Below are 132666 nucleotides of genomic sequence, written 5' to 3'. Positions count from 1 at the left end.
ACATGGACAAGACAAGGAAGATCTGGAACTGATAGATGGCGAAGAAGCTTATAGTTTTAAAAATGGCTTTCAAAATCCATTGAGAAATCCAGGAGAAAGCTAAAGAGAGAAAAGACTGCATCTTTTATTTATACAGCATCTTCACCTTTTTTTGTTGATGCATTCAGGACCTGATACAGCCTACCTTTCTAGAATGAATGAATAAATAAATAAATAAATAAATAAATAAATAAATAAATCTCAAGTATCTTATTTTCTTAAGCCCTTTTTGTGCCCCTTTTCTGAGAAAAAAAAAATGATAAAGAGCAAAGTGGCAGAATTTATTTTTTGATATTGCTCATCTCTTTCCAACAAAATCAAATCAATCTCCCAATACTATCTAAAAGCTTCTCCCCCTACACAAACACAACTAAAGGGTCCCCCTCCCCACCAAACTCCAATATCTCAAGTTAGCAGTGGTGATGTGTAAAAACAGAAAATCAGGTAACTGCTTTGTTAACTATGTCTAGTTTGAAGACTTTTGCATATTTCTTTTTCTGATTAAAAATAAAAAAGGAGGGAGCAGGGTGTCACTGGGCAACAGAGATGGAAGTTACTGTTTGCCCATGGCTGAGAAAGGACAGTTTCAGCCAGACATTGAGGTGGGGCAGGAAGCCATGTGCCTGCAGCAAGAGCCCAGATGCAAATGAGAAAAGACCCTGAAGCAGGAGGCAGACAAGACCCGATGCCACCAAGGTAGTGGCCTTGTGAAGCCCTTCACCCAGGTGGCATGGAGAGGTTTTGCAGCAGAACTGGAGAGAGATCAGCTCCCAGGAGGACACAGGGTTTGGGGGAAAATTTATTTTCAGACTCTTTTATTTAATGAGTCACACTCAGCAGGTTTGAGATCTTAGAGGTACCTTGTTCTGGTTCATTACCAAGGGCACCTAGGCACTTGGTACAGTGGTTTCATGGAAGGCAGTGGTAGTGCCTAACACAAGGTCTTGTTAACTTAGTGAGTGATCCACTAATTGTTACAGAGAGGGTTGTATTCAGATTTCCAGAGAGCTAACTTGGCACAAATCCATGGTAGCTTTTCTTTTCCTCTTTTTGTTCTTTGACTGGTTTTAAATGCTGCAGGAGATACCAACCCATTCAAACTGCCCCTTGAAAGCAGCATACTTCAGAACAAACAAGCAACCTCTCTCCCTACAGGTATACTGCTAACGGTATTCAGAATAGAAAACTAAAAATATTTGCTAGCATACTTTTGAACAAACAAGGATCTATATTCCACCACTCTACAGAGGACAATGATCCTGGGGAGAGAGAATAATAAATAAATAAGTTAATTAATTAAAAAAAAAAATAAAATAAAAAATGGAAAACCAACAACTACTTCCTAACAAAACTTCTAATATGCAATGAAATGGAAGATACAAACAAACAAACAGACAAACAAAAAACATCTGAAGACAAAATTTCTGTTTTATTGCAATTAATTATGCTCTGTTGGTTTTGGATTTTGTTTTTACCATTACACTCTCATATACTGATACATTGCAATTCTTCAAGCAAAAATCCCATCTTTACTAAAATCAAGAATAGATGTTTCTTGATAACTATGCTGTTTTACAGTTCATTTGCTCAGGGAAGGCCCAACACAACAGTAGAGACTTTTCAAGAAAGGTCTCGCAGTAAACTGTAAATTAGTGGAACTAAGGAATATCTGTTATAATCATTTGTTTTAGTAGAAATAGCATAATTGTACCATAACCTCCTGCCTGATTCACAACATATTACATCTGTTTTATGCTAATGGAGATGCAAAGAAATCAGTGATATTTATGCAGACATAAAGCAGTGGTGAGTCATATTCTCAATTAGTCTCTTCAGTTTGAGAAGGAATATAATAGGTTGTCTTTATTTTCCTAAATTTAGCTTGCAACTGTGATCGTTGATTTCTAAGATCCTGAAAGTTTAATTATATTACATCAGTATGGTTTCAGAGCAACCATTACAGAATCATCACAAATTATTTAATGAGGATTTTTTTTTTTAATTTAATTGTGGTGACTGCATAGTTTTTTATTTCATTAATTTCCTCATAACAAAGAGAACTGGACCCTTTTTTTTTTTAATTATGTATGTGAACTGTAACATAACATGTCTGTAAAGTAGCATACCTGCTCAAAGATGGCTTATCAAACATCATAACATAATTATCATGGTATATTGATATTGCTATTAATTAAAAATATTGTGCTTTTATTTGTACAATTTGGTTCAATTCCCCTTACTTGAAATTTTGTCTGAAACCCCTACCAGTTTGAAACCTAACCTATTTTGAACCATCCAAAGTTAAAAGTTGCAGATATTTATTTTTTCTTTCTATTTTAATTTAAATTTTATTTCACTTTTGTTACCATGAAAGAGATTTTTTTAAAATGTAAAGATCTGTGTTTATGATGTGCAAGTGCTCAAAGGCTTAGCAGAATAATCTGATGCATTAGACAGGAAGGAATATAAATAGATAATCCGAGCTAAACCTTGCTAGGATAATTTTAAAGACTTTGTTGACTGAATTTAGGTTGATCAGAAATGATCAGAGACCTTGTTTTTGCAGGCAGTTCATTCGTATAGCTCTAACTGAAGAGTGGTCTTCATGCACACACTGGACTGTCCTACATACAACTGTAGGTTTTAGGTTATTCAGGCTAGTACTTTGATCAAGATCAAAATCAAGGACAGAATTGGATTCATCAACTTCCTTGCAGTACTGTTTGTATCCTTTACGAGTACGTATGTATTTTGCAATGAGAAACCTGGATATATAACATTAGTATTTTTTTTGTTGTTGATTATTTTTCAAAACGTAAAATAAAGGATACAGTATATCATTATAGCTGATTTTTGTCTCAAAATTCCTGGCTTGACTGAGAGCAGTGTGTGCTGCTTTTTATTGCTGTTGTAGATGATGGTAAATGGTATTTCCTGCATGTTGTTTTAGTCTCAATGGGCTTTTTTTTTTTTTTTTTTTTTTTTTTTCAGAGCCAAAATAATGGTATTTCCTATTAAACCTAAGATGAATATATATGTGCACCCCTTCTATTTGAACAGAAAATCTATTACTTCAAAAAACACATATATAATAATATACGGAATATGGCAGCTCAATTAATTCATCAAATTGTGAATAAAATCTTCTGAGAACAAAGATACAGATTTCATGTCATTCTGATATTAGACATTCTTTGTATAAGACAGGTGGTATCTAAAGCATCTTAAACAGTTCTCATTCTGCTTTTCTTGAAAGATTTTGACAATGTTAATTACTTCTACAAAGAGAAATTTCTGATGCTCTGAATTCATTTTTTCCCTATATGACCTTCTACTGCATCTGAAAAAGGCTGTCATTTGTTTTACTGATACATCCAATGAAGTGGGTGAGAGGTGAGGGGTAGTGGTAAAGGGAAAAAAAAAGAAATACACACGCAAAACAAAACAAAACTCTTGGGTACCAAGTAAAACATTTCCAATGACTACTACAGAACATTGATATTACTTCTGTGAGGGGACTTCTGAGAAAGACTATGCAGAGATTAACTCCTTTTAAATGTAGCAGCAATAAAATGCACTGACTGCAAGACAGAAAGAAGCGTGACTCTTCTCGTTTTATCCAGGAAAAAGGACACTGCAAACACGAGTGGAGTTCCCTAGTGTCCTGTGATGCTGCTAGCCTGATGTTATAGATGGGTGAGCTGCTTGTGGTCTATCAGGGAGAGAAGCTTGTGGTGGGTTTGTGCCTCATTTCACTCTGCTGGTCAGCAGCAGATTATCAGTAATTCTCAAATAGACTGTACTAGTTTCTGTGAAATCAGATGAAAAGATTCTAACTAAAGCTAAGAAAGGACAACTATAGGAGTTTGGGAGAATGGCAGAATAAGGACATTTTAAGCAGAAAAAAATATAGAACTGCCAAAGTAGATCATTTTATATTCTCTTTATTTTCCTTGGAAAAGATGAAGGCTTTGCTGTGCATGAAACTTGTACCTTTCTGCCACTATGGTTAGAGTAATACCTTTGGTCTTGGACGGACACATTTATACAATTACAAAATTTTGTTTATTCATTACTTATGGTTTCATTCACAGATGAGAAGAGAAATATAAGACACGATACTCATGTTTATGTAGTATGCTTGTAAGAGAGGCACCAATAATATTGTTACACTGGTATGAAAAACAACAAAACTTACTGTACCTATGATGGTATAAAGGGTATAACAGTTAAGTGGTTGGCACAAAAGTCTGCTAACTGATGTTAAGAGCACTGACTGCAATTCAAAGAGGAAAGTTCAACAAATGTTTCTAGAACTGAAGAAATGGAAAGCACTTTAAGGAGGACATTGATATGCACATCAAAATAAGAAGAAAATAAAGCTCAAAATCCTTACAAAGTACGGTAGTGCAGGTAGTTAGTGTTTTCACAGGTGTTTATAGTTGTGCCTTTGAACTTATTTACTTCATCAGCTATTTTACTTTTTACGGTCTCTCTCTGTCTCTCTCTCTGTGCATAGACTGTTGGATTTCAGACCCTTGTTTTAGCACTTGTCACCTACCACTGTTTTCAGTAGGGCATTTTCACTCTAACTGAAAATAAATTATACCAGCGCATTGGAGAGAAAACACAGAATATTTTAAAGAGTCATATGAAAAAGTGTGTAGGCTGTTAAAGAACTTTCTTCTGACACATCATTGCGAATACATTCCCAGCACAGGACAAGATTTATTACCATCAATAGATGTTTCAGTTCAATGGGAGAATAAAACATTCTGCCCTGAAGAGCTGCGTTCTGGGTGATTACATTTTGACCTCAATTCCTGCTACACCCTATAGTGAATTTGTCTATAGAATAATATTTCCTCTGCTTGGATCTAGTTCAACATCATGTGAAGTTAAATCTTTCTTTTTATTTTTACATTCTTTGGCTTCTTAAAGTCAGTTATTACTACATGCATGGTGATTTTTCATCCATGTTAGATGCTAATTGTTTTGCCATGAAAAGTTTTTTAAAGCATATAGAATACTTTTGTTTGTTTGTTTGTTTCTATTCTTACAGGATGCTAGCATAACATTGTCATTAAGAAATTCAACTTTAAAAACTAACATTCAAATACATTTTTCTGACTCTGGCCTCAGTCCCTTTGTGACTTAAAATAGCAGCTTTGTTTAATTTCTTTCCCTCTGTTGCTGTAATGATAAACCCAATAAATGGAAACAAAGCAGAAACAGATTACTATCAACAAACACCCAAAGTGAGCAAAAGTCATTTTCCTCTAACAAATGTAAAAATAGTACAGAAAGGCATTCAGAAGCCACCATTAGCATTATGCTAGACACCACCATTGCCTTCCAAGCTGTTCTCTGGCTGTTTGCTGTGGATACCCCACCACTGGCTGCAGAGAGGGAGAACCCCACCCCACAGAGGCAGCTGCAAGTAGCATGGTGCCCCAAAACCCAGAGTCCTCCCCACTGGTGGCTCTGCATCTACTCACATAATAGCGGGCCCATCCATAGAGATTTTTCATACACAGTTCATTATGCTCAGTAACTTCTGACAGCAGAAGCGTTCTTACTCAAGTGTAGCTTTTATATTAGGTCATTAACCAGTAGGCAGGGGAATTTGACATTCCTTTTTTTTTGAAACTAATTTTTAATGCTGGAAATAGTACATTTTGCAAGTGCAAAGCAACCACTACAAAGGGTTTAAGAAATTGTTTTCCAGAAATAATTTCTGGATTAATGAGCAGTAGATGTCTTAAATTACACAAATGGATTCGAAATTACACCAAAAGTTTCAGAAAAGTTGTGAATTCCAATAACACTGCTTCTACCTGCAGAAGTTTTACATTAGCTCTTGAAAAGCATTTATAAAAAGCTTTCAAACCACAGAGAATCTGATCTTCAAGGCACTGAAGCATGTGCATAGTCTCAGGATTCAGGAAATTTCAGGTTGGGAAAGGCTCTGAAATTCAGATAAAGTCGATTTAATTGGATGTAACTTAAAGCTTTTATTTGGGCACTATTATTGTGTCTGGAATACATCTTTCTGGAAAAATCTCCCAATGGGCAAGAAACCTGGGTGACAGAGAGTGAGTCATAACCTAGTTGCCATGGCAATGGGAAATGGCTCCCTGTGCAAATCATCAATTACGAGAGCACTAGAATCATAGAATGAAGACTGATAGGAAAGAAAATTTTCTCCTTGATTTTGTTAAATTCACTTCTGAAGTGGAAGCACTTTGAGCTTTTCTAAAATACCCTACATTTGGATTTATGTGATGAGTACTGCTATTCTGATATTAACATAGTGGTTGCTGCCTCAGTCAAGAATACATTTTTCCCAATCCAACTAAATTTTGAGCACTGTATTTTCTTCTGTGAGAAGAGCTTTTGAGGAGTTTTTGTTTGTTTTTGTTTGGAATTCTTTGGTGTTCAGGTTTTGGTTCATCATTTGGTTCAATGATTGGCGCCAAGACACTCTAGCTGATCTCTGAAGTAAGTAGCGACCTATGATGCAGACCTCACATGGGAAATTAAATTGAGGAGATATTACCTTCATGTTAAAAGTTTAACATCATCTAATGATGGTTTTGATGAAGTTTAGACCTCAACTAAATCGGCTGGCAAGTTTTTCATAACACACATTTACCATTCATGGATCAGAAACAAGGACAGAGGTTAGCTTTCAGTTCCCTGTACCTGTAAAACACCAAATCCCAGGCAGCGAGGACATCTGCTCTCTCTCCATGAAGCTTTGCATTTAATGTTATGGGAGAAGTGAGAACTGAGAATACTTGGCTTTAAGAGACATGCCTTGCTGTTGACGATGTCATGTATTTCAATATCAGGTGAGGTTTCTGAAAATTTTCATTAATTATGAAACATTTCTAAAGCTGCCTTTTTATATAAACAACACCTGCGAAAGACTGCAAGGTATGAAAGTTACTCATGCTACTGAACACATCTTGTATTATCTACATGAAGCACTGAGAATTGCCAAACTGCATTCTGATGGCTTCAAACATCTCAAACATTCAACTTGCGAGCACTGTTATTTGTTGAATGCTACTCTATACTTTTTGTTGGTTTTAGAAACACTTCTCATATAGAACAAGAAAGAAAAGGAAACATACAGTTTTACCTGCCGGTAAGAAGCAAAAATTAGCTCTTCCAGAAAGTACACATGGATATGTATTGCTTGAAAGGTCAGATCTACTTTTCATTAGTCATAAGAACCTGCTGTAACCTGTGCCAAGCTTGCCTAGTTGATTGAGATATTTCACACACACACACAGAGAAGACTTTTTTCCACAAAGTTTATTTTGAGCCTTTTCTATTTTAGAAAATATTTTTTATTTCTGTGTTCTTTTGTGCTGCTTTTGGCAAATGTTATGTCAAAGACAATGCTAAATTTCTACTTTTAAACAGTAAGTTTGCTATAAATTATTTTATAGGAAGCAATCGTATGCATGATTCTTGGGCTCTTGACCACAGGCTTAACAAAACTTTCTCAGCTTTGATACAAATGGTCAGAAATCCCATTATTGAGTGATTCTTCTGAAAGCAGATGTGACCTGGCCAGCATTAATTGTGAAAGAATATACAGCAGATTTGCTTGGTCCTTTTTCTTCGTTTTCAAAAATGTTGTGCAACTGAACCAGCATTCCACTACAATGACTCACAAATGAGTGAGAAAAATGATTAGCTTCTGTATACCCAGACCAAGAATATCTAAGGCACACCTAAAACAGGTTTTCCTTCTTTTTCAGAAAGAAGTAAGCAAATTTGAACTTGGCTGCATTTTTTCCTTATTGCTACTAAAGTTAGAAAGCACATTCAGCCAGAACTTTCCTGCTCTAATTAAGAAGGATCAGTAGTCTTTGACCACTGTGTCCTTCTAGGAAATGTGGGTGAGTGCAGTCTGTTCTCTCACCACTTAGGTGAGACACCCTGTCCTCGTGGATTCTAAAGACAGCTCTCAGCCAGGCAAGCTTTGGGCTAATTCTCTTCTAGCATGATTTTACTGTGAAATAGCTGCTGAGTTCTGAAGATATTGTTTATTTCAATTCTGAAAGGTTATATGGTTTCTTCCCACTGTATGCCTTCAAATCTCACAACATCTCTGCAATGATACAAGTTATGTTTGGATAAAATACTTAGTTCATCGCACTCTGTGAATAGGTGCAATTTAGAGTGAATAAAGCATTTTTGATTGTGATGATTATCTGTCATGGCTATTTACTGTGATAAGTTCTTGCACTGTGTTTGAAAGGGAAGGCAGCAAGTTTAGCAGAGTTTTCAGTCCTTTGCAGATAAAAGCATGTTCTGCAAGTCGTAGGGTGCATCTCTGACAGGTTTGAAAATACCAGAAGGGGCTTTGCATGCACCACCCCTGCTTTGTAAAACCACAGATCAACAGACACCTGTCAGCTTTCTGAAAATCATCGGTTTCATTTGGCAGTGAGACTTCCTGTTAACCTCTGATATTTTGATGAAATCATGTGAATGCTGGCCTTATGAAGGAGAAGAAATGAATTTTGCTTAGTAAAAAATAAAGAGCAACACAAAGTTGTATATTTTTCAAAAGAACAATAAACAGTATTAAAACATGGTTCTATGGTTGAGTTTAAAAACTCAACATTATATTTCAGACTAGTGTGATAATAATGGCTGACAATTGAAATGGCATAATTTTACATAGTAAGAATTAGAAATGCCAAATTAAATTTAAGATTCATGTATTGGATAGAATTGCTGACCAGAAAAATGTATATTTTTAGGCTCTTGATAATGCATTGTTATATCTAAAAGGTAGATAAAGGTACATCAAAGGTGTGTCAAAAACAACAAAAGACAATAAAAACAGAAAAATACTAATGCTGAAGTTACTCAAAATTCAAAAGCATTCTCTGAATAAAGTATAAAAATCTAACAATAAAATGTAATATGAAACAATAAAATTTCTTTTCCTAGCCTCTTGAGATTTCTTTATAGAACAGATTATTCTTACTTTCAGCTGAAGCTGAAAGGAAAAGTAAAAAATTAATGGAACAAAACAGAATCTGTTTCCAAACTCCAACTGGCTTACAACTTGTTCATTTTGAATAAAATTACAGAATCATACGCAAAAATCACATGCAGTACTGATCTCTTAAAATTACATTCTTGATCTACAACGATCTGTGGACACATGCCAAATATCTAAGGACCAGAATCTCAAAAGTACAAGCTTTCGTATACCTGTGTGTAAATAATGAAGAAGCTCAAATGATAACAAAACACTCAAATTGATTATTCAATATTGATTCATGAGTTTACAAAGAATTAGTACGTTTGTGAACCCGAGCCCATTTGTTTGATGTAAACCCAGTGCAGATTGCCACTCCCCATTTGCAATGGAAGAGAGTGGTATTGTAAGAATCTCCTCTTCCAGTGAAAATTGGACCAGTTTTCATACTTCCCTCCCACACTTGGAAAGGTCATGGTAGCTGAGTTAGGGCTGGCAGGTAGAACACACAGCAGAATACCAAACTGACTTGTAAAGTCACGATCGTTAATTTTAAGCACCTAAAACACCACGAATAAAAATAAGTAAGATGCGCCTATGAGCAGCTGGCACTGAGACCAGAGAGCATAGAATGACCCTCATCTACAGAGCCAAACCCTTCCAGGTTACCAAAGGGGAGACTAAGCAGCTATCGGGAATATTGTCAAATATTGTCATTAAACTGGGGACAATACTAGTTTGCACACCCCAGAACTCTGCCATACTTGTTTAAAACTGTTAAACATTCCAGGCAATCATCTTTCCTGTGCTGAGCACTGGTTCCTGTTACTATTTAAGCTGCATTAATACTGATGAGTTAAGTATCTTCAATTAATTTATTGAAGTTACTGAATGAGGTCAAGTAATTAAAAAAAAATACAGAGCAGATGATAAATGAAGAATGCACATCTTCTACAGCGTGGCCCAGAAGCAAAAATATGAGTTAAAAGGATTAAGGTATTGTGAAATTATACTTATCACAACTCAAGCAAGGGTAGTATAACTGCTATGACAGTGGTGCAGCTGTAAAATAACTCTAGGAGGCCATCTGTGGGAAAGATTTGAAGGGATGTTTTTATTTTTATTTGTTAACAATCAGAGGAAGCCTGAACTGTAGTCCCCCTAGACAGCATTCTTCAGATCTTTGCTAACCATTTTTAATTTTTTTCCCCAAAAGGACAGTAAAAAACTTCCTTGAAGGACAATCAAATTTGAGAAGCTGTCTCACTTAACTGTGAAGGGAAATCCTTACATAAAGCTGGGTCAAAGTCTCAGTATAGAATTTTTCCCCTTTATGGTCTGGCACGGACAGCTCAATCAACCCCCTGAAGCCAAAAGCCTTTACACATCTTTAGTAAAAGAAGTTCTGCAATTTGCAAGTTTGATATTGAGTGATGAAAAACTCTACCAGGGGTCATATAGTTGCTACGACTGAGTGATACTGTCTGATTTACCAGGAAACTAATAGTTGCCAATCTCAGGGGGGAGGGGGGAGGGGTTAATGACTTTCTCGTAATTGAAATCTGAGAATTTTCATGTGGGCTTGAAAATCTATTACTCAAAAGTTTGAAAACTTCACTGGTAAATCATGACAATGTATATATTCGCATGAACGTGCCCCATACCAAAGCCAAATATGATTTGTTTAATCTGCAATTTTTTTTACCACTCAAGTGGAAATGAGTTCCTTGAAAGCTTTTAACATGCAATAGATGACACAGTCTTTGATAAACGTGAAAGCCTCATTTGAAGTGGATTTTATGTATATATCTCTTTCAAATTTAAAATAAATTCCTACTTGATTACAAACTTCTAAAAAGAGAAGGCAACTAAGTAAGAGTTAATGCAAATGGTAATAGTGTTCTTTTGGATAAGGATTTAAAAAGGAAAAAACAAGCTTGCATGGCCATGCCATTCATGAGAGAAGTTAGATTAGGAAGTTACATTAGAGGAGTTAGATGCATGATGAAAATTACCTTTCAGTTTAAAGTCTTCTCTGAAGACTTTGTACTCAAAGTAAGTATAGAGATTTGATGCATGAACTCTCAAGAGGCTTTTTTTTTTTTTTTTTTTTTGATTTTCCTGAGGAACAATACCAACCACCAGTATGTACTGATGCCATTGTTAATTGCCTCCCATAATTGTAAAAACATTACAAAATACAGAGAAAATAGAGGTTATCTGTCTCTGCTGAATTTTCAGATAAACACAACACTCAAGCTTACTGTAACAACAAATGTACTAGCAATTTGTCTAGATTTTTTAACATGAATAATTTCTTCAAGAATTTTTACAGCTCAGTAAAATAGAAATGTTTAACAGTAGTCAGGCATCCTATTTATTTTATGTTCTTATTACATTGGGTATGTATTTAATGAAATCATTCAACTATAGCTAGCTTATAGATATTTAAAAAAAACAGAAACCAATATCCACCATCATGTGAAGGAACGTTACATTAACTAAACAGTTTTTTTCTCTGTGCAGACTTAAATAATTCAGATGTGAGAATCAGTTAGCTACCAAAACTACAAGACTTCAAACATCTCTTGGTTTGCAATCTTCAAACATCTCAACTTGCATTTCCACTTCGAGAACATACTGCTTTCTTTACAAGGCTAGTGACTTCCAGCATTGTGGATCTCTAAAGACATTTTAATAATCAGACTGGAAAAAAAAAAAAAAGGTTGAATAAGCTTTAAAAATGCAGTTCTACTTCATCTCACCCTGAGTATTTCTGCACTTTGAAAGAGCTCTGACAATCCTTGCTAAATTTTAGGTTACTTAAACTGAACATAATTTGGCATTGAGTGCTCATTTTTCTTTTGTCTCTGAAAAATCAAAATGCATTGTGTTACAAAGCAAAGTCACAATCTGCATTGTGACTTACATCTCGACTTGAGAGACATCATCAGGGTTGAGTATGCTGAAACACTGAAATAACTTTTTGAAAATCTTTGAAATAATCTTGCTAATTTGAAGGGGACATCCTGCAATAGTATGAAATGAGAATGACAGCTTTTAGTAACCATTTTTCAAGTAACAATGATTATTCAATGCATAAAGTGGAAAAGAGTCAGGCTTTGATGGCCTCTTTGCTTTTTGTTTTGTTAGGGAGAGGAAGGTTAGCTGATAATTATATATCTAGTAATTATTTAATACAGCTGTTATAAGCATCATGGTTTTGTCAAATGAGTAATACCAAATCACACATTCTACGTCATAAAGACACAGAATGGCTTGAGTTGGAAAGGACATTAAAGACCATCTCCCACCCTGCCACGGGTGCTCAAAGCCCCATCCAACCTGGTCTTCAGCACTTCCAGGGTGGGAGCACCCAAAGTTCTTTGGGCACTGCTGAAACAAACAAAAATCCCCTCTGTTTTGTCAGTGGAAAACATCTTTTATCACTTGGTTAGGTAGAAAATGCTAGTGACAGATAAATATGGCATTGCTACAACTCTTTTAGAGACATTACCAAAGTTTTGCTATTTGCTCGCTTCTATCTCTCCCTGATTTAACATAAAATTGTATGTGTTGGGGGAAACTTTAAACACTCTGCAAATATTTCAGAAGCATGTTCTACAAAACTGTCTTGCGTTCAGGCATTAACGTATATTTCCCTCAAAATCATTTAGTATGTAATACTGAAAAGCATATGACCATAGTTACATAGTAGCAGATCAAAGAAAGCACAGGCCTGGTGTTTGTTTTTATTTTTTCCTAAAGGAAAAGCTTTTGGAGTGTTTATGAAATGGAAAGTAAAAGATTTTGTTTCAGTATTTTCTATTTTCTATGATGTTGTAACTAAAACTGATGCACATACCTCAACCTGAATAAACTGATTGTCAGCATATCTGTCACTTGTAATATCACTAAGTGAGAGGGTTTTTTTTTAAATTGTTAGCATTTAAAAAAATGCAGCAGTTTTAACTGAAAGCTCCTTCAAAACTAAAATTCACATGCTGCTGTTCTATACCTAACAGGCATAACACAACATGACTGGCAACACTACAAGTTCTTAAATCTAAGTATATTTCCACTGTTCTTATCTGCAACATTATAAGTTATGATCCACAGACACCATACGCTGAAGTGAATTAAAAAACAAACAAAATTTTATTAAGACCAAACTGAAACCACAACTCTAATAATTTACAGTAACAATTTCAATGCATAATTTAAGAAGATTACTGATTTTTCACATCCTTTTCCTCTGTACATTCATTCTCCTGTGTACATACTTTACATAGCAGCATCATTATAACTTCCCAGTTGGGATTAGAGTACAGTCTGAGCCACAACTAGTGCAACTTCTTTGGTCCAAAGTGATCAACTCCTTCTTCAAAGGCTTCATAAATTTCTTCCATAGCATGCATGCTACTTTCATAAATCCATGAATTAGAAGTCTTTTCTTTAAGTTTCAGGCTCCCATTGAGTAATCTGTCCAATTTCAAGATAAGAATTCATCTGATAATCATTAACAATCAAGAAGCTGCACAATATTCTCTAAGCATCTTATGTAGTAGGCATTTAGCTCATTCCCTTCTGGCTGTGGAGTAGCTAAAAGGAAGAAAAAACAAGATGTGAACTTCTCGCTGATTCTGAATAAAAAATGAATATTTTTATCAAAGATCATACCAAACACCTTGCTAGAATTCATCCTATTTTATAAGTATATCCACTATGTTATGAGTAGAAAATTTAGAACATAAAGTATATGTTGCAAAGTCTGTTTATGTTGTTGTTTGCTTTTAAAAGGCTGTAATTAACCACATTTCCAAGACCCCATTCAGTTATAACAAAAAAAAAAAAAAAAAAAAAAGGTGAAAAATGCCTTGTGATTCTTCTGTGTTACAATAAGGTAATCGCTTGTTTTTCTTAAAACTCGTCCTTGGGAAAGGCAAAGTATGAAACGAAAAAGAACAAGAGGCATGTTGAAAAATGTATCCATTTGTACTTAGAACAATCTACCATTTTAGCCATTTTTATACCATTTTAAACCATTTTGTTATAATGTAACATTGCATCATATTATTGATATTGCATATTATATATAATGCATATATATATTGATGGTTGACTTTGTGAAGGATGAATTTGAAACGGCACAACGATGAAATCAATGGATTACAATTGCACAGGATGAACTATCATGATCCGTTCTAGTATCTCCTACCTATGATACTGTCAAGTAGTGCTCGATGTAAGCAGAAATTTTGTGACAGAAATTCTGTCTTGCAAAATACTGTGGGAACAAGCCTCTGCACCAATGAACCTATTTGATTACAAGTATAGAGCAAATGAAATCAGCAGCAAAACATTGGCTCAAAATTACACTTTTGCATGTGTTTCTAAGATCAGAGTCTGATGTGACTAACTACAAATCCACTGTTACCTACTAAAGCTGCAACTCCACACCAATGTTTGAAAATCATTTCAAAATGATTTTCTCTTGAGCTGAAGATAGCAACCTATCATATAAAAGCTATTTAACCTATAGTTATCTTCAGTTACTTGAGGAAAATACTCAAGGTTTCAATTAACTCATGGTACAGACTGGTACAATGTTCTGTTATGATCCCTAATCTATGTAGCTGAATCAAGTCAATCTGAGAACTGTTAAGCAAAGTAGATGCTAGATGAAGACTTTCTTTCCACTAAGTTTAAGAATTAACACAAAAGCATAGCATGTAGCAAAGAAAGCATTTTGCTGCAAACCAAATCTGACCTGTTCTTACAAACTAACCTGAGATTTAAAATTTAAAAATTTGTTAACCATAATACTATGAAAGATACTTGAAGTACTCAAAAGATGCCTAGCTAAAAATCATATCTGTACTCATGATTTTAGAGATGAAAATATCCCCTCAAAATCTTATAGGAAAGCAAAAAAAAATATCGTGAAGATATAAATTAAAATGCATTAGTGAGCTACTTGATGGAAAAATACATAATTGACATTAGATGACATTTAAACTTACTCTTCACTACAGAATAAGCCTCATCTATTTTTCTCCTTATTGATGGATTCTTCAGAATCACTTTTGCCTGAAGCACACACAAACAAAATAAAATCACTTGATTTTTCCCCCCATGTTAATACTTTAACAGCAAAGTTAACTCCTTTGTTTTAAACTAGAAAATGACAATAATTAGGAATATGAAATGCTGGAATTTTAGCAAATGACTTTGTCATCATCCAGAATGCATTTATATAAGCAGTCTGAAATCACACAGGGCAAGTTACTTACTATGTTGTTCAATCCCCCCAGCCTGATCACCTACGTTATTAACATAAGAAAATGGAATTGCTGGTATAAGCTTTATTTTTTGTTTACTTAAAAGATTGCCATGTATAACAGTAACATTACATTTTTTCAAGTATTTTGCAAATACTAACCTTCTGATAGTTGTGAAGCAAAGCCCAAAGTGAAGCTGCTCCTATCCTCTGAACTGCTTCACTATCACTTTCCAAACAGGTAGACAGCACTGCAACAGCCGTATCTAATGAGACAAAAACAAAACAAAAACCACCCTCATCTAAAAATATCATCAAATATATACGTCTCTATTTTTATCCTTGGAGCGCACTTATTTCTATGACAAGTATTGGTATGGAAGAAGAATTACCAAAGTTATATTATCAGATTGATTAAATTTAAATATGCTCACAAAATTGAAATTAGTATTTAAAAACACAGAAAAAACAAAAATAATGCTGAAAAATAAGAAATTGGTAACAAAACATGCACATGTTATGCACAGCCATCAGATATGCACTGGAACTGAGGAAGCCATAAAAGGTTTTTATAACTCCCAGTATCCACAACTTGAGCCTATCATATCAGGATAGAAATTAAGATGTTTCTATTTTCCATAGTAATTACTACATAGGTTATTTTTAACTGATGAGAAATATTTTAACCCTGCCGTAGGCACCTTAATTTTCTAGTTTAATTTTCTAGTCTGACTCTGAAACCTTTAAGTCTCTTCAAGTCAGATTGTTCACTTCACAAAATGCACAGATAATGTACACTTATAATTAAGGCAGCAAATCAGTATTGCAGGGGAAAAAATGACAAGGATGGACACTATAAGAGACCTGCTGAGTCTCTTATAAGGAAAGCAGGAGCATTCTCTCTGCAATTAAGTGGGAGAAAGAAACATGCCCTTTACAAGCAACTGAGAAAAGTTCTGTCCATGTTGTTATATTAAACACATATGTCATGATCATAACTTCACTGTTATTATAAACAGTTTCAGCACATGCCAAAACATAAAAATTTGCGTCAACAACTTTGATTCGCAGGAACTAATAAGGTTTTGTCCAAAGTTATGAAAACCCAAATATTCAACAATTCTAAATTAGATTGTTTCAGACAACAACACATGGAATTCTTCAGATCTCCCTCTAAAAAATTAGCTGTTTGAGAAAACTGTAAAAATACTTTAATTCACGTTGAATTACTATATTCAAATGATCAGTCTCATGATATTTTTTAAATGTTTTGCTTTTCTTTTTGTTACAAATTCTTGTTTTTAAGACCATTTCTGACAAAATATTAGTTCTATAAAAACTTCAATGAAAATCATTTTAGTATTACTTAGATAGGCACTTCTATAAAGTTCTTGGTCAGGAACCCAAATTACAATGAAAACATGGCATTTTTGAAGATATAATATTTTCTAATAGCTTAAATACCATTTAGGCACTTACCATTAGCTAATATTTTGGGTTTATTTGGTGGACTAAAACAAATGTTATGTAGAATAAGTAGTGCTATATATTGGCTATTCTTGTGCCTATTTTTACACATTTCCACGATCTGTTCTATAAAACCATCTATCTTCATAATCATTTGCTGTCCATCTTCTCCAAAAGATATGTTCAGTAGCAGCTTTAGCCAAAGAATACATATGTTACTAGGATTTTTATGACTTCCTTTTGGTAATGAAAGGGACAAAAAGTTCTGCAGGAAGTTACTCTGTCAGAAGGAAGAAAAAAGAAGTTAGGATATATATAGTAGTCCATATTTTCTCCGCTAATGTTTGACCTTTCAATCTGTATGCTTGATCAAAACCTAGTACTGATGTTTTTATTTATATACTAACGTTTTATTTAAATATAAATATATAAACATTTTAATATATATAAACATTTGTGTTATATATTGGTTTATATATAACTTTAAAGAATCTGTATCTTGGTTAAAAAGTTAATATGGTACATGTAATCATTTATGTAGTAGACACTTAAAAATTGGACCAACATAATACAGTTATTTGAAGTACAATTTCTAACACTACATAAGCGTTTTACTTTGTGCTTAGTGTTTTTGTCCCCAAATGAGATAGAAACAATATAACTGAATCAATGCAGTATTACTGTGTATACAGTATACTGTGTTCTTGATTACTTACTTATACAAACAAGTGTTAAATGTATAGTATCCTCCCCTTCACAGATAATGAGGGGGCATTGGGAGGAATGTTTGATATGTCAGGGGGTCATATCAACATCCAGGGGAACCTCAACAAGCTAAAGAAATGGGCTGACAAGTATCTCAAAGTTCAACAAGGAGAAGAATGTAGGGAGGAACAAACCCAGTACATGCTGGGGGCCATCCAGCTGAAAAGCAGCTTTGCAGAAAAGGACCTGGGAGTCCTGGTGGACACCAAGTTGAACATGAAAGACATCGAGGCTTTGGAGCGTGTCCAGAGAAGGGCTATGAAGCTGGTGAAGGGCATGGAACACACGTCCTATGAGAAGCAGCTGAGGGAACTGGGCTTGTTTAGTCCGGAGAAGAAAAGGCTCGGAAGACCTTATCACTCTCTACAGTTACCTGAAAGGCAGTTGTGGGGAGCTGGGGATTGGCCTCTTGCAGATTACTAGAGATAGGACTAGACAGAATGGATTCGACAGAATGGATTCAAAGTTGTGCCAGGGGAGGTTCAGGTTGGAAATCAGGAGAAATTTCTTCTCAGTAAGAGTGGTTAGGCATTGGAATGGGTTGCCCAGGGAGATGGTGGAATCACTGTCCCCGAGGGTGTTTAAGGAAAGGTTGGATGTGATGCTTAGGGACATGGTTTAGTGGGCAATATTAGTGGTAGGGGATGGTTTGACCAGATGACCTTGGAGGTCTTTTCCAACCTTAACAATTCTATGATCCTATGAGTCAGCAATGTGACCTTACCACAAAGAAGGTTAAAGGTATACTGGGCTACATATTCCCAGCAGGTGGAGAGATGATACTTTCACTCTACTCAGTAATCGTGAGGCTGGATTACTATGGCCAATTCTGCACCTCACCCAGCACATGAGAGACATGAGCATACTGGAGAGTCCAACAAAGGGCCACAAAGATGATTAAGGGACTAGAGCATGTCATATATGGGGAAAGGCTGAAGGAGATGGGACAGTTTAACTTTAATCACAAGATACTCCTTAATAAAACCTCATACTTCAATATGAAGAGGAAAGTGCATATATGACATTGTGAAAAATCAGTAAATATTATTTACCTTCTGAATAATGCCTTTACAGTCATGAGACAAAGCAAGGTTAGAAAGAAGATTGAAGACCACCTGCTGAAGTGAGCTGTTATCATTTGATACTTGAGAAGCCAATTTCAAGATGTTATGCATTAATGAATTGCCAGCTGCACTTCGTACAGAAAGTGATGGCTGTCCACCGCTGACCCAACAAAGTGAAGTACAACCTTAAGGAAATTAAACATTTATCAGATGAGGAACGTACATATTCATTAAAAAAAGAAAATCCATCTAAAGAGAGGCTTAACAGTTCAAAGATCAAGCTGGGACTTTTAAAAGGATTTTTTTGTTTTGTTTTGTATTTAATTCCTTTGAACCACAGTGAAGTAAATGGGATGTGCTTTGAATAGAAAAGTGACTCAAATGGAGCACTTTACAGGAATAGCAGTCTACTTTTCTAGAATCTAAGAGTTTATTCTGCTGTTAAAAAAAGTCATTGTTCTGTCTCGGAATGTATCCTGGTACATTATATCCAAGGCATTATAAAATTGTGTGTCATGAGAATCCAAAGTGACCCTCTGAAACTGGTTCGCAAATCTTGTCTGTACTCTGAAACTTTTATTTTCTTAAAGTACTTTTCTGAGAAACGAGCGTTGTCTGGAGCTATCATTACTTTGTACCACAGTACCAAGCAAAATACTATGCTACAGGACTACAAGCTCAAATTAGCACAGCAGCAGGGAACAAGTAAGTTGCCAATACAATGTTTATGCATGAATGTGGACATATACATTTTAATTTAGTGATATTTGCCAACTGCAACTGTGGTTAATTATTTACATGGCAAGAGTAAGTAAAAACAAAATAGTCTTTAACCATTACAAACATCTGCATCATTTATTTGATTGCACTAAGGGAAAGCGGTTAATCAGCTCAAAGTAGATAAGTAAGTTTGAGTCACCTCAAAAATCAACAACAATGAACATAAAGAGAAAAACATTTATCCAAAACCTTATTAGCAAGAAAAATACAAATATAGCTTGGAGGCAGAGGAACAGGAAAGACCATCAGAACTTTAAGCTTGATTTCCGGTATATCACAAAGCCTTATATTCCCTGCTTTTAAATTTATATCCTGTGTGTGGCTAATTTATGCATGCATTTCTTAAGTCCATATTAAAAACAAAAACCAACAATACCTCATTATGAAAAAGTACATTGCAAACTGATTTGAGGTCTGGAGACATTAACTTAAAAAGAATGTAAAAATGTTCAGTTATGTTCTGTTAGTATATTTTAACTAAGCTAATTCTTAAAGGTGTATTGATAGGGAGAAAACAACATACTTATATGGCACTCTTCAAGCCACTAGCAAATTGTTATCTCAGTCAATAAACCAGGTTATGGAATGAGGCTTCTATTAGCAGGGATAATTACTCTGAGAATTTCTTCAATTAAAAAAAATCTTTACACAAAATATACTTTCATCAAACACAAGTTAACTAAGCCCAATATATAAATAGAAGAAATATAACCTGGAATTAAATTATAATATTGAATAATTCAAAACCAGAATCTTCTCAATAAGGGCTTAAATACAAAGCGTATAAAATACTGATATACTGTTCTCAGTGATACAATTCCCAAAGTTGTATGTCTATAGTATACTACTCAGTTTGGTAGGGCTTTCAGAGTAACCCTCAAATATGGTTTGAATTAAGTCTTATTTAATCCTTTAACACACCTGTATTCTTGTTAAAACCAATAGAGTGAAAAAAAAGTCTTGAATGTATTAAAATCAAAGCTGTTGATATACTTTGATGGACCAGACCAGTGCTTTTATACTCTGCTCTTATGGTAGAAATTGACATTCTTTTCCTTTTATGCTTTTTTTTTTTAATGCTATCCTAATTCTTTTAAAATATGTTGATGTATTACATCACAGAGTGACTCTCATACCTGCAGGATAGTTTGCCGTGTAGACACAAAGCAAATGCAGAGCAATTTCCATTGAGGAGTCATCTATTAAAAACCATGGCCATAACAAATTCAGAACAGGAACAAGACGAACTTTGAGTGCTGCCATCTATGAGAACATAAGGAAGAATGAAAACTATTTTATTAAATACGTTGAAGTATAAACGAAGTGAGAAAAGCATACTTTTTATCTTGTTGTGTCCCATTAGTTTGGTTTAAAGGACTGTATAGAGAGAAGCAAAACCCCACAACATTAATGAAAGATCCATGATTCCAACAAGACATTTATAGCCATTGTTCAGTTGTTCGTATTTTAACTTCTTCAGTGAGTATCTTGAAATTCTTTTTAGTAATATATATGCCTACACTTTATAAACCATACAAACCTTAGTATTAAAATATTTTGGCAGCAAGTATTTTTGTTTCAGGTCAGCTTCATAATATATGGTTACTGAATATTATTTGCTAGCTATTAAATTTAACGCTCTGGAGAATTATGTCAGTAAGCCAAACTTGTTTAGAACACTCTGAAATGTTTTAATTACTGAGAGACATGCAGATAAAAGTAAAGATTTATTCACTCCAGCTGTGATTGTTGAAGAGCTACCCATTCTACAGTTTTATTCTACTCCAGTTAAACTAATTGGAACTTAAAACCCATGGAAATAGAAGAATGCAGTTCTACAGAGCAAATAATAGAATAATTCAATTATCAACAACAACGTCCTTCTGTCCTTCAAGAAAATGTCTCTGCAGATCCTTGATGAAAACAGGAAAAATGCTCAATAACCTCATCTATTTTTTTTTTTTCCTTTGTGTAAAGGTAAAGTTCTTGATTCTAGAACGGACAAGTTGCATCAGTGTAGCCGAAGCACTGGTATATGGGAACCTTAGGGATAAACAAATTGCTAATGTAGGCCTATAACTTACATGGTGTTCTGTATACAAAAAGGGGACTAATACATGCCTTCAAGAGGGGCACCTCTGGAAGGAATTACTTACTTTGCATTCTTCGTTCCGAAAGAGGCAGTTTCTAAGGAGCTGCATAGCACATCTTAATTGCTTGTTAAGGCTATCCTCCTATTTAGAGAAAAATACTTGAAGATCATCAACACAAACAGAATTCATTTTGTGCAATGAAGGAAACATATTTCAGTGGAGCTGTGCAAATCTAAGATACCAATGTTCACGTCAGATATCTTCCACAGAGTTTCCTTCTGATTTCAGGTCAAATTAATCTCAGCTATCTTAAAACATTTATACTAAAGCCATTTACAGCAAGTTACTTGAACGCCTCCTCCTGTCTCTTTCTAACTCACATTAATTCTAAGGGAACTGACCTGGCCAAATGCAGAGATCTGTAATGCAGAGCTCCATTTCTCTTATCACTAATGTAGAATTGGAGGGAATGCTTTCTGTGTTTGATTTGTTCCATCCTAAAGAAGACATCTAAAAAGTCAGATGAATCACTTCATAACAGAACCAATTTTTCTTCCCTAAACAAGATAAAACAAGGATAAAAACAAGGATAAACTAACTCTATCTTGCCGATCTCTGTATTTGGTCAGACCAATACATCCTTATATTCCCTGTGTCTTAGCTCCCTATCCTTAATACAGGAAAGTTTCCAACCTGGTAAGAATAGTACAAAGATAAATACAGCCCTTTGAACAGTGAGGTACTATACAGACATTCAAGTGAACAAAATACCTATCCTTATGGTAGTGTTCTGACAGTAAAAGACTAATGATGGCTGACCTCTAACAAGGTTGATACATAAAACCAATTCTGAAAGTGGATCTAATTCCAGTAAGCTTCTTCAATCCAGAAGACTATTTCTGTTTTATCAAGTATAAAGGAAAAAAGAGGTAAAGTAGGATTCATGCTTAGCCCCCAATAATGTGAAGAAAAAATGCTTACTTATAAATCACACTACGTAAACTTGCCGACAGTCAAAACAAAAGGAATACATTACAAACATATAACTGGTATGTCTCATTTTTAACTAAACAAAATGCTATTCACAAAGTTCCTTCAAGAATTTCTTGATGGATTATTTTATTTAAATAAACAGCAATAAATCCTACAAAATGTCACAGGTTACAATTAATACTTCAGATGTAAGCTGCTAGCTGTTTAAAAATTAGATGGTACTGATGGCACTGTTTATTTATTTATTTATTTATTTAGGATATCTTCATTTTTCACTACAATCCTCCTGTTTCCTCCACCACCACAAATGAACAACAGCACACTTACACATGACGCACCAACCTACAGTCCTAGCTCAATGGAGAAGTCTGTTGTCTTCTGCAAATTTTTTCCAGAGAATTCTTCATAGAACATAAAAAAAAATCCTTCTGGCTGTTTAAGGTCACCTTTCTCAGATGATTTTTTTCTTCATTTTCTTTCAGATTTTAAATTCCTTCCACATTTAACAAGATTCAAATGTCTGCAGCTTCCCCTTCTCAGCCCAATAAATATAAAAAAACAAGCTGACTCCAACCTCAACGGGCATACCCAAAACAAGAAAACTTTCAGCCTATTATCCCTCCTTCAAGGGATAATAAAGGTGTTTAGGAGATTTCAAGAAAAATTGTGACCTTCAAGTCTCAGGGTCAAACTCAAATTCTTTTAAGAGGTCATTGTTACAAAACACAGTTCCATACCCTCACAAATGAAGGCTAATGTCTGTTTGTGCCAATGCCAAAGAGAAAAATTCTATCCAGCAGAAAGATATTTACTACAATTGCTGCATCATCTGGAATTGGATGAGATATCAAATTTGACATCAGATGTCATTGCTTGTATTTTAATAATACTCTTAAATGAAAATGGTAGAAAATAGGCAGATTGCAACAATAATCCCATCAAACTGTTGCATGATAGTAAATAGTCTATGTCTAGATATGGTAAGGAAGAGCTGGGTCATAGTACATGTAGAATCTGGAATGATTGTAAGTTAAATAAAAGCTAAACAAAAAGACTTGGGAACAGTGAGAATGTGGGAGTACGGGTAGTGGAATAAGCACAAGTAAAAGAGCACTGAAAAGAAACTAATGACAGGGTAAATTGAGTCAATAAGAGATTGAGGCACCCAGTCCAAGGATGTAGGACAGAAAGACCTACAGACCTTCCAGAACTGCAAGCCAGATAGTATGAGAACTTAAAGAATATAAAAACATAACTTGGATGCACAAGTAGAATGCAACTACCTGTGGAGTGGCAAGGAGATTGACTGAAACAGGAAAAGACAGAAAATGGTTAGCACCAACTGAAAGACACAGAAAGAAAACCTGAGAAATAGAAAAATGTCAGAAAAATTAGTTGGATTGGGCAGGACCATGACTGTAAAGGATGAAAGTCCAGCTATGATTGAAAAATAATACAGATAATACAGGACTATTAGACATTGTTGTAAGCTAAAAAAATCATAAATTGCAAACACTGACAGGTGGAAAACAGATAAACATGTGTGAATATTTGGAACTGAACTCCTGAAGTCTCAAACAAAAGCTCTTTTGTTCCTGGCTTCAACCAGAATAGACTGGCTGCTAGTTCAGATAGAAGTGGGAAGTCCTGAATCCCACAGTTAATAAAGGGACATGAGACAGAAACACCAATTCAGAGGCTGATCATGCATTGTACTTCACACACAAATTACTTAGATTAAAGAAAATGGGGGCTTAAAGTTCTGCAAAGAAAAGCTGTCCGTCTCTGGGGAAAACAAAGTGGGGGGAGAGGGAGGAAGGCTTTGGCTGTGAAAACCCAGGACTGGTACCTGAGCAGCTGCGCAGCATGAACCAATGAACTTTCTGCCAGACCTTCCTGAACCAGCAGTGTTCAGCAGCATTGCCCTAATGGGAAATTGAGAACTAATGAACATAACTCTGGGTGTGAGAGCAAGTTGATGAAATAATCAAGTTCGCAAAAGCTCCGTAATCAGGGACTCTTAAAGAAGCCCTATTATCCAGAAGCACCACAAGCTGTCATTTACTCTGACTCACCTGTGACAGCTACCAACAGTATCCATGTCAATGAAAAAGAGGGCTGAGAAGTGCCATATTATATCAAGGTGGGTTTTGTTTGTTTGGCTAGTTGTTTTTGTTTGTTTGGCTAGTTGTTTTTGTTTGTTTTTGTGTTACCTTTTTTCTCTGTGCTTTCCCAGGCTTTAGAGAATCCAAATTCAGCTGTGCATGAATATGTTTCATCTGTTCTACACAATTGTCTATCAGGTCAACTGGAAGACAAAAATCATTAATATTTAGAAGATAATTCAAAATTAAGATAGAAGATAATTCATAATTAACTTTAATTCCTAAAAAAGGAATTCAAAATACCCTTCAAAATACCCTTTTATGAAATTTCAAAACTACTGAAAAGAAAACAAAAAAACTAAGAAGATGGGTTACTAACATCTTCTGGCAATACAACAATGGCCATTATGGAACATAAGATATCTTGCTTGCAATGATCTTGATTGCTGTTACCCTCCTGAACTGAAATTTAAAGATTCAGTTCTACAAATTCTGTAACTTATAATATTTCTTTATATCAGAAAATTACTACTACAGTTCCTGAGATGGATTGTGTCTAGTAGAACAATCTTAAGAACCAAAAATATAATGTCCAAAGGAGGGACTTATAAGATGGAAGGTGGAAAATAATTTTTGATTAATTCTTTTTATGATCTTTTTCAAAATACTCCTAGCTCTGTATTAGTTACAAGTCGCTGAAACAAGACAGACAGTTGTCAAAGATGGAGACTGTTAGGCTAGCATATGAAAATGAATTGGGAAGAAGAGGAAAACAAATCATAATTCTTCAGCTTATCTTCAACAATGCTGCACAGAAGACTAAAACTTCAAAAGGTTAGGGCATGCATTTATCTCACTTAAGTACTTCCCCACCACAGTAGATTTGCTACATGCAAGGTGAGACAAAGAAAAGCAGATGTTCAGTTCCCTAAGACACTCCTAGTGTGAAGAGACCTCCAGTTTTGAATGAATGAATATGCTGCTAGCTGTAAAAGCTCACAGCGCTTCTCATTTTAACATATAACAATTTAACCATGAAGTTTTGGACTGGACAAAACAAAGTATCTGTAGCTGAAAAAGTTTTAATTATTTTTAAATTATTATTTTATTATTTATTATTATAATATTTATTATTATTTTAAATTTCTCCATTAAAATATGCAAAAAAATGCCTCTGAAAACTAGGTCTTTTATTTTGACATAGGACATAATTTAAAAACTGTGAAATTTGATTTATAAAGCATTTAACGTACATTTTTAAATGCTCACCTTCTAAAGCACATTTCTGGGCGCTTTTACTGACAGCCAACAGAGACAGCAATGCACTTACAGCAACTTCCTTCAGCACATCTTTTGAAGATTTCCTTTCACAGACCTACAAATAAAGCAATTTCATCACCATAATGAAAAAGTGATCATATTAAAAGTAGCATTCATATTGTAAATGTTACCAGAGTCTATATGCTCATTCTGATGATTCATCACTATTTTCCTATCTGGAATTCTCCCTCTTTAAATTCATGTTTATAGTTTATTTACACTGAAGTGTTTTATTATTTTCTCTAAGTAAAAGAGATATGAGAGTGATGGAAAGGGAAAATATTTCTGAGCCCACTCCTTTTATTCTTTTCTTAACATGCTACTTTCCTAAAGCCTCAATACTGGGATTCCACAGACCATTTCTAATATTCAGGAATACTATTACAGACAACTTACTGACATACTTCAGTGCAATTTGACTTCCCTTCAACAGAATGAGAAGGAACATTACATATCAGTGAAATTATTTAGAGTAAAAATATCATTGACCCAGACAATTTTAAAATACTCTTCCAACAGGATAAAAATGGCAGCGTATTTCTGTACCCCTTATCTTCGTCCTTGTTATTACCTCGCATTTCTAATAATGTAAATATAAACTCTATACTTTCAAAGGAATATATTTGGAGTCATTTAACAAGAGACTTAAACGACTGAGAATTGTCTGTGCTTTATATATTATCCACTGGGGAATTTTGTCTGTCTAGCAATTTTCCCCCAAAATATGTTTCCCATGTAAAATGAAAATTGTATATAATGTAATAAGAAGAATATAGTAAAGTTGGAACTGATGCTGGATTATGGCAAAGGAAAAATATATTTTGAAGTTAGCCTAAAATGCAGCATTTAAATAAAAGCTTACTTCAGCCAAAAATCTTGTAAGTACCTAGACAAGGACTACCTAACTTTTTCACTGCTACACATACATCACATATTCAGCCTCTTATTTCCCTCTGTCCTCTAACTAGTAATTGTCTAACGTATCTTTCAAATTTTAATATGCAATAAAATACCTGTGTTTGTCCTAGGGTTATCACTGATTTGTTCAGTGCTACCAGAACTAAAAACATCAAGAGATAAGGACTAGTATGTTAATGACTTAAAAAGAAGACAATTCAATATAGACAACTGACAGAAAATAAATCAAGAAAGCATGAACCTGGGACTTCTGTGATTTAGTCATTCAGAACCTTTCAGCCTGTTAAGTTGCTACTTGTTTATATATATTTTTAAATATTATAATCATTAAGTAAAAATGAAACAAAAAAAATCAAACAACAAAATGTATTTCCCCATCAGTCTCTTGGGTGTTTTCCTTTGATTAAAATACTACATGGTCAGTTAGAACTGATTAAATAACTACGCTTGGTTGTACTACATTTGTATATATATACATATATATACACATACGTTTATATATTTTTTAAGCTTTCATTTTGTCTATTTTCTAAATTTCACCCTAAAATCTACCAAAAAGTCCATCCTTTTTTGAAGCATATTCTTTTCTTTGTATTTTTCCTTATTCTGCAATAAAGATTTGCAGATTATAATAAAAAGGATAATTTATGTCAATCATAGGGAACACATAATAATTAATTGATGACTGCCTACTAGATGAGGGGAAAAAATAGCTATATGTAAACTCATAACACCTTCAAATAGCAGATCCTGTGGTTTTAGCTTATTAATATTATGGCATTAAAAAGAGAATGGACACCTTCAATTCTTTTTGTAGGTTATGATTAATAAGTTTAAGATGTCCTTTAAATCTTCAGCAGATCTAGCTATGTTAGTCTGCACCCACTAAGTTAGTTAAAGGGGAGATTACATACTTTACAAAATATTACAAGTTTTATATCCAGAAAAAGAGTAGGATCTAAACTTGAGATTTTGCATATACATTATGTTTTTATTACTTTTATTTCTTATCTTGAAAACGCATATATAAAGGTTAAAGTTTATATACACAGAAGTACCTAGGCCTTTCAAAGTCAGTAGGTATGTTTATTGCATACAACCAATTTAGTAAAGCATATTTAGTACCTGGTCACACTTGCAGACGTAAGTGACCATTTGCCATTGTGTATAATCCATTTTGTAGATTTTAGGTAGTTAGGATGTTTAATGGAGATAACTGATTGCTTAAAAATTCCCATCATTCTTTAAGTTAGTCAATTATTTGCTTGAGTGCTTCTCTTTGACCATATTTACCATCATCGATTATATTAATAGCTTACTTTACATACTATAGCCATATATAGCCATATATTCCAACTGTTTCTCAATGGGCACCATGTAAAAAATAAATTAATGAGTAGATGTAACTAAATGTATATTCTCTGCTTTCAGAAAACTGAAACTGCTTCTTTTCTAGTTCTATTATTTTTGAGAATCATAGCAGATATATACCCTTTCATGTAATATAAGAACAGGTTATCTTTTCAGTTCTTCTTTTAGGTTATTCTACAAGGATTCAGCAACCATAGGAAGAGAGCAGATGAGATGATACTAAGACAGCATTATTGTAGTCACACTACATATAAATATGTATCAACTGATATATATTCAACACACAATATTTAACATAGCAAAATAGGTCTAAATGTGATAATATAAAAAAAAGTTAAGTGACTCCAGAACACTAGAAATTGAGAGTTACTTTAGGTTTTATGAAACTTGTGTCTTGTAGTCAAACACTACTGAACTAAATAAAAAAAATAAAATAAAAAGCATTGTTGAAACTGAAACACTTCCATTTACCAAACGTTTTAGTATCTTTACTCATGGATCAATATTATTGTTACAGTGACAAACTGCACATATTTTAAAGGACAATGAGTACAGAGACAGAATGGATAATGTATGTAAGGGAAGATAGACAAATTTCATATACAACTTGTGTTATTGCTAAGTAATGGAAGATTTTAATTTTTACCTCCATTTATTTACAGACTGTTATTTTGGGCAGTACAAAAAAGTATAAATAAAAATAATGAGATTACTGTAGGAAAGAGAATATTCAGAATAATTATCTTAGAAAACATCTTGTCACCAATATATATTATGCTAGGCAACAAGTTTCTGAGAGACTTGATGAAAATACGCTACACAGATGATTTAAAACTAGTTTGGAAAAATATAGTAATATTAAGTGCATTTAAGCAATACTGCCCTTCCATTATGTGGGAATGAACTGAAGGTCTTACTGGTTCATTTTCATTTACTTTTTTTTTTTTTTTTTTTTTTTTTTTTTAACTAAGAGTTTGTAAAGAACAATACAATGATGCTGTGATTTACAATGGGGATAATTACAGCTTGAACCTTAAAATTTCATTTAGCGTTTGGAAGAACAGGAAGATAGAACGCCATATCAGTATTTGAACAGATATATTCTATATAAGAAATATCTTCCCTACATAAGACTTCATGCCACACTGCTGTTGCACAAAAGTAATGGCCAAAGAACTTCCTAGGAGTGTCTTCTTTGCAATTTCTCTAACTTATTACATGAATTTCAAAAATGAACGTAATAGATGTCTCAGATGAAAGATGTCTCCGTTCATAACTGGAATCAACTGATTTTTCATTAGACAACAACATTCCTTTAACAAAATACAAAAAAGCAAAAATATATCCCACAATCACATTATTAAACTATAAATACCTGAATAATTAATTCAGTAAGTTGAATTACTGATGTTTGACTTCCTTCAACGTGATCTAAAAGAAAGCTAACAGTTGAGTTCTGACATATACTCTGTTTATCTTGGAGCTGTCGTCTTCCTTCCTCACTCAAAAGGACAGAGAGGAACTGTAAACTAGCCATAAATAAAGTAGGATATGTGGTTGACAGATGAACACAATCACAAATGGTATCTGAAAGGTTAAATAAAAAGATTTTTATATTTCATTCTAAGTAACACTTAAATGCTTCAGAACTCAGAAACTTATCAAAGAAAGTACTAGCCAAAAAACTGCTACATTAGTGTACTACATAAGGAATTCTACGTACTTTGACACTAAGATTGCCATTTGCTAAGTCATTTGTTTTACAATTTTCTGAACTCTCCTCATTTTATTCAAAAGCTTATGTTATAGTACTGACAGTACTCATCAGCTGCTTTATGTGCAATTGGATTTGAATTTACCCCCACCATTTAACATATACCTGTCAGAAATCACAAGCTTGAACGATGCTCATACTTTGGTTTCTCTAAAAATATTAGAGAACCTTGGTGACCTTGGAACCCTCACTAGGCAAGTAATTAACAGAGGAATAATTTTAAAAAAGAAAAATACCCACCCACAAACTACCTGTATAATAATCTTGAATTACTGTATCCCTTATATTATTGCAAAACACAAAAGGCAAGCAAAAAGTAAGATAAAACAAAAATATACACACAGGGTAAAAAAGTGCTAATGGATCATTTCAGGCTCTATTTGCTGTATTTGGTTAAGATTTACAGCTAGAATCACTACCTCACATATGAAAACATGATTTGTGAATTTATATTGCAGTTCAAAAATTAACCTGATGGTATACGGAAGAAATAAAAAAAAAGTTCGTTTGAAACAAGTCACTCAAATTTTCTGGGTACATTTATGTTTATAATTTTGGATATACCATTGACAATCATTTAGTAGCATCTAAAGAGGTATACCTCTTCTATTTATTTAATTTATTAGTTATCAGGTTAAAACTTGTACAGAAATGGTTATTACCGATTACGGCTGTATAGTGATTTGCAAGAGCTGCTGTCACAAATGGAAAAGATATTTGGCTATTCTTCCACAATAATGTAGTTAGAAGGTTGAAGAGGTCTACCCAGGTTTCACGAAGTACAGATGTTAACTCAGTATCTGTAAAGATAATATAGAAAAATCAAATTATTTACACATGCATACAAGTCTGGATAGCTAAAGTCAGAACTTTAAATGATACTTGAATAAAGACCTGCTGCTGTTTGGCTATACTGGAAACAAAGTTATTTACCTAGCCCATCTTTACAGCGAATGGAGAGAATAGTGAAGGTATTTCCCAAGAGAGGTTTCAACAGTTCATCCTGGATTACAAGCTGAGAGTCCACTAGTAAACATGATTTCAGAAGCCTGGACACAGATGATAGGTATTGGAGTAGCAATAGTACCTGTTAAATATTTTTTAAAATATATGAAATAAAAGCCATACATTTGCACCTTCCATATTTTTTAACGCATTAACTCAACTGATTTATAACATTTTGAATGAATATATACCACTTGAAAGAAAAAAAAGGATGCAAACTAAAAATTGTTCTCCTAATATGTACTGTAGTAGATGAAACAAGATTCTTATTCTTGAAACATGTGCGTAATCAACTTTCTAGGGACAAAGAATAAACTTCGCTGTGAGAAAGTCATGACTTTCATTATGCGTACAGCATGGTATTCTCTTGAAGCTCATAAACAAAAACATTAGACTGGTCAATAATATTGACAAATATATGTATATTTCCTGAAAACAAACACAGTTTGAAACTTAAAGTAGTATTTTTTTGCAGGAACACTTTTCACTATATCTGCAGGAACACTTTTTCTTAATGACATGGGTGTCTGCCTTTGAATTAAATATTTTGCGAAGTTAAATTTGAGACAAAAGTGATTCTGTTAGCAACAACCCTTATACATTTTGCATACATCAGAATTAGTTGAGAACTATGCAAGTGTCTGCAGCACTGGAGACAAAGCAAAGCTGCCAGATTTGTCATGGAAAATAACTGTCAGTAACTGCATCTGTCTCACGCTTCAATTCTGTATGAAGAAATTCTATTACACGTTTATTATAAGTGCTCAATTCAATGTGTTTTAAAAATACAAAATTGGTTTTCAGTTGTTTGATGGTTCTAGGTATTGTTGTAATCCAGAAATTATTTTTTCTATGTTGAACATAATACTGTTTATTTTCTCGTAAACCTTTCAAAAACACAGATGCATATGAATATAGCCAATGGCAATATGTCTGGCATAAGTTAAGAAATACAGATAACAAACATAACTAATTTCATAATTAAAAGAATAGTAACAAGTACATTTCTAACCTGAGCTTTTACATGTTCTGTATGACATGGATGACCCAGTGGAGCTTTCAATTCCAAGATATATCTCTCAACCAGATTAGCACTTACAAGACTAAAATAAAATCAAGTAAATTGGTTAGAAATATATTTAAATAATTAAACATCCTACTAACTTAACACTCTACATCTGAGAACATTTTAAACAGAGCAAAAGTAAATTATGATGTATTTCCTTACAATAGTATTTCTCTTTTTATTTTTTTCGAATATATCTAGTGCAATAGCAACCACTGTGGCATTAAACTGGTCCAGAACAGCTAGAATAAATTCCTATGGCTATTATTTCACTGGTTAAAATTCTTCACATTGGATTACTTATTTTCTTTCTTGTGCAACAATAAACAGTTCTGTAGTAGTATAAACTGTATTCAAACAAGATTTTTCCTTAATTGCTATATGAAGATTAACTACAAAAGCTCTTTAAAGAATTAAAAAAAAAATATGCTTCACTTCAGGATTTCCAAGCACTGTCTGCAGGTGAAAGAATTTATTATGATGCAAGTAAAAACATGGAATACAATCTGAAGACTATTTTTGCAGATGTTCCTTATTTAAAAAAGTAGAAACAAAAATAAAAATAGAACAAGCGAACAACAACAAAAAAACACTACAGTCTCTGATCTTTCCCAAAGCTGTCAAGCATTGCTTACTCTCATTTAGTGCAACAGGCCTTGGCTCACTCTTAAAATACAGTTTAATTTAGTTAAAACTAGAAAATCATAAAATTAATCAAAATGATCTGCAATTCTGTCAGATTAATGTTCAATACCCACTGACTACATCAAATACCACTGCATTAAAAAGAAAAAAGGGTGACTAAATGGTCATCTAGACCAAACATCACATGACCAGCACACAGTAGTCCTGTAGAAACTGCACACCACAAATGGTATCACCAATGTGACTACCTCTCCTATGAAAAAAAAAAAATCTAATTCTTTTATTGGTTGTATGTCAAAAAAATTAAAAAACACTCCAGAAGCAAGAATTGATCAATAACTTTAACAATTTTGCCATACCCATAGATCTCATTTCAAACTTTTTACTGCTATTACATTACTACACTTTGTCTGTAGTTCAGCAGTTATTGATCTCATACCTGCTGAGAGCTGTTAGCAAATGTACTTGTTGAAGAGCAATTCCAGTATCTTTTGGTGTAACAATCATCAGATTGTGCAGAAGGCTGCAAACAGCTGACAGAAGTGCAGGTGTGACTACAGCACATTGTTTAGACATAGCAGATGTGGAAGAATCATGTTGACTTGGAGATGCTGCTGTGGTAGTATCACTTTGACCTAAAAAGTGTTTAAACAACAACAACAAAAAAAAATACAAAAAGATGTAGAGTAGTTACAGAAAATAACTTGATTTCTATTTTTCAGAAAATATCCAGGTTTGTTTTATACTTAAAACAGTATATTCTGGAGCAGAAAAACCATCAAATACAGGAAAGTGTTATTTAAAATAGCTCTGAAACAAAACGTTCTTTCTACAGAACAGCAATAATTGTAAAAGATAAATGCTAAGTTTGGAATTATACAAATTTTGTTTTCAATTCTTTCCTTAACAATGTTTTTAAAATTCTATCTGTATATATATCTCATTATATATATAAGCTTATTTACGTTATATACATTTTATCACTTTACAACTATATTTCAACACACCCAAAGCTTTTTCTGTGTGTACACACATGCATGTTATGTATATGGCAGCTTTATCAAAATCAAATGTTTTAAAAGGGTGACTGTGAGACAGTCTACTTCACTTCTGTCAAATCTAAGTCACCCTATTTTCTTTTAAAGATGGTATTTCATGCTTGTCTTCTAATATAACCATTAGAAACATCAATGGTGTGTGTTCCAGTAATACACAAGCATTATACTTATATACAAATACTAGAATATCGGTAGGCTAAGCAGCAATCATTATGTATTAAAACTCGAAGTTTGACTTACCTTGTGCTGTAAGCCGACTAACTGCAGTTTCTGGAATGAAATTGTTTAAATTTGTTGGGACCGTTGACCGAAGCTCAGTAACGCTTTCCAGTGATTGTGATGCAGATAGAATCTAGAAAGCCATAAAAAGAAAAGTAGTTGATTCCAGCTTTGATAGAGCAGACTTCCATTTACATTTTGCTTATACAAACAAACAAAAGTTGTAAAAATTGATCACAGTCAAAATTTATTTGATTACAGTTTTTCGTATATATGTATATATATATAAATGTATTAATATACAACAATATATATATATATATTTATATGCATCCAATGATTGAAACTATTGATATGATAAGCAATAAGATAAGCAATACAAACAGCCTGAAACATTACAGCTAAAAGCTGATCAATGTCCATGGTAGTGGAAATTTCTTCATCTTTTTCTTTTTTCCCCATCCATATAATTGATTCAATCTATTTTCAAATTAAAAAAATAAATTGAGAGGAGGAGGAGGAGAGGTGCTACTGAAGCATTTAAACTCAAATTTCTCATAGACTATTTGCTCTACAGAAAGCATCAGCACTTATCCATTTGTACCAAGACACACACAGATAAAATGGGTAAGTGGAAGTTCCGGAGCCTTTCTGATGCAGAGTACTTGCCTTAATCTTCCTCCTGTGAATCTTAGGTTTATTACAGATTGAAAATACTAGATACTTACATGACATTGTATAACTTTCACCATACTACCATGTTTCTTCTACCCACTGAGCAACTACAGGAGTCATCATATTATTAGTTCTGCATGATTTCAAAAGGGATTCTTGATACTTTTGTTATTGTTTAAAACCATAAGCCTGAAATCAGAAGAACTAGAACTCACAGCTTAGCAGTTTTGTGACATGACAAGACCTCTGACCTGTCTTAAAGTACATAAGTATCGCCCACATTGGGTAATTTTTCCACTTTCCCCCCCCCAAAAAAAAATATCAATGTGCATTGTAAAAAACACAGGGCTTTGGGGACTGCGATGAAATACCTGGACAGTCACAGCATCTTGAAATATCTTATTAAGACTTTTCTTCACTGTGAGCTTTCTAAGGAAGACTACAAATAAAACTTCTGAGGTACTTCAAAGTTTTATTAAAGTATCAGTTGGGATATTTTTTTTTTTTTTTTTTTACCTATGGAAAAGTCAGAAGCAACTTAATGAAGAAAACACAAAGAAAAGCGTGGGGAAAAGGAAATCAGAAATTATTCTTCCTACCCATTGTATTCTTGCAGCTAGGTTACTTCTTTCCAGGTTTGGCTTTGGTTTTCTAGAAGCACGTTGAGCTACAGGTACTCTCTCTATAGTATTTTCTCATCCTTTGGAAGGTTTAACCCCACCGCCCCATGCACCACCACTGCCAAATGTTGTCAGGACTTTGAGCAAACTGCTCTTGGCAGAGAGGGGTGGAACTAGATGACTCTTAAGGTCCCTTCCAATCCAAAACATTCTGTAATTCTATCAGCACATTTTTTTTACTTGAGACCCCAAGTCCCTGTCTGAGCGAAAGGTAGCTACCTCCATGTTACAGCTCTGTTCTCTCCCCCATTTTAACCTGTCCTAATATAGTCCATCCTACAGTCTCAAATATTTCTCAATGTAATACTGTAACGCTGAAGATAAACTACAGTAAGATTTGTGATGCATGTCTGAAAACCATGATTTACATATTTTCGGGGGACTAGGACTTGCCTGGGATAGTATTTTTCTTGTTAGCAAAAAGCAGTACCAAATTGCACCAAACAATTCAAATTCAAACTTTGTTCAGATATACAACTGAAGAACACTATTTGCCATTTGAAATGAATTAAAGCTTCATAACTTCAGGTTTAAATCATTCTTGAAAATGATTATTAAATCAATCCACTTGACTTGTGACAAATTCTGCATGCATTTAGCACTGCAATTGCAAGTATTCTAATAAATGACAAATCTTTCTTGAAAAGTACAAATGCAATCTCTACTAGTCCATTTCTGCAACATGTAAAACCCTGGAAGAAGTTACTACTATATTGAGTCATCTTAAAGATATTGTTATGAATTCATAAAGGCCTTCACATGTTAATAAATAACATCACCTACATTGCACAATAAATTCTTTTTGCATCTTGCAAAATTGTCTGAACACTTTCAGCAAACTTTTTTAACTTCTAGAATACAAATCCTTCTAGCTCTGCTATTGAAAGCATGTAGTGACTAATTATCTTTTCAAAGCTTTAAATCACTTAACTATACAGCTCTCTGGTAACCACAAATTCAGACAATAAAGTACACATTTTGTATAAAATAGGAAAATTTAATAAAAAAAGGTTGGCCGTAACTTGGCTATCTGGGAAATGTTTGTACCTGCACCACTGTTCAAGTTTTTCAGTAACTGTTCATTCTGCAAAGCAGCTCTGGCCAAAAGACATTCCTAGTGTGAAATACGTTGGTATATCCATGCTGACTGGTGTTCTCAACCAATCATACATACTAAATATAAAACAATAATTTAAATAATTAAAGCAAATTTTCTGTAATAACAACTTAAATTAATGTTTAGATTATAAATTTTATAGAAGTCAAAGATGTATTATTTTATCAGAATCAGACTGCTTACAACATCCACAGTACAGTTTACTGAAAAATAAATTCGACAAAATTCACTGTAATTCACCAAGACCTTAAAGACACTAAATACAGCATGTATCAAAGTACAAGCAACTCTTGCTGTCTTTTATGTGACCTTGAATCATTGATTTCATTCCCACACTGCCATTCTTCACTCTATAAAATGTGCAAAATTGTACTTATAGCCTCTGCAAGACCTTTGACAGACTATTTTATAGACTAAAGTATAATAATAATAATAATTTCTGTTATTTAGTGTATTTGATTTTTAATTTTCACATTTTTAATTTTTGCAGATTTTGGGAAAAACATCAGGGATAAGGAAAAACAATGAGTCCAAAAAAAAGATTCAGATACTATTTTGACTTAGGGTCATGTGAACACTGTGTCAAGTCAGGCTTTGGTAGTGGATAGCTTAGATTACATTAAATCTGAGAACAGAAAACTAATACTGTCTTTTTGTTTATGTCAGAACCGTTTTAAAATATATTAAAAAACAATAATAATAATCATCCTTTTCTTTTCATAGAATTTATAGAATAATAATAGCCCTTTTATGTTCATAGAATTCAAGCACACTGGCTTCCATAAAAATCTCCTGTATGTGGCTTATTGAAGCAAAAAAACAGTTTTATCTTCCTAAACTAGCATTTATGCAATGAATAGGTATATACATAATTAAAATATTTTTTCTTTAAAACTTATTAAATATCAGAAAAGATCTTCCAAAATAAGTATTTTTACTTGTTTTGATAGCTGGTAACTCTCAATTACTTGTGGCTGTTGTCACCAAATCTGTATAATACACAAACACTTTTCCCTGCAATAGAACCTGAAGACTCCCTTTCAACTACGATAGGGAAAGCTTGCCATCTAGTGGGCTTGGAATGATTATGTGCTCCTGGTAACATCAATAGAAGAAACTTCTTTAAACTTTTGGTAATGACTTCGTAAATATGTTTTTTTTTCTTCACTTATCAAAATGGGAAGCTTTAGGCTAATCTGTAGGAAGGTAAAATCAGAAGTGTAAGAAATAAACTGCAAGTGCCTTATTTCAAATCATGTTATTTTAAAAACTATTTCCAAACTTTACTAGACAGACACTTCATAGTCATTAACTGCGCTCTGAAATACAGTTTATATTTAGCCTCAGTTCCCTTCCTCTGTCTTTCCCGTCTCTTCAGCTGGCATTGAAATACGAGACCTCTGCAACTTTTATCTATCCAGCACATACACACTTTTATTTTTTTTCTTATAGGCAAGAAAGAAACAGTCTATACAAACAAGTTTACAGCTCTTAAAAAACTGACAGTATTAATGTGTAGGACAAATGGAAATAAAATCACTTTCCATCTTGACAGTCAAGTAATCCTACTGAATGGAGGACTGATAAGTAATCCTACAACACCTGGAGGACTGATACAAATTACTATACCTCAATATGCCTTCAGATTTATATAATTAATTGGAACTACAGAGCAAAGCCTTTACCTTAACCTATGATACTACTTTACACATATAAATTAAACTACATTAATTTGACCTAGTAGATTCCAATGTATTTTCTTTTTTTTTTTTTAAAGCCACAGAAGCTGCACTAGCTTGTTGCAATGGATTAACTCTTCATGAGCACTCAAGCACAACTTCAAGTAGATCAAATATTAGGAAGAACTTCTGAAATTTAACTTTCACCTCAAGTACAAACAAATGAACAAAAACTTAAATTTGTTCAGCTTTAATAAGAAAGTAACACCCTATTCATTAAAAAGGGAAGTAAGTGTTTGTAAATAGCATAAGATTCCTATTAAAATGTTTTTTTCCTTTAAGTAGTATTCATCTAAGATGAAGAAGCATATATGTCCTGATTTACATGGAACTTCATTTATTTTAGTTTCAAACACTCAACTTTGAATATTTGTGTTTAGAATGATACAAAGATATTTGTGTTTTAGTTGTTGTTGTTTTATTATTATTGTTATTGTGTTTTTTTTTTTTTATAAGACAAATGAAAAGCAGGTTCACTAATAAAGTTTCTAAATCCAAAAGAGATGATTTAGCTTAACACACGGGTATATTTTTCCTAAGTATTAAAAATATAGTAGAAGTGCTCTTCATAAATCAATTATAAGAGTCAAACAAGACGGAAAAATGTTAATTATGAAACATTTTGAGACAAAAAGTTCCAGTACTGGCTTTCCTGTTCTTTTTTTTGTTTTGTTTTGTTTTGATCCCCTTCCACAGTAAAATTAGGCACAGTAATTTGAGTCAATAATACAGTATCCTGGTGTGTTTTATAAGTATTTGTTATATCTGTACATTTGCTTAACAGAAAATAAACTTCTGGGCTACTAGTTCAAAAGTAATTATTGTCAAAGTAAAGACACAGCCATAACATTCTTTAAGTGGGAAACTTGCAAGTGCCCTAGCCTAGTAATACACTGTTAAGAAAAGAAAAACACTGTTAAGAAAAGAAAAAAAAAAAAAAAGCACAATCAAATGAAAACTATGCTAAAACTATGTATATGAAACTGGTTATATCCAAAATAAGCAGCTATGAATATAGCAAAACAGAAACAATATAGGTGCCTTAACTGCTGAGTTTCAGCAGTACCATTTAATAAATCAGGACCATGTTAACTGAAATATGAAGCAGTGAACATGAATATGACCTATAATGCTCTTGATGTAAATATTTTCTTTCATACAAAGAATTAGTGGAAAACAAAACTAGAGATAATGCTATTGTTATTGCATTAGTAATTGTCCTACATTGTGTTTTATGGTTTGTTGTTTTTTTTTTTTTTTTTTTTTCCAAATGACTTTAAAAGAAACCTACACTTAGCTGTGACAGCTTTGATAGATGTAACATTATGGCTTTCATATTACATTATGAAATAATGGTTGTTCATGTATCAGAAAATTTCAACAAAAATATAGAAATATAAACAAACATAAATATATAAATATGTCAAAAATTTCTTGGAGTTATGCTACAGTCTTTGAAAATATATTATTTTTATTAGGTAATTAATGAATGTTATAGAAACTTCCCCCACAGCCTCACCTAGTATTGTTAATTGATTCTGGAACTGAAAGAATCTATTTAATTTTCTCCTTTTGCATTTGCCATTTTGAAAATAGCATACATATATGTTTACAGTATTTCACTGCAGAAGTCATCCTAGCCAGAAACAAACTTTTCAAACAGAAACCTGTTTTCTAATACTGTTCTTTTCTATCTTGAGTCTTCTGAACACTTGTGGCACTTTCAAGTTTTATAAACACATTTTCAGAATCCAGTGTTCATTATAATATTGAATATAATTTTAGCACAATACACCTCTGTTGTTTTGATTGATCCAGTCCTATATTTGTATGATGTAAATATAGGTTCGTTCTGAAAGAACAGTTTGGATATAAGCAGAAGTGGCAACAGACAGCAATGATTGCATTTTGTCAATAAAGCCAATTACAGAGTAAGTAATCTCTACAGAGTATATCTTAGTGGGAGAAGCTATAGAATTTTAGCACTGTCCTATGCATTTAGCTAGACAAGCCATTTTAAAGTTTTACTCAGCATACTCAGCTAATTCACAGTAAATTTGAATATTTTTTTTTTTTTCAGTTTACTTTAAGCTTTTTTTTTTTTTTTTTTTTGAGCACTTAGTGCTTATTTTCTCCACAGCATCTCATTAACAACTCGTTAAAAATAAAGTGATTACTCTGGACGTTACCATGGTTTCTGATGTTGACTGAGAATGTGAAGAATGGCTTTGACTGGCTGGAACCTTCCAAAGATTAAGAGAATCATCCAAATCTGTATGGGAAAAACAGGGGGGGGAAAAAAGACAATTATCAAAAAAAAAAAACAAAACTGTTTGACTCTATTACCAGGAGAGCAAAACAAGCTTTTCAAAGCTATGTGTCATGAAACAAAGAAGTAGACAGTTATACTTTTGAAAGTCTCAAAATATTTAATAGGTTAGCATACATTGTACCACTCAACTATTACACTTGAATAAACGGCAATTAAATAGAATATTCAGCTATGACACAAAATAGCATGGAAAAAACTATACTTAGCTCAAATTGCAGCTACATAACCTTTAATAATTGGAAATAGTTCAGATTTAGTTTTATTTAAAACATAATAGGATAAAAGTACTAGTATTGTGGTCTCACGATACAAATAAAATGAACTGATGCCTTCCTCTTCAAGTTTAGCTTCAAGTTTATAACTTGAAAAGCAGTTTCAGGAGAACCTATATCCATAAATATAATGAAGGCAGAGTTAACCTGTAAATGTGTTTCAGAACAAAAAGTGATGAAACCTTTAGAGCTCAAATCTGTTAATAATAGGCTTTCAGTTTTTCATATGTAGAAAAAATAAGTCAAAAAGTATGGCACTAGACTACACAGATTCCCAATCCCCAAATCATAAAAGTGGAAGTCCTATAAATATCTTATCCAATTACTAAGCTGAGATAATTATTTTAACTTTATTGATGAGTTGTTTTTTTTTTTTTAAGTTGCTGAATAATGTGAAGGAAATACATCAGGAAGATGACCTACAAAAACAGTTTCAGCAAGATAAACCAAAGGGAGATCTTCTATTAAAAATGACAGGGGACCTAATATAAAGCAGCAGCAGGTCATTGTAGATGAACATAATTGTGCAGGTATGAATGGAGGACTTACAACCCTTTCAAGCTCTATTATTTTAGAGACAGAGCAAACATTGTCCTGTCCTCCCTTTCTTTTCAAATAAAGCTTATGTTCCCTGTTCCTGAAATCTCATAGATAAAAGATAGGAGATTATTCCTCCTTACTTCAAAGCTACCAGAACAGCATTCTGTTGGCTTTACTCTTCAAAAACCACAAAAAATCTCAAATGCTCACTGAAATGGTCTACAGTCCTGGAGAATGAGTTGATCTTAGATATGATATTGCATCAGTTAATTGATGGAAAAAGCAATTGGCCCAAATGATTGGAACAATGGAGGACTACAACGTATTGGACAGAAGAAAAAAAGCAAAGGACATTTATGACTGTCCCCTTCCCTCCAAGAGGGATGTCCTCCTGGGGCATAAGAGGCCTTCCCCCCCAGACAAGAGAAAAAGGAGAAAAACAACACAGGAAAAAAAGAAAAAGAGGGACAGGAAGGAAGGAGAGAGAGAGAGACATGAGGTGGGGGAGACATGGAGTGGGGAAGAAAATGCCACAGGGAAAGAAAGAAATAAGGGAGAGCGCAGCACAAGGGAAGAGAAAAAGAAAAACAGTGGAAGAGACAAAGAGTGAGAGAGAGCCACAGGGAGGGGGGTGAAGCACAGAGACAAAGAAAGACACAGAGGAAATTAAAAAATGAAGTGCTTTTATGCCTAGAATTCTGTATATTGCTGAGGTACGTCTCTGGTAACTGAGTAGGTTAACCACAAGCATAGAAATTCTATTTCCTTTCTGTGTGTCTGTCATGAAGTTGTAACTTAGTAGGTAGGGAAAACAGCATTCCTCTTCTGTTCATGCTTATGTAACGTAAGCTGCAAAGATGCAAAACCTACAAGAATTGCTCAAATTGTAGCCTTAAAAGATGCAAACAGAATCTTGGATACACAAAAAAGAAAAAACAAAATAATGATCCTATTAATTTTCCACCCTTCAAACAGTTTTCACTAGCTGAGCTTTCTGAATAATTTCCTAACTTTCTAAACTTAAGATAATAATACATATCTGGACAAGAGTGTGGGTTCCACCACGCATCATAGAAAGAGACTTAGAAAAATGATTAGTCAATATAAGACCAGATCTCTGGTATTTCAAAGGTATATGCAGGTTAAAAAAAAAAAATCTAACCAACCAATCTGAATATTTTATCAGTCTCTGAACTAAATTATATCTGAATGTCTTAGAACACTGATAACTTCAGCATTTTGGAAGCCACTCCTAGTCATGCATCTTTGAAGCTTTAAAAAATACACACATTAAGACACAGAAGTAGGAGATGACTGTTTCTAAAACTGTATGCATTTATTTTTCCTAAATTTTCATCATACTCGTCTGTTAAAGTCACAAGTGTAAAAAGTATATTAACCCCAACATTTCACAAGAGAAGTTGCTGTAGAAACAATTACACCTTTTCCATTTATAATTTTTTGAAGATGTAACAGTTCAGAGCTTTTTCTGAGATATGCCGACTTATTTACTCTTAGATATTTAGAGCCATACTGAACTTGAAAACATTTAAATTCATGGCTTACATATTCAATTTGAGCTTCATTTTTAATAAGATTTACTTGAGGTAAGTTACTCTAAACTACACGTTACTTCAGTAGGTTAAAAATACAAAATTATATTAGCATAACTTACCAGTTACACCACTTTTTTCAATAATGTGGTTGTCCTCCCTGGAAGAATTTAAATCAAACATATAACAACCTAGGTAACAGTGTTTCACCATCTGATTCAGATGTTCGTAAAATTGACAGTGATACAAAAGAGCATTAAGTGCAGGTTTTCCTGTCTGGGAGAGGCCAGATTCTTCATCATGTACACAGGGGCCCTGAAGACATGAAATTCAAAAAGATAATTATTTTATGTAAAAGATTCCTTTAAAGAAAACTGTCAAAAACGAACAAAACACAACTCTAAGGCTAATACTGTTTATGTGTGTATATACATAGCTGTTTTACAGACTAAGATTCTAGAAGTCAGATTTAGATTTTATTAAGACTAAATCAAAGTTTTACAAAAACAGTAATGATTTAGTAAAATGGAAGTTATTTAACTCCTGAAAAATTTGTAACATCTAAGTAGAAAGCCATGGAAAGCTGTAACACGTGGGATTTAAGACTTTATGACTAATTTCTCATTTAATTCTACTTATAGGTATATTGCCTTTTAATATCTACCCATGTCAATCTACTATGATAAAAGATTTATTTAGAACATTTTTTAAAAAAGAAAGAAATTCTCTTTGAAGAATGTTTTTCAGACATTTTTAAATATTGACTCAAGGGAAAACATTGTAGAGAACTGAGTTTATACCTAGAAATAAATACCTTAGCTGTTTGTTTTCCACATCAACAGTTTGATTTGCCTGTGTATATTACAGTATTTTTCCAGTGTTTTCTACGGTAATAGAAGAAAACAAAAAATCCCTATTAAGCTATCACCTGTTTTAGAATGACCATAAAATTAGAAATGTTAATTGGCAAAACAACTCAAAGTGAGAAAAAAAAAGTACAGTCTGCAAGTTTTAGAAGGGATCTTGTGGAACTTCAATTAAGAAGCTTGTTAAAATTATCAGAAAAATAAGTGGCCAATGCTAGTTAGAAACTTTCCTTTGTAGTCAGCAGATAGCAGAGGTACATAAACAACAAATAAGTCATTTGAAAGAGACTATTTACCCTCAATCCCTCCATTTCCACTGAACAGGGTAAGTTATAGCCAGAGCTCTGAATGGTTACTACTAATTCTTTTCTCTGATTCTATATAAACAGACTATTTCACTATTTGCCTTTTATGCTAATTATAGAAGAATTATATATGACAAATAGTTTGAAGAAGAATGTGTTATTCCATGCAAATTGCTCAAAACGAATTATAAAACTGTAGTCATTCACTATCAGCAATATACTTGGACTGTTGGACTGTATCAAAAATGACAAATGCATTCTTTGGAAATTCTGTTAAATTTAGTCAAAATCTTACTAGCCATAACTGTTTTTACCAGTTTAAAAACCTATACCGTTCACTTTATTGCACTATGGGTATACTGAAAGTGTCATCAGTTACTTTCACAATGTGGTCTGACTTAAACAATCTTCAGAAAATGTAGTACATTGCAGTCTTAGAATACTTTATACAGGTTGACTTCACTCATTACAAATTGTCTCCTGTGGCCACTCTTTAAAGTAACATAGCAAAATAAACTATTACAAAACAAAACAACCAAGTAACAGCAACACTATAGACATTCATGTGAAGATACTGGCCTACAAGCTCCAGCAGCAGCCTTTCCTTTTCCAACACTATTTGACTAAGGGATTTTCATCCCTTAATAATAATGTTCTACTTGGGCTGTGGTACGTTATAGCTACTATTGACCCAGATCCACTTAATTGGTCTCCTTTGAATTTTAAGGTCTACAGGCATTAAGGTCTACAGGCAAATTATCTTATCCAGTGTGACAAAAAAAAAAAGCAACTGAACTACGGAATTTGATCTTAGTGGTATCTTACCACTTTAATCGCTGTTTATATTTTCAACACTTTTAATTTACCAGTTACCATAAAGTGTTGTTTGATAATATCTTTCAGCATGAACACTTATTAAGAGATGAGCAATTTCCATTAAACTGCACTTAACAAGAATTGACTCACTCACATTAATTGCACTGGCATTCATCCAGAATTCTGCAACTGGATTCAATTTCTGTCACCTCACCATAGTCATTGAAATATTAAAAAAGAATAAAAAGCATCTCTTAATTCAGTTTATATTGACGAGTTATAATAGCTGCACCTTGCAAATCCCCTGCTACTAAAAAATTATTATTTATATTGGTACAATATTAATTTTTAAGTTACCAAAGACTGAAACAAGCCAGAGATTACAGGCTACTTGAACATTATTACTTTATAATCAGATGTAAAGAAAAGATGGCTGGGGAACAAGAAGCTGGAGAGCAGCCCCATGAAAATTAATCTGGGAGTTCTGGCTAACAGCAAGTTGAATGTAAGTCAAGTGTGCCCTGGCAGCCAAAAGGCCAACCATATCCTGGGGGTGCATCAAGCACAGCATTGCTAGCCAGTTCAGGGAAGTGATCATCACTACTCTGATCTGTGCTGGTGCAGCCTCACCTTGAGTACTGCGTAGTTTTGGACAGCACAATACAACAAGGACTGTTAGACTATAAGAACTATTAGGACCTATTACAGAGGTGTCCGGAGGAAGGCTACAAAGATGGTGAAGATGAGGGGAATAGAGGGGTAGATGAGGAGGATCACTGTTCAGCCTGGGAAAGAGGAGACTGAGGGGGGGCTTAAATGGCAACCTACAGCTTTCTGATCTCTTCTATTGGTGGTCAGCAATAGGACCTGAATAGGTCATGAAGCAGAGGTCCATGTCAGATATTAGGAAAAGATTGTTTGCTCAAAGGGTGGTTGGGCATTGGAACAGGATCCCCAGTGAAGTGGTCATAGCAACATGATTGCTGGAGTTCAAGAAGCATTTGGACAACACTCTCAGACATCTGGTTTGACCTTTGGGTGGTCCTGTGTGAAGGCAGGACCTTGGCCTTGATGATCCTTGTGGGTCCCTTCCAACTATGAATTGATTATGAATTCTATGATTCCTTTCCATATGAATTCTATCATAGAATATACCGAGCTGGAAGGGACCCACAAGGATCATCGAGTGTTCAAAAATATTTGCAACCCTACTGGACACAGCCCTGAGCAATCTGCTGTAGCTCATCCTACTTTCAGCAAGGGAGTATGTTCTTAGATTAAATTACAGCAAGCTGCTCGCTACTTCATCTTTCTTTAGGACATTGTTTCTTGCCACTCATATTTCTTTCAAAATATTTTATAAACACTACATTTTCAGAATTTCTTCTTCACACACCTCAAATCATGTTGCATTCTGAGTGTGGGCAGAAAAAAAAAGACCAATTTCTATTTTAAAACATTAATGACATTATGTAAGCAAGTAAGTTTCCTAGGAGATTAAAGACATTATATAAGATATGGTACATACATGATCTAAGATACTAAACAATCTAACTTTCTTGAACTTGCTGGAAGTTGAAGAAGTTTGTCTACTCATGTATTTCTTTCCAAAATGTCACCTCAGACATTAAACACAGATATAGTGCATTAACTTTTTATGACAAATAATTCATCTCTGTGAAAGTATGAACTTTCTCATCAGTAGTTACTCACTTGCCAAACACAATCTTTCACTTCTTCGGTAGGAATTGGAATCACAAGAAGATTTTGTAGAATAAAAGCAGCCTAAAAGAAATTAAATCATCAATACTGCAGTCTAGTCATCAGAGTTCAATAAAACACGTCAGATTGAACAGCACAGTCTCTATATTATTCCATCGTTTTAAACATATATGAGAACAAAAATTTTCCATGTTCATGTTGGAAAAAATTAAGACAGAAGAAACATACCTCCCTGCGTACCATGCTACATTCAGATTGGTCCAGAAGGATGTTTATCACTGTTCCCCATAGGCCTCCTGAAATGTTCTGGCAACTTTCTGCTAAAGCAATACATCCTGCTTCAAGAGATGTAAGAGCTGATCCTATTCCAAGTGCTGTGAATCTGACCTAGTACATATAAGTAAAATATAAAAGTGACATTTCTTACAGTAAACACGTATTCTTAAAACACTTAAACACGTCTTTTAAATTATTATTGTATCAACTGAATCTGTAGCTTAGAAGCAATTGTCTAAAAAGTAATGAATTATTGTCCTGTATTGATCTTGCCCTACACTCATAATCACAACTACATGTACATACAAATGATAAAACTAATAGAATTTATTTTTGAATAGTCAAACGTATCCAAAAATAAATATTCAATAATCTCAACATTAAACCATTTAAAAGTAGTTCTGATTAAAAAAAACATAATTAGCAGATTTGCATCAAATACAATTGCTCTAAACTTGTAGTACAGATACCTGCTTCTGCTTTGGAGCTAAACATAAGCAACATTGACGAAAACTGCTTATGAATCACTATCACGAGTGACTTAATGAGAGGACAGAAGACTGAAGATAAAGCAAAGGATTTCACAGAAAATGTTCATATGAAAATACTGCCTCTATTGCTATTGTTATTTAGAATATAGCTAGTAACATTTAAAATCATACAAAACAGTACTTTCAATATTGAATAAATTAATCAACCAAAAAAGTTGTAAATACTTAGGTGTCAAAATAAGATATCAACATTATATTAACTAACCTCAGGGTCTCTATCTACCCATAAAGGAACCAGCCATGCCAGACCTAGGTGAGAAGGAAGTTGGTCTTCACTGTTATCATAAGGCAAAGACCAAAGGGATACCCAGTCCTGATCAGAAAACAGAGAAAGTATGGAATTATTTTATAAATCTTTCAATGCTATGCCAGTCTGAGCCTAAGTTATCAACTGCATACTAAACCACTTTAAATGCACACAACACTGATATTCCAGGAAAAAGATTTTGATTCTGCCTCTATAAATATGCATTTAACTTGTTGACTTCACCTACTGAATAAAATTAAATCCCACTTCTTCATAGGATTAAGATAGCAGTGTTAAAGACAGAATAAATATTTCACTTGAATTTTACATGTGTTACTCCTTACATTTTTTATTTTTGCTCATTATAAACATTTTTTTTTTGTTATCATAGGTGTCCAGGAAATTGCCAAATAATTGCAATTGCAATTGCCAAATAATGCAATTATTTCTTTGATCATAATTTATTCTTTTCCTTTGAGCACTTGCCATATAGTTAAGTAAAGTTACGCAGACTACCATGTACATGTATTACCTAGCTGCAGATTCCATGAAATCATACTTGACTTTGCAAACTCAGTTCTTACTTCAGGTCAGAAAATCCATACCAGCAAAGTGCTTTGTTTAGCCATAAAACTGCACAATTAAGTTCATAATGAACCACGATACCTAAAATTTTATAGATGTATCTTCTTGCCATCTCAGACCTGTATATTTTTATACAGTAGATGACAGCATTGTATGCTTCTCTTGGAGCAGTGTATTTTACAAGGATCTTCAATACATACAGTATTAATAACAGTAAGCATAGTCTCTTACAATATCTGAATTTGGAAGGGGTGGGACATTAAAATACAAAATGAAATACAAAACATAGGTCAGGTCAGCAAAGTATGATCATAAAGCAGTAACAAAGCAAATAAGGAAACAAAATATTGCATACTAAGTACATGGTCTATTTCTCAGTACTTCTACAAACACCTGGTAGTCATTTCTGTCCATCAGTATGAACTAAAGGATCTTACGCCCATCTTTACAAGGTAGTTCTGTAAATAACGAAGGACCACAATGGTTCATAATGCCACTAGTGAGCAAAATAAAATTTGAAAAACAACTGGATTTTGACTACTTTTTATTTCAAGTCACTACACTGTACGTTTTAAGTTGGTATTAAAAACTTAAAAAAAAATCACAGTTATCCAGGATGTTTCTTGTATAACACTGATTGCATAAAGGAAGGCAGCTAACTTTGTATACCTTTCTCCATAAGATCTGACACTAAATCACATGATTGCAAACCATGGATAGGATTTAAAACTTTTTTAAGAACAGAAATTATCAGCAGTATAGACATTAACACTGTTGTAGACACAGATTATGACTTATAGCCACAAAAATGTCACTGTTCATTATGTTACTATACATATTATTTTATGTATGACAGAAATAAATGAATAAATAAAGGATCACATCCAGTCTTTCATCCATGCACTTATGATTTAATTCGTCAGAGGTAGCAGTCTTTCTGCAATGTACTTAGTACTGTCTTACAATATATCTGTGCATAGCCACACCATATCCTTGCACCATATATGTGCACCACTACTCACCATATCCTTGGCTTGAGCCATCATTTCATGAGATAAGTGAAGCAAGCAAAGAACTGTGCTTTTTGTAACACCTTTTCCCATAAAGGACATAGCATTTCCTCCCCATTCAACATAAAACGATGAGATGACCTGGTAGTATGGGATAAAGTTCATGGTAGCTTTACCGTAAACAGCATACAGGTAGAGTACAAACTCATACAAAACTAAAACAGAAACTTATGGAAAGATGGCAAACAGTATCAAATATATGCTTTCAGCTAGATTTTAAAAATGTATTTAAATCATTTAGTCATACATTGATTTCTTATATGGTTAAACATCTGAAGCTTATTGAAGCGGCAACTAAAAACCAAGCTACATAGCAAAAAATATATAAATAAAAACATAAAACAAAGTAGCTAAAGAACTACTACTATTATCCTTCATGCCCTTTCATGCATGGATTTTGCTTGCGGGAACATATCTTGGATTTCACTCTTAGTGTTTTAGTTAAAAAAAAAAAAAAAAAAAAAAACAACACCCATTTGAGCTTTCTTGTCACTAATTCTTAAACAGGAGATGAAGGCACAAGGAATATAACCAACCATTGTAAGATAACAATTTCTATTTATTTATTTTTAAAGTACGCATCGCTCAACATGATCTACATTTTTTAGCTATTTACTTATGAGAAAGAAAAGTACCTTTCAGAACAATGATATTCACTAGAAGTACCGTATAAAAATTATGATGTAATTAGTTACACAGTGTTTTACAAGCACTCAGATAAAAAGTTAGATTATAACATAACCTACTTACCTCAAGAAGACCTGTTAAATATTTCTTACAAATTGTGACAGGTTCAACTGTAGCAGAATATGTGCTCCAGTCTGGCAGTGCAGTAACATGAACCATTCCTTGTAATGTTCTCTCCAGTAAGGGAAGTCCATAAAAATGTGGTGCATCTGTTAGCCGTAAGCATTGTAGCAGCTTCAGAGCCAGCTCAGTTCTGAAAGAGCCAGCAAGTTCCAAGCCCTCTCTGGATTAATTGTAAAAAGAAAAAAAAAAAAGTATCAACTGTCAGCATGAAGCTATTATAATGAATTGTTTTTACACGAGGCTGATGCATCATTCTAATTGCTGTTAGTCTGTGAGTCTCAGCATCTCAGTTAGTTACTACTGGCTAATGAGGAAAATAACATGGACTTAAATTAATATTGTAACTGCTTATAACGGGACAGCTTAACAAAAAAAAGGACAAGTGAAATAGAACTCTAATTACTAATGAACGTACAAAAGAGCAAGAGTTTTTCAAAAGATTCTCTCAGCAAAGTCACAAAGCTTAATAGCTATGCTCATTCTGGTTCAAGAGACAAATTTTAAAATATTTCCTGCAAGTATGAGACAAAACTGGAAGGGATTTCTATAATCATTTTTCCAGCTGCCAATTATTTTATGTATATATATTATTTTTTCTTTTAAGAGTAACTGGGAAGAATGAAAAAGATAACATCCTAAAAGTATCTTTACAAACAGCTATTTTGTGGTACTTAGCTAAACAAATATTATGTTGCAATTTTAGCATCTCCTCGCATGCACTTGGATAGAGAGGTTTACTGTGGGAAATATTTTATAAACTCAGAGATAAAGTAATATAAATTAATTTCTGTCTTTGTTTGACTAACAGAAAAAGGTTGGAACTTCATGCTGGGAGAAGCTGACTAATGTGATCTGATATACTCTGTGATATACTCTAGGGCAAAAATGAGTTGGGTGAAAATAAATATTTGTTAATATTCCAGTGTTTTACTTTCCTATTAATAACTACTACAAAATCAACCAAATTATCATTAGCTTGTGCAAATTTCTAGTAGTGAAAGAGAAACAGCTCATCTTCGCAATACCATCAATTTATTATTTGTTGAAAAACTGCATACCCTAGTACACTAGTGCATAGCCTACCAAGTTTCTTAATTACCTAATTTTAATGTGAAAGCACCTAGCTAATGCTGATCTTTACTTCAAGAGGAGTATACTACTCCATTTTTTCAGATTTACCATGACTGTACCATGGTATAATTACATTCCAACTCTCACTGAGATACAGTAGCACGACGCATTATGATTCCCAGCCAGAATTAAACAGAATTAAATTCTACCTGTCAGTCACCGACATTGAGCAAAATAACAATGAGTTAAAAAGACGAATGAGTTCTTTATCAAGTTGCTGCCTGACAGCAGTCTGTATTTCATCTATTTCATCCTGCACTTGGGATTCTGGTCGCACAAGAAGGCCCAAAAGGGAATTTGGCTTCTAAAAGAAAATAATAAAATACAGTCACATAATGCGTTGTTTAAATTCTATTTTAACACACACACACAAGCCATTTTTTATTCAGTGCTTTTAAATCACACATATTATAAATCACAAATTTCACAATCATTTTAATAAGAATTATTTCTCTTTAAAAAAAAAAAAGAAAGAAAAAAGTAAAGTTTTCCTATAATAACCAGTTATTTGAATCTACTAAATATCATAAAATAATCCACCGTTAAAGCCTTTAAAATCTCCTGGTATTAATTAGCCAGATTTGGTAAATTTTATAGGTTTCCCAGTTAATCATATACATTAAAGTACATCAATTCTATACATAATGAAAAGAGGATTACTAGTATTTTGTTCTTAATGTTTAGACAGTATTTTAAAAGGAGAAAAGGCAAAAGTACAGAGACAGTACTTTTCTTAACATGTGATATGTAAGACCATGTGATCTCACTTTGAGTGATCTCACTTTGAGAACACTATGCCCTTGCTTTGTGAAATACTGTTCTTCACAACAAAAACTTAAACAACTGCAGTCGTTACTTTTATCCTTGGCATCTACCTATTGTTTTTACACAGCAAGATTGAATTATGTTTTGACAAATATAATAAAAATTGTTTTATATTGCTTTTGTAATCTTAATGTCCTATTTTATACTTTTCAGTTTTATATATCTTAAAAGAACAACATTAGACAGATCTCAAATCTAAAGCACACAAGTCAAAAACCTGAAAGGAAAAAAAATTACATTATTTCAATATTATACTTGCCTTTATATATATACACTACCCTATATAATATAAAAATAAATTGAACTTCCTCAGCATTATAAAAATATTTTACTTAAACATATCACAACCATTTAAAATCAAAACTAAATTGACAGACTCTGAAAACAAAAACTCCTGTCTTAAATTTCAATTCTTGTTCTTAATTCATGACAGATAATGTTAATTTATATCTTTGTCATGCAGAAGGTTCTAATATGGAACCTCATCCTTTAAGTTATATAGATAATACATATACATAGTTAATGTAGTTAACTATACCACAGTTATACACGTTCATCTATATGGGTACGTACATGTATATACGTACAAATATTTAACTAACGATATAAATGTATATAAGTACACATATGTACATAAAGAGCTATGCATAAAGCTATCGATAGATAACTATTATTAACATTTCACATATATATTAACATTTATAAGGCTCTAAATATTTTACTACAGTTACCTACACCAGAGCAAGACAAACACAAACATAAATGTTGCTTACATCTGGCAAATATAATATTAGAATTTAAAGAAAGAAAATCATATAACAAGTAAAGGAGAGAAGGAATTTACTCTTGCTCAAAGTCAACTTTTCCAAACACTTAAAAATGTAGGACAGATAAAGTAGCACAGTAATACTACAAGATCTGGCTATTTCTTGGCTTTGTTGAGAAAAGTTTTTTTCCTTTAGCAGCTCACCACAAGCACACCAACCAACCAGTTCAGAGTTATATCATCTTGTACAGTCTACAGCTGAATTTACTCTAGGTATCTTCTTACATTTTTAAGCAATGACTTCATGATCCACTTTAGATGGTCTACTTCCAAGCTTGCTCTCTGCTCTCTACACAATTTGTTTAAAAATCTTAGGACATCTACCAAAAGCTTCTCATCCTCAGCAGAAGCTGGAAGCACTTGCAGAAACCTGCAATGAAAACCAAAATATATACCTTTGTACTTGTAGGGAATTAAGACAGTTTAATATCTCAGCCTAACAGGGCTGGGTTAACTTGGAAATATGCAGTTGGCTATAACAAATGTGGAACTACCTACAGTAAATATAAATATGACATATTTACATATAGTAAATATGGATTTCTATCAGTTATTTTAAAGCGCCTGTACTATATATACGTCTCACAAAAAACGTCAAATATATTTAGCAAATCATACTCACATATGATTATATGCTACATATAATATGCAGTACATCATAAAGTATATATACATGTATTAGGTATTATTATAGACAATTACTACTGCTAAATGTCAACACGAACGTATGTAGACATAGAATTACATATGGGAAAACAAAGAAAAATCTGAACAGAGTCAAAGGAAGGAGAAAAAAAGTATCCTTATTAAAAATACTGTGTTCTTATGTTTTTGCTATTTTTGCATACATAAATTACAAAAATCACAGAACTGCTAAGGATTGGAAGGGGCCTGTGGAGGTCATCTGGTCCAAGTGACTCAAGTGTAGACACCAAGACATCTGGCTCAAGTGTAGACAGCAAGTACATGGTCCTGGGCGACCTGTTAAGGCGGCTTTTGAAGACAGCCAAGAAAGGAGATTCCACAACCTCCCTGAACAACCTGTGCAAGTGCTCCATCACCCACACAGTGAAAAAGTGTTTCCTTACGTTTAAACAGAACCTCCTGTGTTTCAATTTATGAGCATTTCCTCTTGTCCTCTCACTGGGCAACACTGAAAAGAGGCTGGCTGCATCTTTTTTGCAACCTCCTTTAAGTATTTATATACATCGATGAGATCCTTCCCATACTCCCCTCTTCTCCAGGCTAAACAGTCCCAGTTCTCTGAGCATTTCTTCACAAGAGATTCTCCATTCCCTTTTTCACCTTATTGCCCCTTCATTGGGCTCCTTCTAGTATGCGTATGTCTCTCTTGTACTAGGGAGCCCAGAAGCAGACACAGTACTACAAATAAGGTTTCATCAAGTTCCCTACAAGTAAGGTAGGGAAGAATCACCTACCTTGACTGGCAACACTCACTCTAATGCAGTCCAGGATACAACTAGCTTTCTTTGCCACTAGGGAGCGCTCTTGGCTCATGTTCAACTTAGTGTCCACCAGGACTCCCAAGAGCGTTTTCTGCAGAGCTGCTTCCAAGCTTGTAAGCACCCAGCACGTACAAGTGCATGGGTTTGTTCCTCCCTGGGTGGAAGACTTTGCAAATCTCCTTCACAAGGTTCCTGTCAGCTTATTTCTCCAGCCTGTCGAGGTCCTCCTAGATGGCAGCATGACCCCTCTGGCATACCAGCCACTCCTCCCAGTTTTACAACATTAAAAAAAAGCTGAAGATACGCTCTGCCCCATCCTTCAGATGATTAATGAATATATTGAACAGGACTGGACCCATTATTGACTACTGCAATTCACTACCAATTACAGGCCTCCAACTACACTTCATGCCACTGATCACCACCCTCCAGGCCCAGCTGTTAAGCCAGTTTTCAATCAGTTTTATCCATCCAACCAATACCTCATCAGCTTGTCTATGAGAATCTTATTGGAAATGGTGTCAGAAAGTCTACTGAAATCAAGGCAGAACATCTCCACTGCTTTCCTCTCATATACCAATCCAGTCATTTTCAAAAAGCCCCACAGAACAGTAAACAGAATTTGTGCTGTAGTTCAGGCAACAATTCCTAATGCCAATTAGAACTAAGTGGACCTATGCTTTGAATCACAAGAGCTCTAACCTGAGTTGCAGAGTGAGAACTAGTGGAAAACTGCAGTGCAATGAATAACCCTTGCCGAGATGCAGATTATATTCAGATTCAGCATGACACTCACATGCCTTCCAGCTATGTTTGGTGCAGCCAGTACAAAGTCATGCTTGCTTTCAAATCTCTCTTTCTGTGCTGTTAAAGATCTATTTGCAAACACATAGATAATGCATTTTACAAGTAGTTTTACTTTACTCCTAACACAAAGAAAAGCCATGCACAAACCAAACACTCAGAAAATCAGAAATTAAAAAAAATAATTAAAATAACATACAACCTAAGTCAACATCATTACCTGTTTAATCTGTGCTTAGTCCCTTCTATCAGCTTTTGGAAGTACAAAGAAACTGAATTCAATTATAGGATCACACAATATTTTTCCATGAGACCATTCTGATTGACTACATGCACAATCAGAATAAAAAAAATAAATTCCATTAAGTTGAAGATATGAAAACTATGAAATTTACAGTTTAAAAATCATACCCTTAATTCATTTTTGTAGTCAGTATGCTTACCTATTTATTGCTTTTTGCCAAACAAAGCGCTTCAAAGTGTTTCGACAAGACCCAGAGATGCATTTTAAAGCAAGTCTGTCATTCAGAACATAAAAACTCAGCCTAGTGAGTGCAGCCCTAACATCTCTGTGGGATACTGCCTGAATGATTGAATTAAGACAGTCCTGCAGTCCATAGGTTGTGTGAGTTATTTTCAGTAAAAGAAGGTCTTCTGAGGAGAGTTTTAGCATGTCTAAAAATCTGAAAAAGCATAAGAGAAAAATGATTAACAGCTAGTATCTTTATAAATTATTTCAGTGAGTGCTGACTCCTTCACTTTCCAGTTCAGATGAGAAGACAAAACTCTCAAATGCCTTAAAAATGTATTTTTGTTAACCAATCCCTTCCCCTTTCTTTTTTGCCCTAAAAAAAAAAAAAAAAAAAAAGGAAGTTAACCCACAACCACAAATTATCAACAACAAACCACCCCACTACATATTCAAATCCTCAGTTCTTTAGGTTCTTTGGTAAGAGGGCACCTCTCAAAAAGTTATTTGAAAAGTGCTATTCACAAGGTTTATAATGAACTCTTCATCCACGGTATTTTAGATATTGGCTTTTTGGACTATACCATCTTCTTTTTAAGAAATTGCTATGGTTTTGACTAAGGCAATTTAAAATAAAAATAGTTTATCAAACCAATGACGGCAAAGTTACCTCTGGCTCAGAACCATTCTATTTACTCATAAAAATTGTAGGACCCCTTAAAGGACAGAAGCAAAAAATTAAATATTGTCAAGATGCACAGAAACATAGAAACACGCATTTCAGTCCTATTAAATTAATCACATTTTAAGACTGTGTATGAAACACTCTCAAAGAGAAACCATGCTAACCAAGAGCTAACTAAAGGATGTAAAGAGTTTTCTTGACTATCTATGATGATTCTCAGGTATTATTACCATTAAAAGAAATAATTATTTAAAATTTAAATTTGTCAAGAAAGAGAGAAGAAAATACTGGTCATGCGGTGAGGAAGGTGGGGGGGGAATAAAAGACAGCTCCTTAAAAACAAACAAAAAAAGCATAATGAAAAAACAGAAGAATTTCACAGAATCATGGAATTGTAGGGGTTGGAAGGGACCTTGAGAGATCAACAGGTCCTACCCCCTGCCAAAGCAGGTTCCTTAGAGCAGGGATGCCCAGGTAGGCATTCAGATGGGCCTTGAATATCTCCAGAGAAGGAGACTCCACATCCTCCCTGGGCAGCCTGTTCCAGTGCTGTTACCGTCACTGTGAGTAAGTTCTTTCACATGTTGGTGAAAAATTTAAGTGTCTTATTGTTTAAAATTGTGTGAAAGGAGTCCAACCCCCAGTAAAAGTTGGATAAAGCTCTAGATTTCTTGCTTAAATACAAATTAGGTAAAACGTTAGCTATGACAACATCTACAACCTCCTGGGATGTGATCATTTACATTTAGAAGATAACATTCTCAAAGCATAAGCAGCGTGAACTGCTGTTTCAATTTGGAAATTCATTTAAACTTGAAGGAACAGTAAGATAATTGAAATATATTAGGATTTAGAATCAAGATAGAATAGCTCACGTTTCTGCTTGCTTCTCATAGTTTGTCAGTTGCAATAGGTTCTCAACCCCATGGTACCACGACAGATTCCAAGCCACCTTTAGCATATCTGACACAGGTTTCATAGCCAAGCACTCAGAAGACAACGGCACCACAACAGAATTAGGGCTAACTGCATGATGAGCAGTGATTTTGACTGGGAGATGATATCTTAAAATAAATGAGTAAATAAACAATTAAACATACGAACAACTACTAAATGCTCTATTTAAGCAAGCTTTTAAATTTTATAAATAAAAGTTCTTAAAACTTTGTTAAAGAATAAAAGGCTGGGAGAAAAACTCCATATTTAACACAAAAGTGCAGACAACTTTGGATTTAACATTTAATGTTTCCCTTTGCTCTCCCATCTCTATCCTTTAGGGAGGACAGCAAAACGGAAAGGACTGAAGTTGGCTGTAAAGAAACAAAAACAAAAAATCCACACACAAAAAAAGTAAAACAATGCAAAAGAAACAGCCAACACGTACCGTCTAACAACAGCAACAGGCAAACTGAAGGCAGGTAGACCAGTACCATTACTGGTTATGCCATTAGCCCTGCAAGAAAGAGATTAAGCTATTCCTCTTGATTTTTAACTTTGATTTACTACTAATGCTGCACTTATTTATTATTCAGATATAGCTGCTTTTTCCTACAAGTAGCTAAGAACTCATCACTGAATACATTTGTATTAACAAACATTATTTCTTCATGATTATGCAGTATTAAGACAGTTCTTAGTTCACACACAAAAATCTGCATGAGAGTTCTTTTCAGTATATTTCACGTGTGAATTCTAAGAACATTTTTATTCCTGAAGTACACACACATTTCAAATAATAAAACATTGTAAGCTGAAGTCTTCTGGTTTAAGGACAACCACTACCAAGCGAAAATAAATACAAATCTAATTAACAAAAACACCACAACTATAGCTAGCTATTTGATTAGTATAGCTTCCATTTTTGGAAAACATGGATTAGAGAACTATAAGGTGTTTCTGAAAAAGAAAATAAATGTAAGTACAGAAGTACAATGTACTTAAGCAACAAAAACATGCCAGGTAGATCTACATAACAGGCAACCCAAACTATTTGTTTGAACTACAAATACAAACAATTTTCTTGACCTACAAATAGGCAACACATCAATTTGGGATGTATTAAAGTTTGGGGGATAATTAATTTGAATATATACATATATAACTGATTTTCAGGAAAAACTTGTTTAGAGATAATGCAAATAAATAATTGTTGTTTCATACCACGTGTCTGTTCTTGCTACTTCGTCAAACAACAGAAGACAAAGCAATACTGTAGTTTCCATTAAAACAGCTTGATCATTTTGGAATATCAGGGAAACTGAATGAAACAAAGAAAAAAATTTGTTAGGAAAATACTGACATTTAATAATATATCAAAGGACAGCAGCTAAAACCAACTTTTTTCCACAACTGTTTTGCTAACATCTTCAACAGATGCCACAACATGACTAACACTAGCAAACAGTGATTCCTTTAAAATATTAGGGACTTGGAAACTAGCCACAGTTCTTAAGAAGGCTTTTGGTTATCTAATCTTTGGATATCTAATCGTATATCACATATTTTATATCAACCTATGTATTAAATTTAAAATAGAATCCTTACCTCTGAAGAGCAAAAGCAACAAAGATGATTGCTGTGCTAGAGACAAACGAACAACTGGATCAGCATACACAAGTTTCCGTAAGAGTGTCAGACAGGGTAACACTATGGATTCCATTACCTGCAAAAACAACAACAAAAAAATTAAATATCGATTAGGATGATCTGTTACGGAATGCTCTATACAAATTGTCATGCTATGAACCAATACATTCTACTATTTGTACCAGAGAAACAAAGAATGTGCTTAGACAAGGAAATTTTATCTGAGTGGTAACTGTGTATTCATTAGAAAATCATTAGAAAATACTTAATTTCCAGTTTTATTTTATTGGTTTGTTTGGTAAGAGGGTAATTTTTCTGGTTTCTGGTCTTGTAACACAGCTGTAACATTTGTTTCCAAAGTATGTATTTTTAAGAAGTACATATATGAGCTGAAGGATTTCAAAAAACTACTTACTCATAAGCTTATTTTTTTTGTTGTTTTGTTTTTTAATGCAAATAGTTTACTGCATCAGATTGATTCTCTGACATTTCATATCAGGGAATCCAAGAAGAGAACACAACTTTCTAGAAGTCAAATTATTGGTGAATAGCCAAAAATAGACCAAAGTAATTTCTGGTAAAGAATGAGAAGATAGCATGTCCTTCACAGGACATTACTTTGCTTGTCTGAGACTCTACCTTTAAATTTAGTTTCGTAAACTCCATCACCAAATGTAGTTTTGTTTAACATGCAACAGTTAAAAGCCCTGCTTATTAAATATAAGAAAAAAAATTGCACAGCTGTACACAAAGCTTTATTTAAATTGAGCTTTTTCCCTCTACTAAATACTGCATCCCTTTCTTGTAGCCACTTCTCTAAGATAACAAGTTTTTTTGATTTTGTTTTGTTTGTAAGAGGAATTCCATAATAATTATAATAAGCTAGGCAGCTTATAGCTTAAATAAACTTACATGAAGTGATCAAAAATAATGAATTTCAGGAAAATTCAGGCACCAGATTATGCATTACGATGTTATGCATTACAGCATTGGAAAGCTTGCTCATCTACAACAAATAAACACTCAACTATAAATATGATCTTATCTACCAGAACTATACTGGTTACATGATCTATTGGTCAGAAAGTTACTTACTCCCCAAATGTAGCCTGACATATATTTTCACTTGCTATGAACATAACCTTTTAAACTAGAAAGAGTAGATTTTAATTAGATATTAGGAAGAAATTCTTTAGTCAGAGTGTGGTAATGCAGTGAAACAGCTTGCCTGGAGAAGCTGTGGATGCCCCATCCATGGAAGTGTTCGAAGTCAGGATGGATGGGGCTTTGAGCAACCTGGTCTAGTGGTACCCATGGCAGGGGGTTGGAACTAGATGATCTTTAAGCTCCAAACCATTCCAATCCAAACCATTCTATGATTCTAATTTTTAATTATAATGTGCTTCAGATCTTAAATTCAGAGACTATTATTATTATGGACAAGACTTAAGTTCATTAAAAAATATTTTTTGGTCGCTACTTAGAAACCTCACAGAAGTTTTTATGCATTTCAGAATTACATCACCCAACACAGTCTGGCCAACTATTATCATTGGTTGACAAAACAATACTTCTCTCATTCAGATAATCTTGCCTCTATCAAAAAATTAATAAATTAAATATATATTGCAATTCCAAATGTTACTAAATATTTGTCTTCTGTGTAGAATACAAGTACAAAGAAAGTTAAGAGTTTTAAGCACAAAAAAGCAAGTATTACTACTGTCACATTGTGCAACGTTTGCAGAAGAACCAGTAGTTTTACCTTGCCATCCACATGTACACATTCGTTAAGGTAAGCCAGAATCTTTTCTATCACACCCAGCTTTTTCACAATGCCATGCATTTTGGTATCTGTAGAAAAAAAATAATTAAGAACCACTGCTTCTACATCAATTTAACCCTGAACTGCTTTCTGCATCATTATAAGTTGTTGCTGTTGAAAACAAGTTTCTAAAATTCTTCTGTTAATTAGTAAGTACAAATCCAGATAATAAGGCAAGCCTGCCCAAACTGTTGTCTTGTCACCAATCTTTCTTTGGCTTAGACATCCCAAAGAACGCTAAAATGCATAAATATTAACCAGTCCTTCTAAAAAACTTGACAATAACTGTGCAAAACTGTGCAGTTATTTTTAGATACAGGTGTCTACATAACAAGTGAAAAAGAGCACATATGCTCACATTACTAAACAGTCATCACGGCACAAATTTTAGATAATACTCTCCAAGGCAAAAATAAATAAAATAAAACCTGCACTTCATTTGCAATGATTTGACTATAGTAGCTTCTTGGATGGTTGTCTCAAAGTTTTAATGGGGAAAATACTTAGGATATTTATGCCCCACAATTAAAATGATCCCAAGTGCAACTCAATTTCCTATAAGGATTTCATTTGTAGTATTTGGATAGTTTTCAACAATTTAATATCGAACTAAAAAGGGTATTTACAAAATCTCATTCATCCTAAAAGTATTTTCCACCTACCTCAGTGTTCAGAATATTTGTTTTAAGAACATTCAACAGCAACAAGAAAGCCATGTTACTTGGGTTGATTGTTTTTTTTTTTTTCTTTTAAATAAAGTGATCTTTCATATAAAGTTTGTTGTAAGACAGATACATTTTCTCCTTTATAATTTTATCTTATGCTCCTTTTCATACTCTCTCAATATCTGAAAACTTTGCCAGCTGTACTGGATATATTTTTACTATTCAAAGGAGACATTTCCTCAGTTGTGTAATAATTTTTTCTGACAAGAAAAAAAAAAAAAATCAATTTTAATATTGTCTAAGACCTCATGTCTCCGTGGTGAAAAGAACTATTTTCTATCATTAGGATTTTTGTTCCTTGAACAAAACCTATGGTTGCACCAGACTGAGAAAAAAACAAAACACATAGAGAGCAAACTCCCAGGTTATGATCTTGCATTGAGCCAAATAATGCTCTACTCAAGATGGTTTACTTTTTTTTTTTTTTTTAAAATTTAATCAGATCTTCTTTACCAGATTTCATCATTTTTCCCCCATGTGAGTAACACGATTATAAAAGAAAAACAAAAACGCAATGCAAATTTATGATCAGTCACTTAAATGAAGTCATAGAGAGAAAGTATAATAGGATTGCTTCTCCTGCAAACATACTAGATTAAATGCCACAGGGAGTCTGCATCATGATATTGATTGAGGGTAAAAACATGGAAGCTTAGAGTTTACTGAACAACATTTACACAAATGACATTTCAATCCATTTTAGTTACTTAGATCACCTCAAAATAGAGGAAGACATTTAAGATGCTGAAAAAAATCTTCATTACATGTAAAATACCTTTGATTAGCCTATGTAATCTAAGGATTGACCTTCCCAATTAAAACGCAACAACACTAAAGATATGTTTGTATTTTATAGCGATCATCACCCCAAACAAAAGACAGAGTACAAAAGACAGTATCTAAGATTATATATATATAAAAAATACGTGTGTATATACACACACACACACACATATATACACACATATAAAACCTACAAGAAGCGTCCTCAGCAGAAATGTACACAAAATTTAGAAAAACAAGTTTACATGATGGTCAACACATAAATACATTTTTTTTTGAAAACTTACCTTGTAAAATGATGGCTAGCTGCTCAGCTGCAGACTTTCGTAAAACTAGGTCAACAGCATCAGAAGTCAAGATGTCATGAAGCTTTTCAACAGTTTCTACCTAAAAGTAAAACTGTATTAGATTCATATGCAGTATGCTATCGTAAAACAAGGCAACTAGACACTTTTCCTAACAAAGTAGGAAATCACAGAATGGTTGAGGTTGGAAGGGTCCTCTGAAGGTCATCTGGTCCAACTCCCCTGCTGAAACAACTGAGCTGTTTCAAAACCTACAGCAGGTTTCTCAGGACTGTGTCCAGAAGGCTTCTGAAGACAGCCAAGGAAGGAGTCTCCACAACCTCTCTAGGAAGCCTGTGCCAGTGCTTCATCAACCACACAGTGAAAAAATGTTTCCTGATGTTCAAACAGAACCTCCTGTGTTTCATATTTTCATTTGTGCCCAGTGCCTCTTGCCATCTCACTGGGCACCACTGCAAAGAGGCTGGCTCCACCAAAATAAAGATTTTGATTTTTTGTTAGAAAGCATTTGATGAGATTCTGCACGCATGTAAAGGAATAGGCTTTAATCTTTTTGCAACAAAACTTTAATTCCTAAAATATATACAGTAGTTCCTAATGAACAATAGAAGTGGATGTCTAATAAATAACATTCAGTTTATGCAGGGCTACAGAAAGCTCAAAACTACACAGAAATGCTAGAATATGTTTTTAAGTCTCTGCCATCAGTCCCCTTCAATAAGGGTAGAGGAATTAAAATCATCCCAGAAACCCAGATATGCAGATTTCAGATTACATTTTTTGGGGGGGGGGGGGTTAGGGAAAGAGTATAAATCAAGTATACGAGTGATTAGAATTAGAATAATTTCTAATCAGAGGGGAAGGATCTTGTTTGACATATTATTGTTAATCTGAAAATGCTGAGGGTAAAGAAGGAAGAGAATATGGAAAGGAAGTGGTTAAAAAAACAGCTTAACTGGTTGAATGCAGGGAGAAAAATTTTCCACACAGGTCAAGTACTTGTGATTTGTTTTTCATTTTGAAAAAGTAGCAATGCTAAAAGAACAGACAGCATTTCACAATGTTTTTAAATATTTCATACTGGAAAAAATACTTGCTTTTTCCAACCAAAAAAAAAAAAAAATGGATTTTGTGGAAAAAAAAAAATCTGACAAAAATCAGACTCTACTCGTGCACAATTAAATTACTGTAAGCAGGGCACAGCTTCACCCTTTGTACTTAAGTCTTGTTGTTAATTTATCTGCAATGAAAAAAATGAATGATTACTTCTCTTATTTGCAGTTGCAACTGATAGTGTAAACCTGAAGTAAACCTATTTGTATGAAATACTGCAAACTTCAAAAAAAATGTTAACTTCAGTGACCAGGAAAGAAGAAGAGAGGAGCAATTAGTATTTAGACAGAGCTTACTCACCTTAAATATTGATTCCATTTTATCATCCAATTTCAGCTCAATAACTTTTTCTATAATAAATAAGTTTGAAATGCCGGAAAACACACCGCCATGCAGGTTTGGGCGTTTCAGGCTTGCTCCTTCTTCATTCAAAAGATGGAATACTAGATGTTTAAGTGCTATAGATCGAACCCTAAAGAAACAAACAATTAGAAGGGAAACAATATGGAGGGGAAGATGTACGAGGAGTGGCTGAGGTTACTGGGCCTGTTCATCCTGGAGAAGAGGAGGCTGAGGGGGGACCTCATCACGGTCTACAACTTCCTCACAAGGGGGAGTGGAGAGGCAGGTGACCTATTCTCTGTAAACACCAATGATAGGACACGTGGGAATGGTGTTAAGCTGAGGCAGGGGAAATTTAGGCTGGACATCAGGAAGAGGTTCTTCACCAAGAGGGTGGTTGCGCACTGGAACAGGCTCCCCTGGGACGCAGTCACTGCACCAAGCCTGTCTGAATTTAAGAAGTGATTGGACTGTGCACTTAGTCACATGGTCTAAACTTTTGGGCAGACCTGTGCGGTGCCATGAGTTAGACTTGATGATCCTTATGGGTCCCTTCCAACTCAGGATATTCTATGATTCTATATAAAGTCCTCATTAGAAAACTTTAGCTCTCCAGTTAAACATTAGTTTATAAAATTAATAATGTGGAGGGTGGGTGGGAACAATTTACTCAATCTACTTTTCACTGTAGATAAGTCTATTGTTTTGTTTCCTTTTTTGAGTAGACATTTTTGTCAAACATTAAAGATATGCTGAAATCCTACAAGGCATTACTCACAACTGCTTTTTTGAGAAAAGAAGACGCAGAGCAGCTCGTAGTCTAGTAGTTCTAGGGAGAATACCCTCTCCTTTGTCAGAAGACGTTTCACTCAAAGTGAGGATGCAGTTACCTAGCTTATCTTTTGTGTCAGCGTAACCCTAAAACATACAAAAAAACCAGCTTATAAATTTAGTAAGCTAAACAGGAAGTGGAAGAAGGAACAAAAGCATAAAACCCACAACTCAAAAAAAAATAATTTATGGAGAATATAATTTCTCTGCTGAAAAAAAAAATAAAATAAAGTGATCCCGTATACAAAATTAAATAGAGATTTTTATATGGCCCAGAGGTACTTTGACCTGGAACCTTTGACCTTTAATATGTTAACATGATGCTGTTCTGTAAGGTCAATTTCCTTTTTAATAAGTAGTACTCAGTCACTATATGAAAACAACTACAAAACATTAAGTCCTACCTATTTTCAGGTATTTACCTCTTTCACACTCAACCAAAACAAACCAGAATAAATTGCATACTGCGACTGTTTAAACAGCAGAGAAAAATTGGGTTCTGAGGGAACAGGCTTATGTAGTTGACAAGCCTCTCCACGGTATTTGAAAACTCCTGGCAGTCAGGTAAAGTCCCCTCTGACTGGAAAAAGGGTTACATCACTCCCATTAAAAAAAGGGTAGAAAGGAGGAACTGGTAAACTACAGGCCAGTGTGCCTCACCTCTGTGCCCACAAAGATCATGGAAAAGATGCTCCTGGAAGCAACATCAAGGCACATGCAAGACAAAGTGATCCAAGACAGCCAGCACAGCTTCACTAAGGGCAAGTTGTGCCTGACCAATCTGGTGGCCTTCTATGATGGAATGACTGCATCAAGTTGACAAGGGAAGACCGACTAATGTCATCTACCTGGACTTCTGCAAGGCTTCTGACGTGGTCCCACACGACATACTGATCTTCAAAATTGAAGAGAGATGGATTTGAAGGGTGGACCATTCAGTGGATAAGGAGTTGGCTTGAAGGTCACACCCAGAGAAGTGTGGTCAATGGCTCTATGTCCAGGTGGAGGCCAATGACAAGTGGTATCCCTCAGTGGTCTGTCCTGAGGCCAGTACTGTTTAATATATTTTTTTTTTGAGGAACACAAGAAGTTCCTCACTAACATGCGAAAGAACTTCACAGTGAGGGTGACGGAGCATTGGAACAGGCTGCCTAGGGAGGTTGTGGAGTCTCCTTCTCTGGAGATATTCAAGGCCTGTCTGGATGCCTACCTGGGCAGCCTGCTCTGAGGAACCTGCTTTGGCAGGGCAGTTGGACCCAATGATCTTTCAAGGTCCCTTCCAACCACTACAGTTCTGTGATTCTGTGATCTTTATCAATGACATAGGCAGTGGGATTGGGTGCACCCTCAGCAAGTTTGTAGACGATACCAAGCTGAGTGGTGCAGTTGATACAACAGAAGGAACGGATGCCATCAAAAGGGACGTGGAGCAGCTTGAGAAGTAGGTCCCTACGAACCTAATGAGGTTCAACAAGTCCAAGAGCAAAGTGATGTGCCTTGGGGAGGGCAATCCCAGACACAAGTACAGCCTGGGAGAAGAACTCATTTAGAGCAGCCCTGCAGAGAAGAACTTGAGGGTTCTGGTGGACAAAAAGCTCAACATGAACCAGCAGTACACACTTTGCAACCCAGGATGTAGTTGACCTTCTGGGCTGCATCAACAGAGGAGTGGCCAGCAGGTTGAGGGAAGGGATCATGCCCTGTAGTGGATTTATGTGGCAAGGTTTTGGTAGCAGAGGGCCATAGGGGTGGTTTCTGTGAGAAGGATCTAGAAGCTGACCCATGTTTGGGAAGGGCCCCTCTGCTGACCAGAGCCGAGCCAATAAGTGATGTTGTTTTGCGCCTCTGTGAGAGCATATTTAAGACAGGGAAAAAAAACGCTGCGCCATACAGCGGCTGGGAGAGTGAGAGGAGTGAGGAACAGCCTTGCAGGTGCCAAGGTCAGTGAAGAAGGAGGGGGAGAGGTGCTCCAGGTGCCAGAGCAGAAGTCCCCTGTGGTCTGTGGTGAGGACCATGGTGAAGCAGGATGTCCCCCTGCAGCCCATGGAGTACCACGGTGGAGCAGGGTTCCACGCTGCAGCCCGTGCAGGAGACCATGGTGGAGCAGGTGGCCCTGCACCGATGGAGGCTGCCGCCTGTGGAAGACCCCTGCCAGAGCAGATTCTGGGCCAGACCTGTAGCCCATGGAGAGGAGACCACGCAGGAGCAGGTGACCTGGCAGGAGCTGCTGCCCGTGGGGGACCCAGGTTGGAGCAGTTTTCTCCTGAGGGATGGACCCCGTGGTACGGACCCATATCTGGAGCAGTTCTGGAAGAGCTGCTGCCTGTGGGAAGCCCACACCAGATCAGTTCATCAAGGACTGCATCCTGTGGGTGGGACCCCAAAGCACAGGGATGAGAGTGACCGAGAAGGAGCAGCAGAGAAGTGCTGTAGACTGACCATAACCCCCATTCCCCTGCTCCCCTGCACCGCTCGGGGGGAGGAGGTGGAAGAGGGTAGATGGGGGGGGAGGGGGAAAGGTGCTTTTGGTTTCTTTCCTTTGTTTCTCACTTCTCTAGCTTGTTAGTAACAAGCAATAAATCTTACTATCCCCCTATGCCAAGTCTGTTTTGCCCGTTACAATAATTACTGCACGATCTTGTCCTTATCTCAACCTTGAAGCCCTTTTCATTGTATTTTCTCCCCATTCTCTCTTTGAGGAGGGGGAGTGAGAGAGCGGCTGTGGTGGAGCTCAGCTGCCCACTCGAGCGGAACCATGACATGCCCCTTTACTTCGCCTTTGTGAAGCCCCACTTGGAGTCCTGCATCCAGGACTGGGGCCCCCAGAACAAGAAGGATGTGGATGGGTTGGATTAGAGGACAGGAGGAAATTCTTCACTCAGAGGGCGGTGAGGCACTGGAACAGGTTGCCCAGTGAAGCTGTGGATGCCTTATCCCTGAAGACCAAGCTTAACAAGGCCCTGGACAACCTGACCTAGTGGGTGGCATCCCTGCCCATGGCAGTGGTATTGGAACTGGATGATCTTTAGGGGCCCTTCTAACTCAAGTCATTCTGTGATTCTATGAAAATATAAGGCATTTTATATACATTGGGTAAATATAGGCCTTCAGTAGTCTCTGGTCAAATATTTGTTTTATGTAGCCATGACAAGGTGTAGCACAGAGAAAAATTCTACTCAGAAAAATGACTTTGAACAAGAATCTCTCAATACATGTTTAGCCTTAATTTGGAATCTATGATCTATAGGTAGATCATAGAAAGGAAATCTCTATCTTTTTTTTCTTTAGTGCTAAAAAACTTTGATGGAGAAACTAGGCTGAAAATCAGACTGAAGGCTGCAAAAGTAACTATTAGATTGAACCAAGAGTGAAGGTACAGAATATAAAATGGGTGCAGTATTACAGATATAAAGACCGATGTTAAGGATAATACTGACTGTTGATACTTATAATCAAATAATAACAAAAAAGGAAACAAAGAAAACACAGCTTAAATGTACTTGATCAGAAAACTGTACAATCACAGATCTCTGAACGTTCAACCTTGAAGATGTGGGACGCACTTAAATAAGCATGAAAAAGCATTCAATGTTTTAAGCTGTAATTAAGTCATAGTCACTAACTGTTAATTTCTACTACATTTCAGAGTTTCACATTCTAGCAATAACAGGCTAAAATCTGTCTACAAAATTAAAAGTAGTAACTCTGGCTGGCTGGCATCTAAACCCATATAACATTCGTTATTTGACTTTTGATAAGTCTGTGGGTATATTACTGTTAACCTACTCTCCAGGTGGTACTTACAACTTCTTGCTGTGGTTTAAGAGGACAGTGCTGCTGTTTACATGATTTAATACATCAAATTCAGATAATAGCACATAGAAGTACCTGTAAAACAGGAATGATGGGATAGAGAGCTTCAATAAACTTGTTCCAAGTCAATACTGCCATTACTAATTGGCCCTGCAACAGATGCATCAGAATGGCCTTGGCTGCGGAATGTACCTGTTAAACAACAAAAAAAGAAACTAATACCAGAGCTGATGTGTCTAGATCAGTTTGTCAATGTTGTAAGAAAAAATGTAATACAAAAAAAAAAAACTCAAAGAGAAAGGATCTACAGAAGAAATACTATCACTGAATGACAACTTCTAAGTTGTCTGTCACACTAAACATCAGACTGTTAAAAAAGCCTCTCAGAACACAGAAATCAAACAGTTCTACCTAAATAGTACAAAAAAGAAGTCTTGAAATTAAAAACATTATTCAGGCAGAGAGACAACTATAGATAACATAATTCCTCTCTGGATTGCCTACGTACTAGAGTCTAAGCATACGATGTGCCAATGCCAAAATGTTATCTTCCAAGTTAAAATTGTAATACACCATGACCACTGTTGGAGTCTCTCATGTAAGAATAAGCCTGAATTTTATTTTTGTTTGTTTTAGATCTAGCATGTCTAAAATGACTTCATGACTTTTTATCCAATCATTTTCCCCTCAGAACTTTGTTTTGGCTTTTCTATAAATATTAATGAATCTTTCTGAAATAAAATAAACCATTAGTTCAACTTATACATCTATCGGCCCCTCTATCCTCCTGGTAAAAAGAAAAGTTTATTTTTTTGACTCTTGTACTGGGTCTGGCTGGAATGTTAACCACCACACTCTACATTTCTGAGGTAATTCCCAGAATTTCCAGTCTTTATGATATGCTTCTGTAGAGGATTTAGAAGGACTTAAAACCTCTTATACGGCCATTTCACTTTATTGAAGAAAACAATCAAACTAAGATCATCAAAACTTTCCAATTGTACATGAATAAATTTGTTTTTTGGTTTTTTAATCATTAAAAGAAAAAAGGTATATGATGCAATATAAATACTGTATTGATGTACACCATATACAACCTATTATTATTGCTATAATGGGAATAGAGGAGAAAAAAAACAGCTCAGAATTCATTCTTCTTTAAATAAATACCTACCTTTAGCAGCTAAAAAATTGCATTTTACACCAGTAATAAAAATACTCTCCCTCCAGGTAACAAGAACAATCTGTCTTTTTTAAATCTTTTATCTTTTATAAATCCTGTCCTATCTTTAAGCAACTGGATTTGTAGAAATCCATAGCAAATCTTAAGCCCAACCTTGGGATACAAGGTTCTTCTGTGTCTTCATATCATCACATGTCTGAAAGGTTAAACCGATGCTTTATGAGAATTTAAACAACAGATAAACATCCAAGAAGGAAAAAGAATAGGCCTTGGTATGATCTGAATAACATACTTTGTTGAGACACAGAATGCGTGCTTACAAAATCATTTAATTTTGTTCTTTCCTAATAATGCATTCTTATTGTTCTCTTAGCAATCTCCTTAAATTCAGTATCAATTGAACATCAATTCATTTGATATGCTTGACCAGTCAGACTTTTTAATATAAGGCATCCAAGTGACTAGACAAACAAAATAAATGCTTTCCTTGGAAAAAAGGAAAATATATACAAACTATAAATACAAAGTACATTATCAAACACACTTTACTTCTCATTTTAAAATGGTAACCTCTAAAAAACATTTTTAAATGGAAATATGTAGTGTTGTGTTAAAAAAAAATCACTACCTTATTTCAGCAGACTGGCAAAAATCAAACACTTCAATTATCCTCAGAAGCAAAATTCAATCAAAACAATTCTTCACATCACCAGCAAAAAAAAACAAATATAACCAAGAATCCTTGGTTAATTACTCTTCTTTCCCCTCCGACTGTAGCAACCTTACAGATCAGCTACAAAGTGGTTAGAAAGAACCTGAGTCATTTTTCTTCCCTGTCAGAACTCCTTTCTTAGCTTCATATGTAAGCTAAGAAATTAAAAGAATAGAGTAGTTCAGTTGGAAGGGACCTTCAAAGATCATCTAGTGCAACTGCCTGACCACTTCAGAGCTAACCAAAAGTTGAAGCATATTAATGCATTTGTGCATTAAGTATTTGGCATTAAGCAATTTGTGCATACAATTGAACTCAACAGCAATTTCATCCTCTTCTGTAATACAATGCTCATGTATTTAAACACAGATGCATCTGAAGCAATGAAATATATTTTTATAACAAACCCTGCAGACTTAAGATGTATTTTTGCTCCTCAACTGATACATGCATTTCAGAAGTCATCCCACCTTTACAAAGACTTGAGACTTCATGTCTACTATAAATGTAAAGCGTCATACATGCTATTTTGTCACATGCACATTTTATAGTGTTGAATACTGCACAGAAGATGACTAAAAAACATAGCTTATTTAATTTTTTCATTGGTCTGTATCATATGGAATAACATCTTCTATATAGAACATTATTTTGTCTCTGAATTTGTGATGAAGAAAACCTTCAATTTAATATAACTTCACTCTTTGCATAGTTTTTCTCTATACAAGAAACCATATGAAATCAAAACTTCACGTAAGCCTCAAAACACCACACATCAGCTTATAAACAGTTCCTAAACACAGTACCTCATTTTTATCTTCCTGAAGGCCAAACGTAGAGATTTCATATAAAACTTTTGGATGAAGAAGAAAGTGTACTCCATGGCAGACTGAAGAAACAGGTTTAGCAATATTATGAACACCTAGACAGTCCTTCAGTAAAAATAAAGATGGTTAGTTTTAAAATTGAAGACAGTCTCCCATTACTGAATCTTGTTTTATAGACTGCCTTAAGTTGTGCTCCAGTAAAAGGCTTTCTTTTTGCAGCTAGGAACACTAAAAATTTAACTTTATGGTCCTGGTAGAAACACCTTCTTTGTTGATCACTGACTAAAAACTCCTACATAACATAATGATTTTGCATTACTTTTTTTAAACTATTATTTTAGATCAAATTTTTTACATTGTTCAGCATGATATTAAAATAAGCAAAACCTTTAACAGTCAGGTAAAAATCTCACAAAAAGCTACAAATGTTATTCAGTGGAGGCAGTGGTTTTTTTATTCGCCTTGTGAAAAACTTGCTCCCATATCTTTCTATTTAATTGAATGGTGCTATATCAGTATGACGTTTAGCCCGTTAACACCCATAATAGAAAATATAATTATGCCCAAGTATTATGATATCAAAATAGAATAGTGGTTTTTTTTTCACTGATATAAGCCAATTATAAATACCTGAAATGATCTGATGAATAAGACACTACCATTATTAATACAGAATACAACCATACATTTTTGGGAAGCTTGCACTCTTTATGCCTTGAATGATCTTTATTAAAAAAATAAAAAATAATCAAAATCAAAACAGCCAAACAAAAAAAAAAAAACACAAATTAAATTTGTTAAAGATCTGTACATAATGCTACTTAAATATTTTTAAATGCTCCCCATGTTTTTATGCATGGAATTTTTTTTAATTTATTGTTTTAATTTTTTTTTCAAAGCAGACTGTAGGGGGGTGTGTGTGTGTATGTATATATATATATATATACATATATATATATATACATATATATATATGTATATACACACACATATATATATGTATATACACACATGTGTGTGTATATATATATAATGTGTATATATATATAATGTATATATATATATATAATGTATAATGTATATATATATATATATATACTGTGAAAGTGTCAGTATTACATTATTCTATTTCCCTTAAGTAAACATTCTTGCAAAAACCTGAAAAGCAGCCAACTAAAAATGATTTTTGCTCAGAAAGGAAAAAAAAAAAAAAAAGCACAACAAAAGAAAAGTGAAAAACCTCCACAAGGAAAATACAAACTGGGCAATCTCATTTCAGCAGACAAGTAAAAATGAACACTTCAATTTAAAAAAAAATATTGAAATTGAAACATTTCTGCAGAGCAGCAGCAAAAACAAACCAACCAACCAAAAAAAAACAACAAACAGTGACCAGTATTACTAAGAATCATTTTAAAAAAGCAAAATTGTCAATCACTGGTTTTCCCCTCACTTTAGAGACATTCTGAAGGGAAGTACCTGAAGTATAATCTAACCAAGTAGTTTTAAATCCCAGATATAGAATAGCATACTGCAAGTCTGTGTCTATACAGATCTTAAAGCATATAATGTGGTGAGCAGAATTTGGCAGTAACAATGCTCTTGATGAGGGAATCACACAATATACGTTATTTAGCACAACACCAACAGTGTTAAGAAAGCTTTAGGTCTAACCTTAACCACTTCAAGACAGCAGCGATAAGCTTCAGTTTTTATATTCAGCAAAGGATGAGCCAATAGATGGAGAAGCACATTCTGACCCTCAGTCTGAAGCAATGGGTTTGCCTGGCCAGACTTCCAACTTAAAATGAAAAATAGTTAAATCTACATTATAAAATTGACTATGAGTAACTTCCATGTAGTGACTATGTTTATTTTACAGGAATTAAAGATGCCTATAAAACATTTTCTTGTTAAGCTTCAAGATAACCCCTCAAAAATACTTCCTGAAAAGAAAAATCACTTGATTGACATAAGTTCAATATCATTATCATTATGTTTTAGCAAAATCGTAACAATCACATTTGTAAAAATACCTTCTTTCCATACTTATATGTAAAATAAAGACCATCATTTTTCAAAACTCTCGTGAAAATTAGGAACCTGATAAACATTTACATTAATCTGAAAATATCAAATTCTACTGACTTTCAATAGTCTTTAAAACATGGCATATAATTATAAAAAAAAAAGTGCTTTCAGATTTGTTTTGTTATCTTTGTTTTTACATGTAGACATAGCAGTCCATCTTATTGTCACAAAGAAAATTGACATTAGTCAAAAGACAATAATCAGTTTAAGTGAACTCCTGTTTTCTGAAATTGTAAACAAACAATTCTACAAGGATTAGAACACTTCAGGATTAAAAGCTACTAGTATTAGAAAGCTCTTAAAAGTAGTTTCCTTTGAAAAAATACCTGCACTCAAGTTCTGAAAGGGCATAAAATTCAGATTCGGTATTTCTACTTAAGAGTTTGATACAAAATGTTTCCAGGCACCATAGAGTACCTTAAGTTCTTTAACATTAAAAATTAAAACAGGCTGTTTAATAAACAAGATTCAATATGCAATATGCATCTTATTTATTGCAATATGCAATAAAATAGGTCCTTCATGAGTTCTGAAGGAAAGGAACACAAATACACCAGGAACAAAAGAACTTTAAAAAAGGTTCAAAAGACAGGTCAAAATGTTTCGAGACTGCTTCTTTGAAGGCAAAATCATAAAAGCTTACACTGAGAAAAGAATAAAGCATGGGGTTTTAGCACCTGACACTCATTTAAAAAAAAAAATAAATTTACCACAGGATGGTACAAATTATTTACCAGAGATCTTCCAATGGCTAAAAGAAAAAAAAAAGTTTAAATACAAGGGCAAAAATATTTCAAACAAGTTGAGATTCTACCTGAGAAAGCATTATAATTTATTTTTTTTAATTGATATTTTCTTAAGTTTTATAGGTACTTACAGATTTGAGCACATGTGAATGCATTCCTGAAGCAAGGGCAAATGTTGATGGTAGGGTAGGCTACTTAAGGCTTGATCTGCCAATTCTAATAATTCAGGAAAGTTCTTCTCCCCCTGGAAAGTAAAATAAAGAGAAAGAAACTATCAAATTTTGTAATATAAAAATATAAAATGTTACTGTATAATCTTCACTGTATAATTCATCACTGTTTTTACTACACATGGTTTCATTCAGCCCTTCACAGAGAAGCTTATAGTTAACCCAATGAACAAACTCATTGGATTTCAAACAAATACATTTTAGTACCTACTCCTGTGAGCTGACAACTCTTTGTCTGCTGAATCCAGATAAAGATCAATTAAACTCACTGGGAATAAAGAGTATCTAACTTTTCACAGCATGAACTAGCATGCTACTAACACTACTCAAAAAACTTTCTGAAGTATCCAAGAATAGAGTATGATAAAAATTTAGCTGTTAAGCTATTAACTTTTAACACTATTAACACTATTTTAACACTATTAATTTTTATTTATTTATCTTTTTAATCTTCCTATGTGTTCATACTCTTGTTTGACAAATACATTAAGCATGAGCCACTTAAAATTGAAGAAGATTACAACTTCATTATGAATAATATTTTGAGTAAATTGCTGATTAAGTTCAGGACATGCTTATGTAAAGGATGAATCAACTCCAATTTAAGATAGCAGGACATATCAATTGCTGTATTTCATTCATTTATATTTATTTTGGTGACAACAGAATAAGCATTTTGCACCAGCAATAATTACTAGTCCATTCAAATAATGGAGAATATTTGAGCACCATGCTGGAATCTCTCTAAACTAATAAAACATAATGTAACAGTTGTCCTCGTAAGTGAACCACCCAAATTTCACACAGTCTAGAAGTAGTAGTGTATTAGAAATACTATTACCAGATAGTTTGGAATTAAATTATCTAAAATAGTTAAATACTAGGCAACAACATATACACACATGCATACATATACACATTATATATTTAAATATAGTACTTGTTTTTTTCCTACTACTTCGCCTATAATTAGATTATAAACCCACTTACAATCTGACTTTTTTCTTTGTTTTTTCCCCCTCATGAGTATAAAATACATCCGTTAGTTTTCTTTCACACTGCCAGAACAGTTTTTACAAGGGGAAAAAACAAGCACAGGAAATAAGTTTGCCTACAGAAAATGCTTTATATAATGGAATTCCACACCTTCTTATGAACTTCAGTCATAAAGCTACAAGTGCATTCAATGGAATAAGCAGCTTCTGAAGCTTTTTTATAAATACTGTAGTTCTCGGAACTCATCTGCTCCAGGTAGGCTGCAACAGCTTCATGAATGCTTGGATATTCCAAGGAAAAGGGTACATCCATAGAGAGAAGAAATAAAGCATTCAGCAAACTCTTTTGTGAAACTTTACTTGCCTTCAGAAAAGAAAACAAGCGTCAGAATAACACAGCCTGAAAATACAGTAAAACCAACAACAGCATTTGCAGTCTTCTAATAAGTATCATCATTATTGCTACTGCTTAAAATTTAGAAGAAACAAAAAATCAAATGAGTTCTACATGAAGAATTTATTTTTTGATTAATTTGTAGGAGTCCAGTAAATTCCAGTTCTAACATTAAACCTGCAACTAGTCACAAAATATGAGATGCATACAATCCAGCCACAGCACTAAAAACTTCATGGATTTGCCAGGTCAGTCTACTGTCCAACCACTAGATGGCAGAGAATATACAGACCACAATTATTTCTCTCCTACTAATAAGAAAAGGTGTACAATTGTATATAGTAATATCACATACTAAGAACTGTGATTTCTGATGGTTACATTTTGTTTGTTTTTGTTTGTCTTCCTTACTGCAAGTCTTCATTCAACTTAAATTTTGACCTCAAATGCAGTAACTATTTTCAACTCCTGCTATATGCAAATTTAAAATTTTATATTAAATACATGAAAGCATAAAAATTAAAAAATCATTAGATTAATATGCCTGCACTTATTTTCAGGGACAAGAAACAACTTCATTAGTAAAAGATTTAATGTTCGTGGCAAAAAAAAACGTAACTGAGAAGTGAATCTGTGTGTTGGGTCTGTCTGGGATGGAGTCACCTTTTCCCTGCAGCAGCCCAGAGTGCTATGCTCTGCACTCGTAGCTGGAACAGCACTGATATCACTCCAGTGTTGTGTCTATTGCTGCATAGTGCTGGCACAGCATCAGGACTCCTTCCAAGCCCCCAAGAGCCAGCAGGCGGGGGGTGAGCAAGTGATGGGGAGGGGACATTGCCAGGGCAGCTGACCTAAACCAACCAAAGGGATATTCCATAACACCTGATGTCACACTCAGCAATAAAAGGGGGGGGCTCTCATGGGGGAAGGGGCTGTTCCTCCTGAACAACCACTACGCATTTTTGAGGCCCTGCTTCCCAGGACGTGGCCGAACATCGCTCGTTGATGGGAAGCAGAGAATAATTTCCCCTCCCCCCCCCCCCTCGTGCTTCCGTGTGGACTTATTGTTTTTCTCCCCATTCCCTTTCCCTTTAATTAAATCTCAAACCTCGAGTTCTCTGTGTTATATTTTCTCCCCCTTCCTCTTTGAGGAGAGCAGGAGTGACAGAGCAGTTGTGGTGGAGCTCAGCTGCCCACCCGAGTAAAACCACCACAATCTGCTATTCAAATTGAGCAATGTCTAGAAAGAACTATAATGCAATTTAAACTGACAAAAAATGTAAACAGACTTTTAAAGAGGATTTTTTTTTTTTTTTTTTTTTTTTTTACTACTTTGCATCCTACAACAACTTCCAACTACAAGAACCCTATTAGAAATAAATTCAGAAGAAACAACCCAAGAACTTGTTTAAAGAGCATTAAAAACAAACATTTTAAATCAGTAGAAAGTGTAAAACATATTTGCTCACTACATTCCATCAAATTAAGAGTGATGATTTTACACAGTACTAGTCATACCATGTCAACAATAAACAAGCAGGGGGCAGCATAGCTTTGCAAATCATGAATAATACCAGGAAAAAAAAGTTACAGGAAGAAAAAAACATTACATTTTGAAAGCCTCATGAAAAACACTGTATTAAAAGTTTTTTTTTAGACTTGTATTCTGCAGCAGATTCTGCAGAATGCACCAATACCTGAAGAACAAAGTTCCCTTCTTCAACCATATAACAGCCGATATAAGTCAGATGAATTTCTCTGTCTAGTTGCTGTTCTCCCAGCATTAAGTAAAACATCCCTTTATTCTCTCTTAAAATGCAAAACCCAAACACAATCACTTTTCAAATTAGTGATGGCCTACCTTTTCTACGGGGAGAAGTGTTTGCAGCAATCTAATAGTGAAAAGAGAAATGCTAGTAAATGCCATTCTGTGATGCACCATCATCACCTCAGGCTGCTCTGCACTTATATTGGTTTTGTGATATAATATAGTTTCTCCAAGCAAACCCAAGACCAGAAGCAATTTGTCTCTCTGAAAAGATAAAATTAAAAAATAAAGCACACAATCATTAGAAGTAACTGACACGTTATAATTACTGTATAAATGCTGTAAAGATGTATAGTTATTTTGAAGATGCTAGATACTGTATGTGTTGTACCATTTTTCCATTTGTAAATTAGTATTTCATTCGGCTTCCAAATAGAACTTTGTCTAAGTACTAGACTTCACTTTACACCTTCATTTGCAGTTCTGAATACTTTGTTACCCATTAATAACTCGCTCTTCCATTTCTTCTCCCCTTGCTCTTCATTTCTTAATTCTTGCTCACACTCCATTTTGGAACTTCTAGCATTAGAGTATATTTTGAACATCTTTTTCAGTATAGAAATATTAGGATCTAGTTTGAACTCACTAATGAAACTAATTCAAAAATGTAAAAGAAATTAAAGAAAATATTTGAGATCAAATGTTTTATATGCCCATTCATCCTCAAAGGAAACATCAGCACATTTCTCAAATTATATAAAATCACTACCATTTGGAGGGATCCAACTCACTGACACAAGAAGGGGAATTTTTTTTTTCTCTAGAACTTGAAAAAAACAGGTTTTGTAGTTGGAATGCCAGATTTAGAATGCCAGTTTTCAGAGTAACAATTAAGAAGGCAATACCAAATGTAAGATTTGACTTATTAATTCTATTCATCACTGTTAAAGAGTTAATACATCCAACTCTAGATAAAATTGAAGAAAATGACAAAAAGCAATTGACTAAATCAAGTCTTTAAATAAATTATCATCAAAACTTATTGCACAGTGAGAAGAAAAGGATTTGTACTCTTCTTATAGAGTACAAAAAAATAAGTTTCTCTCTGTGCTGCTACAGTTCACAAGAAGTAGAGCCTCTGCTGCAAGACCATGGAATCTCAAGTCAGCAGTAGAATCAAAGACTTTATTCCTCCTTGAGACAGCAAGGACTGTTTTCAAAGCTTGTGACCCAAAAAACTGGAGGCTACAATAACAAAACTTTTTGACATGGCAGAATCAAACCATACTTAAGAACACATGACAAAACCATAAAAAAAAAAAACAAAAACTTTATTTGGGAGGATGGAAGCAGAAAAACATGCATGAAATGCATAGATATTCAAATGTAAGTATTTTTGATTGGGATTTCCAAAATAAATAATTTTCACAAATATAATCAATTGCAGAGTTTTAAAACCGGATAAACAAAGGAACATCAAGAATCAGCAAGAAATGCTTTCAAGCTTCCTGGAAGTGAGACACATGACCTCCTCCCCTTAGAGCTAATACAAAACAAAGAGAAAGAATGTTTTCTAAGCACTGAAAACTAACAATTCTATAAACACTATTTCTGGTAAAAGATATCTTATTCGATATATTATTAAGTAACACATAGGTAAACTTAACAGTTGTTTCACACAGTTGCTCATCTTCTACTTAAACACTACGAAAGATAAAGAGCTTTTTTTTGTTGTTTTTTTTTTTTTTTTTAATCAAATTGTTCTATCAAATTTAGCTTTTTTGAATGGCACTGCACAATTCAGTTCTGCATCATAAATGTAGATACTACACCTCTTTGAGGTTAAGTTTAAACAAACTAATACTTTACTAATAAATCTCAAAGCTCTACCTGTGGAAGAACTTTGGTATCAACTTATACCACCATATAACACCAAATATTTTTGTTTTGTTTTAAATAGGTATAACTGCATACAATTACCAAGCTTATTTGCAGATTTTTGCTTGTTAGTAGAACAACTTTTGTTTCCAGGCATCTAACAGCAATCAATATAGCATATGTGAGATGATGCTCATCATTTCTACTATACTTTGACAGATTTGTATGCAACTGAATATACTAATTCGTCTCATGTAACAACTAGACAAAGATTATATTAAGCTCTTAGATTATCTCTGCTATCACCTGTGTACTTCGGGAGCTATCTCCTGGAGAATATTAACAACTACACTTTCTCCCTTTTCTCCTCTGGGACCCATTTGGTGGAGGATATAAGGAATGGTACCTCCTCCTCCTCTCCTTGTGGGATAGCTACAATAGCTTTTGAGTATTTTGAATGTCCTTGGGTAACCAACAGTAGTCTTCAGGATGCTTTTTTCTAAAGTTAAACAATTAACAATGCCGCATGGGCAGTGTGGTAGTGGCGTGTGAAGATATGGGCAAGTACCTGTCACCTGCCTCCTCCAGTGGTTTTAAACCTTACTACTAAACAACTGTGGAACCCCCAAAAAAACGATAGAATGTCTGAAAGAAGCACGCCCTGATCCTGGCAATGCCAGAGTTACAGCTTGTCACACTGTGCTGGGGATGCTCATTATGAAAGCATCTGTCTTCCTGAGCAATCCCTATGCATATTAAGGCCTTACTTCCCTAGATGTGACAGACATCTTGCTGAATATCACTTGCTGACAGGAAGTAGAGAATAATTTTCTCCTTTTGCTTCCTTTAATTAAACCACTCCTCATCTCAACCCATGAGCCTTTTTTCCTCATATTTTCTCTCTGTTCTGAGGAAGGGGAAGGAGAGACTGGTGAGGTGGAATTTAGCTAGCCATCAGTGTGAAACCACCACAGTTCTTTTACAGACTTTCCCAAGCAAAACTTCTTAGATTAGTGCAAGAAATCTTCAGTATTGACATGGTGTTAATCAATGACAATAGATTTTTGACAGACCAATATACTAATTCAAAGAAAAAAGTTCTCATTCTTGGATAGGTTCTATAGCTAATATATAATCATTTGTACAGTAGCAAGTAGGTAAGTCTCCAGTAATATTTTAATAATTATTGGAATACCATTAATATTTCATCTCTATAATGATTCTCAACTATGCTCAGGTATGTCTTTCCAGCAATTTAAATTGCTCAGCCATCAGCACCATAATGCTTAGAATCTCCCTTGGGCCAAACAGCTTTCTCCTTTCTTTCCAGCAAAGCAACAGAGTTAGAATAGCTGAAATCTGTGCAGAGATCTGTAAGTCCTGTGTGAGAAGTGGACACCATGTACTTTACAATTCCAGTTTTGCACCTAAACAGTTATCTCCCTACTTTTAAACACATAGTTTATAAGGTGTAAATAAAGCAAAACCTGTCATTTAAATCAAAATGCTCTTCAACATTTTCAGTCAGTACTTTTCCCTTAGATCATTTCTTACACGTGTTTCAAAGGCTACTTAACAGCTTTTCACTACAAGACAAAACTCATGATTTATTTTCTTGAGGTGAAACTTCAGTATCTTCTGGTAAAAGAACTTTTTAAAATAAATTTAAAATAAAAAGAATGTGCCAGTGATAAAACCAGTAATAAACTATTTAAGATTTTTCAAAACGATAGCTCAGCAGAACATTAGATATGTATATTAATCATGTCAGAAAACGTCAAAAGCTTACAAAAGCAGACTATTAAATATGTTTGACTGAAGCCTAAAAAAGTCTTACCAGTTCCAATCCAAAAAGGCTTTCATCTTCCCAAACATTCTCAGAAATAGCATCACCAATAAGGTACATGTTTTCAACAAGCAACTCAAGAACTTCCATTGTCACTCTCCTACTGCCTAGGAATACAAATGAGAGGATAAATTAAAATATAAGCAAAATAACATGACATTGAGACAACAGCAAGCTGAACAAGGGATTATTCTTAACCTGAAATTTCGAAATGTTAGTTTTCCTGTACACTTCTGTTACGCTAATGCTAACTACCCTCAACCAGCAACAGCTCTAAGAACATGGAAGACAACAACTAGGCAAAACCACAATAGAAGACATTAAAGCAATCATATCCATGAAAAAACACACTGCATTTGCTTATATCCTGCAATACAATTTATGTTTTATTACAGCTGTAAATCCAGTTACTGGATTTTGATGAAGTTCAGAATAGTCACTTCCACCACCACATCCATTGAGAGAGCTGGGTTACAGATATTCAATATATGTTGCCTGATAATCTGCATTTTCAGTATAGCAGAATGGCTTTCCTCCTAGACTATTTTGTTTGAGGTCTTCTTTTGAAAGGCAGATGAATAACCACTTTATCTGCTTGTACTTTTCTCTGTAACATTTTCTCCCCTTTCCCTAATATTTTGTTGCTCCTTCTGACTCAGAATCTCTTAATAACAAGGCTACTCTGAGCTGTCTATTAGTGACTTTGATACTTTGTACAGCTTTATGCTTGGACATCGGACTACAAAGAAGCCTGACCTAAGCTTAAATATTTACAACTACAAATACAACCCCTCCCTAAGATCCACAAATAATGAGATGTTAGAGGAGAAGCAGTGAAAGACTAGGATGTTTCACAAAGAACAAGGCAGAATATCTGGAGTTCAACCAAGTATTTTCAACCTCAGATAACAGAGGATGCCAAGGATGTTTGGCATCCTAGAGAACCATACTGTGACAGTTTCCCCCAAATACTTGATTTATCTCAACTGTTGGCTTAGTTACTTCTTGATGGTGTGTTTCTATTTAAAAGCACGGATGAATTCTACACACCGCTGAATTTTCCAATTCATTTTTGAACTACGATAAAGACTTAGCATCCCTCAAGATCTGTTTTAAAAATTAAAAAGCAAGCTCCATAGCTTGATACAGTGTGTATAAAAGAGAGAACAAAATAGTATATCTACCTTTTGTAGATTTTACACACTGCAGAAGCCTTGTTGGTATACTTGAAGGGGGGTGGAGGGAAAATGTGTGCGTCAGTAATGTAGGGAAAATGATGAAAGCTCATGCAATTTGCAGCTGAAGTGTTCTGCTTTGAGCGAGCATATGGCAGGAAGGGCACAGGGCCTTTTTTGAAGGCTTGCTTTTTCCAATCTAACAGAAGTGCTGTATTCCATTCATTTTAAGCAAATATTACCAATTTGAGAAGTATATGCCTGATAACTTTCGTCCTCTCTTCATTATTTTGCAAATTCTTAATCAAATTTCTTGTGTCAAAAGCAGTTGAAAGGTGACTTCATAAATCACTAGGAAAAATAAAAGAATACTATTCTAATGCAAGTATTAAATAAGGGTGCTTTTAATTTGAGCTGTAGTTTCAGAAAATTTTGAAGTTAAAAGCTAAACATTACACTTGCAATAGTGCAGGAAATAACTTCCACGCAAAAAATCTATTCTGTAGCTGGATACCACCCTCGAAGACTACATTGAAGAATATGTAATTATCTTGATAGCAAATAAAGTTAAAGCAGTTTTCCCAATCAAGTACTGACTGGTTCACACCAGATTGCAGTGACACCTGATAAGGAAAATACTTCATAAGCAGTAACAGAAATATCTTAATTAACAAAAATGCTGTTCTACTGTTCCTACTTCATAGGCTAGTACAAACTCAGGACTGCCATAAGAATGAGTTGGCAGAACCAATGAATAGGACAAAGTCAGTATTCTGTTTTTTCAGAATCATTTAGCATGATTAATATTTTTGGAACACTTTAATATAAGAAACTCTACCTCCAGAAGAATATGACAAATATATTCATACACATACAAAGATACTGAATTGTTAATTCAGCTGACTATGGCCTTCCCGCTAGGCAGATTGCTGAGATAACCTGTCTATATTGGTATAATCTCCTTATCCATATACAACACAGTTATGAATCTGATTTCAAAAGCAAATAATACAATAGCTAATCACATCAAACATAGCTTCCATTCTCCTTGTATTATTAGTATTTTAATACAGAAATATTAGTATTTCTGCTGAAGACTACACTAAAGAATATATAATTAACCTGACAGCAAAAAAAAAAAAGTTAAAATAACTTTTTACTGCTACACAAGCTGACTAGTTTAGCAAATTGTTACCTTCAGATCTACAAAATTCACAAATATTAAATGAAATGTAAACTAAAGTACTATTAACTCTCTCTGCAACACTGTTTAGAAACTATCACAAGGAAAGATGTAAGTATTACATGGAGGCAAGCCCACAGGAACTGCAGATAGCACAGGTACTCAGATGTCAAAGTGGGCCAGCAGCATGAATTGACATACATGCACAACTATCACATCCAGTTGTTTTGAACGGTCTACATTACAATTCTTCATACAGATCATCACTATTGCTGTTACTCATTTTAATTACAGGCAGACAAATAACAAACACAAGTCTATGCGAAGAGACTAAACTCTCTCAATCTTTGCCTATGTGTGAGGTTAGTATGACAAGACAGCTGACGTGATAGTAGCAGATCCACAGGATGCGACTTCAGTCAAGGAGAGGAATGTAGTTCTAAAATAGAACTATCTCCATCTAAATTACCTCCATCTAAAATAGAATTATCTCCATCACCTTATGTTATATATCAGTGAAACTGGGAAGCAATATGAGAACCTTTAAATTGCTACAATATTGGCAAAGGACAGGAATTTGAAATTAAGTAACAGGTATTCTCCAAACCCAACTCTGAAACACATAGTTTTGTGCCTAAACTTGGCTTGTAAGAGCACATTTGCACCTACAGAGCTGGACCAAAATCACTTTAAAGAGTTTGATCTTACAAGCCAAACTAGCTGAATAAGGAAGCAATAAGGTGTTCGAATATCTGTTTGTTTTACTTTTTAAACATATCTGTCCACTTAGTCACATGGTCTAAACTTTTGGGTAGACCAGTGCGGTGCCAGGAGTTGGACTTGATGATCTCTATGGGTCCCTTCCAATTCGGGATATTCTATGATTCTAAGACCATTGCACCATAGTCTTACATGAGTACATTTGCAAGATACTCATTTCTCAACACCTGGGGGAATCATAACAGTTCGTTATTATGAAACGCAGAGTAAGACGGATATGTTCAGATTTAAATAATTGTCATTAAGACATTCTGTATTAGCACTGACTTTAAGCCACTGAACTTCAGACAAAATGGTAACAAAAAAAACACAAACAAAACCCAAACCAAAAAAAAAAAAAAACACAAAAAAAAACAAAAAGAAAAAACACAACTATTGATTTCTGAAACAACTTTACATAACAAACCAGGTCAGCACAACAAAGTAAAAGTTCCAGAGAGCATCTCTACAAGAAACAGAATTTGAGCTTAACCAAAAGATATGTTACATTGTAAAATACAAATAAGTGAATTTTACAGTAGAGTTATTGATTTTCCCGTACCTAGTAACTTAACTAGTTGGAAGAAAAAGGATATTTATTTTAAAGTGGTAATAATGCTAGTAAAGGTTCCTGTTCATTTTACTGAAAAAGCAATTCAGAAAACACCATTATATGAGGAACAGTGCATTACAGCGCTGTAAGACAGTGACTGTCTTACAATGTCACAGTGTGCACTCACATCACAGGGTTTCAGATCAATGGGAACTAGATAAAAATATTGGTTTTCTTATCTCTGTCTCATTATAGCACAGTGGAAGAAGGAAGAAATATGATCTATTAGACTAAGTAGAAGTTTAGAAAAAAGAGCAAGAGAAATGGCCAAATTCATCTGAAAATGAATTTTAGTTCTATGATAAGCTGCAAAGAAACTTTAAACAAACACTCCTCAACGATGGAAAAAACTCACTATATTTTAACTCCATAGATTTGAAGTGACATGTCAGAAATGGAAAAGATGGGAAATAAAATTTTCTACATAATAAATGATGATGCCAGAAGTCAAGAATGTGCTTCTGAAGCGTTAGTATTTTTATGTAATATCACTATCCTAAAAGGAAAAAGCAAAGCTCTTATTAATGTGAGTTTGCTTTATTACCAAAAAAAATGGATTGAATAAACTTTCTTAGTGACATAGATGAATGCTGATGTTACTATCAAATACACTAAGTAAAAGAGTATTTTGTGATAAAAGAGGAAGTCATAAAAAGTTATAATGAATAAAAAAAAGAACACTGAATAAAAGTATAAGATTCATACATATTTTATTTTTTATTTTTTTAATTAAATCCTCATATTCCAGCTGTGACAGGCGTACTACCAAAAAAAAAAAACAAAAACAAACACTTAGTATTCTAATCAATCACAAATCAATATGGAAATAGCTGGAAACATATTTCCAGCTCCTATATTTGAAAACCTTACCTCTTCTACCAATATCTATTTTGAATTGTTTTACAAATAAATACCATTTTAGACAACCTAAGAACACAAACACTAACAAAAGATTTTGCAATTTAGAATTAAGGTGAAATAAAAATCATTAGTTGCAATTAGACCATCTTTACTCGTGTTTCTTACTTCATACATAATAAAAACAAACATTTTTTCCGAATCTGTTTATTAATTCTTGAACATGAGAAAAAATACATGTTCAAAGAGATTGGGACACATATTTTGGTAAGCATTTTTTTTTTCCCTTCTTCCTGAGTGATGTTCTATTTCACCGTGCCATTTTTCCCCTCACACACACACACTTAATCCTACCACTCCTCACTGTCCCTAAAGCACCTAAAACTTTCACAAGTCTGTAAATCAAACAGAAGATTGAAGCTTTATGATCTGAACAAAAATCTCCAGTGAAGTATTTCATTCAGAGTTTTCTCACCTGTTCTTAAAAGAGGTATAGCGTTTTCCAAGACTGAAACACAGAACTGAGGAAGGCTAAGCTGCTTCATCTGCAATTCTAAAGTGTCTTCATTTTCAGTATCTGGCAGGCCAATATGTTGTATGTCAAGTGGAGAATGCAGAGAGATTCTTGAGTTTGCATTTGCTTGAGTACTGTTTCCACTTAAAACAATAAAGAAAAAAACAAACAAAAGATAAACAGAGATATGTTAAGTCTTGCAAAGAAAATCCGTATATGTAAAAGATGACAAGAAGTATTTTGACATCATCTTTCTATAATGCATCCCCCTCCTTCCCAATCTTTTCTGATACTCACCAGTGCTGCAGGAAGCTGAGGATTTTGTTGTATGATTTATATATTTTTTTAAAACATAACTAGTAGGATCACAAGTGAATGCCTACTGTTTTAGCAGTCATTTTCACACTTAAAAGTGTATACTCAAAAAAAAAATCACATGCAATGAAGAGATACAATATTGCAAGAGAAAAATCAGTTGATTTGAATTTTTTTTTTATGAAGAAAGTCTAACAGATGCTTGAAGCAAGGCCACATTAAATCAAATTTCAACTCAAATTATACCAACTACATTAAAACCATTCTATGCAGCTAGCCACAGAACCCTTAGGAAGAAAATGTTACAGACTTTATTACAGACTGTAGGGCTTTCTCTGTCCACCGTTAAACAGAAAATATTACCTTCCCCAAAAAGTGCAACCAAGTATATATTAAAATAAGACATGTATGTATATAAAGCTTTTAACTACATAAAAATACATAGTTCGTAGCTTCACTTTCCAGGTGCTTTCAGAAGGAATTTAATTCTGTTGGCTGCATTATCATTAACGTAATTCTGAGTTAATCTAACTAGCATAGTAAACAACATTTGAATTGCTTTAACAACCTGCATGACTTTTATAGGTTTGTTTTTTTTGTTTTTTTTTTTTTTTTCCCTGTTAAACAAGCTGAAGAAACTGAATTGTGGTATTACTGTGTTATTTTGTCTACCTAACAAAAAAAAAAATCTCAAGAACAGTAACTAAGAGTTTAAAAGCTAAGATTAAGAGGATGATAGAAGACTGCAAGTGAAATAGGAGAGTTCAACAATACATAGTGGTTCTGACTGCACTTACCAGAGGGTAAGGAAGAAGAGGTATCAATCAAAAACAATTCAGAAGAGGAAAGGTTAAGTTTCCAGGCAGAATTTGAAATAGACAAACAGACAGATTGAAGAGTCTCAAGATTCAAGAATAAGGAAAAAAGAGTTATTTATAGAACTGCAAAAAACAAATAGTTTATATATTACATATTTTGCTCAAAAGGATAAGATTCATTAACAATTGCTCTTCCATATTAGAATCAAAAATGTCAAAGCAACATTATAGTAATTTGTTTCATTGGCTCCTTAAATAGATTTTCTATTCAATGCTACATTTTTCTTTACCTTACTTCTGAGTTACATTATAATCAAACAAACAAATCATAACAAATATGATTCAGGGGCAGAAAGGATGCATGAAGAGAAGTGTACCTTCATGAACAGCTCTCAGTATGGCCTTATACTTTTAACGAATTATCACTATCTCACCCTCTATTTCATAGATGCCTCATCATTGGCATTATCTTTTATGCAAATTTCCTTACTACAGTCATAGCCAGAGCCATCACCGTCTCTTACACAATATGCTCCAACATACTGAACTGTTAACTGTTCATCTCAGAAAAATAGCCAGCTCCTAGAATGCCTAAAACCTGGAAGTCATTTATAGTGACACATACATAGCAAAACCTGAATATACTAGACGTAATGTGAGTAAAAACAACCTTTTACCATAACGACTCACTCTCAAAACGCATATACACATAATTCTGTGAGCTATTCTCATCTGTAAAATCACTATTTGAATTCTTAGGAGTTACTCAATCATTAAGACAATACGCCATAAAGACTCAAAAGAACTACAAATGAGCACATGGTAAGGATTTGTAAGACCTTTTAAGTTCCCAAATGTTACGCAGTAAATACGATGGTGATTCTGGACTGGTAGCTTTAAGTACATTATATCAAGATAAGTAACATCCACACACAAACAACCATCTCAACATGTTGAGGACATACAGTGAATTTGGAATTTCAAATCGAAGCTGCATTTTTAGAAGATGTACACCTGAAATTTGTTGTCAGCTTTAGCACCAAGGTTTAAAGAGTTTATTGGAAATCTTTATACAACACAGTATTTTTGGCAATACTTTACACTGTTACCTATGTGATGGCCATACAGTTTTTAAGAACCTATGGGTTCATCTGCCAACTAAAAATAAAAAACCCTGACTTAACCCTGAATAAACATTTATTTGTCTTTCAAGAATACACACGCAAACAGCATAATAATAATACTTAGATTTGTTAAAAGTATTGGTTGGGTACAGAATATGGCAGGTAAGACTGATCTCAAGTATTCTCAACACTATTTAAAGAACTGTTTGATTTTTTTGCGCCATTTGATTACTTTCCATAAACATGGTTTGAATTTTAGCTGGTTAACAAAACTCACATAATACCACACACTGCAAAGGAGTTGATGCCATAATCCTCTATTAATAATACTAATTGAAGTATAACTTTATTTCCTATTTTATTCACCTAGAAGATGCTGCATCCCAATCTTGACCATCTCCTCTAGGACGCTGAACTGTCCTTCCAATCACAGATGGCCGAGGACTACTACTTCCAGGTGATGGATTCTGAGAACGAGGAGGACCTCTTGCTTCTTGACAATAAGATATAGATGAATTCTGTGAAGCTGTGCCTTTATAAAAGTTGTATATTATCCATTAATGAAATCTATTATTCTTAACAATACTATATAATTACTTTTACCATTACTTGACTAAGGTAGCATATGAAAAACTACAAGTTTGGCAAGCTAGGATGGCCTAACACTGGCAAGCATCAAAACAATGAAAACTACAGTGTTAATTTATTAATAATAAATTTTGAATATTTAAAAAAAAAATCAAAACACGGGAATAATTTCATACCATATTTTGGTAATTGTTTCAGTCTGAGAACTGCACGATGGAGAATTATGTTTTTTAAGCTACATAAGCTTCAAATTAATGTCACACTGGATGTGGTCAAGTATTTCAAGTCAAGCATAAAGACGCTGAGTTACAGATACAAAAACATATAAAAAAAGAGCCAACAAGATTTACGTCATAACCGACCAAAATACAAACACAGTCTCTGACTAAGGCTATTGGATTTGCTGATGTTATAATGTAATTAGTAAAGAAACAGCTGATAGATTAAAAGATTAAGAGACGAAGTATATTGGCAATTTTATGAAGAGAACCAGACTGACATTTGTTGATTAAATCCAGCTGACAAAATGGAAATAAGAAAATCATTACAACTAGTCTACATCATTAAACCTACAAAATTTAAGCCCTGAAAACATTGCCCTAACAACTGTAAAATTTGAAACAATGATTGAATTATTCTCAGACATCAGAATACAAAGAAGTTACCAAGTTTCAAGCAATTTGTAAGTAAACTGTTAAGCACTAATAACTCAAAAACTTTTCTGAGACTCAAAGACTGCCCACTTTTATTTTACAAATTTCGTTTAGGTTTATTTGTAAACCCCTCTCCTGCTAACCTAAAAATAGTTGTCTACTGAAAAAAAGTTGATACATGGAATATCATAGGAAATGATTCAAATAATACATTTAATTTGAAAATGTTTAATATTGAAAAATAAGTATTCTTAAATAATGCAAGTACTCAAGAAACATTTACTAACATAAACAGTACTGAACATCATCACTTAGCAAAACAGTTTCACAAGATTCCGTTCACTATAAAGTAGTGGGTTTTTTTTTTTTTTTTTTTTTTTTTAATAATATTAGACATTCTTACCTTTAAGAAAAACACAATATTAAACTATTTAAAAATACCCACCTTGCTCAGTGGAAAAAAAACTTGGATCTCTGTGAAAGTTAAGTCTGCTTCTTAAGAAGATGCACAACTGTTGCAGGCAAGACACGGCCTGCAAAGCTAACCGATGCCTTCCATCTCCTCCAAAAGCCAGGTTTAGCAGAGATAAAAGGCTCTGCAAATATAAAACCATTAACACTAGTAGCTCAATATTACTGCACTTTCATGAGCAGTCAGGATAGAAAGAACCTTGCACTAAATACAGTTCAAAAATGTCTCTAAGTAAAAATCATAACAATGAATAAATAGACTTAAGTACTGTTTTCTCACTGAATACAAGGCTATCAGTCTCAAAGAAAAACTGAGTTTCTCATTATTTTATTTCCAATTAAACTACTGCTTTTATGATGGGATGCCCTTGGATGGTGTGTGTATTCCAGGAACGCAATTTTGCCTTACCCAGATGAAATGAAGTATTACTTCACCACACACTTCATTACTGATTAATAATATACATGATTACAACAAAATAATTAGATCTAATACATATATAATTTAGAGCTAATGTCACTGTTTCAGTGCATCGAGAGTTTGACTTAAAGGGACTTCTGCTAAGAAACAAATTGTATCATTTACATCATTTCTTACTTGACAAAGCTGATTCCATAACAAAACAAGAATCAGTAAACTTGATGTTAGTTCTTGCCTGAACAATCTTTGGTCTTTGAAGGAAGATCTCAGCAGGAAAATCTTGCATAATCACATCCTGAAGAAGCTCACAAGTACTCCAAATTAAACTTTGGTTGCTACTTCTCAAAGAGCTAAAAATGCAGTTTGTGTTTAAATGCACATTAAAAACAAGAAAACAGTAATCATTAGCTTGAACAACTCTCTACAAGAAAGTTATAATCACAACACTGAAGAACCAAAAAAACAGTTGTAATTCTACTGTCTAGCAATTTTTTTTTTTAAACTTGAGTTATTCCTTAGCTACGCTAATTGTGTATACAATAAAGGAAAAACTCAATTCCAGCTGTCATGTAAAATTAAGTTCCCAGAAGAGAAATAACCGTATTGATTCTGAATTTGAAATTAAAATAAGAAAGACTGGTAATTCTCTGTGAAGCTAGTGATTATCTCAGTGGTATATAGCACGCAGTCTAACACTTACAAAGCTTCTTTGGTTAGTAAGGTTCATGTAGAACTATGAAACACTCAAATTATATATGTGGGAAGTTATATAAAGTAACAAATTTAGTAGCTATTAGCTAAAATGTATTACAGTAAATAAAAGAGCCTTTTGGATGTTCTACTTCGGTTTTCCTTTTTTCTATTTTTACTGTTTTAAAAACCACCATTAAAATTTCAAATGTCCTATTCCAAGGATCTAATTTTTTTCCTACACTGCACTTTCTACATAAAGCAGATGAAAAGTTAAAAAGATTTTCCAACTTCAGAGATCTTTTGAAAGGAAAAAAAGTAAAAATCTGTTACAAGAAATCTTACAATTAACCAGACTTGCTAAATAATCTAGTTCACCACAATGCATTGCTGGCTATGCCAGCAAATCCATCCCACAAGGAATCCCACATTTCCTTGGGAAAAGCTTCTTTGGGCCACTTCAGACATTAGTTTTCTATATGAAGAAAAAATACCAGTGCAGAAAGAAGATCTGAGTGCCTTATTGCTTGAATAAGGCACTGCAACAAAAGTTTTTCTCTATCAAGTGGCGGGGGGGGGGGGGGTGGAAAACAGTGATAAAATAAAGATTTTGTTCCAGCATGTTCTAAAATTAACTGAATGACGTATTTGACTCACTTGACAAATTTAGAAAACTGAACCGACATGAACAAAAAACATACTCCGAATTAAACACTAAGAATTGATACAGGCATTAGGAAGAATCCTGCCCTGTTACAACTCCTTGTTTATCTGCTCTGCTAAACTTCAGTGTAGTATTTACAACCATTTATCAAAGATTAACTCATTGGTTATTTACAGGAACAGCCTAATTACAGAAGGAAAGAAGTTTAGAACCCCCCAAAAACAATTAAAAACAAAAACAAAATAACACAATGCTTCTATTACTGTACCTTTCATTTGATGAAAGAATGTGTCTATCAGTTGAAGTAAGAGTTAGCCAAGGAAAAGTGGAAAATTTCAAGCATTTTGCTGAAGAAAAGTAAAAAAGCAGGTATTTTAGAGCATATTTTATAGAAATATTAAACTGTATATTTCTATAGCAGTCAAATATGATATGATACTCTATATGAGTAGAGTATACTAAAGTATAACTATCAAATATGATATTCTATATGAGACCTGAAAAAAAATTCCTTTTACTAAATATAGATTTAAAAAAGAAAATGAAGCACTACTGATGAGTTTTCAGCAATATCAAAGAATAAAGGCCAAATCACAATGAAATGTGATTATTAAGGGCAAGTTGTACCTGACCAATCTGGTGGCCTTCTATGATGCAGTGACTGCATCAAGTTGACAAGGGAAGACCGACTAATGTCATCTACCTGGACTTCTGCAAGGCTTCTGACACGGTCCTGCACAACACACTGATCTCCAAAATTGAAGAGATATGGATTTGATGGGTGGATCATTAAGGAGATAAGGATTTGGCTTGAAGGTCACACCCAGAGAGGTGTGGTCAATGGCTCTATGTCCAGATGGAGGCTGGTGACAAGTGGTGTCCCTCAGTGGTCTGTCTTGGGACCAGTGCCATTTAACAACTTCATCAATGACACAGACAGTTAGGATCAAGTGCACCCTCAGCAAGTTTGTAGATGATACCAAGCTGAGTGGTACAGTTGATTCAACAGAAGGAAGGGATGCCATCCTAAGGGACCCGGACAAGCTTGCAAAGTGGGCCCACAAGAACTTAATGAGGTTCCATAAGTCCAAGTGCAAGATGCTGCACCTGGCTCAGGGCAATCCCAGACATTAGTACAGCCTGGGAGAAGAACTCATTTAGAGCAGCACTGCAGAGAAGAACTTGGGGGTTCTGGTGGACAAAGAGCTCAACATGAGCCAGCAGTGTGTGCTTGCAGCCCAGAAGGCCAACTGCATCCTGAACTGCATCAACAGAGGGATGGCCAGCAGGTCAAGGGAAGAGGTTGTGCCCCTCTGCTCTGCTCTTGAGAGGCCCCACCTGGAATACCGCATCCAGAAGGATGTGAAGATGTTAGAGTGGGTCCAGAGGAGGGCCACGAAGACGGGCTGGAGCCCCTCTCCTACGAAAAGGACTGGGGATGTTTAGGCTGTAGAAGGCTCCAAGGAGACCTCATTACAGCTTTTCAGTACTTAAAGGGAGCTTATAAAAAAGACGGAGAGTGATTTTTTACTCAGTCAGACAATGACATGACAAGGGGGAATGTTTTTAAACTAAAAGATGTGTGACTTTGATTAGATTGATTAGATGTTAGGAGGAAATTCTTCATGCAGAGCATGGTGAAACACTGGAAGAGGTTACCCAGAAAAGCCATGGATGACCCATCCATGTTCAAGGCCAAGTTGGATGGGGGTTGGAGCAACCTGATCTAGTGGGAGGCCCCATGGCAGGGGGCTTGGAATTAGATCGTCTTTAAGGTCGTTTACAACTTAGAGCACTAGAATGGCACAGGATTATTGAAATAGGTTTTAGCAAATGGAAAACACATTATTAGTGAAAGAGTACTTGATTGACCACATCATGCTTCCAGTCAAGTTATAATTTTGTTCTGCTGCTAAAGAATACTTGCATAATCTCTAAAAGCGGGAAATTGACCTCATGCTTTTACTTTTAAGGCAGAAGAAATTCTAGTTGTTACTAAATTATAACACTACGTAACTTTTAATGTACTTTAAGTTCATAGAAGTTATTCCACAATTCTAAAGATAGATAATGCATTGCTAAAAAGTAATCTAGTGATTTATATACAGTAACTACAAAGTCAGGTTTTAAAATCTACTTCTCAGCACTGTATTATATGTTAATTATGGGAATTGCCACTAGCATATTGGTGCAGGCAAAGACTTGTCAAAGTAATACTTGTCTGCGTTTGTCAATATTATTTTCATATTTTACTGACAATAAATAAAAATGTAACACTTTTTTATTTAGGTATAAGGTAAAGATTTCTAAAGCACCTAAAATACAGGAAAAAGAATAACCAATATTAATATTTGAAATTGAAATTCAATCTATAGAACATCTCTATGGACTTTCTGCAATTACATACATACTTTCTGTGATTAATATACATACCATGCGTTCTTTTGAGAGGTATTTCTAACTGTGGCATATTGCTTCTATCTTGACAAAAATATCCAGTGAATACTTCCTCTTGAGGTGGAACTACAACAAATAAAGGGTAAATTAAAAAAAAAAAAAAAAAAAGTAAATTAGAAAAAAAGAGAGCAAAAGTTAATTTATCTTTATTGCTTTACCTGAACTGCCTCCTTTTCGTCCTACTAATGAAAGTGATTTAAAATGAACTTGGGAAAGCAAAGAAAACAAAACTGTAATCATGTCTTATTTTATAAGTGCATTTTGCAATTCCCCCCCTTTCTTTTTTTACACTACCTTGCATACTGAGGGAGAAATAGGAGCTAAGATGCTATTTGTAGTTATTTATTTATAAAAGCAACTTTTATAATCAAAAATGTCTCCATACTGCTACTTTTTCAAGTCAGCTGAAATGTTGTGTCCCCTGCATATAATATGCATATTAATATTTAATAGATACAATCAATATGCAAACTACGTTACAAAATCTACACAAGGTATGTAACACCAAAAGCAATCTCTCTGGAACTTATTTGATCACTCATATATGTAATTTACAGTATAAGAAGGAAATGTGTGTTATATTTCAATTAGTGAGTTCCAAATAAATATATTTTAAGAATGCATATATTACATTATTCCCCATACACCAGGGATTTTAGATGAAAATCTTGGTGAACTTTTATTGGGACACAGGGAGGAGAAAATAAAAAAAAATAAAAAAATAAATCAATGAACAGCCATCAGATTGTTCTGGCAAATTGAAATTCTGAGCATTGGACAGGTTGCAAAAACAACAGAAAAGCTACTTTTATCTCTGAGATTGCACAGTGTGACAGAGTTGTGGCCATTACTACTGTACAGTATAACATCTGTGGCTTTCCCACAGATGTTGGAGGATTATGTAAGGCCTTAGCAGTTTTAAAATAAAAACTTCTACTAGGGTAATTTAGTGCTTGTATTTTTTTTATTCCTCCCAGAGTTAAAGTCCGCTATGCAAAATGTAGCAAAGCATGCCAGCTTAATTTTAGTTTTGTTCAAAAAGTTGCTACACTCGCTACCATAAAGCAATTTTTGGAAGTTACTCCTGTGTCATGCCTCTTTCAAATTATAAGTTAATACACACTGTGAAACTGGACAGAATGTCTGATTACAAACAGGGCTTTTCTTGTGCAGATAATTCCATTAAAGGCATTACATGATTAAACTAAGGTCACACTTTTTCTGGCATAATCATTGACTTCACTCAATTCCCAAGAATACATTCATCAACTCAAAAGGTCCACTTTTCAAAACCTAGAAGCTGTTCATTTACTTTATTTTCATTCTAAATAAGTCACGCTCCCAAATATATAGTTTACCTTGTTGATCTACTGAAGACTGAGCCTGATAATCTCTTGGTAAATAACTAGGAATTTCAGCAGGAAGTAAGAACAGTCCATCCACAATCCCATCAATTATAGCTTGCAAGTTTGGTTCAACATCAGCACGAAGCTGAGAGAAGAACTCCACAGCACCAATTCCAATCATCTTCTGGGCAGCAGCTGGATGCTACATTAGGACAAATAATTAACAGTTAGTTGGAAGAATCTTAAGGACTTCTGAGAAAGGAAGAGAAAAAAGAAAAGGAGTTATAAACAACACTTAAGTTTGGTTTGCCCTTTATTTGTTTTGGGGTTTTGTAGACCTTTCACTGGTATCAAGGATATGCTTTTTCATTTCTTCTGTATAATTGCTGTTTAGTGATTAAAACATTCTCATCGGCTGAAATCTGTAAAACTTAAGCAAAATTCTCTCAACCTTTTAAGAATGAATAGTAACACTGCTCAAATCTTCACTTCTCAGGAACAGTGCAAGTGCTTGCCCAAGAAGAAATTAAAACACTAAATGGGAAACTGAAGAAAAACTAAAGCAGAAAGACAGTAAATAATCATTTTTCCAGCCACCCCTCCAAACAATTGCATAGCAAGCCACTCAAACGGTTTCCATTTATGTTTACATAGAATGATAGAATGTTTCGTTTTTCCCCGCTTTGTAAAAGACAGTGTAGAATCTCATTACCAGGAGCTACAAAACTACATAGCGTATAGTTTTGTTTAGCACCCCAAAGATGGTTTAAGGATGGTTTAAGGATAAAGGCAAGTTAGTCGCACCTTGATCAAACCGCTCACAAAATTCAGCACTTCCTCTTTCATTGGCACTACCGGAAAATTGAACCACTCCAGCAGGTTAAGGAAAAGCACTTTCTCCTGGACTAGATCGGCGTAGGAAATCAAGTTGTGATCCAGTTTCAGCAGGATATTCCTCAGAGAGCGTTCTCGTATCTCTGCCAGCTCGTGACCTAACCCCCCCCAACGGGACAAAACCGAGTTAAGATTACCGGACAATTCCTCCTTCGGACAACAACAACGCCACGGGAGAGGGGCGAGAAGCGCGGCGGCCCGGTAACGCGACGGGTCGGAGGGGGAAGGGGAGGGGGAAGGAGGCTGCCGCCAGCCGTTACCCAGCTTCCTGACGAGCGCCGCCAGCTCCATGGCGCTCCTGCCGCCGCAATTCAACCGCCGCGCCGGTTCCGCCAACCGCCCCGCCGCGCCCGGCCAGCGCCGCCCGCGGGGCACCTCGGGAAACGTAGTCCCCTTCGCTTCACTGCCCCGGCACCGTCGCGGAGCACCTTGGGAGCAGGGCGCTCCCCGCGCACGCTTGTACAGGGAAGGCCCCGAGCGCTCCGGCGGGAGTGGAAATAACTACAACTCCCATGGGGCTCCGCGCGTGGGCGGTCTCACCGGCGGGGAGGGGCGGTGCGGCCGGGGCTGAGCTCTGACATGGCCCCGCCCAGCCTGGGCCCTGTGGCGCGATCCTTTTCTTCGTTTAATTTCTGCAGCCAGTTTGCTGTTGGTTACCCGTGCCTTGGCAGCGCAAGGCCGTCCCGTCAGTACCCCGTGCAATGCAGAAGCCCAGCTACGCAATTAAAAAGTGTGTGTTTACCTCCTGGCTCAACGAGCAGCACCCTGTTTGCGCAGTGGTGCTGCTGCGGGTCAGTCTGCCCAAACCAAACCAAACCAAAACCAAACCAAACCAAACCAAAACAATCCACCCAAACCCGCCCAAACCCAACCCAAACGCAAAACAAACCCAACCAGCTACCCATCTAGCAGCACTGTAATGCACGCATTTCAATAATAATCACCACTCTCTGCCCGGAAAGGAGCTGCTGCATTGGTGTTTGTTCTGCTTGTAGCTTGAATATAAGTCTAAAAAGACAGCTTGTGGCCTTGTCTGTAACTCTAGGATGACAGTTCTTCATATCTTCAGCTCTGGTATCATTCTTTGATGCATGTTTGCAACATCTTTTTTTTTTTTTTTTTTTTTTGGTCTAAGGCCAAATATGGAGTTAATCAGGAAAGGGTCTGAGGGTCTGTTTTTCATCCTGAAGTGCCCTCATGACCCCGGCCGGGTTGGAAGCCAGCGAATGATTTATGTTTATAGTAATAACTGAGTACTTGCCAGTGTTTCTTTGATGTAACTGGCAAAGCTCTGGAAATAGCCCTTGGTGACTCATGTAAAGCAAATAGGATGAATTAGTAGGTGGATCATGAGGGCCTTTTTAAAAATTTTTATTTTATTTTATTTTATTTTATTTTATTTTATTTTATTTTATTTTATTTTATTTTATTTTATTTTATTTTATTTTATTTTATTTTTAATATAGCCTAGACTCTAGAATCACTGAATTGCTGAGATTGGAAGGGACCTCTGGAAATTGTCTGGTCCAATCCCCTGCTCAAGCAGGGACAGCTAGAGCAGTTTGTCCAAGAGCAAATCCAGGCAGCTTTTGAGTATCTTCAAGAAGGAAGACTCCACAACCTTCCTGGGCAACCTATGCAAGTGCTCCATCACCCTCACTGTAAAAAAGTGTTCCCTGACATTCAAAGGAAACTTCCTGTGTTTCAATATGTGCCCATTGCCTCTTGTCCTGTCACTGGGCACTGCTGAAAAAAGCCTGGTTCCATATTCTTTGCAACCTCCTTTCAGATATTTATAGACATTGATGAAATCCACCCTGAGCCTTTTCTAGGCTGTAGAGTCCTAGTTCTCTTAGCCCTTCCCCATATATGAGAAGCTTCAGTCTCTTCATCATTTCTATGTCCCTTCATTGGACTCTCCAGCATGCCCATGTCTCTCTTGTACTGTGGATCCCAGAACCTGCCACAGTATTCCATGTGTCATCTCACCAGTGCTGAGTAGAAGGAAAAGATCGCCTCCCTCAAACTGCTGGCAATACATTGCCTAATGCAGCCCAGGAGCCTCATTTTCAACTTGATGTCCACCAGGACTCCTCCTAGGTCCTTTTTCTGCCAAGCTGCTTTCCAGGTGGGTGACTCGTAGCATGTACTGGTGCCCACGTTGTTGCTTCTCAGGTGCAGGACTTTAAATTTCTCCTTACTGAACTTTCTGAGGTTCTTGTCAGCCCATTCCTCTAGCCTGTCCATGTCCCTCTGGATACACTACCTTGTTTATAATGCAAGGCAATTTCTCAAAGCAGAGTGTCTTGAACATATAGTAAGGATGCATAGTACATTATAGATTGCCTATTAGGAGGGTGATGCTTATTTTTGAAAGATGGTGCTTGCCATCATAATTGGAAAAAATAAATTGATGATAGGTGGTGTACAAGTGGTGGATGTTGTTTCACGTGTATGCTCATAAAAAGTTTTTGTATGTAACTGCAGAAGCAAAAATGAAGATGGCCTTGTTATCTTCATAGTTTGTTTGTTTGTTTGTTTATTGCATAAGAAAATACATTTTATCACAGCCAACAAAACGTTGGAAAGTGTAGTACAGTATATGCGAATGATTTCCAAATGGATATATGATGCTGCCCTCTCAGTTTCCATCTAATATTTTTTCCAACCTGGTTGCCATCACTGTGCTATTATTTCATAGTAAACTTATATTAATATAATATATTAACTCCATCTACAGTATCAAGCCTGTAGTAAATTCTTAATTACAACTCTGAGCAAGAGAGCATTTTGCAAGAGTATTTGTATCTGTGGAACAATAAAACAAAGGAGCTTGATTAATCTGATTATAAGCATATTATGCTTGCTACGACTATATTTTTTTCCACAAGAGGCTGAATTTACATGGATCTATCAGTGTTTTTCTACAGCAATTACAAAAGAGACGTCACTGACTTGGTAAAAGTTCCTTTTAGATATGCATGAAGAGCTCTCACCAGATGGATATAGGGCTGCTAACAGTTCCCCAAGTAGGTTTGCTGGGAACTTAATGAGACCCTGTATCAGAACCTATAATAATGGAGTGGATTTGTATCTCATTTGTCCTGCAAGGAGAAGGAATTGCTGAAGCTGTCATTTCCCAAAAAGAACTAAGTAAAAATGTTACTTTAGGAAGAAACATGCATCACTGACATCTATAGGAATGTTCAATAGATACCTTTCTTGACTCTTTGAATATGGTCAATCAATATTGCATGTGAAAAACAAATGTTTTCTTACACTGTCTTCAGTGTCTGAATTCATAGTTAAAGAAAAGATTCATAGTTGCTATCAATGCACAGGTGCCACATGTACACTCTCCATTGCTAGGATACTCCTCAGCACTGTAAGTGCCGGCATTTCATTCAGATTTTATTAGCTGAAGGCCTAATTAAGTTCAACTGAAAAAATACTCCTAGCCTTGAACAGCATCTTCAATATTCTTGCTCCTATTGTAGACCAGAAAAAAGGTTGTGTGTACCCAAAACAGTGATCCAGAGGCACGCTTTATCAGCTGATATAATGTATTCTATGCTATATGGCTCGAACTGGTATTCAAGATGATCAAGAGTAATCAGATGTGCATTGCTACATGTAGAGGAATGACATCTTAAAGTGTCTCTCTCCTAAAAAAAAAAAGGGGGGGGGACAAACAAACAAACAAACAAACAAAAACTTTTACTGAATACATGAAAGGAAAGAAAATGGTAGATGGATTTAAAAAGTATTGCTGGGATTCTGAGAAAATCTAAATAGGAGAAGAAGGGTCTATCATTATTAGGAGCACTGATTCCCTGTGTGTCTGTATCTCCTGTTTTGGACTCCCACTAATGCTTTCACTTCCTCCTACCTCCTATTTCCCATTAGCCTGCAGATTCCCATAACTGCTTCCAAAACCAGTTTGACTTTTTCATCTCCACTAGCATTATTTAACACGAATATCTGTTCTACCATGTATATTCTTATTGATCTGAAGTCCAAATGTGTAGGAGTTTCATCACTGGGGAAATTAGTCACTGAATCTCATTTACATTGTCCCTTGATACTTTCTTACTGTACTCTACATAAGATGTACTTTAAAGAACTGCCTACTCCTATATCCTCACATGCATGGTTTCTATAATTCCAATAACTTTTTCTTCTCATCTCTTCTATATCAGTTGCATTTTATCCTAAGCTCTAATTTTGTTCCAAAAGCCATCTTTTAGCAATTTCACTACAGGATGTTCTGTAACTTTGAAATTCCCCTTCAGTTAAATGCCTTAGAGAGAGATGAGCTTGAAAAAAAAAAATCTGAGTATTTTTGAAGGACTCCTTTTATTTTTATTTATTATTACTGTGATTTATTCAATGCAGGATGAAGTCATATTATCTTTGCATTCTTTTTTCAAAGTTGTGTATTCAAAATAAAATTTATTTCCTTTTGAATTCTGTCCTCTTATATTCTTCAAGTTGCTCTGAAGATCACCATATCAAAGACTGTATATGACAGTCTCAATTCCACTTTTGATAATATTTTTACTGTACTTCTGAGCATAAGTGTTGCAGTTTATGATTCTCCATGAATTTCTTGCTGTCTGACTTTTCACATACACTGAAGAGCAGCAGTCTTGTGAAGAAACATAAGATCATGTGGGGAGAAAAAAACAAAACAAAACAAAACAAACAAACAAACAAAAAACAAACGTGAATTCTAGGTGCTTCTCCAAATGAAATACCAGATGCGGACTGTGATGCCCAAGCTTTGTTAACCTCTATATTTAAAATGAACCTTGTGACTGAAAGAAGACAGTAAAAAGGAAGGACAGAAAACAAAGAGAATGAAAACAGTAGGAATGGAAGGAGTCAGAAACGATCAAGAGAATTTAGATGAGTAATTCCCCGGCTGAGAAAATTCTCTCTTTATATTAACCATCCTCTCTATTGCACCCTCTGTTGCTGCATATCTACTGCACCCTCAGCAAGTTTGCCAGTAACACCAAGCTGTGTGGTGCAGTAGACACACTGGACAGAAAGGGATGCCATCCAGAGGGATCTTGACAGGCTTGAGACATGAGCCTGTGCAAACCTCATGAGGTTCAACAGGGCCAAGGGCAAGGTGCTGTGTGTGGATCAGGGCAATCCGAAACACGGTTATGGGCTGGGCAGAGAATGGATTGAGAGAAGCCCTGATGAGAAGGACCTGTTAGTGTTGGTAGATGGGAAGTTTGACATGAGCCAGCAGGATGCACTTCCAGCTCAGAAAGCCAGCCATATCATGGGCTGCATCAAAAGAAGTGTGGCCAGCAGGTCAAGGGAGGTGATTCTCCCCCTCTACTCTGCTCTCATGAGACCCCACCAGGAGTACTGCATTCAGCTCTGGGGCCTTCAGCACAAGAAGGACATGGAAGTATTAGAACGAGTCCAGAGGAGGATGATCAAAGGGCTGGAGCATCTCTCCTATGAAGACAGGCAGAGAGAACTAGGGTTCAACCTGGAGAAGAGAAGGCTCCAGGGAAACCTTATAGTGGCCTTCCAGTACTTAAAGATAGCCTACAGAAAAGCTGGGGAGGGACTCTTTATCAGGGAGTGTAGTGATAGGACAAGGAGTAATGGCTAACTTAAAATGGAAAAGGGTAGATTTAGGTTAGATATTAGGAAGAAGTTCTTCACTCAGAGAGTGGTGAGGCACTGGCACAGGCTGCCCAGAGAAACTGTGAATGCCCCATCTCTGGAAGTGTTCAAGGCCAGGCTGGCTGGGGCTTGGAGCAGCCTGATCTGGTGGGAGGTGTCCCAGCACCATGGCAGGAGGATTGGAACTAGGTGATCTTTAAAGTCCCTTCCAACCCAAACCATGCTATGATTCTATTAATTCCAGAGCCAATTTAAAAGAATCCTTTCCTATTCTGGAGGCCTGCTGCCACCCACAGATTTCTCATCCTTCTCTATTTGCTAGCTGCTATTGGTAAAAGAGTATGCCAGTATAGAAAATTAAAAAATATATATATATAATAATAATAATTGGTTGCCTATCTGCAGTCCATAGTGAACCTACTGCACATATACTGTAAATACAACATATGCAGAACTGTGTGTTTATCACTTTAAATGACTACCAGATTCCTGAAATCAGCATTCAAAATCAGTAGGGTGATAGCAGACTTCTAAAGGTTTCCTGTTAACATCAGTGATGCTGCATATATAAAAACCCTTTCCTTTGTGCTTTTTACAGCCAGGACCAGGTTTTCATTACTGCATTATATTAAAGCTTGTGACAAGATCTCAACAGGTGCTTTATTGTAGATTCTTGAATTTTTATGCTTCCAAATCAGGTACATAGTACCCAACCTAAATGCATGTTACAAATGTTTGTGTTTTCAGCAGTTCAGGTGCAGATTTGGAAGAAGCTCATTTATGAGATTATTAATTTATTGTTTATTATATATTTTCTTCCCTACTGAGACTTTGTAATTTCCTTTGTTTTTCCCTTAACTGGATCTTTTGTGCTAAATTGCATATGCACATATGCAACTGACTTACAGAGTGGTGCAGAAAAACTACTTGTGTATATATAATAGCTAGAAAATTTAATTTCATACAGATTATTGTATTTGGTGAGTCAGTCAATATAAATATAAATATCTACCATGAAAGAGCAAAACAAAAGGAATTAAAAAAAAAAAAAAAACACACAAAAACATAAGTGAGAAAATCTTTATCATGATGTTTGCTAAAAACATATAAAAGTATGTTTTTTCCATTGCAGGTAATGAACTTCTGCAATTTCATGGCACACAAGGTTGTCAATGCAAATAGTAAAAGTAAGTTCAAAAAAAAAGTAGATGAATCAGTGGAGAACATGCCTGTCCATAGCTGTGGTTTCTGGTCAGGATGAGGCATAAACAGATCAGAGAAAATAGCTTTCCTTAAGCAGTGCCTCAGGTTGTCGCTCAGATACAGAATACTGCACTAGAGTAGCCTCCCCCAGTAAGGCACTCTTATTTTCTTCTGATGTGTGAATTTAGATCCTATCAAAGGAAACATACCAAGGAGAGAAAGGGAGCACAACACAGAGAATTCAGATGAATAAACTGATTAGCCTTTACAATTCTGAAAAGGTCCTCTTACACCACATCAGCTTTCAGCATTTTGTCAGATTCCAAACCCTTCAAATAGGAGATGTAGTACGCAGATTTTTAGTGACCTTTAGTAAGTATTTATTCCCTCAGAAATGGCTTTAAACTAAAAGAGGAGAGATTTAGATTAGAGGTTAGGAGGAAATTCTTCATGGTAAGGCACTGGAACAGGTTGTCCAGAGAAGCTGTGGATGCCCCATCCCTGGAGGTGTTCAAGGCCAGGTTGGATGAGGCCCTGGGCAACCTGATGTGGTGGGTGGCAACCCTGCCCATGGCAGGGGTGTTGGAACTGGATGATCTTTAAGGTCCCTTCCAACCCAAACCATTCTGTGATGTTATTCTATGATATGAAACATAAAGCCGACTTAGATTGAATGTTGGCATGTTTCTTTTACCAAAATAAAAATACTGAATTAAACTGCTGTATGTCGTATCTTCATCCACTTCACTGATAGGGCTGGCAAGGTGCTGCCTAACATATGTAACTGGATTGCTTTATTTGAGGGCTCAGTGCCTTACATATGATTTCCGGCTCTGGATGTATAATTGCCATGTATATCTTCCCTTTTAAAAACAAATTCTAGTTGCATCATTTAAAATCAATAAACTTCTCTGATGAACCTCTGAATGTTATTAAAACATTGAACATTTTGATTTGTATCACTGAACTTCTTTACTGTTTTCCAATATTCTGACGTAGTGGTTAGCGCACTTAATAAAAATGGTTTATTTTAAAGGGAGCTCTTTCTGCAGTTTATTGATCAAGATGGTCCACAATTATTGAAAACATTAATTTTTGATAACCATTAAATTGTCATGTAGGTTATCCTTTCTTTATAATATTAATGCTGCACGTCATTGCAAAGGATAAAAACATTACAATAATCAGTTCTTGAATTTGGCAGATACTCCCATTTTAGTCAACATTATGACATTTTTATTTTTGTTATGATGTAACTGTAATTAAATTGCCAAGTCTAGGTCAAAACAGGAAATAATTCCTCTTAAATACTCATAGAGTAATCATGTTATGTCATATTAATTTATACACTAGTAAACACTTTGGGTTGCATTAATAGAACTGGAACAATTTTTGAATATTATTACTGTTAATTAATAAAAATGTTATCTGCAAATGGTACTATACTCTTCATGTGCCTAGGAAAGTGACTTTTCTAGACTCACATCATTACCCACACACAAGTAGGCCACATAGTCATATTCACAGGTCTGACCTTTAACTAACCATTGCATTTACTTCAGAGTCTCTGGGTTACAGAAGGAAAGACAAGATAGTTGACTGACTGCTTCCCATTTAATTCCTTTCTCAAATGTTACCCTTTCCTTAGAATTAATAAATAACTAAAAACAATTCCAAAGATAAAGGAAAAGTGAGTCTGTTTGCATTCTGTCTATTTGAAAATATACAAAGTTTCTCAAAATTATGGTTCTAATCACACAGGTAGGAGGTGGACTGCTGTTAACACACAGGGCTTGCATCTTGCAAACATAGATTCACGCAATTACCTGAGGCAGAAAGGACATGATGGAGAAAATTACTGAGGCAAGTATTCTAGTGCAAATTGTAGCCTGTCTTAAGTAGGGCACTATTTCTAAAGAGAAAGAAATACTCTCACAGTAGTGATTTAACTTGAGAAGCAGTTGGAATTGTATATTTTATATTCTTAACCTTTTTAGCTTTTAAACAAATGCTGAAAATATAGTGATGTCTGAAATATTTGACTCTGGAATTAGATGCTCTTTATCTCAGGTGGAAGAAATATATTATGAACATTTTCTGTTGCCAAGATCCTTAAAATTATCAAAATACATGTATTTTCATTTCTAATTTGAACACAACTTCAAAATTGTATATGTATGAATTCCAGGTTTAGACTTGATTTTTATATGGATTGTCCTTAATACAGATCTGATTTCTTTTATTTCTCCCCCAAACTTCCTAGACTTTCAAACAGAATATTGGAAACCAGGTATCCTGTGCTATCATTTGTTGTACTCCAACTACTGCTGCTGCTATTGTTATTGGATTTGTTACTGCACATTTTTATAAAGGCACAGTAACTCTCAGTGATTCTAGTACTGCATATTTCTCAGTTGCTGTCTGTGAAGGCAGCAGAAATCCACATGGCTCATCATTGCCCACAAATGTGACATCATGACATCTGCAAGATCTGTAATTGCCTGAATGCTTTCGGGCAGTAATGTGAACAATGTGAGACTCAATTTTTGGCAAGCTTTCAGAGCTTGTTAAAACACTTAAATGGTCCTGGAAAAACGTTTCCCTGGTATTACAAATTAAATGAAAATGAAAAACAAAATGGCTTTGAAAGAAGGTTCAGATCCATCATTGCTTAAAGTATTTTGGGCTCCACAAAGCTAACTGTCAATGCTGTGAATCAGGAGGTTCACAGCTGTGTTGTGATGGGTCACCTCCTCATGGGCCCTTACCAAGATCTGGGCATGAGCCAGAGGCTGGCAATGCCTGAGGCCTGGCGCAGAAGGAGCTCTGCCCACAGTGGTTTCTTGGAGACATTTGAATTCCCTCTTTCCCCAAGCAGGAGGAAAAAAATATGCCTCAGTACAAAGGCAGATTCTCATAGTTTGCCTATTTTCCCACTCAGCCTTTTATCTTCCTCTGAACTGCTAAAAACTGCGGAGTGTCAGCTGGCATGTTTTGAATGTCAACTCTTACTTTTTTTTTGATCCCATAAGCACTTTTTTGAAAGCATCTTACCCAAATTCACCTGCAATACTTGTGAGAGTTGTAGTGTATGCATGAGACCAATTTTGCATACAAAACTTCAGTTCTGTCCTTAAAAACAGGCGTTTTTCCAAATATCCTGAGAATATTTTTCAGAAGTCAATTTGAAAATGTAACCATATGTATGCCTTCACGTAGCCATATTTTCTTAGTTAACAGACAAAAATAAGTTTTTGTTAATGTCACCCTGCTAAGTTGGGGTAGATGCTGAGCAGTGAGCAGGATGGGTTATATTCTGCCTCCAGAATTAGCTGTAAGGCATTATTAGCAATGAATGACATACAGAAGAGAAAGGCCATGGTCCATTTTCAGGTAGCTGAATATATAGCGTTCGTCTACTGACATGTCGCCTAGGAAAATAAATGAGATGCTGATGGAGAGCCACCTCACATGGCTGCCGACTTGTCATTTCACAATTTTTTTCTGATCATAATTTCATTTGGTTAACAAACTAAATATATAACACAGACACTTCAGTCACACTTGGTCATGTGTTAGAATACTGAAGCTTCGATGTTAGTGCTACTTAAAAAGGCAAAACAAACCAAACACCTATGTTTCTCTAGCACTGTGGGTTTATATATATATGTGTGTGTGTAAGTAACATGAGAAGATTTCCACACAGTCTCTCTTCACCTCTCTCTGATTTCCACCTACTGTTGCCTCAATAATCTGAAGTATTGAGAAGCACTAAAATATGGTAAGCACTCTGCCATTATTAATGAGTCAGTTGTGGCTGGTTTTCAAAGTATAAATGACAAAAATATATGTATTTTTGCAATGCCCAGCAATGTCTTTTTCTAGTTTCATATAGGAAAACTTTATTAATAGCAACCTAAAGATACCAGACATATGACACATGCTGGGCTAAAAATATTTTTATTCAGTACTGAAATCCTTACCATCTTGGTTCTCACATTTGTCTTAATCTACCTACTAGCAAATTTTATACAAAATATGCATATTTGGATTTAACAGTGATAAAATTATACAATGTTTTAATTTGCATGTTTTCATGGAAAGACAATTAGTTTACAGTTAGTATCTAAACATTCCAAAGATCTATATTTAGTGAAGAAAAATACACTTTTTAAAATAAGTGATATTATGGTGGCTACTGCTGTTTGTTGGACAGTGCTTCTATTCTTCAGTTTACAGGACAGAAATCTGTATTCCCTAATATAATGGTACTTTTTAAGGTTTTATTTTCAAATTATTGTTATTGTTAGATCGTTTACAATTTCAATCCTATATGTTGAATATAGGCCAGCTTAGCCATATATGCCTTCCAATTCTTAATGTCAGAGGAAGGAGTAACCCAGTATCTATCTATGGCTCTGTTCACTGCCTAAAGGAAGCAGATATATACTCGTCTCTAAGAAAGCAATTTATTATAGAAATGTTCCTTGAAATTGTCTCTTGGTCTGCACTAAGCAAATTTTCTCAGCTGATACGGGAAGAAACCAGGGTTAGACAGCTATAAAAGAGGTCCAGCCAACCTAAAGCAGTTCAACAGCTCTTTTAATAAGAAGGCTCTAGCAGAAGAATGGGAGGACTGTTTCCAGAGCCAGCACATTTCTCTTTACAATTTAATTAGCTTTGCAATTAGAAAATAACTAATTTCATTAAGAATCCATTTGAGCTATGTGACCCTTTCAGAAAGCAGCATGTGGATTCTCCCTTGCTAGTGCTAGATAATCATTTGTCCAATATGAAGCACAAATCACTTTGTTAGGTCTAAATCTTTTCATTCTCTCGAGTCAGAGGTCTGTTGCTGTCTCGCAGCTTAGTAAAAAAATAACTGAGGTTTCATATCACCTCACTATGTACAGATTAAACAACATTTAGCTGGTGATGTTTCAAGATCAGACATTTGGTCCCAGATTGTGCCTCCCCAGATGCCTTCTTTAGCTCCAGGCCACCCATTTAACTATCCAAAACCTGTATCACTGCATAGACGTCTTTCAGCAAAATGACAAGCTGTTAGATAGCATTTCTCTGTAAGTGTGTGCATAGGAATGAGGATAAAGAATAGCATAGTCTTCTGTTTCCTTTTTTTGCTCTTTTCAGAAGTTGATGTATTTCATCAGGACCTGTCAAAAGTGATGACAGAAACCTCATTAGTGGCCAGCAGTAGCCTTGACACTGTTCAAGCAATGATGCTGTTGATGCACAGATGTCCGCAGAACAGGATGGGTACAGAAGAAGGCATGCTCATCTCTCCATAAGGGGAGCAGCAGCAGCTGCTTCATCTGCCCTCCCAGCACAACAGGGAGCCTCACTCGAAACTGTTATTAGTGTACAGTTCATCTTCCTCACTACTAGCCTGAGGACACAGCTACAATCTAGCCCCAGATTACTGCCCGATAGGTTGTACGGTCTAAAATGCCATGATCCTTCTCTCTTCAACTGCAGCATGTTGCTGTATGAAGATCAGCTGCAGCCTCACTCTTTTGTGTTTGTAGACACCCAGTGCTTGATATACTGTTTATGATGTGTAACAACTAATGCAACTAATGAAGAGGGGGGTTAATTCAATGTTTATTTATTTATTATTATTTTTTTTTGATGACAGAGAGTGGTCTGGTTTTAAAGGAAACGTTCTAAAAATGGAAGACACGTGAGCCACCCTATATGTTTTGTATAGCTACCTTACAAGAGACTGGTGATGCAGACAATTTTTTTTTTTTTTGCTTACCCTGAGGACTGAAGTGCAGCAGAAGCACAACCTGGGAAAATGGGAAACTCTGAGATATGTATGACAGATAGAAGCATGATTGAGCAGTGACTCCAGGAGATATCCAGAAGCAGAGGAATATTCATCAACTTCTATTTGGCCACTAGGTATGTGTCCCTGAAAGACATTTTTCAGATCTCATATATTAAGCCAGCAATCATAGTGAATTCATCCTGCAACATTTCAAAACTGCATTTCCAGATACTTAATGAGTACTCTGGAGCTTGCTGGATTCCTCTTTCTACACCTAGGCATCGCTGTCCCAAGTGACAGCAGTGTCTGGGACACCTGGTAAAGAGCACAACAGACTTTACTTACAGTCAGTAGGTCAGAAGGAAAGCTGATTTCCTTCATGTCCCTTTGAGGAACATTAAGGGAAAATTTAATGAAGTAAATGACTTCGGTGGTATAGTAACTGTCTTAAGACAAATTACTAAAGAAAACAATGCGTGACCTGCATCGCTATCAAAAGAGAGGACAGAACTATCCTTTAGCTCCTCAAAGACTGTAGACTATTTACAAAATCTCCTTTTAACCATGCAATAATGGATTAGGGCTCAGAGTTTTCATGAGCAGCTAAAAGAGCTAGATACCCCATTCCTATTAACAGTAATGGAAATTGGGCATTCATTGTTGCTAGGCAGTTTTGCAACATCCACATTTAGAAATTACAAATGAACAAAGAAAAAAAGTGTAGAAAGTCTTAGTCTTCCAGTTCATTTTTGCATTAAATGGAAGAATGATCTCTGCAGTACTGATGAAGGATTTAGTCTATATTGACTGTTTCTAATGATTTCTTACTTTATCTCCATGTAATTATTCTGAACTCTTTTTTTTTTTTTTTTTTTTTACTTAATATATATTTGGCTAAATATTAATCTTGTTTTTCTGTATTGTTTTGCATGCTTACATTTTCATTCCTGACAGACAATAGACTCTTTATTCCCATCTTTGATTCTAACACCCTTTGTACATTTATCAATAGGTAGCATGTTGTTTGTCTCAAATTTTGTTTCTTGATGCAATTCAATGCATATTCATTGTTATTAATTTTCTTAATTCATTAGTTTCCACAAGCTTTTCCTTCTATGAAGGATTTTGTCTTCAGATTTTATCAATGTGATTTAGAAACTATAGTACATAAAAATGGAAGCCCCCGACAGCACTTCTGATTGCACACAGAGCTTGAAAAATTTGGTCTATGTTATTTTCTCTGACTTAGGGCATAGTCAAGTCAAACTGTAATTTTAAATTGTTGTCAAATCACCAACCTAAGACATATATATTGGATTGTTCAAAAACAACCTAGTTCCTTACTCTTAAGAATTTAGATTCTCTCTTAACTATTTTGCTGGCCATTTGGAAAAATAAGAAATGTCAAATCCTGATATCAAAATACTACCAGGATTCAGGACAGCAGGAGAAAAATGTCTCTACAAGTCTCAACACTACTCAGTCCCAAAATATTTCTGTTCCATATTTTATTCAGAGCAAGTGAGAGATGATTTAAGCAATGTTTTACAACTAATTTTTTAAATGTTTTCCAAACCTTAGGCCATATATGATAAACATTCATGCTGAAATTGTGTGACAATTGCTAGCTTCAAAAAATAGAGCTTAACGTGGTGACCCTGCGATAACCCCAACAATTCGGCTGCTTTTAAGACAAAATGATATATTAGAGTAAAATATATAGACATACTTAAAAAATTCCTTCTGAGAAAATGAGCAGTAATTCACTACTGAAGAAATTCCACTGACTTCATAAGCTGTGAAAGTGTGAATACTCTGCAAAAGAATGCCAATATAAATCCACAAAGATCCTGTTACTTAAATATTTCATCAGAATTTATTTGTTATTGACGTGACAGTTTTCATAGTTAGCACAGCAAGCTACCTCATACAGCAGCCATAAAATGTCCTTTTCTAGCAGAAACTCTGTCCTCGTGTGTAAAGGATATTTCAGTAAAATGCACAGGCATGAGGGCATGCACACACATACAGTCACTGGCATTTTTAGTATCAGCCCTCTCCTTCTCTTCCAGTTTCAAGTCTGGCTTTTTATTTAACTGTCTCTGTCTATTTTTCACTTTTTTTAAATAACTGTTTCCGTAGTTCCCATTGGTTTAAATTTGTTGAGAAGAGTCAAATACAGCTGTAGACTGAGACATGCATTTGAGGGGGAGGAAGTGCACAAAGATGCCAAGGATCCAGGCAAAACAAGCTGATTATGGTCTTGCACAGAGTCCTGTGAATTAAGGAAGCCTAGGGGCTCAGCTTATTGTTTGAACAATTTAGGAAGCAGTTGCATCTTCTAATCTCTCAACAGTATTATACAATTATTTTGGTATTTGAAAGAGTAGCCAGACTTCCTTTTTAGATGAAGCATCCCACGCAAAGCTTTAGATAGATTACCAGGTCTAGATAGGATGTTAATCCAGATGTTGATCAGGTATGATAAATCCTGTATTTGTATTTTTCTATGGCACAAATAAAGTTAATGTTTTTCTCTCTATGCTACTCTTTGTTTAATCTGAAATCTTAACATTGCAAAAGTTTTACTTTGAAAGATTCTAAATATTTTTGAAGTTTCAGGCTTCAGTTGTAAAATAGAGGTTTCTAAAGAAGACACTTATTCTTTTGATAACAAATGAGTCAGAGAACAACGTAGACACGGGCTTCTTGTCTGTAAACTTATATTAATAGAACTTCCTTGTTTGAGAAAATTGTTCATAACTTCAAAAGAAGATACCGGCCCAGTTAAAGTAAACACTCCTAAGTGCCCGGATATGACTAGTTTTGGAAAGAAAAGGTATTGATATCAGAGATAATTTGTCTCAGCAGTAGAGCAGAAGACTTGCAATGAACTTCACTTCACAGCATTTCACTTTAGTGCTTATTCCTGGCAAATGGCATGGAAACAACTCTTGTGAAATGTGGAAAGATACAATAAGGTGCTCTGGATTGCCAGATAAGTGATCGCTATGGGCTAACTTTTTGTTTGTCTGGAATGATATGATAATGAAAGCAAAAATAAAAAACCTTCTTAAGGAATTATGAGCTATCTAATCATAACTACAACAGATAGAAAATGTCTACACTGAAATTTCTACTATACTTGCATACAAAGGAGTAGGTCAAACTTTAAAAGAAGGTCTGATTCTTGGCTGGGGTAAAGATCCTTGATACCTTCACTCAAGGAAAAAAAATAATATCTTTTTTACAGATTTATATTTTACCAAAACACTCAGGTGGGTTCATAATTGTATGGAGAGTTTTATCCCCATGTATCTCTGAAATCAATGGGACTAAATCTCATAATGCTAGATGGGCTGGCCTGGCACTACAGCTAAAAAGCAGGAAGAAGAGGTATATATACAAATAAGCATTCTCTACACGCTTTCTTACATTATTGGGAATACGTTATTGAAAGACTGAACATCCCAGTACCTGTGCTTCCCATTTTCTTCTTTTTCTTTCTTTCTCTTTTTTTCCCTTCCTTTATTCCTCCCTTCTTCCTTCCTTCCTTCCTTCCTTCCTTCCTTCCTTCCTTCCTTCTTTCCTTCCTTCCTTCCTTCCTTCCTTCCTTCCTTCCTTCCTTCCTTCCTTCCTTCCTTCCTTCCTTCCTTCCTTCCTTCCTTCCTTCCTTCCTTCCTTCCTTCCTTCCTTCCTTCCTTCCTTCCTTCCTTCTTTCTTTTTGAAAGGAATGAATACTCAATTTTGTGGTATCCCACATTATTTCATGGCTTGTGAAATCTCTGTTGGAAATCCTAAACATATGAGAAGGTCTTAAATAGAAAGTCCTAATGACTATATTTAACTACATTTATATAACTGACACGGGAAAATGTTACTTGGGATTTTCAAATCAAACTTTTAAAGCCAAAGAAAAAGGGAGATAAAAGTATTGTAATGAAGGACATTGATTATCTGTTTTTCATCAGAGACATTATCTGTCCTCAACTGTCTATTACAATATTATGTCAATATTTCCCATGCACATACAGTGAAAAAACAATAGAACATAAGGACAAGAAGAACTAGGAAAACAGAAAAAGTTATCTTTGTTATTTTATGTATTTCATTTCTCATTTGCTATGCCAAAATTTTGCATGTCCCACATACACATATCAATGTATGTGGGATCATAATCATAAAATTTAGGACTTTTTTCAATATTATTAACAGCAGAAAATAGATAATTTTTACATGGAAGTGACTGTAATCAAAAGTCAAATTCCACAGGACATATGCTACAAACAATTTTGGCTCAGAGTTCATTAAGTTCTGTATAATGCAAACGTACTTTGTAAACAACTGTTGAGTCACAAATTATGTAAATTATAAACGCAACAAATTTATAAGATCAAACAGCCTATCTCTTTGCTGTTACAGGATTGTTCTTTACACTCACCACTACAGTCCACCTCGTTATCATTAGAAAAAGAGATTAACGTATACTGAGTTCCCAGTATTACACATTTTGCATTTGAATTATCTGTCATGGCTAAATGTTTTGCTATTTTAGGTCAGCCCAGAAATGACTAGTGCCCTCCTCCCTGCTTTTCCCAAGTTAATAATATAGCTTAAAGGGGCATCTTCAGGGGATAACATATTCCCTTTTTGAGGATTCTGACACTTGACTTTCTGGGTGGTCCTGTGCAGACCCAGGAGTTGGACTTGATGATCCTTTTGTCTCCCCATCCAACTCAGGATATTCTGTGATCCCATGATTGACAGCAATTGCCTGCACCAAAATACTCTACAGGATATGCTACACTGAAATCAATCAATGCTGTTAATTCAGCCATATTTAATGCTGTTAAAATATGCCTTACATTAAAATTAAACATGAATCTAAGAACATTTACAGATTCAAATACATTTCCTTTTCAATGTAAAATTTAAATTCCTGCTCCCTCACCCCCAGGATTTTAACAGTTCTGAGCCTTCTGATGGATTCACACCTTTTGTCCCTTCTCCACTACATTTTTCCACTTCATTTTTCCATGGCTCTGAGACCCTTATTCCTCCAAAATGGATTGGCTCACTTATTTTTAGATATTCTTCATATTAATGCCAACAGATATAGAATAACTGGGGAAAATTAATGCTAACTTCTCGTTTCTTTCTTTGCATCTTTGTCTATTTGTTATTTGCATATGTTGTCATATATCTTGGGTTACAACAATAACTGTCCTAAATAGCACGTTGCAGGAGATTTGCATAGATAACAATGAGAAGCAGTAAAGGCTCACAAATGGCTTTGTTTGTTAATTTGTAATGTGGAGGTCAGATATAATGGAATCTGACCTTTGAGGGTAAGAGGAATTGCCTATGTGCTGTTCCCAGATCCAGAAACAAAAGCTCTACACATAAAGTGAAACTATTGTTAAACTGCTGTTACATGGAGAACACTTGATTCTTTATTTCTTTGTTTATTCTGTAAGACATTTTCTCAAAACTTGGTTACATTGGTGCAAATTGTAAGCAAGATCTACTTTAACTTGGGAGCTCATTATCAGCTGAGACAAAAAAATGACAAAGTTTTTGTAGGAAATTCCAGCTGTTTATTTTTTATTTATTTATGTATTTATTTTTCGGGAAGGTGGAAGTCCACAATATAAAATGTAATTTATCCAAGATAAAATTAGGGGAATAATTAAATAAATATAAAATGCCCTTATAAATTATTAGGGCATTATATTTTACCCATTTTCTTCAAAGTATATAGTCCAGTACTGTTTCATTAGATGAGAATACTTTCATTAGTACTGTTTCATTAATAGAGCAAAAGAAAGATTGCCCATTTAAATTATTAATAAAAGTGGTAAGAGTACAGCTGCATAAAATTGTCTTGTTTTCTACAGACAGGCTTTGTGAAAATATTTTTTTGTTTGTTTGAATTTATATTATTTGCAAGCCTGAGGCTCAAAATAAACCAGAGCCAACCAGCTGTTGATTATAGGCTTGTGGATTTGAACATCAGAAATATTATGGCTAGTAAAATAACTGTTATTACCAAACTGTATTAGTACTGAAGAAAAGACAAATTATTTTCAAATGTTTTCCAAAGCTAACTATAAGCTAGTTAACACCAAACTTTACTGAGTCACTTAAAATTCAAGATAATACTAATAAAGATGTAGATTTCCAAATATTTGTGAACTTGTTGGTACAGTAACTTAAAGTCATAAGTCTTGATTTTGTGGAGTAGCTAAGCTGCTTAATTTTGTTACAGTTCTTTCGATGTATCTTGAAATTGTTTTTTTTTTTTTAATATATATATATTTGTTAATGATCACAATTGACAACTCCTAAACATTATACAGGCTATTATTTTGGTTGTTAGTATGGAATAACTAGATATAAAAAATTGATTTAGAATATCAAGACTTTTATTACAAATGACATCATTAAATTTTAACAGAGTCAATTTCATCTTTTTTCTTTTTCTTCTTTTTTTTTTTTTTTTTTTCTTTTCCTTTTTTTTTTTTTTTTTTTTTAATTGGTGAAAAATACCATTTGAACTCTTGTTTGAGTTCTTATATAGATTAGGTTTTGGATATAATTTAATAAATGCAGAACTCTGTTTCATATGGACAGAATTGATTTTGTACATTACTAGTACATAGATTTTTCCATGACATGTGACTTAGCTTTTCATATGATATACACGTACGTTAATGTGTGTGGACACTCCTTTCCCTCGTATACTTTCTACAGGGAATACAGACTGGTCAAGTAGAGAGAGAGTAAACTTGTCATATCTGTCCAGCATTTGGATCACTTTATGTGAAAACTGATTACTCCAAAAAGCTTCTAAATTTAATTTAAATGTGTGGAGGGTAATAATATGGAAGTCCTAACTCAATCTAATGTGTTAAATTTGATTGGGCAGATATTGACTACTAGCAGCCAGTTTGATATTGACATTAAATAAATCATTGTTTAGTAATTAAAATAATACCTGGACCATACATAATGGTTCTTTGGGAGAAAGTTTCTTACTTCTGTTATGCATCTGCTCAAGCAGGTGCATAACAGTGAATGGAATTATGAATGGGATAAATTTGCTGCCATTTCTAACTACGTTGCACAACAGTCCTGAGAGACAGAAAGGGATATGAATGAATTATTTTACATACGTGCAATGGAAAACAAGCTGGTTAAAGGCAAAAGCAGACTCAGACTTAGTCTTGATGGGAGGATGGCACAGCCTCCTGCCTTCTTCTCTGTCACATCAAGTTGGCAGACATGCACCATGGCAGATGGAGGTATGGCTAGAGCCTCCTTTGTGTTGCTTTTTCATACATAACCGAAAGCAGCATTTTTATGAGTACCTTCAAATGAGAAGCACATGTTTGAGTGATTATCCTTGCTTTCCCTAGGTCTGATTTTCAGGTGTTAAGTACTTCTTGTCTTTGGCTAAGTTTGGAGATGCTCGGGGATCTCTCAAGAATAATTCACAAACATTTAAATCTGAAAATGGTAATGACCAAAATTAGAAGTTTAGTTTCTTCTTTGAGATCTGTAGAGCTGACACCAGGAACAGTTTTTTTGTTGTTGTTCTGTTTTCAGTTTTACTAAAAGCATTTACTTGTAGATGTACCATGTTGAAACACATTTTCCCCCTGCAGTCCACAAAGGACTATGCTGGAGCAAATATCCATGTCTCTGTAGAGGACCCCAAGCTGCCACAGGTGTCCTGTGGCATAGATGTGTCCTGAAGGAAGCTGCAGCTCATGAAGGACCATGCTGGAGCAGTTTGTGAAGGACCCCACTCTGGAGCAGGAGACCAGTGTGAGGAGCATCAGAAAGGGGCTGTATTCCAAATACTGAAACTGTTCAGAGATAGATGAATTGTCCTACCTAGTTTATAGCTCCTCTTTTTGGATTCTTCCAAAGATCTGTTGTCAGTTTACATCTTAGGCACTTCATCAGTGTGACAAACAAGAAATTAAGAAAGTTTTTGAAAGCTATTATCCTTATGCTGCAAGATAGTTCTTTCAATTATTTTCAAATAACAGAGAAAAGTAGATATATATCTAAGAGCCTAAAGCTTCTGCTTTCTGGTAGCATTCAGCCATCAGTACATCTTGATCTGGTGTCCAAACATCAGACTGTAACAGATAGTTTTTACCCTACCAAACACTATACCTTTAGAAGATAAGCTTAGTAGATGTGAAAGATGGGATTTGCCCATGTGATGACACAGTTTCATTTTACAAGCTGTGTGTCACCTATCTTAAGTTACAGTAGGTGATACAGCAACCTATAGAATGATTCATACTTCTGAAAACATGTAAGAACAGCAAACATTTCTGCCATTTTTTAAAGACAGCAAAAGCTTTTAGACATATAAAGAACTTCAGCATTTTTTTTTTAATGTTGGACTGTCAGACAAGATGTCACTTCAGTTGAGAACAATTTTCTGTGGCAATTTGAAGAAGCCATGAGAAGTTTTGATAAAAAAGGAAAAAAATAATAATAAAAAAAAAAGCTATGAAATGGCCTTCTGATGAGATGGTCTCCAGGTAACTACAAATGCCTACTCAGCCAAGATTTCTTTCCTGTTCTGTGTTACTGCTTGAATTCACTTCCATGCCTAGTGGGAAGTATTGCTATTGTTCTTCCTGGCTTTCAATTTTACTCTGATGTACTTTCTCCAGATGCCACTCATCACAATGCTCAATACAAAATGATCATCTCTGAAATAAAAACCTCTGCTCTGTGGAATAAATATGTGAAATAATATGTGAAATAAAAACCACTGCCATGCAATGAGAAAACACCGAGATGAACTTGCCAGAGTAGGAACAAGGCAACTTATTCCATGACACAGTGTCATCTAACAGAAAATGACCTTTGCCAGAAAGCAGGCTGAGGTTGCTTTCTCTTCTATTTATTACTATATTGACAACAAGAAAGTTGAACTACAAATGTGATCTTGAGCCTAGCAAGATAACAATGCACTTAATTCTTAATAAAGAGTATTAACTTTTCTAACTACAGAAATTCAGCAATGAAATCAACATCATTTCCAAATAGATGGCAAAAATGCACGATTTTGCAGAAAGTTTTCTGGCTGTGAAATTTTGCAATTATATACTTCACAGTTTTGCACTATCTGCTTTCTTATGCTGTACATTTATTCAAGATGTATGACATAAATTAATTGGGAACTTAAAGTAGAGTTACTGTAAGCTCTGAATACTGACCCCCCCCCCCCCCCCCCCGGAAAGCCCCCAAACACTTGGTTTCTCAGCCTACATATGACTTAACTGCAGATCTTGAAAGAATCTGTTGTGAGGAAAGCAGCTTTAGTTATTTAGAGACTAAAGAGCTGACTAGCTTGTATCTATATTTGATTCTGTGCTTCTAGACAGTTAAAAAAAATCCAAGCCTGATGCTTACACTGTTAAACCTTTCTCACAGTTTTACAAGAACTGACAAGGTCAGAGCCTGAGGTAGTATGGTTGCCAGATGTCACACCATTAGTTACAATTTTAGACAGAATAGGTGTAAGTAGGGAAAAGCAAGACTTAAAATAACCGTTCATGTAATGTTTTTCCTGCTGATGCACTTCTAACAATGTAAGCACTGCTTCTTATTCTATAGTATTAGGTGGATCTTACTATTTCTATTTAACAGACGCTATTTCTACTTATCAGAAGTGAGCTCAAATTATAATGAAGTGGAAATAACTGTAGCAGCTTCTCCTGTACTGTGTTTTTAATTATCAAGCTTTTCATTGGAAAAAATCCCTTGAATACATCAGATCCTACTGGTGACCTAAGATCTCTTTGAACCGAACATTTCCACAATCACTTTCAGATATATTTGTTATCTATTTCACTTTAATATATTGTGTTCAATAGAAAACATAGGGCTTAGTTTTGTCTTGTTTTGTTTTGAAGCAGAGGCAATATTTTTTCAAAACACCCCTCCTAGCTTTGAAAGTCACTTTCTCATACTGGGGTGCACATAAATAAATCATTGCCTCACTTCATTGGCTTTTGATGCTAGTTTTCTGCAGTCCATTCTTCACTGAATGAAAGCTATATATCTTTAGTAGCAAGCTTGGTAATGTCAAGCTGATGGTGGTTAGTTGTTCTGAAACTTCCTGACAGAAGCTGGAAAATTGCAAGTCATTTTCTGTACTTTTGCTTTTGTTCAGCCTGTCTCTCCTGGACAATGCATTCTTACTTCTTAAATAAGATTTAATACAGGGAACTATTTTACCTGCTGAAAATTTTATAGAAATTACTCATCATTGTAAAAAAGAAAAGGAAAAAATGGTACAACTACCAAAACAAGTATATCAATTTTTCTTCTATAAGTAAATTAGCAATTCAGAAAGAAGAAAATAACTTGTACAAAGAAATAATTGTGTGAAAATGTGTGTATATGTCTGTACCTGTATTCTGTTTGCACAAAAATGCTGTTTTGTATAGTGTTATGTACAACCCATTGCATATACCTGCACAGATATGAAAAGTGATGCAAAACATTTAACAGTATCCCACCATCCTACCAGGTGCCATTTCAAAGCAGAATGAGAGAGACCAACGTCTAATATATTCTGCATCATTGCTAGTGCTGCTTCATGACCAATGGACTTGGGAACATATATACTGACTGGTATGGATCCAGTACAGATGCTAGACTGGAAATCACCAAAATCACATCCAAGGTCTGTAAGAATATCCATTCTTCTTCCAACATGTTCTCTAAACCATCCCTAACCAGGCAAATGAGAAAATTCCAGTACAGGGAGTAACAAAAATGGTGGTATTACTGAATGGTAAATCTGAACTTTGAAATAAGGAAATGAGCAAGGCTGACTTAGAAACATTTAAAACTGTTAAATGTTATTGCTCTTTGATGTGTTTAAATCTGGTAAACTATGTATTACAGTATCTATTAACAGAGCAACACCATTAAAAATTACAGTCAGGGTACTATGTAAATTATTGTATGGAGAAAAAAAAATATGCACAAGCCCTGTACATAGACTGACCAATGTAATTTCACTAGCATGTGTTCTGAGGCATGGCAAAGGGAGTACTCCATGCATGAAAACATAGTAGACCACTGCATGTAAGTAAATAGTTGTTCTATGCCTGTTTTCATATGGTGGTCATTAGAAAAACAAAAGAAGTGCCTCCAGCAGTTTTTCGTTACAAGCAGACAATGCAGCTTTTGTCTTTTGAATCTGTATAAGAGAGTTACAGACTGGAGAAACATTTAGGTTTTCCCTGTGAATTAATGATATCTTTTTAAAAAAATGAATGAAATAAGTTTTGATTAGTAGATGAATGTTAAAGTGTAAGTAATGCTCTATTAAATTTTATTCTTAGAGAAAAATGACCCTTTCAGATGCTTTGCCTATTTGCTTAGGGCAATCTTACTAAGAAATGTAACAGTAAATTATCATACACAAATTAAGCTTTGATATGAAGGGCGTCCTTAGAGAGCTGGTGAGAACTACCTGCATATAAATAATCACAATATGATACTGATGAATCTAATGACTTACAGGGTAGTGACAGGAAAAGCAGTATAAACTACTATAGAGAAATAAAGTCATCATAGTGATTATCTTATGTGCCAGTAACCTAAAAGTTTTCACTGCAAGGCTCCCATTTACTTTCTACTGCACCAGTGACTGATTAGTAAATGGCTAAAAAACAGACTCTCTGCTAATGTCAGTTACTGTATTTTCACTGAAATGAATTGGTTTTCATCAAAGATCAGTCATTTAGTTTATATCAACATGCAGACTGGAAAAACTGAAATTTCATTCTCAGAAGAGTCCTTCCATGTGTACTGGGTCTGGCTCGAATGTTAACTTTCCCGGCAGCAGCCCATTCAGTGCCGTACTCTGTACTTGTAGCTGGAACAGCAGTGTTATCACACCAGTGTTGTGTCTACTGCTGAGCAGCAGTGGCACAGCATTGGGCCTTTCTCTAACCCTCCTAGGGGGTGGGCAAAAAGTGAGGAGAGAAACATCACTAGGGCAGCTGACCTAAACCAATCAAAGGGATATTCCATACCATGTGGTGTCACACTCAGCAATAAAAGGTGGAAACAGGAAGAAGAGGGGAGGGGTGGGCTCTCGTTGAGAAGACGTCGGTCCTCCTCTCGAACACCGGCTGCGTGCGTTGAGGCCTTGCTTCAAGGACGTGGTCAATCATCGCTCATTTGTGGGAAGTAGAGAGTAATTTCTTTCCTCTGCACTTCCATATAGCTTTCATTTATTTTGTTTGTTTGTTTTCCTCCCTTTTTCCCCTTTCCCTTTTATTTTCCCCTTAGTTAAGTTGTTTAGTTCATAGTAGTCTTTATTTAATTATTATAATTATTTCCCTTTAATTAAATTATCCTTATCTCAACCCGTGAGTTGTTCTTTGCTTTACTTCTCCCCCTCCTTATCTAAAGGAGGGGGAGTGAGAGAGCGGTTGTGGGGTTTAGCTGCCCAGCACGGTAAAACCACCACAGTCCTTTTTGGCGCCCAACATGGGGCTCGAAGGGTTGAGATAACAATAGAATTGATTAAACGCATACAACTAACACACTTGCTTGCTAGTAACCATGTTCCTTGCCCTGTTAATAATAATGGCTTTGTTCATATGTCATGCAATTCGTGTCATATTCTCCTTTCTCCTATATATCCGATCCGACCAAGTGCTACAATCTGTGTTCACTTTTTTTAATTCGTTGTGCTGCCAAGCACTGACCTTGGTTTTACTCTGGAATTCAGGCTCTGCGCTGTTATCATTTGGGTCCCATGGAAACTATCTTTCAGAGAATATTCAGAATTACACTGCCTTCCTTTTCTCATCTGGACACCAGTTTATTAATAATATCAGGAATGGTACCTTTCCCTTCTTTCACAGTGGGCTAATTACAACAGTTTGGGAGTATTTTGAAGATCCATCTGTAACCCATGTATTGCTATTTCTAATTCTGAATAACAGGTTTCATTTTCTCTCTAAGATTAGTCGATTGTTTAGAAAACTTATTTGGGAATCTGTCCCGAAACAGTCTCGTGGTGAGTGGCACGGTGTGTGGGATGATGTTAGCAGATACCTGTCACGAGTGTCTCCTCCAATAGTTTTGAACTTCACCCCTGAGCAAGTGCTAAATCCTAAAAACTTGGTAGAATGTTTGAGAGTTGTATGTCCTGATCCTGATAATGCCGGAGAACAACAGCTTGCAGCATTGTGCTGGGTCCTGGTTTATTCCTATCAAACACTGTTTAACATCATCCAGCAACTTGAAGAGAGGGAGGAAGTCTCTGAGTCTGATGACCAAGTAACACATGCTGTGGCTGACCCAGAGGACCAACCAACTATGGTATCAGTCGCCCCCATAGTCAAGTCAAAACAATGGAAACGGAGGTCAGCTCGTTTAGTAAGGGAAGAAGGCTCTCCTAAGAAGGAGGGAGAAGGGGAATTGGCAGGTACCTCTAAAGCAGAGCCATCACAAAAACAGCAGGAAGACGAGACGGAAATCATAAAGGAATCAGAAATCACTCGATCCTTATCCCTGAGTGAGATGCGAGAAATACGAAAGGATTATGGTCGACGCCCAGGTGAACACATCCTCACTTGGCTGCTCCGATGCTGGGATGCTGGGGCCAGTAGCCTACAATTAGAAGGCAATGAAGCCAAGCAGCTGGGATCCCTCTCTAGAGAAAGGGTAATCGACAAAGTAATCGGGAGAGGAGCACAGGCCCTCAGCCTCTGGAGACGACTCCTGGCAGCTATCAAAGAAAGATATCCCCATAAGGAAGATATTGTATATCACATAGGCAAGTGGACCACTGTGGATAAAGGTCTCCAACATCTGCGGGAATTAGCTGTGCGGGAGATGATTTATAGTGATTTGGACAATGCCCAGACACCTCAAGACCCCGATGAAGTCCAGTGCACAACATCCATGTGGCGTAAATTTGTGCGGAGTGCACCAGCAGCACATGCCAGTACCCTGGCAGCAATTCACTGGGATGAGGGGATGGGACCAACAATGTATGATGTCTCCTGCCAACTTCAAAAATATGAAGACAATCTCTCTGCTCCGCTACAGTCCTGTGTCTCAGCTGTGGAGAAATTGTCTAAAGGACTTGACAAGCTTGTGGAGAAAGTATATTCCCCCTCATCTAGACAGAGTGATACTTCAGCCACTAAGAATCAGCATTCGCCTGCTCAAGAGAGAGAGTACCCAAGACGTACACCACGTGGCACCTTGTGGTTTTATCTGCGTGATCATGGGGAAGATATGAGGAAATGGGATGGTGTACCTACTTCAACCCTAGCTGCTCGGGTACGTGAACTGAAAGGAAATACAGCAGCAAGAAGAGGGGCTCCTAAGAGAAATGCTGCTCCAGTTTCTATTGGGCAGTACCCCAGAGGCAGTAGAAGAGCTGATGTTATTCTTGACCACGATGAAGGGACCTCTACCTCTCATTTGCCAGAATTTGTGCATTTGCAAGAATTAAGTGGCAGACGCTCCAGCCAGGACTAGAGGGGCCCTGCCTCTGGCCAGGTAGAGGAGAGGGATAACCGTATTTATTGGACTGTGTGGATCCGATGGCCTGGAACATCAGAACCACAGGAATACAAAGCTTTAGTGGACACTGGCGCACAATGTACCATAATGCCATCAGGCTACCAAGGGACAGAACTCACCTGTATCTCTGGAGTGACAGGGGGATCCCAACAACTATCTGTACTGGAAGCTGAAGTGAGTCTAACTGGGAATGAGTGGCAAAAGCATCCCATTGTGACTGGCCCAGAGGCTCCGTGCATCCTTGGCATAGACTATCTCAAGAGAGGGTACTTCAAGGATCCCAAAGGATACCGGTGGGCTTTTGGCATAGCTGCTTTGAGCACAGAGAAGATTAGGCAGCTGTCTACCCTGCCTGGCCTTTCAGAAGACCCTTCTGTTGTAGGATTGCTGAAGGTTGAAGAACAACAGGTACCAATTGCTACCACAACGGTGCACCGACGGCAATATCGCACCAACCGAGACTCCCTGATTCCCATCCATGAGTTGGTTCACCGACTGGAGAGTCAGGGAGTAATCAGCAAGACTCGCTCACCCTTTAATAGTCCTATATGGCCAGTACGAAAGTCTAATGGTGAGTGGAGGCTACGTGGGATTGTCTTCGCTCAAGGACCAGGGTATACCTGGTGGGTCATGCAAAAGAATGGGGATATCAAGTGTGTGCCTCAAGGAGATTTGACATTGAGAGAAAACTAATCTATAATCTAAGTTATATGTTGTAGGAAGATGCTGTAGGATCAACGACAGGTCAACTTTGCAAGGAGCCGGGCAGTGCAACAAGGACTTGAGCTAAGCTGGTGCTGGTGTCCAGACATCCAACTCCGCCTGCCTTGAGTGGCCACTTTGGCAGATGAAGACCTAATCATCAACAGTTCTTATGGACATTTTCCAAGAAAGACCTATGGAATGAAAAGATACACCTGCCTATTAATCGTGTTAAATCCTTGTCCTGTTAAAGGACAAGGGATAATGATGAGAATGCTTGTATGCTAAAGTATGGGGATCTGAGTGTGACACAAATGTTATGGAATAAGGGGTGGAGGTTGTACTGGGTCTGGCTGGAATGTTAACTTTCCCGGCAGCAGCCCATTCAGTGCCGTACTCTGTACTTGTAGCTGGAACAGCAGTGTTATCACACCAGTGTTGTGTCTACTGCTGAGCAGCAGTGGCACAGCATTGGGCCTTTCTCTAACCCTCCTAGGGGGTGGGCAAAAAGTGAGGAGAGAAACATCACTAGGGCAGCTGACCTAAACCAATCAAAGGGATATTCCATACCATGTGGTGTCACACTCAGCAATAAAAGGTGGAAACAGGAAGAAGAGGGGAGGGGTGGGCTCTCGTTGAGAAGACGTCGGTCCTCCTCTCGAACACCGGCTGCGTGCGTTGAGGCCTTGCTTCAAGGACGTGGTCAATCATCGCTCATTTGTGGGAAGTAGAGAGTAATTTCTTTCCTCTGCACTTCCATATAGCTTTCATTTATTTTGTTTGTTTGTTTTCCTCCCTTTTTCCCCTTTCCCTTTTATTTTCCCCTTAGTTAAGTTGTTTAGTTCATGGTAGTCTTTATTTAATTATTATAATTATTTCCCTTTAATTAAATTATCCTTATCTCAACCCGTGAGTTGTTCTTTGCTTTACTTCTCCCCCTCCTTATCTAAAGGAGGGGGAGTGAGAGAGCGGTTGTGGGGTTTAGCTGCCCAGCACGGTAAAACCACCACACCATGGCATAAAGTAAGTAGTTAAAATTATTCTAATGTTTATGAATTGTGTCCCTTCTGGAGCCTTTTTAGCAAAACCAGGATTTTTCCCACTAAATGCTTTACAGCTCTTACCTGTTAAGGAAGATAAATTCTGGAACCAGAACAGCAGTAGTCAGCTGAAATAAAAAATAAAATCTCTGGAAAGCTGTGTGCTCGTTGCTGCTGAAGTGCTGTTTAACCTTGGTCAAAACACAGCAACTTCCACTCATCCTCTAGCTGTCTTGCCTATTCACACTGCAGTGTCCTTAAATCAGGAACTTCAGGGACTGTCATTTCATGCACTCAAGGCCCAAGAGAGTGAGATCTTAACCTCGGAGCTTCTGGAAGCCAGGTACCAGGACAGAAATGCTGAGAACTGATGGAGTTGCTTCTTTGCATCACCTACACAGGCATGAAGTGCATGTCTCATTTGTTCTGTCCCTACTGTAATAACGCAATTCTCATAGAAATTTCTGGATTGGTCAAAAATGTTGTTCTGTTTTGCGGAAAATGCAAAGAGTATGTAGTAGCTTAACAGCCACCAATGTGTTTCATTTAAAGTATATTTCCACATTTATTTTTATGTGTGTGCTTTTTATGGAGGAACTCGTGCTTTGTAGACTTGCAGAACAAGTGGGATTTTTTTCCCTTCTGTACAAAGTTACACTTCATTAAGTGTGTTATTAAATGATATACAAAGTGATAAAAAGTATCAACACTAATTTATTCTTCTGTAAAAAAAAAAAAATATATATATATATATATATATTCTACATGAAAGAAGTCTTTGAAGAAAACCATTACTATTGAAAACCTGTTTTAAGACACAGCACCTGTAACTTCAACAGCAGAAAAATCCCACTGTGGTGTTCTTAAGGGACAGGTTACAGTTTGTGGCTCATTGTTTGAATTTCATTGTTCCACATGCTGCCCCCTCATCCCCTTCTCCCCAGCAGCACCAGTAACAGCAGCAATGGGCCCAGCAGTGTTCCAGGTTCAGAGGGAAGAACCTGGGGCCCTTTGCTTCCTGGGTGGGGAACAAAATGAAGACGTTTGCAGCCTACACCTCCTGGAGTGTGGCAGCACCTGCCAAAATGCATGTAACTGCTTCCCAGCTCATGGCACTGCCAGGCAAGATCCAGTTGGAGGAGAGCAGCGGCGGGGCCCATGCCGGCTTGGTGCCAGTTCTGCCAAAAACATAAACCTCTGCTTGACAGTGAGTCTGAAAGCAATGCCATGGAGAGTGGAAAAGCCTCCCACTGGCCCCGCAGCCATGCCGCTGCACAGTGCTCAGTCCCAATGCTTCTTTCAGGGATGAGGGAGACTGGGAAAAGGCTATAAAATAACAAGCATGAGAGGGGTTTCAGTAAGAAGGACTCAAAGCAGAGAAGTCTGGTTATTTGCAAGACATCGTAGTTTTATATTAAAAAAAATAAATAAATAAAAATAAAGGTTTGATCAAACTAACCTAACATTTTTGTGTCATCGAGTTGGCCTTAGTGATCTGGAAGGCCCTTAGAGCCTGGAGGGTTCTATTCTATGACTCCACGTCAAATTGCTCACTAGAGATAGGCTGGGTCTTACCCTACTGAGCATACAACTAAGTGTTTGATTAAGAAATGAAACTCCGCTAATTGAAAGAAATAAAAGCCTGCTAATTGATAGATTTGAAGATGTAACAGCAAATAGAGAACAGCCACGGACAGTCTGTTTCGCATGGAATTTCACTGGATTCCTCTTTGACCCAATGCAACACATTATCAGTGAGCTGAAAAATAACAGAAAATTCTGCAGATGACAAAAAGACAAGGGAGTAGTAAGTAAAGAAGAGAAAAATATATATGTGAGGCAATCTGAATCACTACATAAACCAGATGAAAACAATAGAAAACAATATATATATATTTATTTAATACAATCAAAAGAAAATGTCGTGATAATGTGTAGATTAACTCTCATGGAAATCCTACACTGAAGTGCAGTTTTTCATTTATCGTTCAGTGCTTTTATTTATTTATCTTCAGAACACAGGGAAATGCAAGATCTTTTAAGAAGATGGACAAAGGAGCTGAATAGCAGAACAATTGGTATTTATTGATACCAATTCAACAAAGAATGGGCAACAGTCAGCACTAATTTGGTGTAATGATCAATAATAGTAAGATATAGCTCATAAAATTTTAGAGCATTAGTAAACCAGCACATTTTTATAAGAGCAATGGCCTCCTCTAACACGACAAAAAAGAGCCACTTCTGTCTGCATTAATTTGGTTTTTATGCTCCATTTAGCTAAGTGTGTTGTTTTTAACTAAAATTTTTAAAAAGTAGTTTGTCTTCCTCTGAATCAGAAGCAGGAATATTTTAATATTACATTCCTTTAGTTTTGACGGTTTTCTTAGATTAATACAGGAATGGCTTATATTTGGTAGTACATATAATATTGGCCATTCTAATCAGGCTTTTCTCAAGAGTGAGGAAACCACAGTCCTCCTGAAGTGAATGGCAATTCTGCTAAGAATTTAAATGGGATTAAGACTTCATTTTGAACTGCTGGCTAGATAAAACTACATGTTGATTGAAAATTATATTAAAAAAGCATACCTTTAATTATTCTTTTTTTATTATTTTTTTCCCATAATGCAACTACTTACATATTACAAGCTTTTAAAGTGTTTTATTATTTTTTATCAAACATGGCTATCGTTATAGCTATATGTATCATTATGGTTATATGTATATGTTTTTGAATAATGTTGCTTCAATTTTTGTTTCAGATCAGACAAAAAAAGCTTTTATTTATTTTCATGTATGACCAAGTAGCCTCTCTGGTGCGATCACAATGAGATTGTAAAGCATTTTTCTAGCTTGTGAATACTATTTAAGTCAATATTCCTCAATTCACACTCTACACTTTTTTCCAAGTATCCTTCAGCTTTACACTGATTAATGTTTTCCATGCTGCCTATCAACACATTTATAAAATCAAGAGAATGTTTTATTTACAGCAAAGAAATTATAGAGATGAGTCATAAAAGGAAAAGAAATTCTGTATTAAAAAAAAAAAAAAAAAGAAAAGAAAAATCCTAACAGAGCACAGAAGGATATTTCATCAAAGGCATGAAGATCCATGAGACATCTAACTGATGTATCTAAGTGCCCTTCATGTCTTTGAAATGCCCTGAATTCATACCACTTTCACATGGCTGACATTGCTTCAATCAAAGTAGGTGCTTCCTTTTCTAGAGCAACATTTGAAATCCAGCTAGAGACATATTTTTACCCACAAGGAAAAAAAAAAAAAAAAAAAAGACTGTGGTTGTGCATTCACTATGTAAGCACATTTTGCAAAAGTATCAACCTCCTTTTTCTAAAAGAATAGCCAGTTTCAGATGAAAGCTCTCTCTCCTGGGGCTTAACATTATATCATTCTTAGTGTTGCCTTTACCGATGAAGATTTTAGTGATATATCAAGAAGCGCTCAAATTCACAGTGGAAAGAAGATGCTGCAATGTTATTTTGCATCAGTAATAATTTCCAGCTTTGGAAGAACACATTACATATTCAGTGCTGCTCTTTCCTTTGACAAAGTTCCTGCATGCAATCAGTGAGAGCTGTGATATGATCTTCAGCTGTCCATGCTTTAGCTTTTGAGTCTTTTTTTTTTTCTTCCAAAAGATGCCGTCAGTCATTTCTATCCAGAGCAGGGTAGGATGATTAATAAGACCTTTGGTACTCTATAATCACAGTGGAAAAAATGTACTTTTTCATAAATATAAAGCAGAGAAATGTTTAAAGAATCTGCAAAGCATCTGTGAAAGAAGAAGGCAGGATCAAAAGATCATTCACTTACTGCTGGAACTCTGTCCTCAGTCATCAAGAAGCAGCCAGAGAAGCGGATGGAACATTTTCTGGCTGTTTTACATACTGTTTTGCAACTTACAAAACCAATCACAATCTGAGGATTTTTCACTTTTATGCTACTGAAACTGTGAAAATTAATCTTGTCCTTATATGATATAAATATATATTTAAATGTTCAAGATATTTGACAAGCTATTATTTCTGAAAAACAACTCAAATTTCATGAATTGATTGTAAATCCTCCTCACACTTACATGTAGACTATATTTCAGTGTGTCTCTGTACTTGCAGAGGAGTCTTCATAAATGTCACCAGGAAGTTTTTGATAATAATATGCAAAGGCACAGTGGACTATTTTCTCATGAATGCAAAGCCATTTTAGGATCTTACAGTGATTAGAGACCAAAGCCTATTGAATATGTGTGAGCAACAGAGGCTTTTCCACTCTGCCTTACCAGCTAGCTGTACCTCCACTGAGAGACCAACATACATGTGAGGAACTGAAGCTGAAAGCTTTGCTTTCAATGAAAAAGTAGGTTTCAGGTACAACAGAACTTTTAATGTCAATATTTTATTACTTGTTGGGACAACATTAATAAAACAGTGTTCTGGAAAATTGTAAAAGTCAGTAGTGTTGATTTTTTTTTTTTTGAGAGAGGTTTTATTTTTGAAAAGAACCATATTTAAACCTGTAAGTTCAAAGCACATTTAGAAAAAAAGTTCAGCAATTATGTCCTCTGTGCTATCTACTTCAGAAAAAAGAGAGCACCAACTCTTTTTATATTTGCTATGTAACAGATGTCAGTTATTGATAGTTTTAATTTGCAGGTAATGAAGACCATGCTTGAACTTGTGACCCAAATGTGAAAGGTTTCAATATGTACCTCCACAAGCCATTTAGATTTAAATATTGTTTCTTCACCAATAGGGAATTTTATTCCAGAAAGCTGTGAACTATTTTGCTTGACTGGTATCTGAAGTTACTGAAATAACTTTTTGTTGTTGTTATTTTGTTTTGTTTTTTAATTTGAATGTTATAAGTCTAATAAATAGGAGTTTAAATTATTGTTCTATAGAAACTAGCAGCTGCAGGTACACTCTATAATGATGAGCTCTTGACAGTATTGGAGCAACTCTTGATCTAGCTGAAAGTACAGCATGTAATGATAAGCCCTGGAGAAATGAAAATACTGGATCAAGCCTGGGTCCAGTTGCAGTCAGTGGGAGTTCTGAAATCAAGAGAAATTGCTCATGGCATCAGAGGCACTGTGTTATGGTGTAGCATTAAAGTAAATGTGGGTCTTTTCTGTGAACTGGAAGGGAAAGACAATCAAAGCCATAAGAAAGCTGCTCAGATGACATTGTGAAATCTGCTAGCTTCCTGCAACTATACATGCATCTTAAAAGGCAAAGACTTTTTGTTTTAATATCCCTATGCCCATGAACTAAGTATTGTTTATGCTTTGAGGAATGCTTTTAAAATTTCATTCTTAAGAAGATGGCTGAAGAGAACTCATCCAGCTTTCTCTTTCGTAACCAGGGAAATGGCTGCAACATATAAAGCCAAGAGGAACAGTTCATCATTATACAGATAGCAGAACAACATTAATTTCTAAGAAGACATGCTACATTGTTAAGACATTTTTTAATTTAATGTAATCCTTTGTAGTGAATGTTCCAGTTTGATACCTATACTTTACTTTGCTCTCTTTCATGTGGTCTAATGAACTAGGTATGATTATTAATGTGTAACCAACTTTTATTTTGAGTTAGTTTAATAAAATTTTGGGTACCTAGAATTCTAAACATTCTAGGTATGCTTAGACCTCATATAATTCTGACAGGAGCTAGCTGAATAAAAGTGTGAAATAATATTAACACTTGAGTTTCTAGAGAGAATTATTCATGTGGAAAATGAAACTCCTTTCCTAACTCCTTTCCACTTGTTATTCCATTCTCTATTCCCCCTTACGGTTGCAAAAATAAACTACTGCTGCTTTTCCTTTTAAGCATTTCTGTTTAAGATCAATAGATTTTTGAAAAGTAGAATTCTTTATTCTGAAATGACAGAAAAAGTTTTGGATGCACATTTGTCATGATCTCTACCCTGAAAAAACAATCAAAGTGCAACATTTGCTTGACCACTTTCACCCTCCAGATAGGGAAAATAGGAAATGGAAAAATTAAGCAACACATTCCCTTGCTGCAATCTCAGTCAAATCTCACAAATTTCATTTTGATCCTCCAGACCTATGACAACCGCATAGCCAGAAGTTCAGAATGATTAAGTATTATAAAGTGACATCTAGAGTTGCTTTGTTTTTGTCTTCAGTGCTTGGTCTCAAAAATTATTGCCTTGTGGTGAATTCTGTAATTCCTGGGCTGGTTGTGAATACTTATGTAAGGACTACAAAACTAAGCCCATGATCTGTGTTGTAAAGAATGACAAAGAAGTTAAATAGAATGAATTTGGCCACAGGACAGTAGTTGCTAGCTACGTCCTAATTCAGGTTAAAATTCACTTTGCCAAGAAATTCAGTCAACAGTACTTGATGAGATGAGACCTGAGTCAGGACCAGTTCTCCAGTTTGCATTCCTCTCTCTATCTGCAGATCTACATGATTCATGGCATACCTGAACTAGTATACAAGCAGGTGTACAGGCAATATGGACAATCAATGAATAAGATGCATAGGCTAATCTAACAGTATATAGACCTACTTACAGAGAATTTCCATGTTGCTTCTCCAGTGGGTGAGCACAACTACTCTCATGATTTATTGTGCGTCTTCAGAAAGAGAAAAACAATATATCATTTCCCTGGTTTTAATAGAAATCCATTTGTGAGGCCCAATTTACCCTGAATTCATCCAGCTTTTGGTCCATAGACAATTAAAATGACTCCTCCCTTTCTCCATTACTCAGCAGATTAGAATTTAGTCTTCCTGTGCC

The 132666-nt window shown here is 35.3% G+C and overlaps 1 protein-coding gene across 8 annotated transcripts; it reads right to left on the bottom strand.

The window, feature by feature from the left end:
* Nucleotides 1-13293: 13293 nt before the first annotated feature.
* RTTN (rotatin) lies at nt 13294-97255 on the bottom strand. 8 transcript variants are annotated; one of them, XM_082753592.1, is made up of 49 exons: nt 97134-97255; nt 96784-96971; nt 95992-96181; nt 94610-94699; nt 92445-92523; nt 91058-91172; nt 90376-90526; nt 89056-89221; nt 86394-86575; nt 81322-81437; nt 77700-77870; nt 75596-75808; nt 74351-74463; nt 73057-73183; nt 71362-71487; nt 68736-68852; nt 64795-64934; nt 63975-64146; nt 62544-62643; nt 60689-60777; nt 58882-58999; nt 58498-58594; nt 57722-57790; nt 57213-57401; nt 55627-55866; nt 53139-53283; nt 51412-51566; nt 50072-50291; nt 49274-49402; nt 47625-47732; nt 46821-46979; nt 46584-46655; nt 43006-43198; nt 40376-40458; nt 33997-34108; nt 33138-33333; nt 32000-32090; nt 30916-31069; nt 30645-30782; nt 29584-29795; nt 25869-25974; nt 24708-24802; nt 21565-21642; nt 20545-20671; nt 18617-18813; nt 16812-17079; nt 15495-15598; nt 15076-15142; nt 13294-13654 (listed from the first exon to the last, which is right to left on the bottom strand). In XM_082753592.1, exons 1-49 carry the CDS (start codon nt 97162-97164, stop codon nt 13572-13574), a joined length of 6681 nt encoding a protein of 2226 aa, XP_082609718.1. In that variant the 5' UTR covers nt 97165-97255; the 3' UTR covers nt 13294-13571. The 8 variants fall into 8 exon arrangements, with proteins under 8 accessions (XP_082609718.1, XP_082609720.1, XP_082609719.1 ...); XM_082753594.1 differs by having other exon boundaries at nt 58882-58912; XM_082753593.1 differs by having other exon boundaries at nt 89056-89182.
* Between the last annotated feature and the right edge of the window lie 35411 nt (nt 97256-132666).

This window comes from Aythya marila (genome assembly GCF_965140915.1).
Source record: "Aythya marila genome assembly, chromosome: 2".
Lineage (NCBI taxonomy): Eukaryota > Metazoa > Chordata > Aves > Anseriformes > Anatidae > Aythya > Aythya marila.
This window is presented reverse-complemented; position numbering and strand designations above follow the sequence as displayed.

Coding starts and splice junctions, on each gene's coding strand:
- RTTN (XM_082753592.1), bottom strand. CDS start 97,164: ATGGAGCTGGCGGCGCTCGTCAGGAAGCTGG. Junction 96,972..97,133: donor GGCGCTCGTCAGGAAGCTGG/GTAACGGCTGGC, acceptor GGGGGGGGTTAG/GTCACGAGCTGGCAGAGATA. Junction 46,656..46,820: donor GTAGCATGGTACGCAGGGAG/GTATGTTTCTTC, acceptor AATTTCTTTTAG/GCTGCTTTTATTCTACAAAA.